Source organism: Esox lucius, chromosome 19 (assembly GCF_011004845.1).
Source record: "Esox lucius isolate fEsoLuc1 chromosome 19, fEsoLuc1.pri, whole genome shotgun sequence".
Taxonomy (NCBI): Eukaryota; Metazoa; Chordata; class Actinopteri; order Esociformes; family Esocidae; genus Esox; species Esox lucius.
Window position 1 is genome coordinate 24,817,210 of NC_047587.1, and position 117,594 is coordinate 24,934,803.

The following is a 117,594-nucleotide window of genomic DNA, read 5'->3' on the forward strand; positions in this document are numbered from 1 at the left end:
AGGTTATTCGTATTTACACTCCGCATACTAGTTTGTTATTAAGTCACATGAAAGTTCACATCTTCAAGAAAGCATTTCTGCAAAAAAGACAAAATGTCCCAGAAACGTAGTGACATGTGACATTCGCCCCCGTTAAGGAATTCTGTCACTAATGTCCTTAAATGCATTGTAATCACCTATGCATGTTTTTAGACACATTGTTTTGAAAATTCATTCCAGATTGGCGATAGTAACGCAATTGCTTTAGTTTCTAACTAAATTTAGATCATGTTTGTTACATACAAATTTGCAGTTTTAGTTTTAAGTTTTGTTAGGCTATTTGCTTTTATTTGGCTACCAGAATAGAAAGCTGGTGCTCCTCTTTGAGCAGTTGTTTATTATTTTATATAGGGAACGTGTAAATTCAATTCAAAATCTACATTTAAATATGTATATACTATCTTATGCACAGCGTTGCCAGGTTTTGAACAAGGTTGCAGCGGAGAGGGTATTAATATCCACATTATAGAGATAATAGTGAGCTACACTGAATCACAGTAAGTCAGTTGGCATGTAGAAAACTGTTTTCCCCAAATGTATATAAAAACTGTACAAACCTGAAAGAGTGCGATCCTCTTTAGACAATCCTTTAACAATGTTTTCTTCACCTACACAACCATTGATCTGAAATACAGTGTAGACATTGTTAATGTTGTAAATTTTTTTATGGAATATCTTTATAGGCGTACAGAGGCCCATTATCAGCAACCATTAGTCTTGTGTTCCAATGGCTCATTGTGTTTACTAATCCAAGTTGATCATTTTAAAAGGCTAATTGATCATTTGAAAAAACATTTGCAGTTATGTTAGCACAGCTGAAAACTGTTTTCAGAAGCAATAAAACTGGCCTTCTTTAGACTAGTTAAGTATTGGGAACATCAGCATTTGTAGGTTTGATAACAGGCTCAAAATGGCTAGAATCAAATAACTTTCTTCTGAAACTGGTCAGTCTATTTTTGAGAAATGAAAGCTATTCCATGCAAGAAATTGCCAAGAAACTGAAGGTCTGGTACAACGCTGTGTAATACAACTGACCAAGAGGACAAATAAAAAAATACATTACAGTGTCTAGTTTGAGAAACAGATGTCTCACATGTCCTCAACTGGCAATTTCAATAAATAGTACATGCAAAACACCTGTCTTAGCAGTGAATATGTGACTCCGGGATGCTGGCCTTCTGGACAGAGTTATCTCAGACTGGCCAATAAAAAACGATTAAGATGGGCAAAAGAACACAGAAACTGGACAGAGGAAGATTGGGAAAAAGTATAATGGATAGACATATTTAAATTTGAGGTGTTCAGAACACAAACAGCATGTAAGATCAGAGGCACAGGAAGGGGGTGCTGAGGGTAGTGCGCAACCCCTTGGCGGCTGGTGGGTTGTGCACAGCACCCCTTACTTCCCGTGCGAAATGAAAGAAAAAAAAATTATAAAACAATTTAATAAAAAATATTAAATTAATGAATGACACAAAGCAGTACAGTTAATGTTGTTTTGGTAGATGTAAATAATATGTAATTGCTGGTCTTAAGGGAGTAAACAGGCTTTGTTAATTTTTGAAATATGGATGTTACTCATCCCAACCAATCATGAATGCTTGTGTTGGGCATTGTAGCAGTTCGTGTAGGGACTGGGTGCGCTCACACAAAAATGGTACAGAAGCGCGTAAACCACTTTCCACAAAAAAAAATATTAAGAACAGGATATTTGGATGGTGGAGACCAGGCTTCATACAGAGCAGCTTTAATCACTTGAGATGACGATACCTCTCCAATGGGAAAAAAACTGTAGACAGTGGAGGGAATAGATTGTCAAGTTTAACTGTTGAACTGAATGGGCAAAATCTGGGCAGCAGGAGCTGTCTAACCTGCACTCTGAATCGGTAAGAATGCTTGCATTGCTCACCAAAACATAGATAAATGCTTTACCCAGTAACCAGGTCTAAAGAGAGAGCAACAAACTGCCAGGACAGTTTTAGAACTATTATTCAAGTCAATCAGATTTCTTGGCCATGCAAAATAAGTTTAAATGGCAGTATGTTTGTGATGTAACCTAGCAATATTGGCATTGCTGTGTATGGTGGGACAGGAGATACTTGAGAATTGACAACCAGGTATAATTGTGAACAGTGATTATATGAGTGAGAGTGTATTTGCGCAATGACATTCCTTCCCTGGCAAACGGATAAAAACTGAAGCAGCAATTTTAAAGTAGGCTATAAAATATTCACTTTTCGCTCGGCAGCACCCCCTATTCAAAACAGCTTCCTGCAATGCTGTGTGAGACGCAAACCAAATGAAAAGATACTGCAAGAGTGCTTGACACCCTCTATATGCATGGTGGAGGCAATGTGATGTTCTGGGGGTGCTTTGGTGGTGGTGAAGTGGGAGATTTGTACAGGGTAAAAGGGATCTTTAAGAAGGAATGCTATCACACTGTTTTGCGTGGCCATGCCATACCCTGTGGACCTTAATTGGAGCCAGTTTCCTCCAGGAAAATGACCCAAAGCACAGCTCTAAACTATGCAATAACTATTTAGGGAAGAAGCAGTCAGTCAGCTTCTATTCTGTCTATAATGGAGTGGCCAGCACAGTCACCAGATCTCAACTATATTGAGCTGTTGTGGGAGCAGCTTGATTGGTAAGAAGTACCCATCAAGCCAATCCAACTTGTGGGAGGTGCTTTAGGAAGCATAGGGGGAAATCTCTTCAAGATTCTTTGATGAAAGCAAAGTCTGAAGGCCACCATTTTTATTTCTATAAAAAATCTTATTTCTAACCCATATCTACTACTCATTTTGCTAATGACTATTTCCTATTCAGACTCATTTCATGTATGTTTTCATGTCTAGCCAAATGTTTTAAAGGAGGAAAACTGGAATTCATCATAGACATGAGGTCCCTCACCAAGGACCTCAACAAATTAATCAGGGCGGATGTCATCTGCTGAAAGTACGCAGGGATCCATATACAGTCCTGCTTGAAAGTATGTGAACCCCTTGTGCAATGATAGACTTTTTTTGTTTTCACCATGAAATCTTTGTTTAATCAGAACCAGTGGCAAGAAACCTGGTCATTTTGGTGTTACCCATAAATGTGAATGCGAAACACTCCATGCCAAGAGGAAAGGAGTTCTTAGAGGAAATAAGGAAGAGGGTAGTGAAAGCACATCAGCCTGGGGAAGCTACACAACCATCTCAATAAGATGAGCTCCATAAGTCCACTGTGAGGCAAATTATGTGCAAGCGACAGCAACTCGGCCTAGAAGTGTGAGCCCTTCCAAAATATCCCCAAGAGCCACAAGAAAAATAACGGATCAGGTAAATGCCAACCCAAACACAACATACAGAGATGCAGACATCCCTTGCCTCATCCCAGGTTACTGTGCATGCTTCAACAATAAGAACACTGAATCGGCATTAATGGCAGGGTTGCTAGGAAGAAGCCTCTGCTGTCAAAAACAGAAACAAATTGCCTGGGGCTTCTTTTTTCTCTCCTCTGGACCTGGTTGAGTGGACATCATTAAGGGAACCATGTATTCTGTGGTACAACAGGAGATTCTTAAACAGAACGTCGGGCCATCAGTCAAGGAGATATAGCTGGGCCAACAAGACAGAGATTCAAAGCATTTAAGCAAAAATCTAAAAAAAAACTTGAGCAGAGAGTGAGAAGTAGATTTCCACCATCTCCATCCCTCAGCTTTTTTTTCTTGAAATATATTGCAATATCCTACTACATACAGTTCAGGATAAGTATGGCAGTATTAAAAGAAGGATTGGAGCTATTCTGAAGGCAAAGGCTGGCCCTACTCCTTATTAGGTCCTTCATATTAATATATTGTTAAGTGTTTCCCATATCGGGGATCAGGAGCTTGAGACATTTTCAAAGTAACAATTACGATACACTGTGTTCCACGTTATGTTGTATTGTGTATAGCCAGAGAGTCGGCAGAATATTAATTAGCATTGGTGCTTCCACCAAGTAATAGACATATATGTAATCAATACATCCTAATTTTGGAACATTTTCAGAATTAAATAATTTTACATTGGAAACTAGTAGGTTGTGTACCTCTGTAGGAAAACATTTTGAATTAAAAGCAGCAAAATATAAATACTACAAAGGACTTTCATTAGCAAATGTATGTTGAGATATGGATCACAGAAGTATTCAATTTTCCTCATTCAATTTTTTATTCAAAATTTAAGAAAAAAATAAAATACAAGAAATTCTCATGGATACACATTAAGAGAATGGCATGTCAAAAATACACCATCTCAACTATACGTGTGAAAAACCAGGAGGCCTCAGATACAGAACTTGCAAGAAGACAGAGTCTAGCCAAGCTTTTTACCAAATCTATTTGCCAATCAATGAAATGACCCAGAGATTCAGATAAAAAAAAAAAAAACTAAGTAAAATCTCAGTAGATCAAGGCCCCTTTTGAAGTTGTCGGAATGCAAAGCAGAACAGCAGTGCCTGAAAAATTATAATGATAAACCTCAAGCTCATTATTGCGATTTGAATGCCTGGATGCATCTCCTATAAACCTGAGGTTTGCAAATAGAACATTCTGAAGAAATACAATGAAAATAATGTTAATGATAATTGAAATGCAATCTTTTTAGTGAATCTTATTTCCATATTTGCAAACCTGCAATGCAAAAAGCAACTATTTATCTATTGTGTAAACGATTCTTTTTAAAACTCTAGTCATGTTACTTACTCTCTGCCATGACTACCCGTAATCTACTGGACATGCCCGTCCTGTTTATGTCCATGTTTTTGCTTGAGTTATAGTTATAATAGATATATAACCTTCTGGTAACTAAGGAACCCTGGCAACTTTCCATGACAACAGATATTCACTGCGCAACAGGCCAACCCTTTACCCATTTTAATAATTGAAGAAAAAAAAAGACGAAATAAATATCACAGATCTCTTATTACATACACCAACACTTTAAACACTACATCTAAATGTGAAACACTCCCGTCTGTTATACTATACTCAACAAATGTCATCTAAATTCTGTCTTTAAAATCTGGTAGTATACTGTTAATATGAAGCCATTTGTTTCTGGCAATGTGCCATTGATCCAACCAATTCTGTTTTTCTGCACTCATTTCCACCCACTGGAGTTTTTCCACTATAGTAATAACTTCAGAATATAATGTAGAACACTTTAGCCTTTAAGGTTTCTGTTGACCAAGAAACATTTCTCCCTACTGCTACTTGAAATTATTTTCTTAGAAGCTTTATAAAATCATAACTTTCACCATCTATGACCCCTAAGAATCGATTCATCTGATCAGCTTTAACCAAGACATGCATAGCAATGTTCTTGAGGGTGGGTGGGTGTTGGGTGGGGGGGTGGGGGGGGGCAGTGGGAATCAGAATTGCCTTTATTTACACATATCCGGAATTTTACTTTGGTGGAAATCTGGTGGAAATGCGGTAAAATACACATTCATCTCACTGTCACTTCATAACGCATTTACAACTTCAGCACCTCCAAAACTTTGCCAAAGCAAGTCAACACTCCATCAAATTGAATTGAGCCCTTAATCTATTTAAATATACCGTTAATGAGAATCTGAGGTCTAAAACAAACCATGCTGTTTCAACTACACTTTGTTATTGACAATGTCTTTGAGGATTTAGACCAACAGATTGAGCCAGTTTAGTAGCAGCATTGTCAGCAGCAGTAAAATAGAGACAGGGGAGTGAGCAGTCTAAAAAATAGAAGTAATGAAGAGGATTATAATGATGGGAATCAGAAATTTACCTCCGTCCAGTGAGTCTATTGCAAGTAAATTGGAATGGTTAAAAAATCTAAAGCATACAAAAAATGATAAGTACTCAATTTAAATGCAGGAACTTTGTGGCCATTCTTTTCTAAATGCCAGCCATCACAGAGTACAGAGGAATCGACAGTGTCCTGATGTATGACAACAGATGCATGAGGAACTGGAGCAGCAGAAAACTGATGTTCTTTCTACACATGGTCTACTTTGACATCCCTCCCAGAACAGAGCATATGCAGTGTCCAAACCATTTGCCTTCATGTCACATAATCACTCCATATTTACCTAACATCTTTCTAATGTTGGTAATTTCAACCCTCATCTGCTCCCATTAAAATAAAGGCCACAGAGGCCACAGAGAGTTGTAACACTAATATTAAAAAAGGAAGAAAGAAAAAACATGTAGGTCTCGAGTCTAGAAGTATGACAGTATGGGTTACGTTGTCTTCACTAGGAGGTTTTACAGAAAAAGTGCAGTCATTTATACTTCAGGGGAAAGTCTTAATTTACATCTTACATAAAATATTAGCAATTAAAGTTTTTACATGAAGACATTTGTAAGCCGAAACCAGAAGCCAGTGTTGGCAAACATTCCGTATGAGTTGTTTTGATGTCAGTAGTGGTTAAGCCAAACATACTATTATCTACCTTGTTTCCCAAAATATAGTACAAAAGCAAATGTTTTCTGTCTTGCGAAATGCCTTAAATGTATTGTTACCCATTGTTCTTTATCTTATCTGTAACGTATTGATTTGCTTATAATCTGCCTAATACATGATATAAGAAAATAAAGATACCATTCAGGTTCACCCTTCTTGCCAGCTGTATGATCTGAGGATTTCTAGCTGTGAAATAAATTTGGAGTGAAGATGGAGTGTTTGTGATGGTGCTCTTGCTCTATACCAATCCTATACCAAGTTAGCATGTTAGTGCTTGAAACATAAGAGGGTGGGAGTAAAGCAATTTCCTGAGCAATAAATGTCAGACAAACTGCTTTATTAATTCAAAACCGTAACACAATCTTTCCTACATACATTGTAATCCTGGTACTTTCAGTTTTAACTACAAATGCACTTGGTTTTTTGATTTGGACCAGCAGAACATTTTGGTGAGAAAAATCTTTGAAGCCCCAGTGGTCGTGATTTCCTTTTTCTCCTGATATTCCTACTCAATGAGTTTGAAATAACTCTAAAATTGTGAAAACTATGATCATTTGTGTAAGAGTTGGCATAAAAGAAATCCTTTTAAGTTCAGCTGGCATAACCAGAACGTAAATTGGTCAATACATGAAATAAGATTTCTCAACCTCTGTGCTAATAACAGATTAGATATATCCCCTCCCCGCATCCAAACGGTCCTGACAAATCTATTGCTTGAGAAGTTGATTTCCAATAAAACGTTTTTAAAAATGTATTTACACCATTTGAACTGAAAAGGTAAGGTATGTAATTGTTGCCATTGTTACTCAAATGGTTTAAAACTGAAATGCATTGCTGCATTGGGGCTAGATAGACATATAACCAACCTAGCAACATCCCATCTCCACTCCAACCCAAGTGTGTGTGTTTTGTATTGATAAATGAGATCGACACAGAACCAGAGAACTGAGGTTACCTTATACAGACTAATGAGAAAAGGTGAGATGTACTTTTCTTTTCATACACATAAAGAGTGAGGTAGATAAATACTTAAAAGAAAAAAAAGAAAAAGACCCCCAGTCATGACACCAAAGAAAATACATTAAAAAAAAAAATCAAACTTTATACTGAATCAAGGGGCATTTATACAGTGATTTAAACTGATATCTTAGAAGAAAATTAAAAATAAATAACAATCCTACAGAGAAAAACTTCAAAGGAACAATTAATCACCAAGCAACACTTTTTCAAAAGTTGATGAGAAATCCTTCAAAAACATTTTCATACTAACACCCCCAGTAAGACCTATTCCTTTCATGAAATTGAAATGTGTCCACTTCTCTGGACTTTAACCCATCCTTATTTGGTTTATAGATGCCATGTTCATGTAGACAAACAATCTAAACTGTTTTTAATCTGACCATAAGAGAAAGAATACGACAACAGAAGGAGAAGAAGCAGTAATGCTGCACTTGAACACTAAGACACAGAAAGATAACCATGATTGTACATCAGTCTTCTTTGAGGACATGGCAAGTGGTTGGGATAATTAAGGCAAACAAGACAACCTAATCAGCCCTATCAGAGAGGCAGGAAATTGGATGGGTTAAAATACCAGACCCAGTAAAAAAAAAAAAAAAAAGATACTGTGTAACTAATCCTGAAAAGGAGGCACTGGGGGAAACAGGTATCCTGTACATTTCAGTGTGGGTCTGGAGAGGAGGGGAAAGGGCACTATTGGACTCGAGGTTAAACAAGCAGAGGAAAGTAATGAGAATGTATGGAGAAAGTAAAACCTTTACTTCGACCTGAGATTGAGTTGCACCTATGTGGCAATAACTAGGTGCTGTACTAGACTGGTACAAGAAGGGTGCCAAACATACACGCTCACACAGAGCAAAGTTGTCCAATCGAACTAAATAATAATTATTATTATTATAATAAGAATTCAGAAATCTACAAAAAAGAAAGAATGCAAAGGAAAACATGTTCATAAAAAAGTAAAAGGCAATGGGCAAAAATGTGGTGACAGACAACCTGGGGAAAGGAAGAGAAAAAGGTAATTTTATATATAAATGATCATTTTTCGCTAGAGGTATGAAGCTTAAGAAATGGACTGTAGTGGAGATCATAAAATATTGAACCTGAAGGATTTCATATTATATATATATATATATAAATATATATATATATGTGCTACCGTTCAACAGTTTGAAATGTCTTAGAAATGTCCTTGTTTTCTATGAAAACATACATGAAGTGAGTTTGAATAGAAAATTAAGCAATATGAATAGGAAATATAGTAAATGACATGGTTAGAAATCCTGATTTTTTTTGTGTGTCCTTCAAACTTTGCTTTCGTCACATGATCCTCCATTTACAACAATTACAGCCTAGCAGATCTTTGGCATTCTAATTTGTTAAGGTAATGAACAGATTTCACCCCATGATTTCTAAGCACCTCCCACTAGTTGTGTTGGCTTGAAGGGGACTTTTTATGTACCATACAGTCAAGCTGCTCCCACAACAGCTCAATAGGGTTGAGATTTGGTGACTGTGCAGGCCACTCCATTATAGACAGACTACCAGCTGACTGCTTCTTCTCTAAAAAGTTCCTGCATAGTTTGGTGCTTTGCTTTGGGTCATTGTCCTGTTGTACGAGGAAATCGGCTCCAATCAAGCACTGTCCACAGGGTATGACATGTCATTGGAAAATGTTGTTATAGCTTTCCTTCTTCAAGATCTCTTTTACACTGTACCGATCTCCCACTTCACCACCACCAAAGCGCTCCCACATCATCACATTGCCTCCACCATGCTTGACAGATGGCGTAAAGCATTCTTCCAGCATCTTTTGATTTGGTCTGCGTCTCACAAATGTTCTTCTTTGTGATCCAAACACCTCAAATACATCTGTCCACAACACTTTCTTCCAACTTCCTCTGTCCAGTGTCTTTGCTCTTTTGCCCATCTTATTATTTAAATAAAGGCCAGCATCCTGGAGTGGCCTCTTCACTGTTGATGCTGAGACTGGGGTTTTGCTGGTACTATTTGATGAAGCTGCCAGTTGAGGACATCTGAGGCATCTCTTTCTCAAACTAGACACTAATGTATTTATTTATTTATTTTTCAGTTGTGCATTGGGGCCTCCCACTCCTCTTTTTATTCTGGTTATAGCCAGTTAGCACTGTTCTGTAGGGAGTAGTACACAAATTGATACAAGATTTTTAGGTTCTTGGCAATTTCTCGCATTGGATAGCCTTAATTTCTCAGAACAAAAATAGACCAATGAGTTTCAGAAGAAAGTGCTTTGTTTCGGGCCATTTTGTAATCAAACCTACAGCTACTGACCCTTCAGATACTAGTCTGAAGACAAACAGTTTCTTGTTTCTTTAATCAGCACAACAATTTAGTTTTCATCTGTGTTAACATAATTGCAGAAGGGTTTTCTAATGATCAGTTAACCTTTTAAACTGATAAACTTGGATTAGCAAACACAACATGCCATTGGAAACCAGGACTGATGGTTGCTGATAATGGGCCTCTGTATGCCTATGTAGATATTCCATAAAAGATTAGCCATTTCCAGCAACAATAGTCATTCACAACATTAACAATGTCTACACTGTATTTCTGATCACTGCATTTCTGTATTATTTTAATGGATACAATATTTGTTTATGTTTCGAAAACAAGGACATTTCTAAGTGACCCCAAACTTTTGAATGGTTATATATATATATATATATATATATATATATATATATATCCACACACATACATACATACATATATATCCACACACACATATATTTTTACATACAGACACACACACACAGGCATATATATACATACATACACACACATGCATATATATATATATATATATATATATATATATATATATATATATATATATATATATATATATATATATATATATATATACACACACACACACACACAAACACACACAAACACACGCACGCACACGCACGCACACGCACACACACACATCCAAAAAAGAAAAAGAATAAAATAGCAGCTTCATTCTGTACAGACATAGAGGCGAACATTTGAATCGTATAAAAGTTATAAAAGTGACAAACCAATGATGTATGGGGAAATTATCCTAAGGTCTAACATACAACTGTAAGACCATAATAGAAATATTTGAATTGTACAGAGAGACTAATGACTAAAATGTTTAGACTAATGTCTAAAAGCAAAACCTGCTGTGCACAACTTCACAATTGCCTTTATCAGATGTGTGTGCTCTCAAGGTAGAGTTCTGTTGAGTCCTTAAGTTCTCCTTGTGTCAGAAGTGATCTAATGGCATCCAATTCCACTTCAGGTTTGTCTCTGTATGTTTAGCATTTTTGGCAGCAAATCTTTTTATGCTCATTGTCTCTGTTGGTGATTTGTCTCTCAGATTACATATTCAATAGAAGGACTCTGCAAATAAGGGCTCTGATGTGAACCAAAAAAAACATGAGAGAAAACAGGCATAATTATTTTACAGTTTGATTGCAATAGAGTAGAAAATCTGAATACACTAGGAATTTTAAGATGCTTGATTCTATTTCTCTCCATGTTTCCAAATTAAGATAAAGAGGGAGAACATTTTCATTTTTTAGTAGATTTACAATATCTGGAATTCAATCGTATCGATCCCTCTTGAAAGAATTCCCTCTGACCCAGGAGTATTGACAGAAAAAACATGATCCTAGTCCAGAACACAACAAAAAAAGTATATTGGTGGAAAGTTTAGATGAGCTAAATTTTACTGTCGAGAGAATCGTGTTGGTATAGAAATCAACACACACCCAGATATACACAACATTCTCTCTGAAATAATCTAAAAGTGCTCTTCTGTTGGATTTGCTGGCAGATATGCTTACAATTCTCTTTTTGCTATTGTCTCTCAGTTACAATACCTGTCAGTCAGGGAAGATAAGCCTGTATTTCTGTCCTTAAAGGATTTTTAAGTAAAAATACTATACAAGAAAGAAACACCAGAGCTTCCCAGCGTGGTTGTTGAGCGTGAGCCAGAACCACCATACTGAAAGACTCTAGCATGTTTCTGTGCTGTTCCTCAGTCCCAGTTTTTCAATCGTAAATCTTGATGACATTATCTTAAAATGTAAGGAGTGGGGTAATGTCTGTCAGTCATTCACCCATCCATCACCCCATTAGAACTAAAGTGGGGCAGAAGTTTGTTACCCTGTGTAAGAAAAGGAGGAAGAGGTGGGGGTGTAATCTGGCATGGGGAGGAGAGGGGTTGGGGATCAGCAGGCTGAGGACTGGGGCAGTGGCAGTGCACGCTCGTTCTTGCGGCCCCCGTTCATATGAGCGTAGTTCTGCATCTCGTCAAAGTTAGGCCGCAGCATCACCACTGGCCCATTGGCTGATACCTGTCCTGAGTGCTTGTCCAAGGCCAGGCCTGGGTAAGTAGAGGCAACAGGGGAAGAAGTGGAGGGAGAGCCAGGGCCCATCAGGGTACTGGAAGGACCCTGCATTGGGGACAACTGCTGGGGAGGAGAGGATGCTAAGACCCCTGTAGTCCCCATGGGTCCCTGGGGTGGCTGGGGGACAGCAGTGGGTGGCCTGCTGGGTGCAGGGTCCAGTGGCACGTTCTCCATGTTCTCTACTTCCATGTCCAGCTCCTCCGTGTCTGGGGGCTTGTTCTCTTCACTGAAGAAAAAGCTCATCTCGCTGAAGGGAGGCTCCAGCTCTTCCTTGAGGCTATTGATGATCTCCAGAAAGGAGGGACGCATCTTAGGGTTGTACTGCCAGCACATCCGCATCAGCTCAAACCTACAGGAGACACAGAAGAATAACCGTCACACATGTATCATTGCATCTTCTCACCAGAAGGTGTCAGAGTGCACCAAAGCAGGGCCTGTGAAAATGTTTCCGACATTCACAGAGCCAAACAAGCCAGAGGTTTTTGTACAAACAACATTGCAAACTATGCGTGGAGTCCCAGTCTGAGTCAAACATCACACCAACAAAACAACATCATAAAAGGAGAATCAGTTCAATGTGGCACTCCACACACACCGCATCTTAAACGGTACACAAACAAGCTAAAAATACCTTCTAAAGCCTACTGACATAAACACCTCAGTTATTTACATCTGTACCAGCAGTCATCCCTCTCTCTCGGTCTGATCTCACAAAAGACTAGTGCACTAAAGCATTCTCCGAAGGGGACATTTAACCTCAAACTACTTTTGAATCAGCGGGAGGTGAGGGTTGGTCATTCTTTGTTTTTCAGCCTTGTAATGAGTGGGCCTTTCAGATGACTGAACTAAAACCCACTCGAAGACCTCCTGTGAAAAAGGCTGTAATGCTTGGAACTGGACCCACGCTCCGGGGTAACCTGTGTGCTTGGCGTTGGCCTTTTGCACATTCTTCCTGAGCCATATGTTGGTGTGTGTCAAGTTTGCTGATGTGAAATGAGAGAAAGATCCTTGTCAGCACCCAGATCCACGTCACAGAATTGATACACGCCATTATCTGGACGTGTGCAACAAACGTTTTACTTTGACCTCATCCTAGCGTTTTGGTCTGGCCGTCTACGTGCACAATTCAATGGATCTGTCTTGTTTGATTAATCCAACGTAATGAGTCACACAGAACACACTGCAACAGCCTCAGTAATGCTGAAAGACAAATTAAGCCACTTGGCTTTCAACTAGAACGAAATGAAAAATTATGCTGTAGGTGTAATCAAAATGTTAAGGAGATTTGAATCCTTACACGGTCAGATATACTCTATTTAATGATGGGATGGTCATGTCGTTGCCTTTTCAATGCAGATAGTAGCCCACAAACTCCAAAAAGAAAAAACAGCACTTTAAATGAGATGGGATGAGAGGAGATGGAAGCTCAGTGGACAACATACATACATACATCTCATAGAGCTCCACTACTGTGGAATGATCTGCCAATTAAGGTTAGAAATGCAAACTCAGTGCAAACTTTCAAGTGTCTACTAAAAACTTATCTCTACAGCACGGTTTATAATTAGGTGTAGCCTGGCCCGGGGGCGTGAAGGTGACCAGTAGGCTTGATAAGGTCCACCCTTGCTGTCTTGCCAGGTGGGCTCTCATCGCCACTGGGATGCCCTCCCTCCAATGCCTTTCGGGGGAAGAGTCACTGGCTTGTTGTTGACTCTGTTGCGCACTTGTGCAATTGGGCTGTACGCTGCTGGCAATACTCGGCCCTCATTCAGGGGGGTTGCGTTTGGTGGGTGTCCCTTTGATTGATGCCTGGCAATGTGGGTGGTTGTATTTCCTGCCTGCTGGGCCCTGTTCGGGGCCTCCCCCGGGTAGGGCCACAGTGTCGCCGGACCTCCCCGTCTCAATTCCCAGGTGTTACGCTGCTATATTATTGTGCTGGGGGATATGAGGAATGCACTTCTAACTTTTCTCAGTTTCCTCCAGTTTAAAATTTTAGGAGGAGATGAGGTCCTGTTCTACACCTGCGGAGTACCTGGTTTGGGAGGCCCGTTGCTGTCCCTGTCCTTGTCCGCCTGGTCATACTTCTGACCTAGTCTAAAATCAAATAGCCTCTGGATTTAGCCCAGAGAAATGTATTCATTATTCCAATTGGACTCTTAATATATCACCCGGCACAGCCAGAAGAGGACTGGTAACCCATCTAAGCCTGGGTCCTCTCTAGGTTTCTTCCTAAAATTCAGCCTTCTTAGGGAGTTTTTCCTAGCCACTGAATTTCAACACTACTGTTGTTTGCTCCTTGGGGTTTAAGGCCGGTGTCTCTGTAAAGCACTTTGTGACAACTGCTGTTGTAAAAAGGGCTTTATAAATACATTTGATTGATACATATAAATTTTACCTGGTAATGTTTGGTTTTTGAGCTATCGCAAAATGTACTCCTATTCAGTCCAATGAAGAACTGCACTCCTTGGTTAAATCCCAAATCATCCCCTTCCATTTGTCTTTGGCCCTTTGCCTTCCAAGTGTCACAAACCCGATGGAATAAACATGAATTTGTAGGGGTTACTTAGATATTTCAGTATGCAACAATAATCAAATACGTTCATTTTGTGTTTGTGCAATTTCCAATAAAAGAGTGGAGACATGCATCTGCTTAATAATGTCAAGTTTTTTAAGTCTGATTTTGAGGTTTAAAAACTGGTTAACTGTTACTGAGGTTTACATCATGGTAAATGGGATGGATTTGTTATTTTGCATATTGTTTTATTATTTAAAAGTTTGACATGAATTACATAAGTGAAGCAAAGCTGGTACATACTAACCCAGAAAAAAACATAAAGCTGTTATCGCAGCAAAATGTGACTGTAACAAGTATTATGTATGGGGGTTGAATACTTTTATTCAACCCCCATACCTAATCAGGTCCCCATACCTAATCCGTTTTATATTTTTCCCAACACTAAACCAATGTGTAACCAAATCCACACACTCCTGCAATCAGGACACCGCTGCCATAGTAACCAAAGGTTTGTATCTGTATAACACTCACCCCTCTCTCCCCTCACTGTAAGGTGAGGTCAAGCATCAAAGAGTGGGGAGAAAGATGGAATGCTTTCGCAGTGAGATCAGAGCCAAAAAGGAGTGCAATGTATTTAGCTAAGCCGTCTGACAGCTAGGTAGGTTGTTTCCTTCCACTTCCACAGACAGACAGGCAGGCAGGCAGGCAGGCAGGCAGGGTGACTCAAGCCTGAGAATTCCATCTCTCCCCCGCATTGCTCTCTGCCCATTACAGGAGAGAGCAGAAGAGCAGACACTGATCCGTCTCCTCGTACCCTCACTAATCGGGAATGAGGGGCATCTCCCACACACGGTGGCAAGACCTCCCTTCTATGGGCCTTGGCTTACTGCTGAGGAGGGTGCTCCCTTCCAGCTAACTGAGATGGGGGCCATGATGTCACTGGGCTCCATTCAAACTGTGACGGAAATGTCACCAGCCACGTCTTCCATGGCTCCCAGCTGGCATACACATCTGATGATATAGTACACACTTCTGGCCCCTCGACTGTAAATAGACGCAGCGAGGGGGAAGGGCACGGAAATGAGCTGTACTAGATTACCATCTGAAAATGCACCAAAAAAATGAAGCCTAACAATGGAACATGGCACATGGGAAAACTATCTTGAAGGAGTGGCTAATAACAGTCACTGAAGAGTCACCTCTGTCCCCCCCGGAGCAACATTGAGAGAAAGCAGGTCACTCACAGCATGTCAGGGCAGTTGTCTGGCTTGTCCAGAAGTCCTCCCTCCATAACGAAATGCAGCACCTGCTCGTTGGACATGCCCTGGTAGGGCTGCTCAGCCAAGGTGGCAATCTCCCACAAGACCACTCCAAAAGACCTGCAGGGGAGAGTAGATGGGCATGTTAGGAACAACACACACATGCAGCCACACAGAGACCACTCAGGGTAAAGCTGGGGGAAAAAAACAGAGTACAGAGGCCAGCAGGACGTGTAACTAGTCCCTGGCAGCCCTTTACAAGGAGGGGGTTTCATAGTGTAACATGAGTAAGACTGGTCTATGTCAGTGTGAAACAGATGGGACAAAGAACAGGATAAAAGTGCATTCATAAATTAATGTTCCATATTAATATATAGGGCATAGGCTGCATTATGTCTGCTATGTTTTAAATTGCTGTCATCACGTGTTCTTCATTAATAAAACAAGCCTGTATATCACCCAGAGACCAATAAGGAATTGCAGCAGAAAACCAAAACCTAAGCTTGGCACAAAAGAACAGAGTGAATCGTTTCCAATGATTATTTGTAAGCTCTCTCTGGCCAAATTTATCCCGCTGGCGAGGGATCTGAGATGGCTCTCAACACTCTTTAAAAGAGCCCATTACAACACTGACTTATATCTAATTGGCTGAAACAGGAGTGTGTTGAAAGACAAAACCACATTAAGATACGTTTTTAGATAAACAAGCAAAGACACCTACTGGTCAATTTAATATAGGAGCCCAGAGGTTCCTATAATGCTTGTTTTTATCTGCGTGACATCAAAGTGAAAGATTTAGAGCAGAATGCTGAGGTGGGATTTCTAAACATCTGGCGGAGTTTAACTATGCTTGTAGGGACGGACCCATGAGACACTTTTGATTGAGAAACAAAAACTAAGAAGCTAGTAAACAGATATATTTCACTAAAGCAGCCCATTCCAATGAAAGAGCAGGGCAGAGTCTTGATCTACCGTTCTAAAATCACTATGGTGTTTTCTCAACTAGATTCGCTCAACTCCTTCCTTCTGTCTCCTCCCTTCTGTCTTACCTTCTTTAGAAAAATGTCAAAGTTAATCTGGGAGTGAGACCAGATGCTATTGGAAGTGATTGGAGGGCCCAGTAGGGGGCACTCTTCCATCTGGTCTTAATATCAAATTGAAGCACCTTAGATCAGTGGCCTAAGTAGTGTTCTGTCTTTGGAATGGGTCATTAAAAAAAAGTGTCCTGACTCTGTAGTCACGAATTTGGCTATGGGTGCCGCACACATGTGGTCCATGAGATATGCGTCCCCACTATCAAAAGCACCCAAATGTGACCCAAATGTACTTTCAGCACCGGACACATTACAAATGACCTTTAGTTCTCTTTAATACTGTATGCAAGATATAACACCATTCACCACTGGGAAGTACTGTACATGATGTGAGGATGTTGGCCTATATTCAGTATGAAGTTGCTTGTTATTGATTTGTCACGGGTGGTTGGTTTTGGTTTGAAATAGGTCACACCTTCAGATGAATATAAAATCCAAAGGCAATTTGTTCTCTCCATGGAAAGGTCTGTAGGATTCTACTGTAGGCCTAGGGGCCTGTGTTTGTTCTTGCTCAGTCTTGTAGTTCAATGTTCATGCGTTAGTGACGGTTACTTGAAAATGAAAGCTCATGCTTTTAATGTAGTCATTCATTTTACAACGTTAATTAAAACACTTGCCTTTGACAGACAACTCAACTAATTCCCACAGCCAATTGATTTATTCATATCACTTGCTTTGTACATTTTTAGAGGACATAAGAAAAGGCTAACATGTTCATAAGAGCAACCAACTAACTACAGCGAAACCCAAAGAACCTTGCCAGTTCTTTAGGACATGGATGTATGTAGAAAGGAATGTGCCGTGTTGGACTGCGCCGGCCTCCTAACTCTGTGTGCGAGTGGGAGGGCGGGGAGCTCATACCAGACATCCGAGTTTGTGGTGAACACACCATCTTTCAACGACTCCGGGGACATCCAGCGAACTGGCAGAAGGCCCTTCCCTCCTTTCCGGTAGTAGTCTGTCTCATAGATGTCTCGTGTCATGCCAAAGTCTGAGAAGACAAGAAGAGAGCTTAAGTGGCCGCTAAATCACTCATGTGGGGAAGAGGAGCACATAAGGCCTTCTTTTCTTCTGTCCATTTAGATTTACAGGCTAATTCTCCCCCTCAATCATTCAGCAATCTCAAAATACTTACTTTGGGAGTACCGTAGAGAGAGTTTGGCATTGAATAAACAGGAGGAAGTACGAGTACTACTGTATTTTGAAGCACTCACCTCCAATCTTGACGGTGAAGTCCTCTGCCACCATGCAGTTTCTGGCAGCCAAGTCTCTGTGGACAAACTTGTTGGCGTTAAGGTATGCCATGCCATCTGCAATCTCCCCTGCCATCTGGATCATCTTCTTCAGCGGGGGCAGGACCTGGCTGGACATGTTCTGTGGCAGAGAGGCAGAGACGTGAGCACAAGCAGTCCATTCAGTCTGTCCCTCCAACCTCTCTCCCTGTCTGAACCATGGCCTGGCCTAGCGCAGGTCACACCACATTACGTGAGGGAGACCAACTGAAGAAGAGGTTTGTGTGTGTGTGTGTGTGTGTGTGTGTGAATACACTGCCACATAGACCTGTGAGATCTGTGTGTGACAGAGCAGGGATAATGTACGTGCCTCTTTGCGGAGGGATCGCAGGTGGCTCTTCAGGTCTCCACGGGTCATTAGCTCCATGATCACCAAGGTGGGCTGGCCCTGGGACACCACGCCCAGCAGACGCACCTACACCAATCAGAACACAGCACAGACATGGCGTCAGGGCAGACCAACACATACATTCATGTTGTATTCCTTCTGAAGCTTTTGGGCCAGAAACAGATTCATAAGTGATATTATTCTCTAATTGACTGCAATGTTCTTTGTTTGAAACTACTCTGGCTCAACATAACTATAGCTTTGAGGCTTTTGTTCATTGCCACTAAATGATTCAGATTGAGCTTAATAATTAAGTGTTTGACTTTTAAACACCACCTTAACACTTGTGCTTAGCTGAATTAATGAGTTTGGCTGAGATAAGCACAGAGGTCTGAGATCATACAGTTACAGCTGACCTCAGGTTATACCACAGATCCGTGGAAAGCTCCCTGTGGTCTGGGTAGCACCATTATATTATTCAACTGACCTCTGACCTCAGCAGCAAGTCAGGTGTCTCTGAACCTACGCATAAGGAGGGGTGACTTATAATTCCCAGACTATCTGGCTGATTGCTCTCTTCTCTTTGCTTCAAACCTTAAACCTCTGTGGACCTGAGGAATTAACCGTGCCATTTAAAAGCTAGTGCTTCTGAACCACAGAATCAACAGGCGTTTGACTCGGTCTGTCTTACCACGTGGTGACAGTTAAACTCCTTCATGACGGAGGCCTCGTTGAGGAACTCGATCCTCTCCCTCATGCTGGCCGACTCATTGACCGTCTTGATGGCCACGTGGGTCTCCGCCTCGTCCTTAACCACACCCTTAGCCAGGCCCTCATACACCATGCCAAAGGAACCCTGGCCCAACTCCTTGTGCATGGTGATCTTCTCTCTGGCCACCTCCCACTCGTCTGGAACATACACTGAACACAGGAGGAGAGGGCCGTCAAAGGTGCCTTCATCATGATTCATCATCATCTGACTGGACCTGGTCATTCAAGTAGGCATTCAGACGGTTCTTACTTTCTGCAGCGCTGAAGTACTCAGGGTTGACAGAAGCATAGAGGACGCCGTTCCCCAGCCTGTCACTGTTCCTGCGGACACAAACACATCTGTGTGAGCCAGTGAATGCCGAAATGGCAACAATAGGATCATTCATTCAGCAGAAAAGCATACAATCTTATGAACTGCTTAAGGCCGGAAAATGATCACAATAGTGCCATTATATCATTCCACTGATTCACATCACACTAGTCAAATATTTTGTTACCAGAGTTAAGGTTTGTTTTCATGAGCATTCTGCTTCGCTTACCTCTTTTTGTTGACCAAGAAGAGGGCCATGATGAGACTGGCGATCAGGATTATGACAATGATGGGAATGATGATGACCAGATAGAAAGCGTTGTCATAATCCCCTGCAACAAAACCACAACAGAACAACCATTACAATCTCACCAGTGAGGAACAAGGGTTTAAAACCACCAGTCATTCCTGGGCATCAACATCATCCACATAAAAGCCCTATTTTCTCCATACGTTTGGGTGGTGGCACATAGAAGAACACAGGCTCAGTCCAGGACCCATTCCCTGCCAGGGAGGTGGCCCGGACATGGGCAGAATAGTTCCCGTAGCCCAGGTTGGTCAGACGAGCTCCTCGGTGAACCCCGTAGTGCTGTCGTGACACACACTCGTGTTTCTCAGGCTGAAACAGAACACACCCGCAAGACAGCGTCAGCCGTACATCTTAGGTGCAACAATGGGTTGAAGGGTTTGGCCCTGCAGAACCCCCAGAGGGCCCGGTCCACCCAGACTCACCTCAGTGCCCTGGCGGAACTTGATCTCATACATCAGGATGAGGCCGTTGGGTTTGACAGGATGCGGCCATCTCAGCAGCACCGAACCCTCTGCCTTCTCATCCCTCTCCTGGAGCACCCTGCCTGGGATGTCGTCCGCTTTTTCTGACAGACAGACACGAAGACACGGGATGTCAGGCAGCATCCTACACACTAGCCATTTCCAAAAAGGCACAGGAAGCCAAGAAAATTGGCAACATGCGGGTGGACGCGGTCAGTCCTGCAATAATGGGTGGGATTATGGCTCCAGCTGTACTGTTTGACTGTCTCACCAGCGGGTTTGGTCCGGGAGAACACAAAGGCACCGGCGCTGCAACGCTCTACCTCCTTGTTGCAGGCATGGATGTCAATGCGGTAGACAGTGAAGGGCTGCAGGTTGGAAATCTCAATGAACTCCGTCTTGCTCTGGTCCTGTATGAAGGGGAACTCCCTTTCAGGGGGCTCTCGTTCTGTCCCATTACCCTCCAGGCCTGTGCTGTTGCCACCCCGTGCCAGTGTCGCATTAGCCACACCAAACAGGTCCCTTCGCCGCCGGTCTGGTGGCCTGGGGAAAAAACAGACACCCACTGACTGACAGTAGGATAACAGACACAGGTGTGGCGAGGAAACGACAAACGCTAAGAGAACAAGGTTGACAATGAGGGGAGATATGTAGGCTTTTAGTTTCTCTGGAAGGGCGCAGAGGCACAGACCGGAGAAGGGGGAATGTGAATTCAGCCTGCCTTACGGTAATACACTCTGGAACACTTGTGACAGACAGCACACCATACTGCAGCCTACACACACAGCCCCACATGACATCATAAACGCCAGTCACACAGAGCAAAAGCATGCCCTTCAACCTCATTGGACAGAGTGGGGCCCCCTACAGGAATACAGCATGGAAATAAGTAGTAACGAGCAGCAAAATGACAATTTTCGCCGGGACTCTGCTCAGCTGAAAGTACAGTACAGTGTGCTGAAGTGGCCTGATGTTATTTGTTGTTTCAGCGTCTGTCCAGCTGCAACACTCCGCTCCCTGTGGAGCTTTGTGGTGCCATGGGGTCAGAGGGGTGGGGAAAGGTGCAGACAGAGCACACATCCACCCCGTCAGCACCCTGCCTGTACACAGACCCCTACTGACGGTGTCTGCCGACAAGTATCCATCCACTGGCGTAACGCGCGGCTCCGGCACAAGTCACGGAAAAGTAATGACCACCTGATTAATGCGTAGAGAGGCATTTTTTCGCTTTATAAAGAATTAGGCAAATAAAGAAATATACACAAAACCCCCCACCCCAAAAAAAGCAAACACAAAAACCTGCAACAGGACTGTAGGCCTCTTTCATGGAGACGGATGTAAACACAGTGAATGGGGGCGGTGAGGATGAGGATGATGGGGACAGAGCCAGACAGCTGTAGGTGGGCATCAGATGGAGCCACTGACAACATGCAGGCGGCGGGAGCAGCTCACCAGACGGTACGAGGCGAGGCCACTTGGACTCCACAACACACGGGGGCGCTGTGGCGAAACCAAGAGGAGCAGACCTCACCTATAGTTCCCTAGGTAAGCGTAACGGCTGGCTCTCTTTGGGTTTCTAAAATAATTAAACAGCCCACATTGCAGCCAACTAAGGTAATCAGATTACAAGGCTGCCTGACAGTTTGGGCGTGTTGTACATGTTGACCTCAACAGCAATGAATCCGTAATTTGGATTCATAGGTCAATTTGCAGTACACATGGAAAAGGTGATGTCAATATGTGATGTTAGTTCACCTTCACTTGAGTCTTGACTGTGACTGATGAGTGTCTCTGAAATGGCTGATAACCCGAGCGTCCCGCTCTTACTCCACCTTACAGTACACACTACCAGGGTCCACTATGGAATACAAAAGAATGTTGTTTCTGCTTTATCTTACATTCCAGCCACAAGACCTTGAGAAATACTGCGCCAAGCAAATATGACAAATATGAGCGGGTGACAAAAGACCTTGAGATTGACCAGGCACCCACGGGAAAGCAGTATTTACTGTGAGTGGGAAAACACAGCCAACAGACAGGCACACAGATCTGTGGGAAGAAAACATTAGCCATCACACAACCCTGTCAACATTCCATCCTGACAGTTTGTCTGCTCCGGCAACCCTTTCAAAATAAGATTGCACTGTCGAAACTGCAGTGAGAATGCATTAACTAGAGGACCCCTGAGTTTTGCAGTGGTGTAAGTCTCTGCCACTCAGTACCACTGTGTCCCCTCTGGCCAGGTGTTTGAATCCTGGTCGCAGTATACAGACAGTGCCCTTTGGTCCTGCAGGTGGGGGCACAAAATGGGTTTGGTCCAGCCCAGGGTGGAAGGGCGAATGTCTGACAGGGCTGCCATATCTTGCTGCCCTCTAGCATCCCCTTGTGGCAGTTTGGGCATCTGCGAGCTCATTCAAGTTAGCTGGGGAATGCAATCACCTCCAATGCAGGTGTTTCAGCTAAAACTCCCCGGTTGAGCAAGAGACTAGAGCGGGTGAATAATTGGAAAAATGATTAGGAGGAATAAGAACATAATGAATGCGGTCGCTGCAGTCAACTGAGGTGTTGTGGACACATCATTAGCAACGACTGAAATATTTTTTGTAAGGAAGACTTCATATGTACTCATCATGCTTTATTAAATATCTCTGTGTACAGTCACGCTACTTCTTTTTATTGCTTGCCTCTCAGGTTTCCCTGAATCTGCAAATGTGGCCAAACAAGAGTATCCAAAGAGACGAAAAACATCACACAAAAAAAAAAATTTAAACCCGGAATGTTTGAGCTAGACGCTACATCTGAAAATACAGAGTCTAAGGTACTAGATTATGCTTTAGGTTTTTGGTTGTGACTTTAGTTTCACAATGCTGGAATTTGGACTGGGATACTGATGCCTTTTTCTCCCAAAGTTCTCTAACGAAACGACTGTCTGGACTGAACGAGTTGAACTGCAAACAAACACACCCCAGATTCTGTGGACTCTCAGAAACACACCAGAGCCAAGCGAAGCAGGCAGACCTGTCCTCAGATGAACTCTGGACAGAGAACTGAAGCGGAAATGTGACCTTCTAACCAGGCGCTGACTACAGCTGGCATCCTCCCTTCCAAGTTCCCTCCTAAAAGAACACTGCTTTCTTACCTTTGCACTGCGCTTATTTTGAAAAGGCCATGATTGTACCCTGTGTATGGTGCCAAAACTATGTTCCTTTTCGGTCAGTCACTCGGTTTTACCGATCACTTTCGAAGCTGGCCCAAAATGGTCTAGCATAGCTGTCCCCAGGACCAGTATGAAGACACTAAAGCAGCAGTATGGTCTCGTATGAGAAAGTCCACCACCTCCAGTGGTTTAGAGGAATGCTGCAGAGGAAAGTGCTGCTGCGCCCATCATCCAGGAGAAGGAACGTGGCTGCCGTCAACGTTCCCGGTGTTGCATGTTGTTCATTCATATGTGATGCTGCACAACCACAGGAAAACCTGTAGCATCGTAGCCACATGCCTTGAGGCATTTGTGTGACACCCTAAACGACCCACGAGTCACATTCAATTAATTGTAAATAGCCATGCTACTGGCAGCTAGTTAGCCAGGCTAAACAAGCCAACATTGCTACCATCTCTCTCCACCACGGCTCCCAGTCATGCTTTCCATTTGCCATCATGGCATCCAGTTAGCAACCAGCCATAACATGAGGTGGTAGATGTCTCAACCTGGCCCGTCTTTCCCAACCGAAACCGACCGCAACCGAAACCGCACTAAAACAATGACACATAAGCATGGATCAAGTTGAGTCAGCAAGACAAGAGCTTGTATCAGTCATACCAAGAGACACAAGTGAACAGCACCTGCTCTCAAATAAGGCCAAGTTGAGTAAGAAAAACAACAAGCATTTGCTACAGCAAGTAGCAGATGCACAGACAAAACACAAGAGAACAAGAGCTTGCGTTTGAATGATGAGTGTGAGTAACATGGTAAAAACAGGTTCCATAGGGCATGTTCTGATATGCAAACCAGAGTTAGTGGGGCCAACCATCTCTGTAACCACCAGTTAGCAGGCCTAAACAAGGGAGAAACATGTTTTTGTTTGCAAAGATATAAAACATAAATCCTTTTACAAACATCATTTATAAGAAATCTCTATATCCCAGAGCAGAGAGTAAAAAATGCAGTTAGGTTTGCCAATATTAAGTACTCCTCAGTATGATGGAGAGGTAAAATTCAGAGAGTAGGACAAGCTGTAATTTAAACCACCTGGGTGGTTCCTGGCTTTGTTCAAGGTGTGACAGTATAACGGTATTTGAGTATTAACCCGTTAGAGGTGTACCATGTGACCAAACGAAATGGAATAGATTTTTCCCACAGTAGTTGAACAAAGCAGCATCTCAACCCAGTGAAAAGACAGGCCAGAGAAACAGGACTAAGACTTTGTTGACTTCATATACAATATCAAAACACTGCAGGGATAGAAAGTGCTGTGTGAAGGACACACGAATGATGGAGTACAGTGCCAACAACAGGACAAAACACATTGAAACCTACTTGTCAGTGTCTTTGTATGATGTCATGTTTATGACAACCTAAGCAGTTGATGTGCAGTCAGTGACTGTGATGTGTCATCACCACCATCCCTGTCCCCTGACTATTGTCCTCTACTACAGCCAGTCAGTCTGAATGGTGTTCATGGGTCTAGCCAGCGCTAATGGGATCTTCCCTTCTCTGCTCTCATTCATGTGAATTCCAGATGGCTTTGCTGTACATTTCCTGGCAGCCGGTCACTCTTAGCCGCGCCACGGACAAAGAGAGTGTATGAGGGGAGGAGGGAGAGCAGAATGGAAAACATTTCCTTTCCTCTCTGTTTCTGTTTGCCCCTCCCTTTTCTCCCTCACCCCTTCTCTGAACCCTGAACTTTTTTCAGTTGAAAAAAGGGCACTAATTCAGAGGCACTTCCCTCAAGTGTTTTGTGATAACACTGGCTCTGTTGTGGTGGAGGGCTTGTGGACATACAAGTAGAGCAGCCGGCCGGCAGGCTGACCAGAGACCTGGCGCTCCTTTGTTTCCTAGACAGCAATGCTGTAACAAATCAACAAATCAACATAGTAACAATAGTGGCCTTGTTATATTGTTTCCTTACAGAGAAGGACATACTGTTTTAATACAGTAAGAGAGCATCACAGAGAAGGACATACTGTTTTAATACAGTAAGAGAGCATCACAGAGAAGGACATACTGTTTTAATACAGTGAGAGAGCATCACAGAGAAGGACATTCTGTTTTAATACTGTGAGAGAGCATCCCAGAGAAGGACATACTGTTTTAATACAGTGAGAGAGCATCACAGAGAAGGACATACTGTTTTAATACTGTGAGAGAGCATCACAGAGAAGGACATACTGTTTTAATACTGTGAGAGAGCATCACAGAGAAGGACATACTGTTTTAATACTGTGAGAGAGCATCCCAGAGAAGGACATACTGTTTTAATACAGTGAGAGAGCATCACAGAGAAGGACATACTGTTTTAATACTGTGAGAGAGCATCACAGAGAAGGACATACTGTTTTAATACTGTGAGAGAGCATCACAGAGAAGGACATACTGTTTTAATACTGTGAGAGAGCATCACAAATGAGGAAAAAAGGGCAATTAATTCATACATACACAAACAAACACACGGAAAGTATTCAGTCCCCTTTCACCTTTTCCACTTTTTATAATTTTACAGCCTTATTCTAAAATTGTTAAATTAATTTTCCCCCGCATCAACCGACATAGAAAAACACATATGAACAAAGCAATAAAGGTTTTACAAATGCTTGCCAATGTATAAGGTTTGATGCATTAAGGCACTGTTGGATTAAATACAAGATAACCAGAAAAACTGTATAAACTAACTTTATCTGGCAACCAAGAGTATAGCTAGATTTTATCTAACGTTTAGTTGCAGAATATTCTATTGCCTGACAGAAAAGTTAATCACATTGAATAACGTTAAGGTTTGGCAAAAACATGTTTCTCATCTACAAAGCCCTAGATTACGGTCTTTGTCTTGGCATACCAATATTTGAGAATTTACCCCACTCTTCTCTGCAGATCACCTCAAGCTCTATCCGGCTCAGCCATTATTAGGACTCTTCCTTCAGTTCGGCAGACCGACCAGCTCTAGGAATAGTGGTGCTTCCATACCTCTTCCATTTTAAAATGATAGAGGCCACTCTGTTCGCAGGGACTTTCAATGCTGCAGAAATGTGTTGGTACCCTTCCCCAGTTCTGTGCCTTCACACAATCCTGTCTCTGTGCTCTGACAGACAATTCCTTCGACTTAATGGCTTGGTTTTTACTCTGTACATAAATGTATGGGCTTGGCCCAGCAGGTGATGAAAGGCATATGGTACCAAGCAGGCTGGCGTTAAGATAAGGTAAAAACACTGAGATCTGTCAGGCACCAGATGCTCCACTTGTGAAGGTTAACAAGTGCACTGTTTTCCATTGCATCTAGTATTTTTATGAACTGGTACCAATTCAGTGAATACTCCATAAAATGTACCCTGAATACCCTGAGTACACAAACACAGTCCTGCTCATGTACTCATTCACCTCCTACACACACAAAAAACACACAGTCTGATCTGCCATCTGGTATGGGGAAACAAGTGGCCTGAGTTTACCGTGAAAAAGGCTCAATTTCAAAACGCAATCAGCCTTTTAGTGTGAGTGTGTTCATCTGTGTGTGTTTCTGTGTACGATACGGAGTGTGAGTGTATGTGTGTGTGTATGTGAAGGGGTTGGAATCGGTATAACTGTAAAGCATCCATAGCCACAAGCAAGGTAAAACGATAACACAACACAGATGTCAGTCCTCACACTGAGTGTGCAGCCAGCCTAGCGAGGTCCGGGCGGACCCTTCAGACTTATCAATCAGATCCTCTCCCTGGGTTTGTTTGTGCTGCCTCAATCACAGCCTGCTAGGACTTAATATCATGACGCTGCTGTCGTCATGGCGATGGAAAGCCACAAGTACCATCAGCGGGCCTCTGATTCCGGCTCCCTGTGCCTCTGTCCAGTGCGACACAGTTCCAGCCCAGCACTCTGTCGTCACCCCCCCCCACCACTGATGTTTAGATCCTGTCAGAACCAGGGCTAGGTAATTGTGACACCACTGCACCACTCCTGGATCTCTCTGGTCTATTAAAGTAAACACGACCCAGACTGTGAGCTCAGTTCTTTGACAATAATCTACAGGTTATAAGAAGGGATTTATGGTCATAGTGTCTGACTGTCTGTCCCTGCTGCCTGAACACCTACCTGGGGGTGAAAATGGAGTTGTGCAGGAAGTTCTCAAAGACTTTGCGGTAGGAAGCATCATCTATCTCTGCTTTCAGGTCCTCCTTGGTCTTAGGGCAGGGGCAGCAGCGGCCCTTGTCCCCCCCAGACAGGTCTGATTTGGTGGGCTTGGTGTCCTCCTCTATGTCTGCCAAGCCTGTGGCTGAGATTCTGATAGGGATCTTCAGCTCTGTTGTTTAGTGGAAATGGTACCAGTTAGAAAAAAACATTCATCAAAAAAGCACAAAACAAACAGGCATAATGTGGTGTATACATTTGCGTAATAGAACATTTGTGGTGTGTACATTTGCGTAATAGAAAGAAGCAACCGCATGGACTCCGCAATCCACATGTATAACAGCTAGTGTGAATTAGAGGAGGGGTTAGGATGCTGACCTTTGGAGCAGTAGTTGTGTTGGTACAGCTCCCTGTCTTCAGCTTGCTGCTGCCAGCGAACCAGGTAATAGGTCAAATTGCCGTTAGGGTTGAGGGGCGGGGACCATTTCACCACCAGCTTGGAGGACGAGTTGGCATATGCACGGGCATCCATTGGCATAGATGGCTCTGTAACACAGACACCAACTTGCTGTTTAATACAGTATACTCTTTGAAATATCCATGTTCCACAAAGCTTTAAATGAAAGTTACACGGCTCCTTCTTGGAAGTTCTGCTAAGCATTTCAGTATCTGAGTAGGGGTAAAACGTAATCTACTACGAGTAACAGGGTAAGCAGCTTCTGTGAGGAGCAGCTGTAATGTAGTCCGGTGTGGGACCAGCAGGTGTACCGGCTCTTACCGGAGGGGCTTGTGCGTATGTAGACAATGTTGCTCTTGGCTCCCGGAGTGTGTTTGTCCTCCACCACCAAGGTGATGGCCTTGACAAATATGGCATACTGGGTCCAGGGCTTCAGTGGGGACAGCAGTACACCAGGGTCTACCTGGCTGTCCTGAGGGAGGTCCACGTCAACCATGTTCCAGCTGTTGGACCCACACCCGTCCTGCCCATCAAACTCAGTGATATTCTGGTGCGGTCTGGAATGCATGAAAATAAATCACCACCTTCAGTAAACGAAGGATTCCCGACTATAGCAAAAAGTGTCCTTCATACAAGTGTTTTTAAACGTGCTTATGTTTCTATGTATTAGGTAGGAGATACTAACGCCTCCTTGTAGTAGACAATGAAGCTGATGAGGTCTCTGTAGTCTGGTGGTCGATAGCGCTCCCAGGTCAGCTTGATCCGGTTACTCATTGTGCTGTTGTACTTGAACATCAGGATGTGACTCTCACCTACAAAACACAGACCACATCTTAGAGAACCTCCTCAAAGGTAACTCAAAGGTTAGACACTGTCCAAATGTCTTCCGGTGTACTCACAACTGGCCCTGTCCCCGTTGTTGCGGAAATCCTCCTCAAACTTCTCAGTGATGCCGGTCATCTCCCACATCTTGTGGATTTCAGACATGCACAGTTTAGGGTTGAAGCGGAAGGACAGCCTCCCAGCCTTGATGGTTAGGTTGTGCTGGGTCCAGTCCCACAGGTACTGCAGGCGCTGGTTATCGATGGCAGAGAAAGCATACATCCTAGGGAGACAACAGACAACTGTCAACTCATTCAGAGAGAGCAGCTCGGTGCATAAAAAGGGCAAACCACTTTTTATTCAACACGCATTTACTTTACAAATACAATCGAGCACTGTGGATGAAGTGGTGAAAATGCTGAAGAGCTTGCTTGGCCTAGTTCTTCATCTGGCGGATGTGTAAAGGGTTAAGAGGAGCAGATCCGGTGTCAGTGTGCATGGGTGTGTCGAACACTGAGCCGTGCAAACAGAGAGGGCCTGAGATGAAACAGGGCGACTCAGAGCCTCTCAGCTCCATGGAACACCTCGGGAACGAGTGGAATGCCAGCTCTATAGAGCATTCCACTAGCTGTAACTCTAGCCTGGAACGGATGTCAACAAGAGGCTTGAGAGACTTTCCCACGACCCTCCTGGTCATCTCCAGAAACACTCTCCCTATCTCTGACAGAGGATAGGCCCATGGGGATGGCATGCTGTAGTCAGAATAGGCTGGGAGACCTGAGTTTCCATTCATAAAGATACAGTATCGCATCTACCTTTTATTGTGAGAGAGGTGCAATGTTGTCTTGCGGTGGTTTTGTGAGAATTCCTTTCTGAATTTGTCAAGGCTGGAAACTTGAGCCTCATAAAATAATACTTTATTTTATGAAACCTACTGGGATGCATCTAACGTGATACCACAGCAGAATATACATAATGTATGAATGCAGGAATCAGGTTCCAGAGATATATTTTTTAAATCAAGGGTTTTAACGTTATTTTGTCCCAGGGTAGAGTTTTTAAGTTTAGGGATTTTCAATGCTACTTTAAAGATGACTCTTACCAGCCATGTCTCTGGCATCCACTTTAATGTATATTAGTAGGTCAGGAAGACTCAAGAAACAACATGATGGTTGGTTATTTCTACAGTTTTAATTTGTAATTTCTGTTATAATTTTTTCTCAGATCATCCCCTTGGGTCAGGTATTTAAGAAAGCAAGTATTAATTAAATATTTTGATGATGTTGGTGAAATGTTAATTAATGAATCATAAAATTTATTGAAAGTTGTTGCATTTGTCTGACAGAGTTCTGCCTCCCCCCAACACTGGATCTCTACCAATTTGCCTACCGGTCGAACGGGTCCACAGAGGACGCCACAGAGGACAGCTTTACACTCTGCCCTGACCCACCGGGACAAAACCAACACCTATGTGAGAATGCTGTTCATAGACTTTAGCTCAGCATTGTCATCCCCTCTAGGCTCGTCAACAAACTCCATGACCTCGGGATCAGCCTGTATCTCTTTAAGTGGACTTTGGACTTCCTAATCAACAGACCCCAGTCTGTCAGGTTGTGTTCCACACGGCTGCATGATGAGCCCCCTCCTGTACTCCCTCTTCACCCATGACTGTGTTCCTGTACACAGTTCCAACCCCATTGTCAAGTTCACAGATGACACCACGGTGGTAGGCCTGATCAGTGACAATGACGAGTCAGCCTACAGGGAGGAGGTCAAGCGCATGGTGGCATGGTGCACTGATAACAAGCTGGCCCTCAATGCAAAGAAAACCAAGGAGCTCATTGTGGATTACAGGAAATCTAAAGGCTGCAGTCACGCCCCTGTTCTCATCGATGGCACTGAGGTGGAATGTGTAGCCAGTTTCTAAATCCTGGGTGTCCACATCTCAGAGAATCCTGGACCCTCAAAACCTCAGCCCTGGTCAAAAAGGTGCAGCAACGCCTGTACTTCTTGAGGAGTCTGAAGAAGGCCTGGATGTCTTCCAAGATCCTTGTGAACTTTTACAAACCCGATTCCAAAAAAGTTGGGACACTGTACAATTGTGAATAAAAACAGAATGCAATGATGTGGAATGATTAACCCTCACTGTACATTGCACATTTAGAACTCCCATTGTACATTTTCAATTGTTACATACAACTCTACCTCAGGAACCTCACTTTTGCTATCCCTGCATTTCAGTTGCACATGCTACCTTACTCCTTCAATTTAACTCGATTGTAAATTTAGAATGCCATTGAGAATTGCCACAACTATTTAATACCTGTACCTTTTCTGTTCATTTGTGGATTTTCCACTGCACATTTAGAATTGCCATATGTTATACATTTGCATTAATTGCACACCTATACATTCCACTTGTACATACTTGTAATTGTTTCGGCACTCCTCTATTTGCACCTCTGGTTAGACACAAACTGCATTTCGTTGTACTGTACTTGTACTGTTCAGTGACAAAGTTGAATCTAATCTAATCTAATTTGTTTTATGCTTTGTTTCTGGAACGTGTGGCACTAGGTTTTCCAATGAAAATGTTCTCTTGCTTGCTTTTGTTTTCCATTTTAAAACATCAAAAACCACTCAATAAAACTGAAACTAAAACAGAAAGATTAAGTACTATAATGTAACTTTTATTAGTGTGTTTGTGTTTGGAGAATCTTTTGGTGCATGCAGTCTATTTAGTCAGGCAACGGCCAAATTATTTAGACTTATTTTAGAATATACATTTACATTTAAGTAATTTAACAAGGACTCCTATCCAAAACAACTTACAGTAGTGAGTGCATACATTTTTAAACTGCCCCACTACGCAAATGTTACCCAGAACCCTTGTGTTGAAAGCACCATGCTATTACCAATTGAGCTACACAAAATATGGTTGTCAATGCATAACACCATTGGAAAGGCATATTAAAAAATGCATTACTCTTCTATAGGTCACTTTAAAAATGAACTATACAGAAAAAAAATAAAAAATTATCCTTGAATTTGACTTGGCAAACATTGTAAACTTGTAAAATTGAAGTTAGATTATTTCCTCTTGGGACAGTTTTTTCTTTTTAATTTGGGATAGTAACCTTCAGTTGGCACAGGCTCAGTGTGCCACTGGCAAAATAACCTGAATGTTGAGCCTTAGTTTGACACCAATAATTTAACTCATCCACATACTTCTTAGTGATCAAACATAATGGCTGAACCTTCCTGACATCAAAGTGACAGCTTCTTTTCTCACTAGGCTGTTGTTCAAGCTTGACACCTTGTCTCTTAATTTGTCTCCTAATTCCAAAACACGGTATCGACTCAGAAAGCATAAGTGGAGCAGCCTGCCCTACCCTTCCATGAGCTCCTCCCCGTTGATGTAGCGAAGGCTCTTGAGAAAGGAGAGCGAGCCAAGCGTGTGGGAGTGGCGGATCCTCACATAGCCTGTCACTGTCTGGATCAGACCCATGAAGCTCTCCAGTTCCGAGGCAATGTTATCTGGGGAGGGCAGAGGGGAAGTCAACAAACATACTCAGACAAAACAGTCATCACGTGAGAACCCCACCTGTGAACTGTCAAACCCCTCAGGACTGATACTGCAGCTATACCCTACAGAAGAACTGTCCCCATCTCTGGAAAATACAAAGTCCTCAAAGTCCACAAATATATTTTATATCTTGTAGGTCAACTGTGCAAAGGAAAACATAGCATATTAGCATACTGTGCTAATTGTTAATGGGCAGGAGGATTCAGCTCTGGACCTCAAAGCAAGTTCCACTCAAATTTGTTCATTGCAACCCTTTAATCAGGGACATATTTAGACCTGGGACAACAGGTGGGTGCAATTAATAATGAGGTAGAACAGAAAACCAGCAGGCTCCAGACCTTGCATTGTAAGACTGGAAAACCGTTATAGGGCCTAGCAGAGGCTGGATGATGTACAGTTACACTGACTTTACAGCCACACAAGATCTCCCAGAGGCCCCTGCAGCCCTCCTGGAGTCTGGGGAGACAGACAGACTGAGGTCTCCTAGGTACGGGTACTCACTGCCACGCCGGATGTTGATCTGCAGATTGCCTTTGATTACTGTGCAGCCCATTAGAGACTGAGCGGCGTCCACAGAGTCGATGGTCTTAGAGTCACAGATCTTATCACACAGGCCGTCACAGCCGCTGCAGAACATACTGAAAGAGGAGAGAGAAGACGGAAAACAGTCAATGAATGACCAAAACCAAATAAACATTTTCCAACAAACATGACTTAAATGCCTCACCCTAACTCACCCAAAAAACATTTCCAGTAGTAAATACACATATATATATATTTTTCAATAATATTTGCTTTGAAATACAAGGTTACTTTCTTTGTGAACTGAATCATCTTTTATGAGTCCTTAACTCTTAGTTTCCTGTGAGTGAGTCATAAATGGCCCTATGGAAAAACCAAGACTGCTAGGGACCCAAATACAAGGCAAAAAGACACCTAGAATTACAAACAAAGACATTCTCTTCCTCCAACTTAATGCCAAACAGGAGACATGTCAAATGGGGTAAATGTTCCGCTCCGCTATGAACAAACCCTCCTAAATGCCTTCAAGCATTGTTCATAAAGTCTCTTTTGTATGTGATGTGTTTAGATTTATTATGTCACACTATAAGCCCAGCTGTAATTTATGGAAATTCACCAATAGATGAGTCTTGTTTATCTGGCACTGAAATCAGCCTCTTCATGTGATTCTGAATGACCTGGAAAGTCCACAGCCTTCAACCATTCATGACCTAACATGATTTTTGTTTGAAGTGCTTCCAGATCTGGAGCTTCTTTTTAAGAATGTAATTTGTGGACCATGTGGGGGAGGAGTTCAAATAGAGGTAAATTATAAAACACACCTCTATATGCAAATTCATTATAAAACAAAACAGACAGGGCCAGAAAGACCAATTTGTCATTTTCAGGTCTGAACTGCAGGATTCTTTTGAAATGTTTATATGGTCACCTTTTAGAAACAGAAATGTTTATTCTTGTGTTTGAGGCATGTCACTACACTCCATTGATGGACGTAACCCTACATTCGATGGCTTGCTACTAGCATGTACCGTTTGGTATTAAGTATTAACTTAACTAGCTAGCCAGCTAACCAAGAATGAGAAACACTGGCTGGCTTCTGCATTGCAGAAACTTTTAACGTTAGGTTTAGAGCTTCGTTAGCTTAGTTTGGAAAACATTCTACTATAGCGGTTAACAATTAAGGCACTATAGCTAGTTATATATTTTGGGAACTAATAAAATGTATTATTACACAATTTAGCAATTTATGTTAATAATTTTTTTAAAGCAAACAATTATTATCAACATTATTGTCCCAGAGTTGTGCCAGTCCATGAATGACACAGCCAGTGTGCTATCATTTGTTGGCTTGCTGTATCACAGTCATGACGCGCTGGCTAATTAACTATGAAGTACTTATGGGCTTTAACGAAGCATGTATTATTACACAATTTGGTGTCAACTATCATTTCTGGAAGCAAGCACGGGGAACAATACATTTCTATTAGCTGTATTGACAAGCTGTTTTACAGCAGAATGTATCGGCTTGGTTGCCACGATTCTCTTTGCGTACTTTTCATACATAAAAAAGACTACACATCATTCGTGGCATGGTCAAACTGTGTGTGAATGTCAGAGGACTGTTAGCAGCAACAGTGAAGTGAAATCACCCAAGTACTGTCTGTACACAATACTATAGCTATAACTAGGACCACGCCTGATCAAAAATGGCCCCATAGAGCCCTTGAAGTGAAGTGTGCTCTAACCTATTGCTCTCATTGCGTGTGAATCCCGATGGACACTCGGGCATGCACTCTCCGCCGTGGATGACGAAATCAAAGTCGCTTGGAAGATGGACGCGGGCACACAGGTCCATGGTGATGCAGCGCCAGCCCTCAAACTTGTACGTGTCTGGGGGGCAGTCCTCCACGCAGCGGCCCTCGTGGTAGTAGTGCAGGCAGGCTGCACATGCCATGTCGTTTTCTGGCTCCGTGCAGCTCCCCAGGCACTGGGCATGGCAACAATCACCACTGTCCGTACAGGCCCTCCGCTCACATTTCTTCTCTGGGCACACTGGGGGAAAAACAGAGAAAGAGAGATGAGACATACAAGTTATTGACTGGGTCAGAGGAAACGGTCACCATAATACTGTAGGACTAGATGACCGAGTCAGAGGAAAGGGTCACCATAATATTGTAGGACTAGATGACCGGGTCAGAGGAAACGGTAACCATAATACTGTAGGACTAGATGACCGGGTCAGAGGAAACGGTCCCCATAATACTGTAGGACTAGATGACTGGGTCAGAGGAAACGGTCACCATAATACTGTAGGACTAGATGACCGGGTCAGAGGAAACGGTCCCCATAATACTGTAGGACTAGATGACCGGGTCAGAGGAAACGGTCACCATAATACTGTAGGACTAGATGACCGAGTCAGAGGAAAGGGTCACCATAATATTGTAGGACTAGATGACCGGGTCAGAGGAAACGGTAACCATAATACTGTAGGACTAGATGACCGGGTCAGGGAAAACGGTCACCATAATACTGTAGGACTAGATGACCGAGTCAGAGGAAACGGTCACCATAATACTGTAGGACTAGATGACCGGGTCAGGGAAAACGGTCACCATAATACTGTAGGACTAGATGACCGGGTCAGAGGAAACGGTAACCATAATACTGTAGGACTAGATGACCGGGTCAGAGGAAACGGTCACCATAATACTGTAGGACTAGATGACTGGGTCAGAGGAAACGGTCACCATAATACTGTAGGACTAGATGACCGGGTCAGAGGAAAGGGTCACCATAATACTGTAGGACTAGATGACCGGGTCAGAGGAAACGGTCACCATAATACTGTAGGACTAGATGACCGGGTCAGAGGAAACGGTCACCATAATACTGTAGGACTAGATGACCGGGTCAGGGAAAACGGTCACCATAATACTGTAGGACTAGATGACCGGGTCAGGGAAAACGGTCACCATAATACTGTAGGACTAGATGACCGAGTCAGAGGAAACGGTCACCATAATACTGTAGGACTAGATGACCGGGTCAGGGAAAACGGTCACCATAATACTGTAGGACTAGATGACCGGGTCAGAGGAAACGGTCACCATAATACTGTAGGACTAGATGACTGGGTCAGAGGAAACGGTCACCATAATACTGTAGGACTAGATGACCGGGTCAGAGGAAAGGGTCACCATAATACTGTAGGACTAGATGACCGGGTCAGAGGAAAGGGTCACCATAATACTGTAGGACTAGATGACCGGGTCAGAGGAAACGGTCACCATAATACTGTAGGACTAGATGACTGGGTCAGAGGAAACGGTCACCATAATACTGTAGGACTAGATGACTGGGTCAGACAAATTTCAGGAAATTTCAGGATACTTACACTGCTAAAGCACAGCTCACCATTTTAGTCAAAATACAATAAATGAAAAGGCTTTCAGACTGGAATACATTTAGACGCTTGCTCACTTGGGCGTCCTATTATTAGATCAACATCCACCGCTCTATGGATAAGACAGAGGATAGGTGGCATGAAGAAAGTAATGAACTGGATGGGATGTGTTTGTGGTTGGGTGCTTGTGTCTATGTGGGTATGTGTGTGTGCAGACTATGTGTACTTGCCAAGCCTGTACTATGCTTGTTGGAGGTCGAGGAGAGGCAGGCTTTAGGATTACTGGGCTGTATAATGGTAATCACTGAGTAGAGCTGGAGCTCTCTGTCAGAGAGGAAGTGGTGTGCCGTCTGCGCGTCAAATGTTTGCGCAGGGCTCCACACTGCTCTATGCCAGCCTTGTTAGTAAACTGCAGACCTGGCCCCACTACAGATAAATATAATTGCTGTTTGTGGCTATTAATGCTATTTGAAAGAGGGGAAAATGAGAAAGACTGTTCTTTCCTCATATGACATATACCTGGACCATTTATTACTACATGGTGTTGTTACAATGTATTAATAATACATTAATAGTATAGCAGTGCACCCCTACTTGATTGCAGTGCATCCTTTTCATTCAAGGATGTTTGATATTAAAATACCAACCACCCAAGACAAAAGCTAAATGTTCTGAAGAAATCCCTGACTTTGGGATCAAAGTTTTTCAAATTCCAGGCAGCTAGGCAGATATAGAATTGTCTGACGTTTAGGCAATTTCTCGGGAAACAACAAGATAAATTTAATTGGTAACCAATATTGTGCCTTAACTAGTGGCAAAAAATGATACCACTAGACTTAGAACTCCTATCCAAACTGCCAATGCCGCTTCCAAGACAGATAAACTTCTTTCAGGACCGTGAGAAAATCAACAGTAAAAGGACTGTGGAGAGCACTGGTGTGTTTCAAATTAGGCTTTTAGCGACATAAATAACAGAATAGTCAGTGTTTACTGAAAATAGCAAAGGGCCTGAACACCACAGCAATGTGGGATCAATAACTCCAACATTCCCTCTGGTTGAGACAGACATTGACTTGGTTACAACAGTGGGAAAGACAGGCTCCAAACAGTCCATTGGAGAATCTGCACTACCCCAAGACTCTGCGTTGTACAGTATCTGCCTATAATTAGCCTAAGAAATCCAGACAGGTATTAGACCAATGCTTTTTAAAACTAAGTGTTATTAACTTGTAGTTGTTAGTACTAATTATAGTTGTTTTAGCACTTTGGTGATTTTGTCCTGGCATGCAGGGGTGCTGGGGGGAGGGCGTCATGTGGAACTGAAGGTGTGACAAAAAAATATAATCATTCGAAAATAGATCCTTCTGTCCAACCCTGAGCGTATAAATGTCCATAAAATGTCCAGTTGTTCATAACCGAGGAACGGGTGAGCTTCTTAGAAATAGGCTGCCAGTTTCTGGTAGCTTACGATCCCCTCTACACTCGGAGCGGCTGCAAACTGCCAGCTAGGATGAAATCTGATCAAAATGTTTATGCTACAGCAAATTAAAGAGGCAGTCAATGATTTTTGGCCGCTGGTTGTAAAACTGGTGCTTTCGAGGCAAACATTTTGTACCATGTCGATTTCTGCCCCATGACATCAAAACCACATTTTCCAAACTCGGAAATTAATGGTTAACTGTGTTATGGTAGTGATTCTACTCATATAGGATGCACATTCAACATACACATCCAGTCTAAAATTTGGTTTCATAAATGAAGTTTACAAAATCCATTAGTTAATTGCAACATGACAAGCATCCCAATTACTTCAGTAATTAAAGCAAAAAAACTAAACAGTGCTGTGTCCACTAAAGAATAAATATATTTCCAATCACAAGTACCCAAAGTGTCTTCCAGTCTTCTGATCTGAACAATGGATCTTATCGCAATAACACAGCAAAAAAAGGGTTTGCAACTCAGCATGTTTTTGAGTGGATATCCTGGGTGTGGTGAAAGAATGAGTACAAGAAAGAGGAACCGTGTGTGTGGTAGGATTGTTTGTTCAAGGGACATGTTTGTTTACTTGTGTATAAGATGTGCCTGGTGTCAAACGATTGGCACTGTGCTTTGTGAATCAGGGGAGAGAGGGAGCAGGGCTGCTGAGCTAATCTTAACATGAATATCTGATGCAGCTTTGCCAAACATCTGAGTTAAAACAACGTGACAATGTATTACAGCAATGCTGCAGAGTAAACACATTACCACTGTACCAACTAGCTTAGCGCTTCTCTTCTTTGCAAGGGAGGAGACACTCATCATTCTCACTCTTCTAGAATTAATCAAAGAGTTTTCGGTGAAAGCCGCAAGGTGAACAGTACACTACAAGAGGTTAAATGACTCAAACACACCATAAAAATACAATATTTCATAAATTTTCAACAACTTAGTTAAAACAACTGTTATAATCTTTCATAATGATACTGATTATAGCTTTAGCCAAAACTAGTGTAATAATACAAAACAATGATCAGTCAAATGACTGATTTGTCTAACCACTCAATTTACTGCTATCCATTATTTAATAACATCCATCAGCTCCACAGTATACAGGTGTTAATGAAGGGAAGTCTTTCAGAAACCTGATCACAGGACAGATATGGTGGAATGAGTACAGATGGTAAATGAGAGCTGCATTTCCTTAAATAGCCATATGGCCCTTTTATTAGCTATATATAGATATACAGCTCCTTGTTCCAATTCCAGCTCTCTATCCAGGCTCTGATTCAGTGCTCTAAAAATACCCACCCAGTCTAGACCAATTCAATGAAGACAAAAGCATTTCCATTAAAATAGCCTATCCAATGCCAGCACATACGAGGCATTGATCTCAGAGTTGATTCCTGTATTTTCAAGATGTAGTGCATTCTAAAAACAAAGCAGAGAAAGGTAGAAAAAAAAAAACAGGAAGTCATTCATTTATTGGAATTCCACCAAAAGGGGGCAGCCCAGGCAAACTCTAAGGGGCCTGGTAGGTTAGGATTCTGCATCATTTGAAAAGATTCCTCAATGAAGAGCAATTCCAAACATGCATACCTTCCACTGGGGGGGGGGGGGGTTCTGCCTCACAATCCATATAAGTCAAGCCCATTTCCCTGTGTGACTAAACAACCAGTGGTATCAAGGATTCAATCCTTTATTTATAGACGCTCCAAGTACAGCCAGCCTATTTCCACGCAGCTCTGCTCTACACACAGCTATGCACGGCATCATGTGTTTCCACTGCTTTTGAGGAAAGGGACCTCCAGACTACCTAACAAGGAAGGGGCTCCACGCTGGCCTGGTCAAGGAGTTTGCCTCATCGGTTCAAGTGTTAGTTAAGCCCAAATAGTCCTCATCAGGAAGCAGTGCTCTGTATTTCACAGTGATGTTTCTATACGTCCAGATGAATTGAGACTAGTGTGTAAGCGTTAGATAACCGCGTAAGAGTTTATTACGAACGTGGAGTCAATGGCAAATCGAAACACTAAGCATGTAAAAGATGGCCTGGCCCCATTGAGGAAGCTAAGCAGGTTAGATGTTGTGGTTGTGCTCAGTCACGTGAGACCGGCGGTAGAGGGGAAGGGAGAGGTACAGCTGACAACACTCCCCTGCTGCAGTGATCCAGAGGGCTGGGGAATGGGTGTAAGGGTTACCACACTCTCATCCCTGCCCAACCCCTCCTTCCGCTCCCCCCCCCCCTCCCTGAGAAAACTGTCAGGTCAGACGCCATAGACACTGCAGCTGCCCAGCCTGCACACCCCCCCCCCCCCCCCGGCCGCACACAGCAAAATCACTGCAACGTGAGGAGCGGCACGGCCGGTCTCCGCTGGAATAAACAAAACAATTACGGCAGAGACAGAGAGAGACTGGGCTCCCCGCAGAGGCCCCCACACATTCCTGTACCCTCCACTTAATAAAAGAAGAATGAACACATAGCTATAGTAAAAACAGTACGCCAACAGGCTAGAAAAAAACATACGTGCTGAATAAAAGCCCAGTGACCCACTTGGATGTTTTTCCTATCATGTGTTGCTGACTGTGGTCTGAAGTCAGTGGAAAAGCCCCAGAGTGTTCTAGACAGCTCAGTGATCAAGGAGTAAAATGTTAATTCCTTTGTCCTCCATAACGGCAGCACAATAACAAACTTCAAGAGTCTCTGGAGAAATATAAAGGGTTGCAATGACTCAAATATAGAGCATCATATCCTGGAAACGACGCAGAGCTAGTGTCATAGTGGAGGTATGGGAATGCTGCAGGAATACGACTGTGGGGCCAGGATGCAGATAAGACCTGAGAAAAACAGAGGTTTGACTAAAACGCAGCATCTGCATCAGCCAGACAGCATCAGATCCTTGTACTGAGAGGGCTCGCCTTGCTCGACTGGTGAGAGCATTAAATAGGGAGCTATTGCCATCTTGGGTTTAGTAGCCTATGGGAATATGACTACTGTCACAAAACGCTCCAGTCGGAGAAGCCATGGTTTCAACTGAAAAAAAATTCTCTCACAGGATAGATATTTTTACGTTCATGCGCCTAACATTTTTTCTGATTTATTTTTTTTCTTACACCACTCATCCTTGCAGATAGCATTGTGCATAAATCCTCCTCTGGGTTTGGTGAATGCATGCCGCTCCAGCCAGGCTTATTGTGTAGGCTGGGCTACAACAGTGTTTACATCCGGGTAGACTATAGTGATGCGACTGCAGTCTGCATGCAACAATGCTACACCAATATAGAATAGTAGCCTTCACTACATGCATGCCTTCCACAGTCATCAAGCAGTAGTAAAATAATTGATTACATTTTTTTTAAAGAATAATACTAAAGTAATGATTGAAATTAGTTATTAGATAAAATATTTAAATAAGAACTATCATTATACACATTGGATTATTCTTTTTGATTAAACATATTTCATATCTTATAATATATCATATAATACCATCATAATATCATGTTGTTATTATTGATCTATTTCTTTTTATTACAATCAACCATATAATATATACATAATATTGTATTATTATAAAGTACTATTATTTATTATAGTATTTATCATAGATATCATAGATATTCAATTTGCCCATATCATGAATAGTGTGCAACGTGTGTGACAGACAGTAGGGAAATGATTCATTATTTACGGGGGAGGAATGAGGGGGTGTAACTGGGAGATATTTCCTCTGAACCAATAGCAGCTGTGCAGGGGCGGATCTGGATGATTGACATGTTATTGAGTCTGGTGTAGAGATGGTAAACAAGTCCTCTCTGGTGAGAGGAGTGGGAGGGGGAGCTGTAACCATGGTGATGGAACATGCCCTTTTCAGCATACAGTGCCTATACCTTCAGGAAAATCCTGAAAATATGTTGTTTGATATATATAATACAATATCATTCTCATAAACCAGAGCAGTCCTTTTTGTCATAGAGGATGTCATTTTGGTTTCGATAAAACAAAACCAACATGTTTTATTCAGTTTCTAATCACAAAATATTTCTTTACATGTATATAAAGTATGTCATCGAACCTGAAAACAAGCCTACAAGGCAAATCAAATGTACCATATGTTCCGCCTGTTAACAAGGATTCATTAACGCTTGAATTAATCTGTACAAGCATCCATTTATTGCCTTTTCCAGCCTACACACCAACAGTGTAGCTGTATAGCAAACTAGAGAGCTCAACGCTGGCCTCTGCAGTCAGGTACGGTAGCCACTCAGTTAGGATACAGTGTCAAAGCTCCTCGTCTAAGATTACCAGCAGAGCCAAGAGCAGTAGCAGTAGTCTGCAGCCGTCTGGCCAGCTGCCCCCACCAGGCCTGTGTAGATCCTACAGCCTGCAGTCTGAGTCCACGCCGAACCCCGTTCCCAGGGCTCCATCAGGCCACATCCTCATCCGGCAACCCGATCCTCCTCCAGCCCCCGGCGGATCACTCTAGACACTTGTTTAAACCACATCAGTACAGAGAGACAGATTGAGAGAGGATGCTTCCTACACTCAGCCTAGCACAGCCAAAGGCAAACCGCACCACCATATCCAATACTACTGTTGCTGTGTACAGCAAAGAGTTTTCAAGTACCAGTCCAAATTGGCCAATTTGATCAGATGCTTTAAACATTTACAGACACAACATCCGCCTGTGTGTTTATGGAGTTACTGTGGACCTACGCGTTTTTATCCATAACGCCTACAAACATGCCAGTTGTAGCGTTTTCTTGTGTAGACAGACGACTGTATACACAAGGGGGGGGGGGGGGGGGGGGCTGAAAAATGTATCTTCAATGTTGTGAAGGTGCACGTGAACTCACTGCTCCCGGCCCAGTGTTTTGGGGTCCATCCCACTCCCATTCCCACTGAAGACCAGCGCTGTGTTTTTCACTGAGGTATGTGCTGGTCTGTGTGTTCAGGCATGCATGGCATTTGCCATCACCCGCATTCAGTCACAACAACACACACCCCTTCCTTCCCTCCACCCTCAGCCCACTGCAGCTGCCGCTACTGATGTTGTTATTGATGTTGTTGTGTAGCTCCTATGTTCACACACAGGACATACATTTTAGAGAACTAACCTTATTTTTTTTAATTGTTTTTTATAGATGCACGTAACAAACCATCCAGTGGAAAGGATTTTGAGGACTATTCTTAAACCATGCAAGTTAATCATTACGCGGTCATGATTGATTTTGGTCATGTTTTATGTGTCGCCTGATTCAGTTAGCCGCACCATTTTTCTTTTACTGTGTTCTCAAAATCTTGCGAATAAGGCGATATAAGCCATTACGGTAAAGGCTTTACCAGTGTCATTTACGGTCAGCTCCACAGAGGTGTGGAGCCCTAACGAGACTGACATCGTTAAAATATCTGTAAAAATCTAACAGTTTGTCCTGTGTCATAAACATCTGTAAATACAGATGTTCTACTTTTTATTACTAACTAGACTTTTCACTAGATTCGCAAAAACTGTAATTTGTGTGAAAATCTAAATTGTTGAGCCTTCCAGGGTAATGGGGCGGTCCTTCCAAAAGAGATAAATGAGCACAGATCCCAACGCAGTGTCCCAATCCCAACATGCAAGGTCAAGGTTCAGAAGTCAAAGGATGATTCCAGCTCTATAAACAGACACCACAGACATTCACCAGAGAACTGGGTGACATTCCTGACATAGGTGAACAACTTTTGAAATGTGTTGCCGGCATTAAATTCAAAGTGGGCGTATATTTTTTCAAAAACAATACAATTTATCTGGGTCAAGTTCAACAGGTATGTTGATAATGGGGTTGTAGATAGATTAGCTAGCTAGCTAACCTCTTCTGACCCAAATGGTTCGCTTAGCTTGTTTCATAAAGTTAAAAACTTACTGACCCTGAGTAAGAGTGACTGTAATCGTAAATCGGGAAGAAGGCAGAGCTGCTTTTGTGGAAACTCACTTTTCATGAGCTAGCTAGTTATTAAGCCAGTTACTAACTCAGCTACAGTAACAGCGAGCAACCTTTAAATGTAACATTTTTAAGCATTAAGGCACAGGAATGTGGTATATGGCCAACATACCACGGCTAAGAGGGCTTATTTGGCACGATGCATCACCTAACAGCCTGGACACAGTGCTTAGCCATGGTACATTGGCCATATAACACAAACACCTGAGATGTCTTGATGCATATGATGGCACACCTGTGGCATACGGTCTCAAACGCCACAGTTATCAGCCAATCAGCAATGAAACCACTCAGGTTATAAAAACATTGCATATTACGACATAGTCAGTGTTAGTGTAAAATTAACTCTGGCCTTATTTTAAATATAAATATTTTTTATAGGAGAAATAGTGTAAAAGACAAAACAATTGATTTCAAGTTATGGTGCTGGCCTTTATGCGGATTAGGATTCATACCATTTCAGTCACATAATACATTGGTTACGATGACATTTTCCACAATCTTCATGTCAGATTGTGACAAGGTCAGAGCTCTTTACGCGCATGTGTTGCACCAGGTGTTTTTCCTGTTGTGTTTTACATTAACATTTCACTAATTTAGTGGACAGTCGTACCTAGAGCAGCTGACAGTATGTGCATACATTTAAAGAAAGCTAGGTTGAACGACAACACACCCTAGTAGTGAGTATATTCAAATCAATAAATTAGTAATCTGCAAAAGTCAGCATTGGACAAAAGACCATGCAAATGATAAAAATTATAAGCAAAGTTTACAAAAGAAAACAGACACCAGTGGTGGCAGTGGGAGTATTTTAGGTACTTAACAAAAAGGTAAAGGTGTTCGGATGATTTTTGAAAATGGGCAGAGACTCTGCTATCCTGGTCTCCAGGGGAAGATGGACCCACCACTGAGGCTCTACGACAGAGAAATCTTGACAACGTGGACCGGAACTGACTCGAGATGGCCAAAATGGAGAGCATAAATCTGCTGGAGCAAGTCACAGCCTTGATTGTAGCAGAGAACGACAGGGTGTCGTCTAGGATTTCTGCACACTGGAAGAGGGACACTGTGCAGTCGTCAACGATGATGGACATGTCCTGGAGAGGACAGGACTTCCCGCAGACAAAGAGCAGCTCAGTCTTGTCAAGGTTAAGCTTGAGTTGTTGGGCTGTCAGCCAGTCACGCAGTATGTTGACATATGTTGTCACCTGGGTGTCGGAAGGGGGGAAGGAGGGAAAAAAAGGGTGTCATTTGCATTGTGACCATATAAGTATGTGACAGAGCCAAGGGACATGGTGTATTGACAGGAGAGGGCCTCGTTCCTTTGGGAAAACCAGTAGTAAGAGGCTGTGCGGCAGACACTGATCCTCTCCACGTCACCTGGTAGGAGCTGACTGCCAGGAAGGACGCAATCCAAGAATGTGCAGAGCCTCAGACACCCAGATTCGAGAGGCCGGAAAGTAGAATGTGATGAATCAGTGTCAAAGGCAGCGGATAGGTCTAGGAGGATGAGAACAGAGCAGAGTTTGCTTTGGCATTACGTACAGGTTCTGTTACATAGCAGAGGAGTCTCAGTCGAATGACCTGTTTTGAAGCCTGACTGGTTACGGTTGAGGAGATTGTTCTGAGAGAGTTAAAAAGAGAGTTGGCTGGAGACGGCACGCTCGCGTGTCTTGGAAAGGAAAGACAGAAGGGATACCGGCCTGTAGGTTTTGACCTCCGAGGGGTCATGTGTTGGTTTCTTAAAAAGGGGAGGGTCTCTGCCCATCTACAAGTCTGCTGGGATACAGCCAGTGCTCAGGAATGAGTTGATGTGGAAGGTAAGGAATGGGAGTCTCCTGAGATGGTCTGGAGAAAAGAGAAGGGGATACGGTCAAGAGGACATGATGTCGGTCAAGAGGACATGATGTCGGGCAGCCAGCCATCCTCAGCAGCGGGACATCATGTGGTAAGAGCAGGGAAAAAGCGGTTAATGCATGGCTATGTGAGCAACCAAGGCTTGTGAAGTACGGTTATCAACCTCCCTTTGAAAGCGGCTGACAAAGTCATTGGCAGAGAGGGAAAACGGCAGGGGAGGAGGTGGACGGTTAAAGAGCGAGGAGGAAGGTGTAGCGTTTCCTGTGGTTAGAGGAAGAAGCTTGGAAAGTGGCTTTAGCTTCAGATCAAGAGTTAGTGAAAGTAGCAAGGAGAGATGGGAAGGATGATAGGTCATTGGGACATTTTGTTTTCAGCTCCCCGAATCCCACTTGTCAGCTCGCAGTGAGTCATGTAGCCACGGAGCAGAAGGGGCGAGCCAAGCTGGCCGACACAAGAGCGGCAGTAGTTCGACTTGGAAAGCAAGGAGATTAGAGTGGAAGAGTCAGACTCAGGTGACAGAAGGGAGAAAGATTTAGGCGACGGGAGAAAAAAAATAGGATGGAGGAGAGAGAACAAGTATCATATAATTTAAATAGAAATGTCATCCCGATAACACTTTTGGTAATGCAAATAGGCACATAAAAAGTAATTCTGGTTATAGAAAGATAAAAGCCTCATATTTTAGCAGGAGACCCTGGCTGAATTCGAAATGTGTTGACTAATCATGGTTGTGTGCTCAAGGTTCTGGGCTTCACAGATGAGGCGCCCAGCCTCTCATCCTAGTTTCCCAGCCTAGTCTCTCAGCTCATCCCCAGACAGAAACATACAGACAGAGGACGCCTCTGGGTCTTATTTTAGTCCAAACAGTGGCCTCAGCAGTCTCCCTTATAAATTCAGGAAACTCTCCAAGTTCATCTGAGGACTCCTCACGGCGGCTAGGTTCGGGCTGTCATGAATTGGCATGTTTGTGAAAAACAGGTTGTGTTCGGTGGAATGGAACACAATTTGTCTTTTTCTTGTTTTCTAGTCTGTCATCCACAGGAGTGACAAACCTGCCCACTAAGACATTTCTCAAATTCATAAACTTGTACTGTTTGATTTCCACTCTGTTCAATGGTACAATGCTTTTAAATCAGGTTTAAATCAGTTTTACTATGATGCATGTGTAGTGACCTTCCTTCATAGACAGGCAGCAAAAGGTATCATTAAATAAACAGTGGTAATATAGTGCATATTTCATCTTTGTGGCTGACCAATTCACATTAGGCTTTAAAGCCATGTTAAAGACTGTCAGCAAAAGCAAATCAAATTGCTGGCAGTTTTGTTCTGTTCAGGCGTGAGGCTGATGACATTCATGGTAGAACACATGCATTCTAGCACACAAGGTCAATCTTGCGGGGGGCAAAGCAGCCATGCCTTCTCGCCGGGTTAAATAAACATTATTTTGGGAAAAGGTAAACTGCATGAATCTTTTTCTTCACCAATTCAGAGGTGTTTCCTCTCACTAAGTGGCTTCTAAAAATACTTAGTTACCTGATCTACTTCATTAAATGTATTTTGATTCCTGGCAGCCCAGATTTGGCTGGGTGGTTGGCTAGTGAGTTCATTACACTCTTGCCCATCCTATTGCCCATACAGTCCCTCTTAATTAACACCCCAGCCACATACATGTGTACTATTTCCCTACTAAAAGAAACAAAAACAATGTAGTACATGTCTTTTTTGTCTACAGGTCTGCATATACATTAACCCTACACTCACAGTCAGCACATTCCATAAGATATCCAGTATTTAACAAATACCCAAATACACACGGCCTCTGTTTACTACTCCATGACTCCAACTTGTTTTGCCTGAAGGCGACGTGTGACACGCTACCTCCCGGTGTGGCTCAGTACCTCCCTGTCCCCAGACCGTAGGAGCCAGAGTCCTGGAGCGTTATAGGGGAACATTACATCAACATCACCAAATAACCAAACACTGAAACAGGCCAACACCTTGGCTGCAGACCGGTCCTTTTTCATTAACTGGATTATTACTCTGCCTGTAAGTACGCCGTCTACACCAAACAGAGACTGAGAGTCCACAAGAACGGAGCCAATCAGAGCCTCTGGATTGTGGTGCTTCTGATGCTGCCAAGCCCTATTTTTGTGGCTAGCCATCTGCAGCTTTGCGGCAGGGTTTAGTACGATTGGCACACAGCACACACACACACTTCATCCTGGTGCTGCAGCCTGCACACACTCTCTGTTGGCACAGTATCTGGATTTAAAACAACACATCTGTATTTCACATTTACTTCAAGCAGGCCCTAATCCTGATTAAGCAGACAAACATTTACCCTCACTTAAAAAGGGGATGAAGCCGTGTTCACATTCGCTCCAGGCCTTGTTGTTTGGATAACATGGAAGTACCAAAACTGATAAGGTCATTGGTGAATTGCTAATCTGACAGCTGGTGGACAGAAAATTCAAAAATTATACTTTAATGCTTAGTGTGTGTGTGTGTGTGAGTGTGTGTGTTCCAAGCTAAATTACTGTACTGTTGTCTCAAGGCACTCTTGTCAGGGGCATCATGTCTGACTGCACTGTCTAGGTTATATGGAGTCCCTGAGAATCTGGAGTCTATTCTCTTCGCTCTATCCCCCCCACCCACCCCGTAAGACTGCGGCCAGGCAGCTGGCACACCCAGACCAGCTTGTGGTGAGATCCATTTTGTTTTGCTGCCCATTTCAATGGTTTTCTCTGTCTCATTTTGTTATGGGATGCCAGCATGCGCCTGCCACCTCCGGCTGGGATTCCGATCTTCTAGGGAATGCTGGTGGCTCCTTAAGATCTGACATTAGGCAGGGAGCCAGTTTTCTCAACGTAATTGCATTTTCATCATGTATTTTTGGAAGATGCATATGGGACTGTTTTCTTCTTTAAAAAGATGAGGCAAGGGTTCAACTACAGCCAATATGCCTGGTCTTGACACCCCCCTGTAAGTATACAGACAACTGTGTTTGAGGTTTTTCAAGTTTAATGGTCTGATAAGCTCTCCACAGCCAGTCTGAACAAATTGGTAGGACATGATAACATATACCTAATGTTATATAAAAGATTTGTGCTCTAGGCTCTTTCACATTACATATACATACATACACACAGTATCTCACAAAAGTGAGTACACCCCTCACATTTCTGTAAATATTTGAGTATATCTTTTCATGTGACAACACTAAAGGAATTACATTTTGCTACAAAGTACACTGTTATACAAGCTGTACACTCACTATTTTACTTTGTAGCAAAGTGTCATTTCTTCAGTGTTGTCACATGAAAAGATAATCAAATATTTGCAAAAATGTGAGGGGTGTACTCACTTTTGTTAGATACTGTATATACATACATAAACATATACATATATATACAGATATATATACACTGAACAAAATTATAAACGCAACAATTTTGTTTTTGCCCCCATTTATCATGCGCTGAATTCAAAGATCTAAGACTTTCTTTATGTACACAAAAGGCCGATTTTCTCAAATATTGTTCACAAATCTGTCTAAATCTGTGTTAGTTAGCACTTCTCCTTTGCCGAGATAATCCATCCACCTCACAGGTGTGGCATATCAAGATGCTGATTAGACAGCATGATTATTGCACAGGTGTGTCTTAGGCTGGCCACAATAAAAGGCCACTCTAAAATGTGCAGTTCCATCACACAGCACAATGCCATAGATGTTTTGAAGGAGTGTGCAATTGGCATGCTGACTGCAGGAATGTCCACCAGGGCTGTTGCCCGTGAATTGAATGTTCATTTCTCTACCATAAGCCATCTCCAAAGGCGTTTCAGAGAATTTGGCAGTACATCCAACCGGCCTCACAACCGCAGACCACGTGTAACCACACCAGCCCAGGACCTCCACATCCAGCATCTTCACCTCCAAGATCATCTGAGACCAGCCACCCGGACAGCTGCTGCAACAATCAGTTTGCATAACCAAAGAATTTCTGCACAAACTGTCAGAAACCGTCTCAGGGAAGCTCATCTGCATGCTCGTCGTCCTCATCGGGGTCTCGACCTGACTGCAGTTCGTCGTCGTAACCGACTTGAGTGGGCAAATGCTCACATTCGACGGTGTCTGGCACTTTGGAGAGGTGTTCTCTTCACGGATGATTCACAGTTTTCACTGTACAGGGCAGGTGGCAGACAGGGTGTATGGCGTCGTGTGGGTGAGAGGTTTGCTGATGTCAACGTTGTGGATCGAGTGGCCCATGGTGGCGGTGGGGTTATGGTATGGGCAGGCATATGTTATGCACAACGAACACAGGCGCATTTTATTGATGGCATTTTGAATGCACAGAGATACCGTGACGAGATCCTGAGGCCCATTGTTGTGCCATTCCTCCACGACCATCAACTCATGTTGCAGCATGATAATGCACGGCCCCATGTTGCAAGGATCTGTAGACAATACCTGGAAGCTGAAAACATCCCAGTTCTCGCATGGCCAGCATACTCACCCGACATGTCACCCATTGAGCATGTTTGGGATGCTCTGGATCGGCGACAGTGTGTTCCAGGTCCTGCCAATATCCAGCAACTTCGCACAGCCATTGAAGAGGAGTGGACCAACATTCCATAGGGCACAATCAACAATCTGATCAACTCAATCCGAAGGAGATGTGTTGAACTGCGTGAGGCAAATGGGGGTCACACCAGATACTGACTGGTTTTCGGACCCCCCCAATACAGTGAAACTGCACATTTTAGAGTGCCGTTCTATTGTGGCCAGCCTAAGGCACACCTGTGCAATAATAATGCTGTCTAATCAGCATCTTGATATGCCACACCTGTGAGGTGGATGGATTATCTCGGCAAAGGAGAAGTGCTCACTAACACAGATTTAGACAGATTTGTGAACAATATTTGAGAAAATCGGCCTTTTGTGTGTCTTAGATCTTTGAGTTCAGCTCATGATAAATGGGGGCAAAAACAAAAGTGTTGCGTTCATAATTTTGTTCAGTGTGTATATATGAAGGCCCTCCTATCATCGTGGCACCTAATCATCCCGTGTAATTCGTACATTCATCCCACCTCCTCCCCCTGTAACTATTGCCCAGGTCCTTACTGTTACTGGACATGATCTCAGTCACATTACCTGGTAAGAGAAGGATAAAATAAAAATAAATAACAAAGGTTTGAAGTCAGTTTTGCTCATTTCCCATCTGCCCATACATTGAAAATATCACGACTCTGGCCATTCTTGGACACTAATGCAAAGGGGAAAAACACCACTCACATTCAATGACTTCCATATTTACACACTGATAAGATTATAGAAGTGTACTCCTATATTAGAAGACACACTTATAAAGGAAATACTTGAGTATTACATCCGCCCCAGTTTAATCAAAGGGCTATGTCAGAGGGCAAACAGCATAGACAAGATGTTAGCACTCATTTGTATGCTGGTTTGTTGTACAGGAAAACCAAACAGCCAGTATGGGTTACCATGACAATTAAAAGGCTTTGACTACACTACCAAGCTTTTATATTGCCATAAACAATGAACTCATAATAGCTTGTCTTCATTAAGCAACAGTACCAAATAAGGCTCTGCAGTTACACATTTGCAGTGGAGTGTAAAAAACGCCTCTGTTTACAGACTCTGAACAAATTGGGGGTTACGTCACCTAAGTTTCTCTCCCAGGCGCAGTTGGAGCTTTGCAGTAGTATTGAAGTTAATCTGAGATATTATACCACACCTTTTACACTGCTGGCTTCAGATACATCTCTCCTATCTAGTCTCTGGGGCACAACCCAAAGGCTGCTGGGAAATAACCCAAGTGCAGTTGATGGTGAGTAAGAGGGGCAGACTGTTAGGTCCCCTGGCTGATCTGACGCAGGAATCACAGGACTGAGGATAGGGGCCAGAGGCCAGGGGCCAGGGGCCAGAGCCCAGAACAAGCCTTGACTGGTTATCCAACAGTACAAGCAAATGGCCGATGGAACAGGACAGCTGACAGCCCTTAAACAGTCCCCAGCCCACACTTCCTATTGGCTGTCGGTGACATCATTTGATTCCCCCTTTAACCTCCTCTTTTCAGTGGGAGGAGAGTTTAGCTCTCCCTCTCTCTTTCTCCCTCTCCCCTTTCTCTCTTTCGTTCTTTTCTCTCAATCTCTCTCTCCTCCCAGGAGCCACTCATATGGCTCTCCTACTGTGAGAAGAAGAGAAAAAGGAGATGTGCAGAAGGAATGGAGGCTGCAGATAGGAGGCTAGAGGCAGGAGGTGGGAGGCTGCAGGTAGGAGGCTAGAGGTGGGAGGCTGCAGGTAGGAGGCGAGAGGCAGGAGGTGGGAGGCTGCAGGTAGGGGGCTAGAGGCAGGAGGTGGGAGGCTGCAGATAGGAGGCTAGAGGCAGGATGTGGGAGGATGCAGGTAGGAGGCTAGAGGCAGGAGGTGGGAGGCTGCAGGTAGGGGGCTAGAGCCAGGAGGTGGGAGGCTGCAGGTAGGAGGCTACAGGCAGAGGGTTCGTGCGTTGGTGTGGTATGTGCACGCTGCTGTGATACTCACAGGAAGTGGCATGCGCACAGAGTTGTAGAGCCCACCCCCAGTGATCTCCCTCTGGCACATCACACTCTGTTACCATTAACGTCCACCATCAGTGTGGGCTCCCATGGGCCTGTGTGTGGTCCTCTGGGACGGGACAGAAGCATGCACACACATGCACAAGAAAAACACACGCGCAAACAAACACAGCTGCACACAAGCGCCGCTCAGTCGAACAACTGGTCAGTCCTCCCTGGCTAAAAGTTAACCATCTAAGACAGAATGGTGTTATGGTGCGATTGTGAAACCAATAGCTTATTTGGACCATTACAACATTTTGCTTCATCAACAGCTGAACTTCATAAACTTCTATGAGACAGTGACAGACACAGACAGACAGACAGAAACAGTGACAGGGACAAAGAGAGAGACAAGGACAGAGAGACAAGGACAAAGAGAGAGAGAACGGGAGAGAGCCAGACCGAGAGGGAGAGACAGAAACAACATAATAGGTTAGCTTTAAATCACAAGGGTTGATCTCTGTACCAGACAGGTGTCTCTTGTCTGGCAGGGCAGGGCGGGACATGGATGGGGGGGGGGTTCAGACTGAATCAGCCAGTCTGATCTGAGACCTGGCCCTACAACTCACATCCACCCCGTGACAGATTAGCCCTTAGTCGGATTAAGGAGGAGTCACTGCTGTAGCTCAACATTGCAGAGGTGAAATGTTGTCAGAGCGCCGCGGGAGGAATCAAGGGGGCTGCGCTGCAGTGGGGAGCGAGCGCAGCACGTCACAGCCAGGGGTCCAGGAAGCAGGCCAGAGGCAGATGGCCGAGGCACGACACGCCACGACACAGGCAACGATCTGTCAGTTGGTCAGTCACTACAAACCCCCCCCCCCCCCAGGCCACCCCACCCCCAGAGCCACAGCCTCGGCACGGCTTTAAGCAAAACGCAATGTCCTGCAGTGCCTATGAGGGAATGAATCACAGTGAGCCACGGCAGAAGGGGCGCGCGCTCATGTTTGTGAGCGTGTGCGCGTGAATTGAGAGGCCTCGCTAGAGTGGCAACGGTCAGCGCCGTTCGGACGGAAGGGACCGCTGCAATTCACACAGAAGCAGAGGAGGGGAGCCACGTAGAGGAGGTGAATGGACGTGGAGCCCAGAGGGCAGGGTAGGGCACGGAGAACAAAGAGCAGAAGAGGAGGGGGCAAGAACAAGAGTCCAAGCCACAGGAAGTGCGAAGCCCCCACCACGTCAAACATGAGACTTCCAGAAATGATTGAAACAAAATACCCACGCTCTCGCGGAAACAAACAATGGAGCACATTGTGGAATGTAGTGGCAGAATCACAGCCAGGGGAGACTTAGAAACATCTCCCCTCTCCAAAACCCCTCCCTCTCAGACGGGACACTGATGAGGCCAGGCAATGGCACAACCCACTCTGGGGCCCCTGCTCTGAAAAATATGCTCTTTGTCTTGTTGTGGCCAAAGACCTCCCACAGCTCAACATGTAGACCCAGGTTCAGCAACACCCACTAGGGCAGGAAAACAGTCTGCTTCCATACTGGACAGTTTACTGACAGGGGAACAAGGTGCAGAGTAATGTTACCCACAGGACAACACAGAGAACAACCAAAACCAACTAAGCAACTGTCTTAATTATGCAAATGATTACCTACACTAGAGCCATAGTCTGATTCTCAATACTCTTCACTGGAATATGCTCTCATTCTGCTTTTGTGATTGGTGAAGCATATTTCTTCCTAAAGTATGTTCATTTCATTTCATGAAAAGAAAATGACAAGTTCTCTAGTAAACACTTAAGCACATTGTGAGTCACTTCCAGGCAAATCAAATTACACAATCAGACACAATAACAAACAGACAAGTCTACTCAATGGGCTTATCTGAGACGGAACAACTGTCGGCCAGTTTAGTCTTTTTCTCATTCAAACAGGACACTCTATGGCTTTGTTCATCCTGCCTGGGGGCTTTCCCTAAAACACACCTAGACTTCTACTTTCCTTCCATTCAAATTGCAGATTCAGGGCCCTCCGTAATTATTGGGACAGGGAAGAATTTTTGGTTGTTTTGACTCTTTGAAATTAAATTATTACTATGAGGTTAAAGGAAAGATTCTCAGTACAGCCCCCCCCCCCCCCCGCCACCCCCCAACTATAGCCTGCTATAACAAAATAACCAGCCAGCCAGACCAACCAGCACACAAACTGTAGGAGGAAGACATAATAAATGTCTCAGTTAGCTTTAATGTTTAACATGTGTACATTAAGTTTACAAGAAAGAAAGGAATGTTGTCCACTAGGTCCCTTTATCACCTCAAGTCCACCATGTCTCCTGCTTTAACATATACTCTCACTGCTGTTCGATGTAGTCATTTTTCGAAAGTATTTCACAAATCTTTCGTTAACTGCCAATGGTATGGAAGGTGCCAAATTACACAGCACAAACTGTGACGAAAGTCCTAGGGCAATATTTACTGTTACACGGTGGTGAAGTACAGCTCTGGAAGAGGTTCAAAAAACTTGAATATGGCAGAAGCTAGTAAAACAAGCAAATAAGAAGTTTATCCTGCACCTGAGGGAACTAAAACTAACGGCATGTTGATTAATTACGTTATTTTCTTCAACCCTAATGTCTTCTGAGCCTGATTTTTCTACCAAGTGATTTCCCCAATGTGCTAAACATTGCCCTGATTTTGTGTTTCTGCTGGTCACACATTATCATAACAACTTTAGTGTAACAATGAGTTCTCAGTGTAGAGACGGGGAGGCACAAGGAATCCCACCTGTGACACCAATAAGTTAGTCGCTTTAAGTAACATGTCCTAACCGGACAGGCTGGGCAGCCGACAGAAAGCAGATAGCATGGGGGAAAGAATAGGAGCACACTGCTCAATCAGGGATCCATCAATCACACTGAGGCAGAGGGAACAAAATAAGGCAACTAATGCTCGAAAGTATGAAAGCCATCAAAAAGCAAGCTGAGAGCTTGTTTGCATGATGTTACATTTGCCAAAGAAGACTCAATACGCAGATCTTTTTTGAGTGTAAACCTGCAGATATTGATAGAGATGGCACCTTCTGAGGTAGCATGGGCCACATTTTCAATAGAGGTTGGCAAATGTGAATACAATTCTGTCAGAACTGTGTCAAGTTTCACTTGATTTTCCCTTAATAGACGGCCGTGATCCTGTGTTGTACATCTCGTACGCGTCGGTGCAAATTCAAACGCTATGGAAATTATTATGCAAGCTAAGATTAGTCTATCTATCGTTTTATTGGCTCTCTCCTAATGTAAACAAGTCCTAAGACTTTCCAAGTCTCGGTTTCACTTGTGTTGGTTTGATTAGAACCACTGGCACTGCAACGCAGACCCCTGGTAGAGATCCCTCTGTCCTGCTGTGATACCTGCTTCTAGGCTGTAGTCTGCTGCTGCCTAGCCCTAAAAACACAACAGCCTCGGGCCTCATAACACTTTACGGGGCTTTTAGGCAAGTAGGGGTTTGCAGTACTTTGTTTACAGGAAAGTACGGGTTTGGGAAAAGGCTGGTGCAGGGAGGGGTGGGATTGATTGGCTGTGTATTTCCACAGTGTGGGAGAGAGAGAGAGATATAGAGAGGGAACAGGAACCAGACAGCTTGCAGATCAAAGGCACATTCCAGCCTCCCACCCCAGCCCCAGCCTCCCACCCCAGCCCGTCCCCATTTCGCCTGCAGGAGGACATTCTTACCGACATGCTATACAAGGCACACCTGAAGCATTTTATTACCCACCAGCCCTGCCTGCCTTCTCTGGAGGGAGCACAGACCAAATAAATCCTTATAACCTGTGAGCTCACACGGCTCGGCAGTTGTTGTTTTGATCAATGTGGTTTCGACTTCGAATGGGAAAGCCTCTGAAACATTGAACAGAGGGCAGTAATGGCGCCACTGTTACAGATTTTGTGCTGCTGCTTAGCGAGTAATGGTCCCTTCCCTGCTTGACTGCCCCACACGGGGCTTGACCCTGTGGACCACTGTTTCCATCCCTGACAGCGCCCTGCCAGGTTGAGCCACCCGAAAGGCGCTTCTCGAACGGCCCCATCCTCTGCATGTCAAGCTATCTGTGGCGTGAGCTTATGGCACATTCTTAACTCCATTACTCAAAGGCCTGTTGTTTGTCTCCATGGCCTTAAGAGTAAGGTCATGCCAGAAATGGGAAGGGCAGGCTCAGCTGAGTGAGTGCAGACAGTAAGCAGGGAAGAGCACAAGGTTAGGTCGTCCCTACTCGTGTCCCAGGCCAGCTGACAACATGTCCTCATATCTGCCGTGTCACTCTTTGTCAACTATGATTACGTCTGTCTAATGGCACCTGTCTATGTCTGTGTGACTGCGCCGTGGGGGGTGGAAAAGCAAACCTTTGGAGTTATCAGCTGTCATGGACGTTTCTCAGGTCAATCTAATTGAGGAGAAAAAGGAGGCTCATACATTCTACAGTTAATCTAGTGTCTCAGGCATTAGCTTACCCTTCTGTGTTAACGCGATGCACTCTCATTTCTCAACGAGCTAGCCCGTAGCTTCTTTTACGGGCAGCCATTTGACAAAAGGAAAGAAACGAACGCTAAAAGGTTTGGAAATGGAACAACGGGGTGATAAATCTAAATTAGCGTCAGGAAGGGATAGATAGGGTAAATGAGAAAGACTCCCACGGTCCCGGTGGTTCTCTTTGCCGAAAAAAAAAAATTGTCTTCTTATTCGACAGCAGACCTGTGTTATCTGGGCCCCTCCACAATGCTTTGGAGAATGAAAATGGATGTAGGCTGGTGAATGTACCATCCATTGCCACTGATGTGGGCCCATGGTCTCCCCACCAAACGGAGGGCTACGGCCCTCAGCCTCCTCAGGGATGGAGAGGCAGCCGCGCCAGCATCGTTGCCGGTTTAAAGACGGATGCAAGTCGACCTGTAACGGATCAGTAAGTGTCGGCGGCCTGAACGACCACTGCCACGACAAAGGAGAACAGAGGTTTCAACCCGCTGTGACCTGACACTGACAATGTGTAAGACAAACGTGACAAACAATGCCCTCAGGACAAGACGAAGAGAGCGCTTTCAGTGTTCCCATCGCTCACCTTCAGGAGGCACACTGTTATCGATGTGTTTAATTCTACTGGGGAAATGCTGAGAAGGAGCAGACCCCAATTAATTGTGATAATGCATGCAGCTTTTACTCAGCAACAAAACAATGTATGGGGGACATTATAGGAGAGAAAGGGCTTTGAGCAGTCTGAGCCAGAACAGGCATCACACCTCACACGAAGACATGCACAAACATATATAATACATAACATGAATCCATTCCTGAAAGTCATCGAGGTGCTCACAATGTGAATTAGAGAATGAAAAACACTGTGGGGCAAAGTGGGGCATTCTTCCTTCAACATCCCAGATGGAGGCTGATATGGTCCGGCTGCGCAAGTGAAGCTCATTCCAAATTAGGCCTTTTGTTCCACTATGCTCTGTCTGAGAAGGTAGGGTCGAAAAAGAAACACTCGCAGCCCGTGGAGAGGACGCACCCCAGGCTCCTCCTCAGCTGGTGAACACACACACAGAGATAACTCCCCCACCAGCGCCTTGCTGAGCCGCGTTGCACACACCACCTGACAGACCCCCCCCCCCCACCACCACCACCACCCCTTAGTTTTGCTCTCTCTTGCTTTCCCTCCCTTATTCCCGCCCTCATTCATAAAATGGCCGCTTCACAACTCCAGCTGCTGGCTTAGGATTTATAGATGAAGGGTCAGGGGCAGTGGCAGGATGGAACGGGAGGGAGAAGGGGGTGTTTGGGTTTTAGAACATGTTATTTTTCATAGATCTTTTTCATTACGCACAATGTAAAGAGTTCTCCCTCCGTTTCTCCTCTCGGCATATACCAGCCCCCGTCCCGTACAAAACAAACCTGATACCCCCATGCCCTGGGAGGGAAACTCAAGCTCTGTCTGCGGCGGGGAGAGAGAAGGCAGGAGCAGGGGCAGGAGTGGGAGTGAGTGGCTCCTCCTCAGAGGCCAGCAAGAGGGAGCAACGACATGCACGTTCCAGCCCAGGAACACAACTTCCAACATGTCTGCCATTTTACCACATCACACACTGAGCCTTTAGGCAAGGCAAGGCAACGTAGAACGTGCGGTTACTGTGATGTCCGGACTGTTCCTCTCTACTGTAACTGTGATGTCCGGACTGTTCCTCTCTACTGTAACTGTGATGTCCGGACTGTTCCTCTCTACTGTAACTGTGATGTCCGGACTGTTCCTCTCTACTGTTACTGTGATGTCCGGACTGTTCCTCTCTACTGTTAATGTGATGTCCGGACTGTTCCTCTCTACTGTAACTGTGATGTCCGGACTGTTCCTCTCTACTGTTAATGTGATGTCCGGACTGTTCCTCTCTACTCTTACTGTGATGTCCGGACTGTTCCTCTTTACTTTTTATGTGATGTCCAGACTGTTCCTCTCTACTCTTACTGTGATGTCCGGACTGTTCCTCTCTACCGTTACTGTGATGTCCGGACTGTTCCTCTCTACCGTTACTGTGATGTCCGGACTGTTCCTCTCTACCGTTACTGTGATGTCCGGACTGTTCCTCTCTACTGTTACTGTGATGTCCGGACTGTTCCTCTCTACTATTACTGTGATGTCCGGACTGTTCCTCTCTACTGTTACTGTGATGTCCGGACTGTTCCTCTCTACTGTTACTGTGATGTCCGGACTGTTCCTCTCTACTTTTTATGTGATGTCCGGACTGTTCCTCTCTACTATTACTGTGATGTCCGGACTGTTCCTCTCTACTGTTACTGTGATGTCCGGACTGTTCCTCTCTACTTTTTATGTGATGTCCGGACTGTTCCTCTCTACTATTACTGTGATGTCCGGACTGTTCCTCTCTACTTTTTATGTGATGTACGGACTAATCCTCTCTACTGTTAATGTGATGTCCAGACTGTTCCTCTCTACTGTTAATGTGATATCCAGACTGTTTCTTTCTACTGGTACTGTGATGTCCAGACTGTTCCTCTATACTGTTACTGCAATGTCCAGATTGTTTCTTTCTACTGGTACTGCAATATTCACACTGTCCCTCTCTACACACTTTGCTTTTGTCTGTTTTTCATATGATGCTGTAAAAGGCTATCTAGTGGATCTGAAAACAAAGCAGGCCATCAGCCTGTGTCCTTGCTCAGTGCAGACTGATAGGCCTCCTACAGCCTGATGAATCAGATGGAGGGACCCCACCAGGCTTCCAGGGGAGACCATTGAAAAGGCAGCGCCCAAATAATTCAAACAAAGCAACAGGCTGCAGGTAGGCGTTGTCCATCAGCCAGAATGTGTGTGTGTGTGTGCCTGGCTCCGGTGAACGAGTGCATGAGAGACACTGCGTCTATTCCTCCTCGCCACACTGCAGCGTCTTCTGCTGTAAGCAGACAAATTAAAACTCACTCAAGCAGGAGGCTTGGCTGCCCACCACCACCCCCGTCCGCCCCTTGTTATGCCCTCCCGGTGTTCTCCGCCCTCCTGCTGCAGAACCTCATGGAGCCTGGACGATGGGGATCAGGGGGGACGGGGAGGGGCACAGCCAAGCCAAGCGTACCGCCGCTTGCCTGAGTGTGTTTTAATTTGAGAGGGGTGGGGTAGGGCCTCTGTAGCAGGACGGGACATGCAAGTGAGCCACACAAAGGGGTATGTGTTTACAGAACATTAGGGGACATGAGGGGGTGGGGTGGGGCAGATTTAAGATGCACAGGGACTAAAACAAGCACTGCTGTCGCCCCCCATCACCACAACTCCGTAACGAGCCTGTATAGAAGGCAGCTCTGTCGAACCCATCACATCCCGGACGAACCCCTTCAGGAGACGATACATACGGAAACCGGCGTATCTACTATACTTTGCTTTACTATACAGCGTATTTTTAGTTGTTGACTTGTTGAACTATAACCAGGATATTACATTTCCATTCCTGACTACTGCCCACGCAGGCTGCAAGCAGCCCACCCACCCACCAGCCCACCGACCTGCCTGTCTCTCAGCATAGGCCCAGCTCCACTCAAACTTTCCACAGATGGGCATGGGCTCTGTGGCGGTTGTTGTGTTCAGCATGCAGCTGACGTCAGCAGCACCATCACCTGGGGACCAGAGGCTGACACCAGGGGGCGGAGGCATCGGCATGGCGACATCGCTCACTATATCTGAGGGGCCGACACGGGAGAAGGGCCGCTTTAACACACAGGCCCTGCTGCTCAGTGCGGTTACTGCCTATTTATATGTGTCCCTCCTTTGGAGGAGGAAGCCAGACCTATTGAATCCAGATGTGTCAGAACAGACCGACAGCACAAGACACAAACAGAGCTGAAAGAAACACGGCAAGAGCAGCAGCCTGCTGCGTCTGAGCAGAGAACGCTGTCACACACAAAAAAAGAACATATGAGGATAGAGTGAGACAGAGAGACAGATGCGGGATTGGATAAATGTCACTCAACTTGTCACTAACAAAATCCCTACATGTTACAAGAGACAATGTAGATATTTAGGAAATAAAGTACAAACACACACAGATTCCTGTAAGATTACAGAGATATGGAGACAAGAAGATGCTGAACAATTGTGTGATGTGTACCTACCAATATCCTCAGCATACTTTCATACAACGTACGCTCACACACTCCGACAGACACACACAAGAGGAGAGCAGTAAAAGTAGGTCAGATAAAAGGGCCACGGTGTTGGAGTCCATTTTCCAATCTTTCCATGTGTTTTAATATTTAATCAGGCCAGGTCAAGCTGTATCGGTCATTTTAGGAAATAGTCAGGATGAGGAGAGTGCTCCTCTGAAGAGCTAAAGCCATACCTCATATCCTGTAGTTAGACCCGGCCCCGCTCTAACCACAGCATCCCGCCCCTGTAGGCCCATAGCACTTGAATGACAATGAGTGCTTGTGGGACAGGGCTAAATGCGTCGTGACCCCTGGCGATGAAGTGGCCAGCCTTCCTGTGGGCCAGGAGCCCATCGATCTGATGCAGATCCCAATAACACATCATCAATCTCTGGTCAACAGCTCACAGGGGAGATGGAGGAACCCTACACAGGCCAGGAGGTCTTCACCCTCACACTCCTGCCGCAGTGCCGTGTGATGAGAGGACCCCGACCAGAAACCTCCCTTCTCTCTCCCACCGACCTCCCCCTAGCCCTCTCCGTCCCTCCCTCTCGCTCTGGAGCTACATAGAGTAATCATAGACATGATGTCCAGTCAAGAGAGCGGCTTGCACACAGTAGACAATAGAGAATCCAGCCAACCACTAATCCAGTCACCTCTGGCTCTATAATCATAGTACAGTACTCCCAGGCCTTTTTAGACACGGTGGATAAGTCTTCAGTATAAAAATACTCTGCTCGGTATTCTCAATACTGACCTAGGCCTACTGAACATTTCACAGTGTGCATTCAAAATGCACCTACCTTCACTGTGAAAGGAACAAACACAGGCACACGCACGAACATGTGTGGTTGTGCGACGTCAGTCAAGATGAGGTCTGAACAGGAGCCATTGTGGGTTGAGATCTGAGCCACACAGCAGCCCACTCTCTGGTCTGATATACCCGGAGATGAACAACGACGTCAGCCCGCAAGCAGCCTCTGTGACGTCAACAGATGTGTGTTTTGACCAGGAGCCTGAATGACTTGGTTTCAGCATTAGAGGGAAAAAACATCCTGGACGTGATGTTTAATCTGTGGCCCACCATGACAGAGAGTGAGATCAGCTTTAATTAAAGTAGCAAAATATAACAGCAGTATTTCAGAGCAAACATCAGTGTCAGTGTAATGGTATAATTATGTCTGCTCTCCATTTCAATAACGCAGAGGTATTCCTGGTGCCAAGAGCGCGCCCACTGTTCACAGAGACACGCGTCTTGTTGACCTCTGGGTGCTAACATGTTTACACTGAATAGAGAGGGATGGCACAATGTGTAGCAATCAAAGCCCATGTTTAAAACAGGGCAAGATACATCCCCGTCAATTCGTATTAGGTTTCAGGTCTCCCAAAACAAAAAAAACATTTAACTGACTTCTTTAGAGGGATGGTTAACCGAATTTTGCAGTCATCTTAAAAAATCATCTGTAGTTTGATAGTTACAATAATTTCACAGTAACCATGTGAAATACGTATACGTGTGACATCAAAGTGTTATGCATATTAATGAGGATAAATATGAAACATTGGCTGAAATATTTAAAGTTACAGTTATTGGCCAAATCTTCATGGGTGATTAAAACAACACTTAACTAACATATCATGTAAACATTACTTAAGTTTGATGTTTGAGTTTAAAGGCACTTTGAGTCAACATTCCTATATGCCTTATGCCTTCCATATTAAAACAGCAGCAATGTGCTCAAGCTCGGTCCAGTGAGAGGTAACGCAGTATGACAGCTCTGATATATAGTAATATTGCATTAGCTCATGATATACTGTTGTCGCTCAACAAACTGAGTTGTCTCTGCCTGGGTGACTGGAACCCAGGGGAATAGCTTGCAGTTTGGAAAAGGAGGGTTAGTAAGAGAGAAAAAATGAGGAGTGCACACACACACACACACACACACACATGCATAAACATACACTTCAGAGTGCATTCCATCCCTCCCTCTGCAGCCTCCCGGTGCCCAACTCTGAAGCCCCTCCCCCAGGGCCACCCGCCACGAGGCGCGAATAGGGCCTGACTTTCCACAGGGCTACGTGCAAAGCCACACAACAGCTTAGGCACATAGGGCATGAACAGGGGCAGGTCCATGGCTGTCCTAGTCCCAGCACAACTAATCACACTCAATAACAACCGGATGAAGGGCCTCAATAAAAAAGAACAACTGTGCCATGTCACACCATTTAGAGGACAGGTTTTTTTTAAAAGCCATTCCCATATATTTCGATTGGGGACTGTTATGATCGCGGGCTCGTTAGCTGGTGAGGCTGCATATGGTCAAGGTTACAGACCGGGGAGTTGTGTTTGAACTGAACCTAGTGACCAATGGGGAGCAGAGGAGTCCTATTATGGGCTTAAGTGTGTGTGCAGACTGCCCACTGCTCTCCTAAGCCTGTTTGACCAGCTGTCCGTCTGTCTGTCTAAAGACGGCTAGAGAGCGCCTCACTCACGCACTTACTTAAGGGACCGCTCCAAGAAGCTAAACAGAGTCCTGCCCAGGAGTCGCCCCTCCCATCTGTCCCACCAACAGCCAGCCTCTCCTCCAACACAACAAAAGGCAATACTGACTTCCCTCGTTAAAGACTATGAGGATCACCAGCCATGTCTACCGCTAACAGACCCCTACAGAGGCATGGAGCAGACGGGGGGTGGGGCGCAGCTAGACACGCCTCTCTCATCCTCAGTGTAGCACACAAGCACGTCCACAGTGCAATGCTCTTCAAATTGTCCTTCCGGGCAGTGATGTGTTATAACACACCATTAGAGGAAAGGCATTGTGTCACCCAGTGTGCCTCAGCAGCCATCTTCCTCCACACTCACTTCAGAACAGCTGCACCCACCCAGAACCAGTCACTTATAAATGCAGGATCCCTATAAGACATGTCATCACCCAAATTTAGCTGGAATTGTGCCATTGGTTCCTGATATATTGTGTGTTATATCCCTGAGAATGTGTGCCAAATGTCATCAGTCTGAATCAAGCTTATTAAATGATACTGTATAAACATGAGCCCATTACAGTTGTTCGATATGAATGTTATGGCTTAGGTTGAGTCTTGACAGTTTGTGCTACATGTGTATGATTTTGTTTTAAGCACTATCTGAATAAAAGTGTGTTGTGCCATCTTTCAAACCCAAGCAGCACCATGACTATCCTTTGGGGGAAACTTGTGAAGCTTAAACTCAAGAGATCAGACTGGGGTTTGGGATTTCACAAGTCAGTAGGTATGGTGAAAATGAGTCATAGGTTTTCTCAAAATCTAAAGTCAAGACATTGATACGATCCAATATATGAGTTCACTGAAACTGTCAAAACTAGAGCCATTTGAAAGTAGAAAACTGATTTATTCTATTTATGGAAGGAGTACATTTGATTTGATAGTCCATGCATGCACAGTTTGAGGTACAGTATCTTACAAAAGTGAGTACACCCCTCACATTTTAGCAAATATTTCATTATATCTCTTCATGTGACAAAACTGAAGACATTACACTTTGCTACAATGTGAATTAGTGAGTGTACAGCTTGTATAACAGTGTACACACAGCCATCAACTCTCAAACCACTGGCAACAAAAGTGAGTACACCCCTAAGTGAAAATGTCCAAATTGGGCCCAATCAGCCATTTTCCCTCCCCGGTGTCATGTGACTCGTTAGCGTTACAAGGTCTCAGGTGTGAATGGGGAGCAGGTGTGTTAGATTTGGTGTTATCACTCTCACACTCCCTCATACTGGTCACTGGAAGTTCAACATGCCACCTCAAGAACTCTCTTGGATCTGAAAAAAAGAATATTTGCTATAAGAAGTTTACCAAGACCCTGAAACTGAGCTGCAGCACGGTGGCCAAGACCATACAGTGGTTTAACAGGACAGGTTCCACTCAGAACAGGCCTCGCCATGGTCGACCAAAGAAGTTGAGTGCACGTGCTCAGCGTCATATCCAGAGGTTGTCTTTGGGAAATAGACGTATGAGTGCTGCCAGCATTGCTGCAGAGGTTGAAGGGGTGGGGGGTCAGCCTGTCTGTGCTCAGATCATATGACGCACACTGCATCAAATTGGTCTGCATGGCTGTCGTCCCAGAAGAACCAGAGCATGATCCCCTCCCTTCAGAGACTGGGTCGCAGGGCAGTATTCCAACATGATAACAGCCCCAAACACACCTCCAAGACGACCACTGCCTTGCTAAAGAAGCTAAAGGTTTAGGTGATGGACTGGCCGAGCATGTCTCCAGTCCTAAACCACATTGAGCATCTGTGGGGCATCCTCAAATGGAAGGTGGAGGAGCAGAAGGTTTCTAACATCCACCAGCTCCATCACAGAGCTAGTGGATGTAGGAGTGGAGGAGTGTAAGAGGACTCCAGTGGCAACCTGTGAAGCTCTGGTGAACTCCATGCCCAAGAGGGTTAACACAGTGCTGGAAAATAATGGTGGCCACAGAAAATATTGACACTTTGGGCCCAATTTGGACATTTTCACTTAGGGGTGTACTCACTTTTGTTGCCAGCGGTTTAGACATTAATGGCTGTGTGTTGAGTTATTTTGTTGAGTAACTTTACACTGTTATACAAGCTGTACACTCAATACTTTACATTGTAGCACAGTGTCATTTCTTCAGTGTTAAAGACATAATCAAATATTTGCAAATATTTTTATATGTTTTATAAATGATGCCTTATCAGCACCATTCTTAAATGTTTTGTATTGTTTTATATTTATATATATATATTTGTATTGTGTTGTCTCTATGGACCTTCGTGTCTTGAATAAAGTTGATTGATTGATTGATTGGCAAGGTTGGCATTTTCAAATTGCTTCTCCTAGTGCCACCATCAGGCCAATCAATGTAATTATTTGAAGGACAGACTTCTATGGCAAGACTAATCATTAACCTACATTTTGTAAATATTGGTCCGGTGGTTTCTGAGCGACTGGTGGAGACTGATCCACAGACCAATTCACAGCATGAACAAGTGTGCTGAGCCTGTCTGTCACCTCACTCCCTCCTCTACAATCCCTTTCCTGTTAAACAGGTATCAGCCAGAGATGAATTACTGCATTAATTGATTGTGACAGCTAGGGGATCTCTCTCTGTGTCTGTGTGTCTGCACGCTTGTGTGTGTGGGTGAATGCATGCGCTTCCAAGAACAGCTCAAACTGTTCTGTTACACCCAGTCCTGACAGGAAAAGGTTCCTGTGGTCCCTCTCAGTCTCTAAATACAAAACCTAATAGAAACATAGCACCAGGGCATGTAAAGGGTAGCTGATAGGAAGAAACTTCATGAAAACGGTCTCTGTGTGATCAGTGTATGTATTCAAGGGTCAAAACTGACTGCATAAAGTGTAAATGGAACAATTCTGGTCTCATCCAAAATGTCTCAACAAGTCTCATCCAAAATGAAGGTATCAGACTTTCAATCAAGTCTGTGTCATGATGTATATGAAAGTTGGGCTTTGATAAAGACAGTGTCCTAATGTCCACTAAGATGGGATGAGGGAGTCAGTGACCTAACAGTTAGAGCATTATATAACGCCTGTATAAAAATCGGTCATTCTGTCTATGAGCAATTTGCCGGGGTTAGGTCAAATGTTGAAGCCAAATCTTGGCTGGACCTTGTTTGGAAACGGAGAAATATCCCACTCCCCTTGAGACAAAAAGATCCGGACCCCCCTCCCCACCATCCGATCTGTCAGAAATCTGCCCATGGATGAATAATTGCCTACCCCTGGCTGAGATGACTGCTATCCATCCCATGGCAGTGCCTGCCCAGCAGCCCACCATAGTTAAAAACAGTTAAAAAATAGGGAAAAACGTTTGTTATACTTTTTATTTCAAAGACTATGGAGTCTGAAGATATACCAAACGTGTTTCTCCAACAGAACCTCTCCATGTTACATACGTATATATGCACAAAAACCCTCGCTTGCATTTGCAGACAGTCAAGTCAAAGGCACTGCTTTGAGATTAACTTGTTTGTGACAGAATTCTGTCTATTTTAAGGAAGTGATACTAGGTTCTTTCAAATGGTGCCCCACAGGGACAAAGACTTTGAACCACACCTTGTCTTTAGCAACGAGGCAACAGAAAACCTGTGTAATCAGTGCAGCACTCTTCAACATCAGTTGGTAAAAGGAACGTTACAGTCCATCTGGTTCTGTCTTTGGTCCAGTAGTTTCTGTAAGGTGCATCCCTGAACCTCACGCTCCCCTTCTCAGTCGGAGGCCTGACTACTGAAGTCCTCAGACTGCTGCACCTGGCAGGGAGGCCCAGAGGAGTGGGTGTCCTGTTCGCCGAGCTGACTTGCGGGGCAGAGCGCAAGGCTTCCCTCCTGCATTCCCTCCTGCATTCCCTCCTGCATTCCCTCCAGCATTCCCTGCCAGGCTGCCTTTACAGCGGGGCAATGAGGGGAACTGAACTGCTCGGCCGCCACTCTAGACAGCCTTGCGTGTCCAGCAAGCGGCACTCAAAGCCATCCGTCTGAATTCAGGTAGGTACCACAGACTTGACCACGTGATTAATAGCCACGAGAGAGCCGAGACTGATCTGAGGCGGTTGTCGGGGTACCTCAGTGTTATGATGCCTTCTATTATGGAGCCTTTCACCAGAGGGTACCTCTAAACCATTTAGGGAATTAAACCTGGGTAGCGGTTCCAAGGCATCCACCGCCCGATCCTCCGATCACAACGATGGCCAACAGCACAGTTGACTCCACCAGGACTTCAAAAGATTCAGCCAGTCGAAAGATTTGTAGAAATGTGTGGAATTCAACCATTTTAATTGAACCACATCCCATGAGGGCATTCCTGGCCATCACTACTTCAAGCTTCTAAAGAAACAGAATTTTCGCCTAATGGCAGGGTTTGATAGAGGGGACCGTTAGGCTGTTGAGGAAATTGATAATTCCATCTTTAACTTGATTTACAATGCGGTTTATTAACAATAAAGGGTGTAGTGGGAGGTCTTGGAGGTGCATTATGTCACCGACAGAACAGGAGTGAGGAGCGGTAGGTCGTGTAGCCCTTTTTTCTCCAGGATTCAAACGACTTCCAGGGGGACAGGCTGACAGTGACAGCAGCACCAACAGACCAATGCAAAGCAGTCTCCCACTGCCAAGTCGCAGCACTGCGTACAGCCTAACGTAGCCCTCAACCTGTCACACAGACTCCACAACATTCCCAAACAGAAACAATGCAAATCCAAAATACCATACAGTATTGCAGTTAATCATGATTAACAGTTTTGAAAAGCATGAGAAGGACGGAATTTGCTATAAATACCCTGATTTGTTTGGGTGTAAGAGGCTAAGCGCGGCATGTCGGAGTAGCTGTTCTCTGACGCTCTGGGTGAGCTGAATAGGGAGTGACGTTTAGAGAAGCTCATTTCCCGTCATACATTCTTTATTTAAGCCCTGTTCCCGTGACTGTTTAAACTAATGCACGTCAGGGTTATAATTACACCTTGAGCAGGCATCGTCATGGTGACAGGACAAAACTAAAAGTAGGCCTTTCTGATTCTTCAGGAACATACGCTGCTAGCCAACTGTATGGCTTTATGTACAACCACTGCACACATTACATGGCAAATATCTGCAAGCGCAATTCCTGAAAACATTTTGTGCATACAAAAACATTGAGTTAAAACTAAAGTGATCTTGACTGAGCCTGTCAGGTGTTACACCTTTCCAATATTCTCCCACGTCACCCAACCCCTCCGCTCATTCCAATGGCTTCCTGTCGAAGCTCACAACGTTATGGTGCTGGTCTACAGAGCTGGTCACCTTCTTACCTTCAGGCTATGCTCAAACCCAACATGCTAACTCAGGCTTTTCATTCTACCACCTCTGGTCTTTTGGCAGCAAATACATCTGTTTTATCATTAAGCCTATGTTTTCATGTTTTATTAGCGTATCATTAGCATATATTGTGAACCCTGTACAATAAACATATCAATTTCCACAAAAACAACATTTGCCCACAATATAGACAATCAACTACTAGGTTTTGCAGAGGTTCCTTGTCAAGTTCAACATGTATACATCCCAATCTTTGTGGAAGAAAATGGCACATGCAAGTTTTAGTATTTTGGGAAAATTGATTCCCGCTCAGAACTCCATTTTCCATGTGCTTACTCTAGACAAAATGACACAAGGAAAATCAATGAGTCATTGTTAAGTTAAATGTTTTTATTGTTCTGATCCACTGAAAGGATGGTAGGAAAAGATGGACAGGAGTGCCAGCTGTGACTGTCTGTCTGGACACGCGCACACGCACACTGCCCACTGTAACAATAGAAAAGTAACAACAGCAGCAGCAGCCATGACGTGAAGAGAAAAAAAAGTAGCCTTTCCATAATCCTGTCCAGATCAAGGCTTTCAGATCAGGGCAGCAGAGTCCACAGGGTGAGGAGAGGTCCTACTGCTTCGGAAAGCAGCTGTTCAACTAAAGATGAGCTGGTAAAGGAGAGGAGGTGGAGGGGATTGGGAGGAGCAGATAAACAGTAAACATAGGAGATGAAGAGGAGGAGAGGTGAAGTAGGGAAAGATAGACAGGCTATCAGAGTTTAGACTAGAGACCAGACCTCAATTCGTCAGAGTCGTTTGAAAACCGTTGACATCCCGAGAATTCTTCTGTCTGCCCGGGAAAGCCAATGACAGAAGCAACTCAGCAGCAGCCTTACAAAAGCATTATCATCAAGGAGCTACTCGCCTGTGTCCTCCTACTGCATTGTTACGTAAGCTTAACTAAGTCTTACCGCAAATTGCTTGGAAGAAATAACACGAGACAAACTCTTATAAACGAGACATTACATCACTTAGCGATGAAAGGCTATGACAATCAAGTAGGGGCACACTGGGAGCCTGAGTCAATACCAGCCAAGAAAACACACACACACACACCCCTTTACTAAGAATCTGACTGTTGTTTAACTTTGGCTTGAAGAGCCTTGTCTCTGATTGTTGTCTCTCCGACCTCCAGGCCATTGTCTGTCTCCTCCTCTTATCTCCATCCTAGGCTCGAGGAATCCCCAGAATGCAGCAAGAATGTCCACCAAGGAGGCCAGGCCTGGGTCAACTGACCCCTGTGGTGCATCTCTCACTCTAAGGGGATCGAGGCACCCAATGGGGCACTGGGTTATGCATGGACGCCACACCTCAGCTCAAATCCCATATTCAGCACCAGTAGCTTTCATTTTGTCCGGGAAGACAGATGGAGAACAGGTTGTTTTGCAAATGTGTTCTGTATACATGCCATTTTGAAATTAATTATTAAAATAATAATAAAAACACAAGCATTTAAGCTTGAGCTAATTTTGCAGCTTAGTTCACTTCTGCAGGCCATACAAATTAGATTGGATTTCACATTAACCTTCACAGAATGTCTGTTGGATGGCCAGTCAACATACGTCAGCTGAACCTGAGAATAGATGACAGAGCATTGCTACTCATAGAAGACATGGTGTACTGCCCTCCCTCAGCACAAAATGTCCGGATAACCAGGGTGAAATTAAAACACAAGTCTTCTCTTTCCCAAACCATCTGGGCGCTAGCTTGTTTACTGGTTGAGATTTTTGCTTCCATGGGTTTAGAAAAGTGGCACGCTTTCACAAACGCAATTAGCAGTTCTGTAGCCCCATCGCTTTCAAGTCGCACACAGGCTGGAGCAAGAGAGATTAGAGAGGGAGCAACCTGTTCTACTAGACGTGGACAAGCCTTAGATTCCACAATGGGTGTATTATGCACAGCACACTACGGAATCAACTCAACCACGATAGCAGCAGTGAAATTCAATACTGAGATTTAATAAAAAGATAATGGTGCTACTTCACCAAATGTCAACCAATGAAACAAGACTACAATGGAATTTGAAAAGTGTCCACTTTAATATATATATATATATATATATATATATATATATATATATATATATATATATATATATATATATATATGGGAGGTCATCTGAGCTGTTTTTACTTAAATGTTATTTTTCATCCATACAAGAAGGATTGGTTGTTTAGGTTTTTTTATATATATAGTCAGAAAGTATGTCAGATTCTGATCTAAATTCTTCAATGTCAAGATCACAAAATCCAGTTGCCTCAGTTATCAATATTGAGTAGAAATGATTGTAAAACATACAGAATTTAGAATTTTAAATACCAATCCTTCTCAGTTTCAAGAGCGTGTTTCAAGACTGTGGCTATTTGCACTTCAAAACACCCCTAATTAACCATATATGGTCAAAACCATCCCTTTCACAGCCTGCAGGGAATATACAATGCTGTACCATGAAACACAACAGCGCAAAAAAGATTAAAATAGAGTGCTTTAGTGTCAGAGGTTGAATGCATTCCAAAAGGTTTTATTTGGCTCACTCATTTGTTGCTGGCATGACCAGTGAAAATAAAAACAACAAAGAAAAGAGAGGACCATCAGGACAATTCAAGTTAACTTAGCATACTGTCCTTCAGATGAGTACACTCACAAATAAGCCATCCATGCTCAACAGCTCCCTCATGTACAGTATCTCATGTGTAGATATCATCAGTGTTGTACAGAATCTCATGCGTTTCACATGGCCACCACATTCGGCAGTGTATTTTATGTATCACTCAACAAATAGAAGGGACATTTCCCTGCTGCTTTATTTAGCTGTATACATATCAGTGGATATAGTATTAACATATGTGAAATATGTGACATAAACATTTTAAATTTCCTCAAGCAACACAAACACAAGCGTTTCTGCATTTCATTGATAAAAATTACCTGGCTAAAAAGCAAACCACAGTATTCATAGCGATCTCATATCAATTTTCAATGATCAGAAAAGGTAATTGTTGCGCAATTTCAGAAAGAATTTGCAGCTACAGAGAAACTAAAAAAACGAGTATTGCCCCCTGTTTTGAAAAGCCCACCTTCGAGCGTGGGAACACAATTTGACAAGGAAATAGGGCTCCAATCAGGCTGTAGTCTTTATAAAGCCAAAGAAAATGAGTCAACCAGGTTATCATGTAATGCTGTGGCCAATAGGAACATTGTTGAGACAAGTAAAACAGCTCGTCTGAACAACAACCACAATAACCAAGGCAACCATATCTACACACTGCAAAATGACGTTGTGGTGCATAACTATGTTTGAAGTCATGATTATCCAGGGATTTTGAACTCCCAAAAGAGTGTCTAGAGGTGGAAATCCCCTCTTGACTTCAACCTGTTGTGCGATGGAAAGTGTATCAAACAGTGTGTTTTGCTAATCCAGGGAGTGAGAGACTGATTAGCAAGGTCCTATTGAAAATAGCCTGTTGCCAAAAAACAGAGCGTGAATAGCACTTTGCTGTGCACAGGAATGGTATGTGTTATCTTTGTTTGCCTTTCTAAAGTAGGTTTAAAAACACACAAAAAGATCTGTGATGCGCAGAGCGTGATCTGACCCGGGATCAACTACATAATGTTGTACCCAACCCAGTTGGATACCGGATCGGATCTCCGGTAACTGGATTTGTGGATCTGGATCTGCAAAAAACCTCAAATCAGATCAAAGAACCCAATTCCATTATTTAATCCCATCGTGTTTGGGCAATCCAATAAAATAACATTTGGAGAACAGGCCTCTGGGGCCTCATGTCTGCTCCCCTACAATGGGAGAGCTAGCATCAAACTACTACAGGGAAAATAATAGGCACATTGCAACCATCAATGAGAACTACATTATCGGCAACTGATTCCTGGTTGAACCATCCATGCGCATTGAATTCGTAAACTGCAGAGCTGCATTCAGTCAGATGATATACTCTGGAACGTTCAATTGAATGATTGAACTCTCCTGGACACCACAACCCATATCAAAATTGTTCCAACATTGAAACTAGGGCTGTCGCAATTATTACATAATTGCCTGATCGTGATTATTTGTGCCAGATCGCAATCATTTTAAAGACAACGATCTTTCTGCACAATCTTTTGATTCCAAAATCACATGTTTCTAATCTGAATTAGGGGTTTTTAGGCCAATGTTAGAAACGTCTCAACAAATACCATGCAAATGATTTCTATTTCCATCAGTCAGGATGTCTAGGCCATGGGAGCAGAAGAGCATTTGACAGCTCTGCGTAAAGTTATAGGCACAGGTAATTTACTGAAACTCGTTTTCTTCTAAAGTTCAGTTTGTTTTGCTAAGCACAGTTATGTAATTTCGCAACATTATTATTTAACAGACAAGCGCATTTCAGTGGCTTATCTGTTGCATCAACTCTGACTGACAAAAGAAAAAAAACGAATATTGTAAGTCGAATTTTTTCATTTCCAACTGTATTTCCTAATTAGATCATGCACATTAAAACGTATGGATATAAATATGTTGTCCCATTGCATATTAAATGTTGAAACACGTTTTGCTCCGTAAGAAAGGCTGTTTCAAATAAATACGCTATAAAATTAGCAGCAGAACGAGGTGTGAAATGTAACAATGCGCAGGGGAATGTTATTGTCATTGCTTTGCGGTTGCGTATTATGAACAGCAATCGTTAAAAACATTGATTTTGTGGTAGTTCCAAAGCCAAACACAACTGCACCACTCTGAGCTCATTTTGGTTTTAAGCCAAACTGAAAGAAGTGACCCAATAATTTGGAGGAGGCAAATTGGCTGATTTGCTCCAGAAAGGTGGCTCTCAAAATTCTGAAGAATAATTTTCGGGTTCCACCATGTGTATTACTAGGCTTACACTATAATAGTGGCATAACATTTACAATATAGACAATTACATTGTTAATCGCAATATTTGTATATGTATCCTACGGAAAAGCCATATTACCTTTTTGTTGTATTTTACAAAGGGAGTTGACAATCTCATTCACAGCAATGATGTAAAGCAATTAAATTGAAGTGCCTTGCTCTGGGACAGAATAAAAGATTGATGAGTTTGCCAGAGACTTGATCAAGCACCCTTCTGGTTATTGGACAGACGCTCTAACCAATAGGTTACTTGTTGCCCCAAAAAAAGAATGTGGTTGCATTAAACGCTATCTACTCTTTAAGAAATCCAGAAGTAAGGAACAGCACAGTGCTACATTTTGGTGGTGGGTCGCAGTGGTGATGACTTAACATACAGCCTCCAAATAACAACAAAAAAGCGAATTATTCCCCGGCTGAAACGGGCAACTAACACAGAGAGCTGCTTCATTTCTGCCGAGTAACATAGCCTTAGCTCAAAACAGGCAGGCTGGGGCCTTTGATGAGTCCTGAAGACTGAGGCCACACTTCAAAAAGTGTTGATCAAAGCAGAGAGGGCCGAAAGAAGATTAGGATGGGTAAACTAAAGAAGGGAGACAACGGCTCAAGCATAGGGAACTGAAGTGAGGATGTGTCGTCCCTCTGAGGGGGTGGTCCAGTCATCCATCCACCCCTCCCTCCTTCCTCCTGATAATAGCAGTGAGGTGACACCACCATTCTCAGGACCTTAATCCAAATGAGAATGCATTTGCTCTCAAAGGATGCCCGCAGCCCGAGAGGGAGATGGACGCCAAGCAATTAAATGGAAACTCGCTGGTTCAACAGTCACAGTCTGGAACCGTTTTAATAAGCTGGAAACTATTTCCAAAATGGTTGACGGTTCTGATGCCGACCAGAGACAAAGGGCTTCATTGTGAAGGGAGAGAGTGTATTTTTCTTCACTGCCAAAAAGCAAGGAACAGGCGACAGACCTGAGAGCTGTCGTCCGTTGTATTTTCATACCCCCTGCCCCCACCATCAAAAAGAAGTCAGGAAACAACTCCTCTACTGAATGCTACAGGGGAATGCCACACAATAACCATCTCCATCGAGACCTATTGACAATATCTGAATCAATCTATGATCTAGTCACAGAGGATGTAATTACATGGGAACGTTAAACTCAGTAAAACCACCAGAGATTCCTGGAATGGGCGTGTCAGTTCACACACCAAAAAAACAGAGAGAAAATGTCACAGACAGATGTACTTCTCAGCACAATGTCATCGCTACAATTACGGACAGCAAACAGTGAAAACGCAGAGCTACTTTTCCTTTAGTCTTCTCACCCGCAGCATCCTGGGGTACACTGTATGTCTCGCAGCTAAAATCCACAGACTTACCCAGCTGGCATCTATAGACACTACACTTTGAATATAAAACGTGTTCTGTGCCTTCTGATGTTCAGCTTCATCTCCGGTGAGTTTCTCAGCAGCCTTAGCAGGGGCGGTCAGAAAGGGTGAATTCTAACTTTGCCATTTCTACAGTCTGACCCTGAGAACCAGTACTGGGACAGGGGGGCGACAGGGTTGTTTGATCTAGACCTCACCTTACAGAGATGTATGTCACTGTTGCGTGTTACCCAGCCCATAAACCTCTGAGCCCACGCTCTCTCTCTCTCTCTCTCTCTCTCTCTCTCTTTTCTCCCTCCATCCAGAGTTCTTCCTGCCTGTCCACCTCCCCAGTAGCCAAGCTCTCCGGCAGGACGTGACCCGCCCAACTCAAAGTCACTCCATAAATCACAGGCCATGCACTTGAAAAGACGCCGCAGCACTGCCTTTCTTTGCTGTTCTCCAAAAGGCCGCTTTCTCCCACTGAGCTGGCCTGTATGGAGCCAAGAGTTTAAACACATGCTTGTGTGCAGCACTTTCCAACACCCGCAGGCACAAAGTGACGCGCACCGTGCACAGGGGTGTCTGTCTCCATGGAAGCACGGGGAGAGTGCATTCTCCGGGGGCACGTATTTACACGCTGCAAAATAGCCACCCCTTCAGATATTAACATACACTTCATCGCAAAATCTCAATGGTCTAGTGTGTGCTGCTGCGCCAGCTGAAGACAAACAAGGAAGAGGACTTCACTTGCAACACGTTAGATGTGTCAATCTGGGTAGAGAGCGGAGACAGAGGGGTGGTGCTGCTCACGGCCTGGAAGCAGCTCAGTCAGCGTGGAGGGTGGGAATATGGACACCATCAATGAAAATCTACTCCCAAACATTGAAAATACCCTAATACAATGTTAATACAACGCTGATTACTCCCACACACGTTAAGGGACAAAATAAAATACCCTAATAAAATGTTAATACAACGTTGAATACTCCCACACACATTAAGGGACAAAATAAAATACCCTAATACAATGTTAATACAACGTTGAATACTCCCACACACATTACAGGACAAAATAAAATACCCTAATACAATGTTAATACAACGTTGAATACTCCCACACACGTTAAGGGACAAAATAAAATACCCTAATACAATGTTAATACAACGTTGAATACTCCCACACACATTACAGGACAAAATAAAATACCCTAATACAATGTTAATACTCCCACACACATTAAGGGACAAAATAAAATACCCTAATACAATGTTAATACAACGCTGAATACTCCCACACACATTAAGGGACAACATAAAATCATAATTGGCTAGATTGAAATTAAATCAGCAAAACTTAATTCCAAGAGGGCTCAACAACAAGTCTTACTGTAATCCTTTATTTAAGTGGCAAAGGGAGCAGAAAGTGGGAAAGGGTCAGAGTCAAAAACATCCCTGGTGGTCTAAAATATTTATTTTACTCAGCTCTGCATGCCTACACAATTACACCAGCACTTACTGCTTTCAGGTAATTAAAACACTGGCCGGTGTATCACAGTGTGTGTGAAAACTTCAAGAGCATTCCATGTCACTCCAATATACCCCAACCCCAATGTTGGGGAAGGGGACGGCTAAGTCTCTTGATGACCATGAGGCATCCAAAGGGATACAGTCAAACATAATACAAGTGGTAACACTGACTACCTCAGGGAGTGGGACAGAATCCAGCATGTCTAACTGCCTAACCGTCATGCCAACACAGTGCCTCATCATCTGACTCAGCCTGGCTGGCAGATCCTTCTCCCAGTAGCCTACTCACCTTTCATCGGTCTCACTAGAATCACACATAGATTACAATGTCCAACCAGAATGTTCCTGCAATCCAAGATGGTCCTAGAAATGGGTTAAACATGTCAGGTGGCAAACAACGTCTCAGTGCGCTTTTGGAAGCCGTGTTCTCTAGTGTAGAGATGAAGCCTCAAACCCAGTCACTGACGCAAGCCACATCAGGATAAAACTACGTTCTGGGTCAGTGTTCATGCACAACATGAGCCAATTATAAGCAGTAAATGGGTAATTGAATTATAAAATGTAATTGGTATTGTATGTTTTTCAAAGTTTTTCTGCATCTTGGGTCCACTGTTGGCCAGAAAGTTCCAGCCCTGTGGTAGGTGGTTGCAGATATATACACATTTCAAATGTTTTCTGTCTTCTGGGCCCTTAAGGGTCTTGGGCCCCAGAGCATCAGATCCTGTAAGCCACTGCATTAATCAGGCCTTGTGAACATGGCCCTTTCTCTGTCAGACTTAAGGAATGTCACCATCAACCCTGATCAATGCAAACCTCTTGAGGCTCACCCGTTCAACCCCAATCACTCCTTACTCTGACGCCTACATGCGACTTTGTTCTGAGGTAACCGACATTAACACAGCTGGCGGAGTACAACGTCAAAAACATCTGGGAAAACACGTCACTCCTCACTTTCCTGTGCCGGTCAGACGAGGGACAGGAGCGCCACAGGAAGTGCGATGCGGCAGGCAGTACTTAGCCCCTATAGCGACCACCTGCTGCACCTGCCTGTCCCCCCGTCTGCCCAGAAAACCTTGTGACACATCGCTAAGGTCAGCACCGTCTCCCACGGCGACAGCAGAGTGGAGTGAAAATGTCAGCCAGGGAGAGGTCATCCCCTCTCTGTTAGCCTTGTAGCGACACTCCAGCCAGTCCCTGTCCGCCTGACTGTCAGCGGCTCACTTTGCATCAACATTCACTGCGCTGAACACCAGATGTAGCCAAGGACCAACAGATCCCCCGAACCCAATACTACACAAGGTCAGCAATACGGACATGTTGTGTAGTCCTCGCAATGCCAACCAATGTAACTCGCTGCCATTTAATATTGGAGATTTTTAAACAGGTGTCCTTTCAGCCAGAGATTAATCAACAAAAGCAGGTTGAGTTCTTGGTTTGACTGGTCAATGTTTATTTCAGATCGAGCCGTGTCTGTGGCCCTCTAGAGTACACAGCGTGGTGTCTACATTTTGCCCGGCCCAATGATGATGTTCACAGTCCCTATGTGAGAGCCGACAGCTAATTGCATAGGGGATTACATTATCAGACTATGTACAAAACACAGACAGACTGATGGCAACATCGAGTGAACGGATCCGCAGCTAACGAGAAAAGATGAAAACACACGGGAGAAGGAGGTCAACTAAGTACCTAATCTTTTAATCAACATTGACTACAATTGGCCATTTGTGTGGCACAATGCAGACACTCTTCTGTGCAGGGGGCCACCGGCTCACTTACAAGCTAATCATGTTTCCTTAATGACTCTGACAGGAACAACATTAGCCAGTCATATGAAAAATGCCACTGGGCAAAAGAAAGACAAGAATTCCACAGGCATAAGTACGACCCTCAGGAAAGAGGAGTCCACAGTGCAGATGAATGACATGCCCGAGCAGTGGGGAAACATCCCAGTCACAATGCTGCAATGCCCCTCAACAAAGGCTACTTTGTGTTTCTCTATGATGTAGCACACGGCACACAGACACAAACACACTCCCTCTTCCCATCCCGCCACACCTCCCAATCCCAGCTAGCTCCATATTTAGAAGACACACATCTGGAGTTGGGCTTTGACGTTTAAGGGTGTTTGTCATAACACATGAGTCTACTATGTAGGAGCCACAATTAATGGCAGACTGCCACTCTCACACTGGTAACAGATGACCTGTTTGGACGTTCCAAACTGCACCAGGGCAGAGAGAAGATAGGTTTGTTCAGGCCAAAACAACAGTGAAAAGCAACCTTAGGACTTCTCAAAATGTTTGGCAATTCTTGAGAAACATTTTAAGTCCCCTTAGTGCCAGTATAAAGAGCACATGCAAGGCCAGATAAAGCTTTAGTTTCACTGGGCACAGCTATTACCAGCTGCCTGAAATATCAGGGGCTTTCCTGAACTTGAGCATCCGTATCATCATTACAACACGCAGGTGGGGGGAAAACTGAACAAAACAACATATATGTATCACCTGGAATGGGAAAACGTGTTTTTTAACAAGTTAATACATGACCAGCCGTGAAACAGTGCTAACTGCAGTAGAGCAACTCCTGACGGTGGTGAAGGGAGATCGACCACACAACAGACCATTTCATTCCGAGCATCATAACGACAGAAAACCCAGTTCTATTTCATTTCAAGGACACATCTTGTTTGTCAACTCAACATTACACTTAAGCCAATGTAACAAACTAAAAACATTGCGGTTTGGGCAACTAGAGACGGCACTGAGTAAATTAGTGTACACTGAAGTGGCCGAATACTCCATAAATCTGACATGTTGCCAAACACGAACTCTGCAGGCTAGTATCTGTCATGTTTAGCAGAAAAGCACAAAGCAGTGGACCCTGAAGGCTATCATTAATGTATACCTTAATGGGAGGGGGTTTGGGAGGGACAGACTGAGGCTGGGACTTATCAATAAAAAACCTGCTGGACGCTTATCAATAAACAAATTCTCATCAGATACGAGGCGACGTGCAGATGAAAGGTAAACAAATGCATCTCTGTATCCACCACTTCATAGCGGGGGATGGGAGCCAGACAACCAACACACCAGAGAGGAGGACGGTTGAAGACGGAGGGGAGGAGGACGGTTGAAGACGGAGGGGAGGAGGACGGGGGAAGACGGAGGAGAAGAGGAGGACGGGGGAAGACGGAGGAGAAGAGGAGGACGGGGGAAGACAGAGGAGAGGAGGACGGGGGAAGACAGAGGAGAAGAGGACGGGGGAAGACAGAGGAGAGGAGGACGGGGAAAGACAGAGGAGAGGAGGACGGGGGAAGACAGAGGAGAGGAGGACGGGGGAAGACAGAGGAGAGGAGGACGGGGGAAGACAGAGGAGAGGAGGACGGGGGTAGACGGAGGAGAGGAGGACGGGGGAAGACGGAGGAGAGGAGGACGGGGGAAGACGGAGGAGAGGAGGACGGTTGAAGACGAAGGAGAGGAGGACGGTTGAAGACGGAGGAGAGGAGGACGGTTGAAGACGAAGGAGAGGAGGACGGTTGAAGACGAAGGAGAGGAGGACGGTTGAAGACGGCTGCCAAACACATAAGATCAGGAGACAGGTAGACCGTGTTGGGGTTGGGCAGGACATCCAGACAGACACCAAATAAAGAGGGGGCTCATGACATGAATAGTTTATCTCTCCACAATGCCACTTAATAAAAAACAGGTCTTCAGCACCTACAGAGTTCTCTGAACAGGAACACCTCAGTGCATTACAACACCACACAATCAACGCTGGCCACCCTGCTGCTAACAGAGAGCCTGGGGCCTGGCCTGTTTGCGTGTTGGAAGCATCCGGTGGGGCGTCAGGCCAAGGAGCAGAGGTCCTGCCAGGACCTGAAGAGACAGGAGAGCTGTGTGGGCTAGCAGCATCAGACAGTAGAGCTGTGAGGGCTAGCAGCATCAGAGAGGAGAGCTGTGTGGGCTAGCAGCATCAGACAGTAGAGCTGTGAGGGCTAGCAGCATCAGAGAGGAGAGCTGTGAGGGCTAGCAGCATCAGACAGTAGAGCTGTGAGGGCTAGCAGCATCAGACAGGAGGAGCCCCAGACACTTGTGCACATTACCTAGAGTGCCGACGACAGCTTTGGGATTTGGGGATTAACCCTAAACAGGCTGGGGGACAGGAACGGGAAGCACCCTTCCCCTCCACCCAAATGGGGTCAAGGTCACACTTCAATCACTGCCAGACAGCAGACCAATCACAGACGACGCACATGATGTTTGGATAAACAGCCGTTGGACATTAGAGGGCTCTGATGAGTTAAATCTGGGGGCTAGCCTGCTATACAATCAGGGATCCTGCTCCATAAACAAAGCATGAATGTCTCCCTTCACACTGTAGACTGAACAAGCTCAGTATAGGGTTAAAGGAAGGGCGGTTTTCGGAGGCATTCAATTAGCTGAGTAACTCCATTAGATTTCCTTTGTAATTTTATGACACCCTTTCATCTCCTCTGTGCGTACAAGCTAACATAAGAACAGACGCTGGTGCTGGTGGCAAGTTGCAGCCTGTTCACTCACTCACACAGAAACGCTCCTACATGTGGCTTGTGTTTAACTGTTAAGAAGTGACACAGAGCACGTACGCCTAACCTCTGTAATTTCAAAGTTCCTACCCACTTCAATTGGAAAGAGAAGTAAGAACATGCTTTTTCTTTTGCGTAGACAAAAACCTGCTCAAGCTATAAAGAGCATTAGACTTGAAATCTGATTTCCATTGCCCTTCGGCAAATACAGTGCACTCTAGAATGATGGGACACCTTGGTAAAGATTAGCAAAAAGGGCTGTGGGATGAGGTTAATCCTACACTCAAAAGACGAAAGAAATCTAACCTGATCTAACCGAAATGTAACTTATTAAGCAAAACTGTTCAAAGAACAAAAAACAACCGTAACCAAATAAATAAAGATTTCTCAAAAACGTGTGTCAGGATTACTGGCGCCCCTGCACTTTGTGCCCCCTCCCCTGGCTGAGATGACAACACGGAGCCTTCGATGGGTGCAAGACACGCAGAAAGGGATCGAAGACCGTTCCTTGCTCGTGGACTCACCCCATAGGCTCACCCCCGCAGATCTGTAATGGGGTTCAGGCCGTGGAACTGGCATTTGCATTGCAAAAGCTTGATTCTGTGGTCGGTGACCCATTTTCTGTGGATCCGGAAGAATGTTCCAGATCCGCAGAAAATCACATATCCACCACACAAGATTTTCTACATGATTACGACTCTTCTTATGCCAAACCCACCTCAAAGGTTAGATTTGTCATATTTGGTAAGTGGAAGACCAAGTTGATTGACATGTTACGTCCCTCCCTTCTATGGCTCGTCAAGGAGACACCCAACTGCCCGCACCTGGACACACTGGGGCAGGAAAATGTGTGGTGGAGCAAGCACCAGCAACAACAACAAAACACACAAGTATACAACAATTCAGACCAGGTGATAAAAGCAACATCCGTGGGGTTTATTACAGTAACGCGCTGACAGAACAACAGGGAGAAAAAACAACAAAGAGAGGATTACCATTTAAGTTAAGGAGAACAGCCTGGGTGAGTGCTGTCAAAGTAACAAAATGATAAGAAGGTCCCTAGTCTTCCCTACACCTGTATCCTGCCTATCACAAGCTAAACCCTGTAGCACTAACCTGACTGCTACAATAAACAAAGGGACAGGCACTCGCTTCTTACCTCGTGTATATAACAACAGGTTATCTGCGGGAGCATGTAAACCCTAGGGTGTCTTACCTAGCCGTTCTCTAAAGACAGTACAAAACTAATAGGTTGTAACATAACATAAAGCGCACGCACACACGCACGCACACGCACACGCGCACACGCGCACACGCGCACACGCGCACACGCGCACACACGCACACACGCACACACGCACACACGCACACACACAGAATAACAGTCCTCTCGTCCACAACCAAAGGAAATGGTCCTTTTATGAAGGAAGGCTTGATGAACCACACCCAGCTCATCAGCACCGACGCAGCACACCTGAGAGGGATATAGAGGGAGGTAGACACAAGACAGACAAGAGGAAGCAGCACTAACAGCACCAAAGCACTACAGGGGGAAGTCGTCACAGAAGTGCTACGTAGAGAAAGTTGCCATAAGGGTGCCATCAAGGGAAAGGGGCCATAACAGACAACAATTACATGTCTTCATGTCTTCTTTGGCTCATCTTTACCAAGGGTTCCAATAAATCTGGAGGGCATTGTATAAAGAGCCGTAACCTTAAAATCCCTTAATAACAGAAACTCATGATGGCACTGGCCACATTCTGTAAAAAGCAGCAGTGAATGTATCACCCGTTTATATCACACAGCCATCTGTAACGAGGAATGCAAAAACTAGCTAAAGAAATATGCTTTGACAGAGAGGGATCCAGCAGTGTTGTGGAACAAACATCCCTAGTCTCTCCTCGCTCCCTCAAGATGGACGCCACGCACAGTGCACACACAGACACGTGCACCACACAGGGAACCGTGGGAGACGCGAGAGAACAAGCGCATGGGACCCTGCTGCCCGTGAAACTAGCTATTAAACCATGGCAGAATAATATTCTTCATCTGTGGTATGTCAAATATATCTACCAACACCACACACCACCTCACGTCTGCAGGACAGATTTGTCGGCAGGAGTTTTTTTTTGTTTTGTTTTGTTTCCACAGTGGAATTAACTTGAGAGCTCTTGAGAGCTTACTTGCGGGCATGGCGCATTATCTCCCGGGCAATGCCAAGCCTGGGGCTGGCACCAAGCAGAGTACCCGGGCAAACAATGCCAGCAGAGAGGAGCGGAGTAGTGCACCATGGCCTGTCCTCTCACCCCAGCGTGCAGCAGTGCTAACAGGCGGAGAGGAAATCGGCCTCATCCTTCCTGCCATTACGCTGGTACCGAACGGAATCTACCACGGAGCGATGGGGGGGGGGGGGGCACAGCGCTAAAAGAGGAAGTTATAGTATTCACACAGATTTATGAATGAGCGTTGAGAGGGCCGGATGAGTCACTGCTTCCGCAAAGAGCGGCCAGAAGGCAGAAGGCAGCCCATCAGCCCAGGCACGGAGTGGCTCGCACACACAGGCGCGAGTCACTGCACGCGCACACATGCCTGCAAGCATGCACAGGCACGCACAGGAAAGTGTCGGGATGTCACATAAGGTGTGGGTGCGTACGCGCGCGTCTGTATCTGTTGAGTGGCAGCAGAAGCTGCCGAGTCTTTAAAGTCCTTAGAAGGACATTGAGGACAGTGTTTTGATCAAGATTATTAACATTTTACAAATAAATAGCAGATGACCAAAATTAATTAAGAAATAAATTAGAGTTAAAAATGCTTTGCATAATAGTAAACTTGTTGGTGATACAGGCATGTAAGTGGCTTACCATGAAAACCACTACAAGCCACGCACGGAAGCAGATACTGTATAATACGTGAAATAAATTGCATTTGGGGAAAACATATTAAACAGTAAAGGAAATGTAATCCTGTCTGACCAATCACATTTGCCACTCAACCTCTATGGTTCACAAAGTCCAAAGGAAACCTATAAAACCAATTGAGCAGAAAAACTCTTCTAACCAAACAGAATATTTTCCCTGCTTTCCAAGGGCTCAGGTTCTAGGGGCCGACTGAACAGAGACTCTGTAATGGCTAAACATATTAAGATCTCCTGCTCACATTTTTCAAGAATGACATTTATGAATGTGACCTAGTTGGGAGAAAATATGGCAGAGGCCAGGAGAGGGGAGAGAGTGGGAGAAGAGCTGCATGGAATGTACACACACGCACAGACACACACAGACACACACACACACACACACACACACACAAACAGAACCACCCCAGGACAACAACTGGCTGTAACTCCACACATTTATTAAGCAGTCTATAACATGTGTTGATAGAGACAAAGATGTAGTGCACCCCTCTTGGAGGGGCCAAAACCTTCTGGTTCTCATCCGCTCCTTTTAACCAGGAGACTAATTGAATCAAGGGAGAACAGGTGAGCGCAATTAACTAGCAAGTCAAACCCAAAAAAAAAGAGTTTTTTCATCCCCCCAGGACCAAAGCAGCCTACCACTGCTTTAGCATGTCGCTGTGGTGTTGACTTGTCTGTTTGCAGGGGGGGGGGGCAGTACTGAGGGTGAGAAGAGAGCCTGTGTCCACCAATAAAGCAGCTCTATGATCCCATTCGGGACTGTACGTAAACTTTTTTGGCACATAGCACTGGTGCTACAGAGGTTGATCGCATTGCAGCACAGGCCACAAAATTGTCGCACGTGTATAAAACACGTGTTGCCATCTCTAAAAACAACCTCAAGTAGTGCAGTTCATTACTTAAACAGGTATGTGACTGGTTAAGGACATGAATGATGCATACAGGGCCCACAAAATCCAAACCTTAACAAAAAAATCAGACAAACATTTTCTTTATTTGCCCATAATGTTATACAATGTTATATTGTATAACCGTATACAAAAAAGCTCTATATGACACTTCAAATTAGCAGTGCAAATCCCAATTTAAATGTATATCATCATACATACAATATCATTTAAATTAAGGATGTGTGTAAATCACTAATGGTAAGTGCTGCTTTTTTCATGTTATCCCTTTTTAAAATGCTGTTACTCTAATCTTTTCTGGAGCCTCCCTGCACCAGCAAGAGAACAAATGATGCTGTTTCGCATCAAGTTAGCCAAGGGAAATCCCTTTTCCAATCAGTGTTATATCTGTAAATGTTCCCTTTCGTTTCGCCCTTAATTTCATTTGGCATTCGTTCTTCTTTAGTTTCTTCCTTGCGGGTTCTTCTGGGGTTTTGGTTTAGCACTTGAAAATGCCTCTTAATTTTCTCGTCACCTAGCTCGACTCACTGAGGAAACGGGGATGGTTCGCTAGGAATCGTGGGATTTGGTGTTGGTTGTATGTACTCTACGCAGACATTATTTTTAATTGCATGATAGACCACAACCACCAAGTAGAATAGTGATGCACCACCGATTCACCTCACACACTAACAAGCACACAAACCCTAACTTCACACAAGCAAGCAGCTCTGTCTCACACGCACGTAAAACTGTTTCGCACGGTTGCTACTGCGTTAAATTCATTAATCGCAAAGACCGATTGTTTTTGTAGCAAATGCAACTGTAAAGTCCTGCCATAACAATTATGGCCCATTGTCAGTTTGCTTGCCACTCGACCACTCCTTAAAAAGACATAAGAGTCTGAGTAAACAGAGAGTGTGTGTGTGTGTGTGGGGGGGGGGGGGGTCGCACACAGGCCTGCCATGAAGGGGGCTTTGTCTACCTTCTCTAATGTATTTGTTTTCAATGGCACCATGGAATAGCAACACAAGGAATCAATAGTCCTCTGGGGAAATAATAAAGGCAAGGGCAGCACACAGAGCCGCAGCAGACCCAGGGTTAACCAAACAGGATGATTTTGTCTCCTACGTGTTGATTACATCCACACTGCTCACACCTCAACGATCGATTCCCTATGAGGAACTGCAACTGTAATGCTGGGTATACTAAAAGAAAACTGTAATTTATTTACTATTTCTAGGATTATCAACAGTAAAAAAATATGTATAAATAAATACTGAAACCTGTTAATGTAGCATATTGTAAATGATGGTGCCTTATAAGGAAATAGCTGTATTTCAAATGGTACTGTAATTTCAACCCAGGTAATAGAGGGCTGTACCGTGCTTACTTTCAGAGTGGCAAAAACATTTGATCACTGGTGGATTTGTTTCAGGCTCATTAACATAAGGCTATATTTGTGGAACCCGTTAGTAACAATGCTGTACCAATTGTACTCTGACATGGTTAAAGCGCCTCATCAAGTATATGTGACTACTTAGGGTAGCAGCAAATCTTAAACTTTAAATGGGTGAGCATTTTGCCAGGTCCTTTTGGCCAGTTTTGCATCGTATTTGCTGCCAGTTTGGAAGCCTTTCTTAAATGTCCACTCTTACACAGCCACACACAGCTACACACAGCATTCTAGTCAAGGGAGGCTACCCGAACCATGTGTTACATGTAGTACAGTGAATGACTAACCTCAAGGAAGCATTCAAAATGCTTGGGATGTGAATACTCTGAACTGATCCATGGAAAGGTAAAGCAAGCTAGATAGATTTCAATGCAGATATTGTTTACTGACAGGGAGCTATAGGGATGAGATACTCGCCCCACAAGGACCAAGGGCCAAAGAGCTCCTTAATGATCTCGGATTTGCCCCCCCCCCAACACCCCTTTGAAAATGTTTTGACTGTCCCTTTTCTCTATCTGAGTGGCTACCACAGGAGAAAAATATCCCCCCAGAGACAGACTGGAAAAAATGTATCAGAGAGACAGCATGGTGTGAGGCAGCGGTCAATAGAACATGGGGCAATGACAACGGAGAGGGACAGCCCCAGAGAGCAGTAACCCTCATTTCCTACACAGACCTCAACCAGTACTGACTAAACAACAACCAACCAGCCTGACTCTGGAGGCCCTGGCACCACCATCCTGGCTGACTACATTCAAAGGGCAAAATGCCCCCCATGATTAACCCCGGTGCTGCCAACTGTACAGCTGGCACACGTCCACCATGTATGTCAACCTCAAATCAGAAGCAGAGGAAACCACAGAACCAATTCGGAGTAAGAACTAAGGGTAACTATCGTTATGGGTAGTTCAATGGTCAAGCATCATCGCACTATAAAATAAACACACAATGTAAAGAATTATATGAAAAAACTTAAATACAATTTGGGGCAAACGCTTATTCAGGTCTATCCATCTTTGACAAAGATCATAAAATCCATTCATTTGGCCAACCAGTTCAGGTAGCCTCTCGAATGTAAATTCGGTTCAGAGTGGCGTACCACAAGGCAGCTGTCTTGGGCCATATTGTTTTGTTTTTTGGTCTGTCCATAAGATGGCTCTGCTTTCTTGACAACTCATTCAACCAGACATACAGTCCTACAGGCCTTTGTTGTGTCGCACCTGGAATACTGCTCAGTTGTTTGGCCAAGAAGGACACGGGAAAACTGAAGTTGGTCCGAAACAGATAAATATGTACTGTACAGAATATGTAACCAGGGTAAATCTCATAGTAAAGGAGTGATGGCTTCATCATTACTGTTGTTTGAGGTGATAATGCTGAAGGAGCTGTCTGTTCAGTAGATTAACACCAGACACTAGAGGTCTCTTCACCTTCCCCAAATCCAAAACAGAGGATGAGCACTAAATTGTGCCATGACTACTTGAAACTCTCTGACACCCCAGGTAACTGGTAGTTACCAATGAAATCAGATTTAAGAAAACAGATAAAAAGAACTGCTTACTGCATGAGGCAGACTGTGAAGAAACATTGATGCACACAAAGTGGAGAACTGTAACATTTAATTATGCAATATGAAGTGATGTAATTACACTAGATACACAATATAGTAAGTAGATGTTTAAATCACCTAGTTTCTATCATCTTTTTACAAAACATACCATATGCTTCTGTTTTTACTTTGTGTCTGGACCACAGTAAGAACAAACTGCCACTGTGGGGATCCAAATAAAACTACTAAATATTAAACATTGCATTACTTGCGCCATGTACACATTTATTCATTTAGCAGGTTTGCTGTAATGTGAAATACAGAATTGTACTTGCCACAAGCAGCCAGTATACTAAAGTCAAAGTCGTGTTGACTAACACACAAACATGGCCATTAGGCTAGCTAACCAGTGTGCACAGGCAGCCCCAGTTTCCCACAGCTTTTTTCTCTCTTTCACAAGTGAGCTGCCCGTGATCCATTCACATCGCTGCAGGGCTGAGGGCAGTGGAGGAGAAGATGATGGATCTGATTATGCTGTCTTTACTGTGGTGGAGAAGGGCGTAGAGGGCGGCGGGGAGGGAGCGCTGTGTGGCTGATCAACAGAGTGGCAGGGCTCGGTCGTTGCTGCGGTACACTGCCTGGGCGGCAAGCGGGCCCGGCACATGGAGATGGATCCAGGAAGTGAGTCACCGGCATCACTACCACACCGCCAGGAGAGTACCGCGCACTCGGAGGCTGGGCCAAGCCCCTGGAACTGGAGCCCTTTCCTGTCCCTCATCACGGCCCTTTGATAAGGCTCAGAGAAAGCCGAAAAAACTGAAAGCCTTCCCTGCATGTCAAGACAAGGGACTGGGATTACGGGAGTTAAACAAAAACAACACAGCCAATTGTATGACACAGCGCCTTGAGCACAAACACACACACACACACACACACACACAAAATCATCAGTCTAGAACATCCCAATCATCATCCATACTCCCATTCAATCTCTTGATTTTTCACAAACATTCTTTGTCCACCATACCGCAGCCACTGCGCTGTACATACAGGCTGTTCAGTGTGTTTCCACTCTTTATCCTCTCAGAGCTGCAATGACTAAGCCAGCAGGAATGTCTACCTTATACACTTACTGAAAGAGACAGTCACAAGGTCCTTTCCCCAGTCCTGTCAAGTCACATTCTGGCTACGCTGTAGATGTACATTTAATGTATCGAATCCCACAAACGAAACATTTAATTTAAAAGCCTTAATCACCACGTGTCCTCTGAAACTGCTCTGTGCTGTATATCATAGGCCTATTCCAGGTCAGAGCACTCAGAGCCGTGATATCAAGTGTGTCTTTGGCATCCAGGGAGTAAACAGATTAGCAAATGCAGAAGTATTCCAGAGCAGGAGAGAGCAACGGTGCCAACCACCAATGCTCCTCCGCAGTCCAAAGTGGATTCAGTTGGGGTTTAGAGCTAGGACTGAAGTGTGAATTACACAGTGACATTTCGGCTCTATATTAACTCACACACTAAAACGTGTCTAAAATGTCTTTGAGTGGTAGAAATGAATGACATTTTAAAAAGAACTGATTGCGTGTTTTTGATTTTCAAGCTGAGCACTTCAGAAGTAGACCTGAGCACATCCACTCCAAAATCATTCCCACATGTAAACAAAAACGGTGGGCACTGTGCCCTCACCCAGGAACAAAACATGCTTGTCCCAGATTCCAAACCAGAACAACTCTTTACCGAATCAATAGTCTTGATTCTTTTTTCCAGAGTGACATTTTAGCAGTTGTTTGACCTTTTGGCATTTAATTCTACAACAGGACGAACACACAAAATAGAAGATTTAAGAAATTATAACGAATCGTACGGTTCAAGAATGCATCGGAGTACATACTGTATGTTAGCACCGAAACAAGCTGCACAATCAGCCCCGGTGAGTCACCATAGGCTCAGAAACACATGCAGCTCGGAAACAGGGCAACAAGAGAGCATGAGGGCAGAGAGCACGCTCAGACACAACACCCTAAAACACACCACCACCACTACCACCGGATGTCACAGGGCCACAGCACAGCCAAACAACTGCAACAGAGGCGTTAAGAGAATAAACACAGGGTGTTAACACTGAAGGGACGTCACACAGCCTGAGCGCTTAACCCTCTCTGATAAGGCTGGTGGTAGAGAGAGGGAAATACTAGTCAAAATATCAAGGAGGGCAATAAAAGAAGAGCAACGTGGGAGGGCAGGCAGGAAAGGAGGAAGCGAGGTGGAGGGAGTGGGGCTGGGTTATAGTCCCCTCCGGGGTGTTAGTGAGAGCCTGCCGCGGTGCTGGTACACTTGACATTTCTGTGACATTTCCCCCCCCCCCCCGGCCCCCCCTCCTGATGTCAGCGTCTCTCCACACGCTGTGGCCTGCTACTGAGGAGAACCCAGTACCCTCCTGAATCTCCACTGCTCAGGTTTGCGTTTCCCAACACAAAGAGCCAAATTCCAGCCAGGTAACCCTACCCACGCCCCAGCCAGACAGGAACGTACAGCCAGGAATTAAACTCCAAAGACATGAAGCTCTTTTCATGCCCGTCTCTGGTCATTTGTTTCAAACATTTTGCAGGATAGGGTTGTCTCACTCTGCACGGTGCCAGTACATACAAGCAAGTATAGGATGGTGGCATTTTTGAACAGACAAACATAAGTGATTTCTATCTTCATACTTGTTACTTCTATTTCTCTCTCACTTTTCCAGCTGCATTTTCGAAAATCTACGCATTTTGCTGTTGGTCTACACTTGTCTTTAACAAAGCACAAGGTAAATAACATTGATACGATTTCCGAAAGACCAATAACCAGTGATTTGATTTGTAAAAAGCATCCTCTAAAGGCTAAAGTAGTCGTACTAGCAACCAGCATCTCCTATATGTGCTGTAATTAAAGAGAGGCATTCCGAGTAAAGGACTGGTCCAGACTGACTAGGAAACCACTGCACTGCCTTGAAGCTTGAAGAAACATCTGTACTGGAGAAAATCAAGGCAATTATGCAGAGAGGCGGAGACAAGTGGAGTATCTGTCCTTCAGTAAGAGCCAGAGAAAATGGGTCCTTCGACTCTCACATCTCTCCTAGACTCAGAGGCGGAACGTTGTGTAAGTGAGATTTCAATCTACACATGTAGCTGTGCTACCACCAATTCACAATTGCACACACTGAACAAACCATTATTTTCTGAGGTCACCTTGCAACGGGTCTCTGTTAGTCTTAAAACCCGGAGGTGAGACCATAAGGATCAGAGTATTTACCCTGCTTGACTAGAAGTTGGAGGCACGGTCCTGTGGGAGCAGTTAAAAAATATCCACAGAAAATTCAGCTACAAATCTTGTGAAACACAAAGATGTTGACCCTTAACATTGTCATGTATATAATGCTGCATCCAACTAACAATATTATTGTAGACAATTCTATAGAAACACAAATGTTTATTAAGGAAGTGACTAGAGGTTGATTTCCTCTATTTGTTTTATGGGTCTGAAAGGAAGTGGGGATGTTTAGAAATACCAGATATACATGGGAGTAGTAACCTGGTCTTCAAAAGACTAGGGCTGGGAGAATATTTTCCCACCATTATATGTTGATGAGAGAAAAGAGGAGCCAGAGGCGGGCGGGAGCCGTAGAAGTCTGGGAGTCCTGTTCTCCTCCCAGGCTTATTTAAGTCAAGGTTGACCTTATCTTTTTCACCAGACAAAACATGCATCTGAGTATCTTTGATTTGGACTAGCAAGATTCTGAAGAAACTGTCTACACAGAGAAACACTTGAGGCGTTATTTAGAGAAGCGGCCAGGTTCAATCTCTTCAGTGTATAATTGTCTAGACCAAACAAACAAATATGTTAAGGTGGGAGGCTGGGTGTCCAAAGCCGGGATCAGAATTGTATGCGATGTGTGTCTCTATCCAAGCAATAAATAAACAAGAAAAAAACAACAACGCACCAAGGAACATGAAAGGCCAAAACATTGTTTCACACTATCCCGTGATGTCCTGTTCTGAATGAATACATTCTTAGTCTTGATTAACAGGAAAAGCCTCCATAATTGAGGATACAGTCTGGGACTTTAGCAGTTAACATAGATTTTTAAACCTCCCATTTTGGGATGGATAACACAATTTCCGATGGGGATAATCTTTAAGTAGAACTGCCATGAAATCCAAAGATTGAAAGTGATTGGTTTTGATGGGGCACAAATCAACACATGACAGCGTACACAATTTTCAGGGACCCTTTTTGACTCGACAGCACCACTTTACCAAGCAGTGACCAAATATAGCAGACTGCATCTTTAACAAAGGAAACGTTCTGACTAGACAGGGACAATCCTGCAAATGGACATATATAGATGGAAAAATACTGCAGGGTTTCATGGGTCTTATTCACTGGGCAAGAAATGCACAATTTGAGATGTCTGTGAGAAATCCCTACCTACCTAGATTAAAGGCACCTCTGAATCACAAGTTGGATAGACAAACACTGCCAAATACCCAGATATCGAATAAATAATCTACAATTAACCCTTAAACAAAAAGCACAAGAAATAAAATCTCAGACGCAAACAAAGTTTGTTAAAAAAAAACATGCCAGCGCAGCCCACCATTTGAGGAGACAAACTCAGAGCACTGTACCTTTCTGGCAGTGGTTGGATGTCCAGCAGCGAGAGTTAAAGTTGCCATTAAAGCTGGTCTTGATGCACTGTTGGTTGTCCTCCATGATGCCTGGGCAAACGTCACCACACTCCTTGGACTGCTTGTTCCCGGCGATGAAGTTGTTGAACTCTGCATCCATGATTAGAGACCAGTCCACAGAGTCCAGGTAGCAGAGCTCCGGATTCTTCTCAATGCGGATGGCCCCTCGCGTGATGTTCCTCAGGTTGTACAGGCCGATGTCCTTCAGACTGGTCATCTCGAAGATCACCAGGGCATAGTTGTAGAAGAGGTTGCGTCCGTGGATGACTGTGAGGTTGGGAAAGAGTGTGCTGAGGCTGTCCAGACCAGAGACGCGGAAAAGGAGCAGGTAGTCTGTGATGACGGTCAGCTTGGGGAAGCTGAGGGAACGGAACAGTTCCTGGTTGAGGTTGTTGGTCTTGTCTCCGATGAGAAGGATCTGCAGGTAGCCCTCCACCACCGTGCAGTTCTCCAAACGCTTGAACTCACTGATGTCATTGCGGATGTCGATACTTGGACCACAGACTGGAGGAGAGGGGAAAGTAAAATCAGAGGTCATCAGTTATTATTAGGCATTAGTATACTGTTATTATCTTAGTTATTATTGTACTTCAACTCTCTACTCTCCAGCATTAACTCTGCATCCCACCATAAGCTCCAACTGGCTCAAAACTGCTCACCCACATCAGTCCTGGCAGCACTTCACCCCAAACCTCCGTGAACTTCACCGGCTCAGATCTCTCATATCTTTGAATACATAATCTTAATCTTTTTTTATACATCACATGTAAAATAAAATCGATACCTGAGAATCTGATTCTGCTGATTGCATTTTGACTCCTGTTTTTTGTTTTGTTTGATGCCAATATTGTAAAGCTGTGGGTCCTTGAAAAGCACTATATAAATCCCATTTGTAATTATAATTATTATTAAAACCTTAGTCCTAATCTCAATTGTAACATGTACCCAATACCCTACATTTCAGCCAAAAATTGCCTTTATCCTTTTGTGGACCAGCAAATTATCCCTATCAGAATAGTAAAACATGTTATCCCAATTAGAATCTATTATTCATCCCAGACATTCACCTTTTAATTGTGTCTGTCAACAACTACACATCGGAATGGATAGAAGCAAAGGATTTCATCGCTGATTGACTGGTATGATAAAAGATAATATAAACTCTGCCTCTGTTTATCTTTGGGGGCCAGGAGGCCTAGCGGTTGTAGCTTTGGGCCAGTTAACTAAAGGTTGTCATTTGGAAACCTCCAAGCGGAGGAAAACATCTGTTGATCTGCCCTTGAGCAAGGCACTTGATCCTTTGCTCCCAGGGTCACTGTAAACAATGGCTGATCCCTTGCTGTGACCACACTCTGAGGGTGTATGGGAGGAGTGTTATATGCCAAAACCCATTTCAATTCAAACCAACACAATAGTTCAGCAAATGTACGTGTGTGTGACTATAAACACCTCAAATTTGACCTTTAGGTGCCTTTAAATATACTGTCAGAATGTAAGCAAAACATCACCCATCCAAATGTAATGGTTGTTGCCTGTCCTCTATCATCCAAATCCAAGATTACTTAGAGCAAACCATCTCATCTGGGTTCATTGATATGTAATAACAATAACGATTTGTTTGAAGAGCCCATTCACACCAGTTCTAGCAGAGCTACAGCCTTGATATTACCATACAAGGAATGTTTTGAGATTCTCATGCATGTGATATAAACATAACAAAGAAAACCCCACAACAAGATGTCACAAAGGTTTAAAATGCTAATTTCAAACGACTCAAACGTCTTGACAAATGAGCTCCTTTGGGTAAACCTGTTAAGTTCTTATGGAGGCTTAGGACACCATCTCAGTGTGTCACGGGGCAAGTCCAGTGAGACAGTCGTGCTTTAAATCACCCAGCACTGATCCCTGGTAGCCTACAATTTAACTCATGCTATGTTTTCTACTTTTTCCCACAAAGCTGAACAATGAGCCAACCTGTATCTAACCTTACAATAATTAGCGCAACAATAGCTTCCCAGTTTTATCATTTTGATCTACAGCTACTTAGATTGGAATTTAAGTTAAATGGAAACCAAAACATCTAATCTCTACTTAAAGATGAATGATATCCACAGAACACATACCACACCATCGGCCAGACATTTACTCCCAGATGAGATTCAACTTTAGTAATGCAGCAAAAGAACATTTGAAGATCTTTTTTTCTAAATACACTCAAAACCTGCCAAACACCGCGAGCACATCGTTTATCAGGATGAATGGCCATGATATGCTCCCGTCTGTGTGATGCACAAATCTAGAATGGAAATTATTACGCCGGTAAAAATAGTATTTGCTTTCTCCTCATAAGTAAAGCCCTGGGGGTCCACTTGTGAGCCATCACGCTGCATTTCTTCAGTTTTTCATTGAGAATTTTTTTTTCTGTCTACTTGAATAGCAAGAGAGAAAGGAGGGTTGAGTTCAAACACAAAAAAACTATTTGTCAGTAAAGACAAACTGCTGGCCTCACTTCCTGTTTGAGGATTTAATGTAACAGAATGGCTGTGGGTCTCCCTTTTCACTGATCTTTCTTTCCTCGGCTTTATGATCCTGAAGCTTCTATAAACATGCAGATCCCATCTGAACTCTATAGTTCCTGTGCAGTGCAGTTCCTCAATTGACGGCCCCAATCCTGCTTGGTACGTCTCGAACAGGCCACTGTAAATTCAAACGCTATGGAAATGGTTACGCAAACTAAGCCTGTTGAGAGTTTCATTCTCTTTATCCTCCGTTGGATTCAAACACTTGGCGCACGCTACACATCAATGAAGAATACACTGAAACAACATTGGCACAACATAAATAACCAGCATTCATGACTGAGAAGGGAATGAGACCACAGGAAATCACAACAATATGTGTGTAAAGCAAAGGTAAAGGCACATGCACAAAAAGATTGCCATCCTTAGTCAGTAGAATAAAAGATGAGGGGAGGTCCAGTAGGGGAGAGACAGGGCAAGGGAGGATATTTTGGCTACAGACAGAGGACATAGGGCCAGACGAGACTGAGACCATACTATTAGCCTGAACCCATTGCTGATGAAAGCAGAAGGCAAAATGAAATAATGTATTTTCAGATGCTGCAGTGCAGAGATGTAGTCGAGTCGGAGTAAAGTCTCCAGTCACTTATGCTCAAATCTGAGTCAAGTCACGAGTCCCTATGGCTAAATGAAGTCAAGTCCCAGTCCTGGACACCAATGATCCAGTCACTTGTTCCAGCAATCGAGTCAGAATCAGTGGGTCCAAATTAACACAAAATAATGTTATTTATCCAGTCAAATATAGAGTAATGGCAAGAGGACTTTGGTCATTAAGTGGTTTGTTATGCGTCTTCCAACTTTTACAAGTGTTTAAAATGATGTTTCTGGCAGTAATTGTATTACCAGGTCTGTATTGATTTCCAAACAAAACTTGTCAGTTGCAAAACATTTTGAAGGGAAAGGGATTAACTATAATATGACCAAAAGAAACTGCATTTTGCAACAAAATGCTCCAGTTGTAATGAGAAAAAAAACAAATGACCATTCATGTTGCCTAAATAAATGACCGTTCATGACTGCAATTACAGACTGCATTTAGAACTGCTGCATGATATAATTTAAAAAGCATCCCGAGAAGTAACGTTAGGTTTGACATCACTCGAAATGGAAGCGTTTGTGGTGAAAAAAAAAAAAAAAGACTTTCTCCGCGCACAAATAAGTCTCTATATTTGTTTATTTAGGTCTTACTCATTAGCGCAGGTGATTGTGATGTTAAAGGATACTTAGCGGTTTACTTTTAGGTAACTGAGATAATGTTATCCTTCTGGCTAGCTATCCTTAACGTTACTTAACTGTCAATACCGTAGCCCGTTTGTTGTATTGCGAACACTCCCAACTAAATCTTCTGAAATTAAACAGATTCCAGAATCTATAAAAAATTTGAGGGAGGAGTAGATGTAATTTCAAGGATTAAAACATGATCATTAAATGTTTTAACTGGAAAAAACATATCAGTTATAATAAGTTATCATTCAAAATATGATATTAAAAAGTGAATAAAAAGTAATAATATATATGTTTTTAGGTCTTTTTCTTATCAACAATTCAGGTTGTTTATTTGTAAGCTCCAAATCCTCTTATTTCACTCAATGGCCATTGTGTCCCAAATAATTTGGTGATACCAAAGGCCAAATGACCTTGCCCCTAAAATGACAAAATTCCAAGCCTGATGGTAACCAGTATCCCTCATTACTGAGGGACAATAAGATGTTCATTTCATATTACATTTTGAAAATTACATTGTACTTTTTTGTATTATTTACTATAGCAGTGAACTAGCTAAAGAATTTAAAAATCCTAAAAATATCTGTCCTTTACAACAGTATTAGGCATTACAATATACTGTTCATTGCTCCATCATGAAGGTATATTAACTACAACCATTCACAGAAACACAGAAAAACCTGAACAACCCAGTGTTAAAGAGAAAAGCCAGAATGAGGACTGGAAACAGAAAGAAGCGCTCCACCCCTCACTTTTTGAAAGTTACAGGCAAATCTATTTCCAAAATTGTCTCAACCCCTTCCAAAAGTCGAAAGATGCTAACACCTGTGAAATCGTGAAGTGTCTAAAGCATCAGAACTAATGCTACTTGTTTCGGATGCCGACCCAGCGCTCTAGACACTAGGCTGTTAGCAGCCATTACCAGATGTTGTATCATGAGTCAAATCATGACAGACCTATGTTACAAATTCTGTTCACTAAGCCTGTCCAAAAGAGACTATTGGCAATTACATAAGGGACCACACATCTTGAAACAGATTGTCTAATATAACCACAGAATCTGTGGCAATCCAACTAATCGCAATGTCTCTGTTCTTATCCCACAATATGCAAATTAAATGGAGGGAGAAAGAAAGAAAAAGAAAGAAAGAATGAAAGACATTAATATTTAAGAAACACACCCACCTTCCTGTTTTCTTACTAGCCATGGTAAGCACCAGGAATTCAAATCATTTCCTAGGAAAAGGTTTGAGTAGATCTATCTCCAAGCTAAACCACTGGGGAGCTGTACCTTCTGCCAAGCCTGATCTATTTCTTGTGACTAATACTTAAAAATCTATAATGATTAATCAAGGTTCATTACATGCATTCATTTATTTACTGCATTTGATATAAAGAAAAGGTATTCATAATCCTACAAAAAATATTTCAACAGAGAGTATGGTGGGGATTAATAAAATGCCAGCCCTGACAGGAGTCATTTCCTATTGTTGTGTAATGGCTGTCTAGCCACAGTCCTCCCAGTGGGATAAGCACACATAGAATAAAGTCCTTCCTGTCCCTGTGTGCTGTTCACACTGCTGAGTAAACACACATATCTCCAGCATGTAATGGGATATAGCGGCTCATGTTTATGATTGATAACCTTGCCCTGACCTCCCATAGGAATGTCATCCCACACACAGACACATTACAAGGACACTCAGTCACCTACATCCACACAAACGCACAACAGAATACACGCGAAGACAAACAGAAACACACACAGGCAGGTGACCCAGTCAAAAAAAAAAGGACTGATCTCAAAGATCCGTAGTGAGTGACATTTTAGCACCAAAGCAACAATCCAAGAGTGGTAGAACTCTACTATTACAGGATATCAGCTGCAGTCATTCAACAGCACCTCATGGTCTAACTGGACTTCAACAGTCAAGCAGCATCCCACCAAAGATGAGGACGTCTACGCAACAGACCATAAGCTGTTTATTGAAACCATTCAACAGTCCGTAAGATCATTCCGGGAAAGGGCATGTCCACTCGGCCGATCTATTTTTAATAAACGTTGTTTTTCTCAGATAAGTAGATGACTGTGGTAGCCTTCTGGGCTGCGCGATGGCAGCGGACCGGGTCCCTCCCTCTCACCCAGTCATTCCCACCTGCCTCCTAAACTGGACATAATCCCCCACATGCTGAAAATCATCTGACTGGTGGGTCTGGTGGGCCACCTCCGCTGCGTGGTGCTCACTTCAAAAGCACAGGCTCAGATATCAGACCCAGAGATGTAACACAACACCCCCCCCCCTACACACACACACACGCACTCCAAACCCTCTCCTTTGACCCATCGCAACAGGACCGGTTGGTGATAACCACCCACCTGCCCTATTTCAAACATAGTCAACAGTCACGTTTAATGGTTTTGCATCAGTTCACACAATACCATTCGCAGTTGAACAACTGAGGTACGACTGAAACACTGGCAGTTGATCTGTTGAGGTACAGCTGAAACACCGGCAGTTGATCTATTGAGGTAGGGCGGAGGTATTAGCAGCTCATCTATTGAGGTACAGCTGGAACAATAGCAGTAGAGCTATTCAGGTATGGCAGAAATATAGCAGTTGGGGTGTTTATGAACAGCGTTAACATTAACAGTTCAGCTATTTGAGGTAGGGCTGAAACTTTAGTTAGGCGCCCATCTAAACCCCATCTACAGTATGTCACAGCTTATTTATATGGTTTGTCCAAAAAGAGGATTTCCGGTTTCCGGAGAACAATAAAATGTGATCTGCAGCCCGACTGCATGATACTCTGACAGCCCACTCCAAAGAAAAGTGTTTAATTAAGCATTGTAAACCTCGGCCGGCGGCCTGGAGAAGCCGTAGGACAGCATTGGACTGTACTCCCACAAACTAGCACAGTGACACACTTTTCTTTCCCTGCCTGCAGAGGAGCATGCTGCCTGCCACGATGCTCTGTACTGCAGGGTGAGAGCGGAGCTACTCATACACGCACACACTGCCCTAACCCCTTCGCCCGGCATCACCGTCCATGTAGGAGAACCAGGGCTGGGGGGTGGGGAGACGCAAAGAGAGACCAAGTACCTCCAGTTACCAGGATGTGAGTCTTACTTGTTCACCCACTAGTCCCAGTTATGCCACCAGATCTCTGTACCTCTCAGCCAAAGGTAGAAGGGGCCCTGCGTCGTCTAAATACTGCTGCTATACCTCACGGGATGGCATTTTACTGTGGCCTAGCCCACAGCACTGGGAATGGATACAACAATAAACACCCATCAAAACCTGCCGTTAATTCCCATTCAAATTAGCCCAAATGTTGCCTTGCTAAACTTTGTTAATTCTGTTAAATTAAATACTGTACCCCAATAGCTGTATGTCGTTTGAAATGTCCAATACAACTTTGGTGATGCTGTCAACCTAATGCATACACATTGTAAATTGATTTTAATGTGCAAGGTGTGCTATTAACATGATAACTCTCATTAAGACAGACAGGTAAAACAGTTTCCTAGGCATCTCTAGCAGTCACTGATTTAAGTAACATTAGAATGTAATTGAGTGGACCAGTGACTACGGCATGAATACATTATATCATTCACAATGTTTGGACAGGGCTATAACGTAGATGCAATACAAACTGTGACAGTGTGTTTATATTGCTTGGTTGCATTGCTTTCACTGCTTCTGTAGGCCACTCAGGCCTCGTGCCTCTATTTTTTTATTTTTCTCTCCGTAAAAAATATCTGGCCATGTGTCTGCATTAAACAAGGGGCAGGAGCAACTGGACATGAAGAAGCAGTAGAGTCCAACAATTTCAAATGTTTGCTTTAATTAAGATTTTATTATTTTCTTATTTACCATTTTAGTAGGTTTTACAATTACTTGGATTTACTTTTGAAATAAGTTGAGATTTACAGATGTATCTATTTCTTTGGTTTTAAGTTCAAATTGAAGGGGAGAGAAATGATGGCGATGGCGACTCTCGGATGAATCAGTAAATTGAATGCACCACCTACAATATGTTCATAGTCATGGTGAAACTGGTGAACTGGACAACATTCATCCTTGAGAAATGTCATCAGAGCAAACAGCTAAAGGAAAGGACTGTTGAGCTGTTAAATGAACTACACGTCTTGAAACAACATTTTGCGGCCTTCAAGGACATTACCCGCACCCAGGAAGCATCTGAAACAATGATGCTGGCCGGACAACACTACCATCCCAGGGTGAACTTCTCAATGCTGCCAACAGAGGGTCCGTCTAACATTGGCGTTTTCCGATCCTGGTACTGCTTTCCGTTTCATCCTGCTCCACTCCCTTCATTTTGCAGCAATTCATTTGAAGGAAGGCCTTGCTCAAATTCAGATGAGAATTGTGGAGCTGGGAGGTATTCCTCTAGTCCATCTCAGGACGTTATTTTAGGCGGTAGCATTGTTAGAAACATCAATGTTCCCGGGGCTGAAACTTGCTGTTGTTCTGGGGCTAGACTGAACGAAATAGCTGCGATGATCCCAAACGTTCACCTCAAACACTCACAAATTGATTCTACTGTCATGTGGTATCAAACAACATCATGATAAGCAGCTCAGAAGAGTTAAAGCATGATTTTACGGAAACGATTCAGTCACTGGTAACTACAGAAAACTCATACACCTTCACTATGTTGTGGGATTTAACATTCCAGCAGGCTCCTGGTATTTCATAACAAGTTACGGAATTACTGCCAATGTTTGGGGGTAACTTTTAGAGACTACAATACTTTCTGGAAGCAAAGTTCATTATAAATTGCAGATGCTTTCCCCAAACCATGGGTGCCTGGATTTTATTTCAACACTACAAGGCAGCCTTAAGCAAGTGACTGGCCAAAACAGCCTCAGGTAAGGTAACCACTAACTTTAACTTGCAGTCCAATTGATCTACAACCCCCTTTCCCAGAAAGTTGTAAAATGCATATAAAAACAGTATGCAATGACTACAATAAACAATATACATTGCACTTTGAAAACTACAGCAATTGGTTTCCTCAGTTCCAAAACACAGAGTATTGTTAAAAGAAGAGGAGATGCAACACAGTGGTAAACATGCCCCAACGCTTTTGAAATGAGTTGCTGGCATCAAATTCAAAACGGGCATGTATTTTTCCAAAAACATTTGATATGTTGTCTATGGCCTATTTTCTATTGAATACAGAGTTTAAATGATTTGTACATCATTGGATTCTGTTTTCATTTACATTTTATGTAGTGTCCAAATTTCTTTTGGCCTCTGCCTTAGATGAGGAGAAGAAATAGGTGAATAATGTAACCTTATTTTCTACAAATAATTATGCCAGCTCAACCTATGCTATCATTAGTACTATATCTGACATATTACTACACGCTTGCATAAAGAAAGCGGTATTGTAAGTGGTTATCTTGTCAAGTTGAGTCACACAAGTAGCTAAAGAAATATAAACTCTAGCAATCCAGTATATGTTTACAGTCCACATATATTCAAAGGTTTTGGGCTTTTACAACAAAATGTACAAAGTTAGTTAGTGAGTTGTATATCTAATCTAGATATTTATATTATCTTAAATGTGGTTATCTAAGAATACAAATGATGCAGTAAAACGCTAGATGAGTACAATGTATTTAGAGAAAATAGGTTAAAAAAAAAGTGCAGATGTGGCCATTTTTACAAAGAATCCCCTGTTAGTCACTCTTCTTAGGTCTATCTGTATTCATAAGGAATTTATATTGCTACCCTTAAGTGTAAAATTAGGAAAATATTACAGTTGTGGGAGTATATCATCCACCAACTGTCAAGAAAGGTATGCTAAATCACTTAATGGAACAATCGGCCACACTTATCAAATGAAGTGACTATGCAGAGTTTTGCGTTGGCCTAAACTCAATCCTGCAAATCAACATGTCAACTCAAAAGTCTACACTGATTATATATTTGACAAATGTTCCAGAAAATATGACAAGCGGTGTATATCCACTAGATATCAGCGACCATTGCTTGACTGTATGCATCAGAGAATTAAGAAGGCCAAACCACGTTTTAGCAATAAAATAAGTGTTTGCAATTTTTGTGAACAAGCTTTATTACAAGACCTCTCCCAAAGTGATCTTGACTGGATTTCAGCCATTCCAGAGGCCCAACTTGCACTACAGTATTTCATTAGTGTTTTTACCTTTACAGCAGATAAGCATGCCCTTTATAAGGGTCAAGTACAGATCCAATCCCAGGTTTAGTTCTGAAATATTTTACGGCATTCTTAAAACAAATGTAATGTGGAAATGCTACAAAACAACTTCTAGCTCCGACTGCCAGACTTAAGACATTAAGAAACCAATGTATAAAACAGACTAAACGACTACGTCAAAACGCAATCTACCTGTAATGGATGTCCTTCCAAATTCTGGAAAACAGTGAACACTGAAGATCATTGCTGCCACCACACTGCCACAACAGAGAGTGTTAGATTCTGTATCCATTACTGATCAAAACGCAATCGCTGATGCCTTTAATTGCCACATCTTTTTGAAGAAAAACTATATACCTACCCCAAAAAGCAGAGGAATAAATTATAGAGGAATACATCAAAATCAAGTAATTATTCAGGAACACTCTGATTTTAAGTGTCTATATTCATTTCTAGTTATACACACTGAGAAAACCACAGGGGCTGACAAGCTAGATCCAGGCTTATTGGTTAGTGCTGTTCCAATTTTATCTGGAGCTCTAACACATATTTAATCTAACAATTTTGGGAGTCATCCCTAGTCTGGAAACCCGCAAATGTCCTCCCACTGCATTAGGGTTGGAACATTATTGGCCTTGATAACCATCAGAAATGTAAAGTTAAGGCTAGTTTAAGTTTACGCCTAAAAGTTATGTTGTTGAGGTTAACGTTAGGGTTATGTTAAAGTTTTAAGGGTCATCAGCATTGGTGTCCTCATTTTGATAGTTAAGTAAACATAAGTGTGTGTGTTTGGGAGTGAGTGCGAGTTTGCGTGTGTGTCAAGAGTTGAGCTGGGGTTGGGTTTGATAGAAGCATGTGTCTGCTGCCCCACCAGGCTGCCCAGAGACCGCCCGTGTGAACAGCAAAGACCAATAAAACAGTTCACAAACTCTCCACTATTCCAATCAACAAACCCAAGTCTGTTTCCCTAGCGGGTGTATTTTTGCACATTCTATTTCCAAACCCTCTCTCTCCCCCTCTCTATCCCTCCCTCCTTCTCTCCCAGTATATTCGGAACTAGCAATGGCATGGATTCTTTACTGTGACTCGAGTTAAAAGGTGAATTTAAAAAATGTAGTATGGATAGTCATGGGTTGTCCTTTCATGATATTGATAAAATCACACAATTTGTCCTATGTAACTTTAACACATCAGTGCATGCCTAAGAGCTGACAATGGTTCAGCAGAAAAATCGCCATTTAGCGAATGTTAACAGCATGTTATTTTGATCGGACTTGGTTGCAGAAATTGTTGAGCTAACTCTCAAGCTAACATTACCTAGCTGTGTAGCCTATTAAAAACATTACGAATGGTACAGTAAAACTTAACTTTTATATTCATATAGGAAGGTGTAAACATTAATTACTGATGTCAACATTATCATGAAGTATGTTGTTAGCTATGCTAGCTACTGCAGGAGTTAGCTGTATAACGTTAACATTGTAATTGTCAGCAAAGATTAATCAAGTTATGTGTAGGCTGGATGCAGTTGGTTGGTGTCCCTCTGGTTGGGGCTTGGCAAAGTGGGTGGAGTAACTTCCTGCCTGTTGGGCCTTTCTAGGGTTACCCTCAGATAGGGCCATAGTGTCACTGAGCCCAAGTCTCAACCCCAAGATGTTACACTGCTATAGTATTGTGCTGGGGGAGTAGGGTCAGATCTCCTCCTCCTTTTTTAAATCTAAGGAATGCACTCTCTAAATTTTCCTTACGTCCTTTTCCATTTAAACTTAGGAGGTCATGAGCTCTTGGACCACACTTCAGTACTATGAGGCCCAAAAGACTTGTAGCTGTCCCAGTCCAAAGTCCTCCTGGTTGTGTTACAGATCAAGTAGCTGATGATATGTGATGATTTTGGCTGCCACTCCGCTGACCATTCCTCCCCCTGATTGTCCTTGTCCATCTGGTCATGCGGCTGACATGGATAATGTTTTACAGACTCTGGACACAGCCCATATGCATTTACAAATTATTACGATTTGTACTCTTAAAATATTCAACTGGCACAGCCAGAAGAGGACTGGCCACCCTCAGAGCCTGGTTCCTCTCTTGGGTTCTTCCAAGTTTCATCCCTTTCCAGGAGTTTTTCCTAGCCACACTGCATCAACCCTGTTGTTGCTTGCTCTTTAGGGTTTCAGGCTGGGTGTTCTGTAAAAGCACTTTGTGACAACTGGCTACATCGTTATGCCGGGCATTCCTTAAGAACAGTGATATTCACGGTCAATTTGAGCTTCAGACCAACAATGTCTCATTGCCATCTATTACAAAAAGTAAGGCAACAATGATAACTGTGAGTATACTACTGTATCTCTAGTTATTGTTAAATGTGTCATAGCTACATGTTGTAGAATTCCACCCAGAGGAGTGTCATGACCATGCTCTGTGTCAGTCGAAGGACAATGGGACCTAAAGTTCAAGAGTAAAATGTTTTTATGTGCAGCCCTACAGAAGCAGTGAGACCCCGGCAGGCTCAGCGGGGTGCTGAGAAATGCCCCAGTCTGTGATTCACAGTGTCGAGGACGCTGGTCTGACCACACTGGTCAATAGCTCTCAATTGAGTCCTCCTCCTTTTTTAATGCTAATTGAGGTCTTTCCCTGCCTCGTTTCCATGTCAGAATCATCTCTATTATCCCAGGTCCCATTCCTTTCCTCACAGCACAACACACATCCATTCTTATCAATGACATTCACAAGGCTGCACAAACACACTAGCTAGTAACTATTCAAAACCAACCAGACATAGACAACCACACCTCCTAAAGCAGTATAGTGCCAAAGTCATTTCTGATGGTACCCATACTCACTTTCATTGTAAATGCAACCCCCAAAGTACTCAATACAGGTCTAAAAAAAAATCTGAAAATGTCATCAGCCCAGCTTAGAAATCCTTATAGGAAACTTGAAATACATGTATGTACAAAATGTCATGAATGTCGCTCAGCGGGACAGGAGACATGCTTGTTACACGTTTTGAATTTGAGTTGATTACTACAGCCCCCCCCCCCCCCCCCGTTGACTCCTATAGCACCACCCTTGGGCAAATCAGTATTATTATGTAAATGCCAGATCTCCATGGCAAAAAGCATCATCATAATTCAGCTTCAGAAAAATCAGACGGGGGGTGTCTGAGCTGTCCTTAACCAGTGGAGATAGAACTAAAATAAACAATAGCCGAGAAATATAAAACTGACAGGCTGTAGTAGTTGTAATGAAAAAGACATGTCTATGAAGACCTACAATCTGGGAGATTTCATACAATTCTAACAAGTCATTGCCTTTCGGGAAAAACTACTCTTTCAACACTTTTTTGTTAAATAAAAGTTGAAATGCTTAAAAATATCTATCTTCAAAAAGATATCTATCATACAGAGAAAAAAATCATTGGAGGTTGTAGCATAGTGAATAGCGTGATGTAGTACACAACTGGATGACGTTTCTTCATGAGTACCACTTCTATTGGCTGACATTTTACAACAATTCTGGAGCGCACTTTAAAAACATGATGGAGCACACGATTAACAACAATCCTCTTTAAAACATGACAGAGCATGCTATTAATACAATACTATTAACATAATCAGCACAATTGAGAGATGCTACTGCAGCTTACAGGAACTACTGTGAGAAAGGATTGCAATAAGCATGGAATACTGGAGAATAACATAGCTTTGATAACAGTCAAAGACCTTAGAGCAGACAATAACCAAAACATTGGGTGATCGGAGTTCAACTCTAAATCACTGTTTTAGGCAGTGGAGAAAAAAAACATGTCTCTACAGGCGGCTCAGTTTATCAGAATCATTGTGGTGCAGTGTGAACTAGTAATACATTATTTAAAGACAAGTGTTTAGTAATTGCACATATAAAATGCATGTGGATGAGACAGGAGGTATGGTAAATAGTGGTGGCAGATAAAATAACAATTAGACAATCTGACCAGTGAATTAAAGGTTGTTAGATCAAATTTCTGAGCTGGCAATGTGAAAGATCTGTCGTTCTGTCCTTGAGCAAGAGCTCCTAAGTTCCTGCTTATAGGATCGTCTGCTAAATAACTGAAATGTAGTGATAACTAAATAGCTTAGCTCAGTTGCAGCCCCTAAATGTAATTTTCCAGAACATGTCTTTTGCATTTCTTGAGCATTCTTCCAACAGCAAGCTTACTCATTACATAAACAGTGGTATCTGCTACTTGTGTCCAACGACCTTGTCCTCGTTTCTGAATACCCTACGACATAAACAGTTGCACAGACCTATGGTACAGTGACATTTGAGTAACAGAGCAGTCTTGCACCTTAAGTCGAATGCATAGAATGTACGTAGGTAAGAGACAACAAAAAGTATGTGGTAAATCATTCAGGTAAAATAAACTAGACTTAGTTTGTGTCTCTCCAGAATATGTCCAAGTCCTATTGCCTACAGCTAACATAAACAAAATTATAATATTTTTTTCCGCAAAAATTAAAGGCTAATAGCAAACACTACACACGTAGCCATCTGCATATGTTTATATATTATGTGTGTGCGTGTGCGTGCGTAGCATTACATTGGTCAGAATCAAAAACCATGCGTAACCACCACCACTACGAAAGCAAAATGGCCACATGGTTGAAATAGTAACCTTCATCCCTGGATACATCCTTGTTCGCATGAGGGAAATCGTAACTATAAAGGGTCAGATTGTTACAGGTGTAATTCATTAGTCTATGAGTTATCCAAAATAAAACATCAATGGTTGGCTACAGTGGAACTCTATCAATTCCAATGACTGATGTGACAGATGTTTACATTATGCAATGCCACTGTAGCCTACAATATATTTTTTTTCAAATTCCAAGAGCTTATTTCAGCCAAGAAAAAATATATATACTTGTTTTTGCTATTTACTCCCACTGGCTTATTTCTGAACTAATTTGAACCTGAAACTACGAGGCCTAACATGCATGTAGCCCATCTGAGGTGGACCAAAACAAATATCCATGTGCCTGTAACCGTAGTCAGACCAGCAATACAGTTGTAACTAAATAATAATAACATATCAAATATGTAATGTCAAACTAGACATTGTAACATAAAACGCAATTAGCGACTACGGTTATGACATTTTAACAACTCACATGATTGAGGATAAATATAAAGAAAACCGCCAAAGAAAAGACGGAATTATTTTGAGCAAGAAATTACAATGATACTTACTTTCTCCATTTGCGGACCACAGGCAGAAAGTAGAGACAGACAGCACCAGACCCAAAAACAAGGTCGAATTAGTCCTCTCTGTCCCAGATCTCATTCCTGATTAGTTATTCACCTCTCTTAAAAGCAAATAACTTTATTCCAAAATAGTGGAAGGGAGATGATGCCACTAATATAACAAAACAATATTTTAAAACAAAGAATTAAAAAAACGTGGTCCAGTAGATAAACACTGTTTGACAGGTCGATATAAATCCGTGTTCAGAGGATATAAGTCTTCTTCCGAGTATCAGGTTTGTGTGTAGGCCTATAGGGGTACATAGGGGTAATAACAAATAAATAACTTGAAATAAATTTCAACAAATCGCTATTCTTGCCAAAAAAGCAATGATTTACGGGAGGCTGGCAAGACATTCGTGCCACTGACTGTACTCGACAGATGATAGTAATCCGCATCCTCAGTCTCCATCTCTTGAAACACCAGTAATGGTGCGCACGAGCTTTTATGACTGATAATCGAACGATATTCACTTGAAGACCAAAGTGAATTCCGATCTTCTATCATTAATTTCCGTCTAAGTGATGGGCATTAGGAAAATCAAGGGCCAGGACCACAGGGTGGCGGCTGAGATGGGAAATAAACGTAACTGTCTTCAATGAGCCCTCCAACAAGGCGCAATCCAAAATATCCGCCAGAACATAAATCGTTTCACCAAATCGCACCCCCTTTATCCCCCCTGCACTGTCTTTGCAGTCAACGCAGTCAGACTTATATGCCACGCAAGAGTAGACTATCGAGCTTCCGAGCTTTGGCTGGCGTGGAGTACGCCTTTGGTAAGATGTAGGCAACTTGCAACAAATTCAATCGTCAGTTATTGTGTTTTATCGTTTTCCCGTACAGCTCTCGTTAGCAGCAATCCTACTAGTTGCCCTCGTTGTTGGTCTAGTACGTCCGTAGAATCCACGCTGTAAACCAGAGTCAGCTCCGCTCTCATAGAAACACATCGTACTAAGCATACGGCAAGTCACGGAGAAAAGCTGGAATGGAGTAGGCCTGGCCAATGACATAAATAACCAATTAGGTGAGTTTACACGTATTCAGTGATGCAGCTCTAAAAAGATAGAGGGGAGATAATTGAAAAAGGTTGTAGGCTAAAAAGTCGGTAAAATAATAGATCCCTAACTAATAAATGGCAAACTATCGCAATTGCTTTTAGTTTTTGAAATTATTAGATGGGCGTTTGCCAAATAGTGTAGGCAGAGGACCAGACTACAGTCATTTTTGCTAGTACAGTAGGTTACATTTATGGGGAGCCATACAAAACAGTTTCTAATTATTACAATTTTAAGAATTATCTAACCAACTAGCCAAATTGTTATTCCAAACAAAAATTACAATAGCCTACACATAGCTGAAATGTAGAAATGTTAGAATCCAGGCCTTTTTCAAATGGATAATCTAAAACCTTAACATTTCCCGAATTATGGATGTCTACATACCTTGGCTGTGACATGGTTGCCCAAAGCATGTAGTAAAATCCGCCATAGAGTTTCATTCCAGTGAACGGATTGGACTCAATAGAGTTCATTAATTTGTCATTCGACTTGTTTTGCGTAGATAGATTGAATATATTGAATTCCGATAACCTAACAAAGAAGGTAACAAATTCTTCTTTAAAATTTTACGTTTACATTTTACTACATTATATAATGTTATATATTTTTATTTTACAAAGGCCTGAATTCAGTCTGAAACACATATACGAATCAATGCCTATAACATGCTTTCAGATTGAATCAAGGCAAACGTTTTTTTTGTTTGCATTTCTTTGATAACAGAGTTCTTAAACATTTTTAAAGAAAGTCTGTCAGAAATGTTGTAGCAAACCCTGTCACAAAAAAGTAGTAAATATTGTTTCAACTATGGTAAAATACATTTTGTAGCAAATTTCGTTTTGATCATAAACAGAAAATTTAAAAAACTAAGTTTGGCAAGCAACTCAAAACATATCTCACTGGCACCTAAAACTATCTCTAGCAACAGCACTTGTTTGACAGAGAGTGGCATGTTTGTTACCAGGTAAACAATAGTCAGTGAGTTAATATGCCTTCCAGGTCAGGGATTGGGCCAAGACCTATGCATATGTTGGAGCTTACCTCTGGCTAAGCAAATGTTTCTTGTTGCTAGACTGAGTAGAAAATTGTATATACATATTATGTAACAAATTAAATTAAATTGATGTCACCAATTGTTGGAGTCTAAACACCGCTCATGTTTGAAATGATGAAACATGAGCGGTAGGTGGGTCTATCTATGCTTTCTCCCCTCGCAATTTTGTTCAATTCATGGTAATAGCCTCACCTTTTTGCAACAACTCCACAGTAAGTGGCAGAGTTGAAGATCAAGAGATGTGTCCTCTGATGCACATTTTGCCAAGCATGAGGTATTTGAAAGCACATATGCCCTAGAGGGGAAAGGATTCAGCAGCCAACAACTGTGATTATGCTTGCAGGTGCCTGACCTACCACAAGGAGTCGCTAACATGCAAGCCAGACAAGCCAGCTGGACTCCCAGGGGCACCGTTTGGTATGCCATGAACAGGATTCAAACACCTGGCAGCAATTACACTGTTGTTCTGGAAGCTAGTCAATTCTATCTATCTATCTACACTTAGGCCACTGTGATACTGTGACACAATACTGTGAAAATAAACTGCTGGCAAGTAATTAAAATAGAAAGAAGATTACATTCTGGCTTGCTTACATCTTTTACAGTATTATGTGAAGCATGGAATATGCATGGATAAAATGTTTTTATGGGAATGTCAGTCAGAATAACTTTGAACTGACAGTGCGCATTTGATTCATATTTACAATATTTATGAGGCCCTAAAACCTGGGGGAAAATATAAAGCAAATTAGATTCTACAGACAATCCTGTCCTCTTAAACCACCAATACTTAAGTTACTATAAACTACAGCTTTTCTAAACATTGACAAACCCTTGAAATCAATATTGTTTTACCATCTGTGCAGATCTCTGTAACATGCTAAGACATATATACACAATTTTGTAACTGGCGCCCTCTGTTGCTACAAAGAGAGAATTGATGTATTAAAAAGCAATGGGCAATTCACCTTCAAATAAAGGTATGAAACTTATGAGTGTGTTTCCCAGTCAAAGCTTTAGGGTCTGCTTTTTCTGACCATTTTCAAGAGTAAATGGTAAGTCAATCGCGAGCATTTACTGTTGTTGCTTTGATGTTTAATCTTAAGAAGAAACTTAGAAAATGCGAAGGCATAAAAGCTTTGTAGTGTGGGCCTACCACTTAAGCAAAAACACACTGACACCATAACAAGCACAGCAAAACATTTTTTGAGAGTTCAACATCCAAGCTTCTAATTGAATAGATCCTTCTTAAAAAGTGTTGATGTGTTGATTTAGGTGTTCTTGTTCTTGGATTAGCCCAGGAGTCCCATGGAGGCTGTGCAATTGTCCAGCAATGTAGAACGCCGGACAGTGTGTTACATGCAACACATTCCTTCTGGTCTAGACTTCCTGGTTGAACGAGCAGCAAGTCATACAAAGTGTATTTGAGCAGTTAAAATTTATGTTAAGTAGAGTTGTGCCCTTTGCAATTTCACTGCTGCACTATCCCTGTGTCTGCCCATGAATGTATTATTAAAATAATGATGTTTGTCCTTCAAAATGAGACAATGAAATTAAACAATGAAAATAAACTTGTCATGTTTGGTACTTGGTAGCAAATCCTGCGCATTTGATGACTGCCTGTAGTCTGCAACCATTAGACATTACAAGATGCTGGGAATCATCTCTGGGGATGCTCTGCCAAGACTGTACTGCAGCCATCTTTAAGTACCTGCTTATTTCAGGACATTTTTGCCTTCAGCTCATGAACTGCATTTACAGTTGGATTCAGTTGGATTTGATTCCTCTTTTTGGCCCTGAAAACTATTCTCTACATGTTCCCCTTTCCAGACAGATCCGTCTTAATATAATCTTTCCATTAGACTTTGTTGCTTTCCATTAGATCACAAACTCTCCAGGTTTCTTATGTACTTTTAGCAAACTACAACCTGTAACCTTGTTTTTGAGGCATACCAGTGGTTTGCATCTAGAGTTACACCCTCTGATGTTATGCTTGTGAATCTTTGTCTTAATGGCACTCTTTGACACATATATGCTTACAATCTGGGGAGAGTTTGTGATCTATAATAATAATACATTTTATTTGGTGAACATCTTAAATAATAATAAGATGTTCACAAGCGTAACATCCTGGCGAGGACCAGGAGACGGAGCTGGCGGTGGGGGTTAGGAAGAGGCGGTGGCCCCACCTCTGGAGCAGGAAGAGGCAGCGGCCACGCCAGAGGAGCAGGTAGAGCAGCTGGAGTCAGGGGAGCTGGAGGAGTCAGTGGCTCCAGGGGAATAGGAGGTGCAGGAGGAGGAGGCGGCCCAGCCTCAGGAGAAGGAAGAGTCTTGCTGGAGGAACAGGAAGAGGCGGAGGATTGATTTAATCTCTTATTGATTTATTCTGATTGTTCGGCATCATGATGGCCTGCAAATGCTGCACCAAGGAGCATCTCTAGACCTTTGGTTAGCGCTCAGTCAGGAGGACTTTGGAAAGGGAGTTCGTCATGAAGTAATAAAATAAATACGATTAAAAACATGCAGAGAAATCCTGGTCATCGATAATGCAGACATGGTACCCTGTGTTATGTCTTCTTTGAATGGCCTCTGTGTCCACTTGCATAAATAGTTTTCACTGCACTTTAAAATTGGTTTTATATATTTTTTTAAACATTTCAGCCCTCCAGAACCGGAGCTTCATACCTGTAACATAAATGTTAATAATGTCACTTATTTCACAGAACAATACAACAGAGGCAGATAACGCAAACACTGCTGCCAAAACACTTCTTCTCAACCAGTAATGAGAAACCAATAGCAGTAAAAAAAAACAGATGTATTCACAAAACAGCTTTTCCCTGCAAGTGGAATTCTAGAAATGTCTGCTATTTCTCTGTGGGATGCTTGAGGTTTTCTGTAATGGTGAAATACACTGGGCTAGGATAAAGAAAAGGACAGGCTTGATTTCTGGACCAGACATTGCTTAAATTCCAGAGGAAAGAATCCTACAGTGGGGAGAACAAGTATTTGATACACTCCCGATTTTGCAGGTTTTCCTACTTACAAAGCATGTAGAGGTCTGTCATTTTTATCATAGGTACACTTCAACTGTGAAAGACGAAATCTAAAATCCAGAAAATCACATTGTATGGTTTTTAAATAATTAATTTGCATTTTATTGCATGACATAAGTATTTGATCACCTACCGACCAGTAACAGTTCCGGCTCTCACAGACCTGTTAGTTTTTCTTTAAGAAGCCCTCCTGTTCTCCACTCATTACCTGTATTAACTGCACCAGACTCCAACAATGGCCAAAACCAGAGAGCTGTGTAAGGACATCAGGGATGAAATTGTAGACTTGCACAAGGCTGGGATGGGCTACAGGACAATAGGCAAGCAGCTTGGTGAGAAGGCAACACCTGTTAGCGCAATTATTAGAAAATGGAAGAAGTTCAAAATGACGGTCAATCTCCCTCAGTCTGGGGCTCCATGCAAGATCACACCTCGTGGGGCATCAATGATCATGAGGAAGGTGAGGGATCAGCCCAGAACTACATAGCAGGACCTGGTCAATGACCTGAAGAGAGCTGGGACCACAGTCTCAAAGAAAACCATTAGTAACACACTACGCCGTCATGGATTAAAATCCTGCAGCGCACGCAAGGTCCCCCTACTCAAGCCAGCGCATTTTCCCCCTGTATATCATAGATTAATATATTAGTGCCACTACTAGAATGCAATTGATTGATTTAATTCAATAGTAAATAAAAACATCTACACACTGTACATGCTTTTTAAAGAGTGAAATGACACAGAAGTCTGATTTTCTATTAAGACCCCTAAAAATTTCAAAAAATAATTTCAGAGCTGTTTAAACAGAATAAACAAAAAAACAATTTCCCCCCCAGTTTCATTATGTTAAATTTGCTTTTATGGTCTTGTCTCATCACAGCAACTCCCCAGTGGCTCGGTGGTCTGTCGTAACCAAGCCATTTTTTCCTAAATCCTAAATGAACCCATTCTCACTTCACTGTGCCTCTACCATTTGTGCAAGTGTCCCAACTGGCTGTAGGGGCTAACCAAACCCTTCAGTGTCCACTCCGGTAACACCTTGTGGGTGTTTGAGAAACAATCAAAACATTACATTGTGTCAACGTGAAAATTCCATTAAAATGGTTTTCTCCACGCAGATTCCAGAAATGTCCAAACTTTTTATCTACAGTAAGCCCTTTCATAAGCCACTGACTTTCAATCCATTGTCCTGGGATTTATGAAACATACAGGAAAGTTAAAAAGCTGTAGTGGTTTAGAAAGAAGTGTAAGGATTTCTACACTTGTTTTTCATTTTATTTGGTGCCGTTATCATATTGTTGTCAGCCTGGAGAAGTCATTTCAAAATCAGAATCTCATAATACATAGCACAGTTCATATCTTAAAGCAATTAAGGTCCCTTTTGACATTAAGCCGTTCATTCCCCTGATAGCAATGAAACTCTCCTTCGCTCCCCTCTTTTATAATATCTTGAGGTGAAGAGGAGAGTGGCGAATTCATACCATAAGGGACTTATCCAGAGAAGGGATGTTTGCCTCCTTTTCTTGCAGAAGGAAACCTATAACCTTCACAGAAATACATTTTTCAGATACCTGCAGATTAGATTAGTTATCATTTCTTTGTTCTTAAAACCAGGTATTATTTGGTTGTTTTTCTAAATGTGTGTTTTGAGAATCAATTATGAAAAATGTAACTGGTGTGGAGGTAATATTGTCAAGTTATCTGTTATCTTTAAAATGAAGTGAAATAACATTAGTCATGAAAGTGCTACATTATTATGATTTTACTTTTACATTTTTTCTATGACCTCCATGTCCACTTGCATTGCGGTTCCACTTTCACACAGTGTTGTTGTTTGGACAGAGAAGGCTGCTCTCTACGAGAATAAATACACAGCCGATCGTTTTCTGTTGAAATATCATGAGATATTTTGAGACAGGCAACTGAGACATAAAAAAGGCTAAATATCATGTCCAATAAATAGTGTTGTGAAATGGAAATTGGGATTTTTGCAAATCCCACAATTCCTGAGGAACCATCTGCGTATCATCCACCAGTGACAGCAACCCTGAAAGAAATTAGTGTAGCCAGTTCAGCCAGGAAACCCGAGTGCTGATTGGTCAATATCGCATCAGCTAATGCAGATTGCTCCTATCACAATGTCAAATTTACACCTGTCTATTTAAAGGTCAGGTTACTCACTCAGTCTTGTTAGTAATAATATTACGGTTGTTTTTGTTGGTAGTAAAAATGATCATGTGAAGGCAGTGAGTTACCACAAAGGAGAAAAACCTAATGCCAAGACATTGCATGTACTGTACATAAGTTCTCTAATAAATGGTTATACTAATATGTGGTGTTTTCTGTCTGAATTATGTTTAAGTGCCAAAAACAGGTAGAAGTATCACATTGTCAGCTTGGAGATTCAAATTAGCAACATTTCTATACCTGGCCCAACATTTCAAGATGGCCCATGTTTGAGTGTGTCAAGATACAATGCTGTGTTTTGAGACATTGTATGTTTTAAATATTATGTCTAGAGAAATGTTATGCCTTCAATCTTTGTCTGAAGACACTAATGTTAAATACTAATGAATAGTGTTATGTAATGGCTATGTCAGACATGCCAGTAAAGTTAATTTAACATAATTTAATTATTCTGCTTTAATTAAAATAACCTATGCAATTAAGTGTGTTTAAGTATGTTTTCACATAACACCTACTGTATATAATTTGGTCAACAGGGATTAAATAATGCAGTAGCTTATAGAATAACAAAATTACATTACACTAATGTTCAGTAACTGTTGTTTTTCTTACCATATGTAAATTGTAAGTGTAAGTAAGGATGACACTCCTCCACATGTGCAAATGGAGGAGGCATGTGTGAAGGGGAGACGCTTCATTTGGGATTAAACAACTGACTGGAGGCTGCTTGACTTCCAAGACTCAGAATAGACTGAGCAAGTGATTTAATAATACAGCTGAATCAAGTCCCCCTCCACCCTTCATTTGTGCATTCATATGTGCCTCCCCCATCTCCCCCAGTGTCTGAAAGCTGAGGGACAGAAAATGATCATGGCTGTAGGAACTATTCAGACCCTCTAGTGGCCCTTTCAAGACAATTCTGTAATGCCTTTAATACCTTATGGAAATCAACTTGAATTCTTGCTAGGTAAGAAACCGACTTGCCACAGAATTTGCACTGCTTGTCAGCTACCATGGCAAAGGCAGGTCCTGGTGCGTTGTTTAGAATTTCAGCTTGACAAAGGTAAAGGTGAAGATGGAGGTGACAGCAACATGAACCTGAGATGTCATGCATGAGAGCTGAAATAGACTTTGTGTTAATTCCAAACCAGCACCTTGTCACTACAGATTTGGAGTACCCTCCATGTTTCTGACCCTGAGGATGACTGCCAGAGAGTCTCCTGTGGCGGCTGCCTGGTGGCACACTCACTGGAAGGGACTACTTGAGAGTTTCATCAGCCCCTACACCCTTGGTCATTTACACTTCAGCTTTGGGACACTTGTGCAAATTTCAGAGGAGCTAGTGGATGAATAAATGTAGGGCAGAGAGCGGATGGGAAGGGGAAGAGCTCTATTTTGGATATTGCATTTGGAATGGGGTACATAAACTCATCTGGGCGTTTCAAGTATTCCTCTGAGTGAAACTGATATTCCTGTTAACTCTGACAATCAGAATTCAACCAACTGTGATTTCCAAACCAGCCCTGCATTGTTGTGTTGCTGGTGAAACTCAGAGGATTATTTTCATAGCAAAAAAGGGACTAATACACTGATCAATTTGGGTAGAAACACATGATTTGAATCATATAATTCATGTTCCACTTTCAATAATAAAATAAGCACAAAATTTAAATGAACAAATCTGACTATTCATTTTACAAGTCTGAAAATCAGACATACACAAATGCATGTGTCAAATAATTAGCAGGCATACCCATTCTGTTATTTAAAATTCCTTAAATATAACATGGTGCCTTCTGGTAGATTTTAGATTAGATTCAACTTTATTTTCATTGAACAAGTACAAGTACAGTACAACAAAATGCAGTTTGCGTCTAACCAGAAGTACAAATAGAGGAGGGCAGAAAATTTACAAGTATTAAGTATAATGTACGTAAGTGGGATAAATAGTTGTGTGGGTGCAAGTGGCAATTCAACAGGTGAATTCGATTAACTAGCAGGTTAATACAAAAACGGTTTTGGCGGTCCATAATTACCCACAATATACTGTGTAGACCATTGACAACATACTTGAAATGTAACCAATGGGATTTAATATGATTTGAGTGATCTTTCCAATCTCCCTAACAGTATCTCTGGCCAGAATGAAAGGCTCATAACACAGGGGATTTGTAAAAACAA

General features: G+C 43.2%; 1 protein-coding gene across 1 annotated transcript; it reads right to left on the bottom strand.

Annotated features, from left to right (window-relative positions):
- Positions 1–10,454: 10,454 nt before the first annotated feature.
- On the bottom strand, positions 10,455–108,993 carry igf1ra (insulin-like growth factor 1a receptor). Its single transcript, XM_010892698.5, has 21 exons — positions 108,004–108,993; positions 92,702–93,265; positions 34,762–35,068; positions 32,996–33,132; positions 32,301–32,445; positions 28,986–29,191; positions 28,772–28,898; positions 28,408–28,643; positions 28,008–28,175; positions 27,594–27,801; positions 20,568–20,839; positions 20,258–20,400; positions 19,979–20,144; positions 19,755–19,857; positions 19,466–19,536; positions 19,136–19,365; positions 18,427–18,531; positions 18,039–18,198; positions 17,686–17,815; positions 15,716–15,850; positions 10,455–12,305 (listed from the first exon to the last, which is right to left on the bottom strand). Exons 1-21 carry the CDS (start codon positions 108,095–108,097, stop codon positions 11,777–11,779), a joined length of 4,236 nt encoding a protein of 1,411 aa, XP_010891000.2. The 5' UTR covers positions 108,098–108,993; the 3' UTR covers positions 10,455–11,776.
- Positions 108,994–117,594: the final 8,601 nt, after the last annotated feature.

What these genes read in the sequence shown, in the direction of transcription:
- igf1ra (XM_010892698.5), bottom strand. Translation starts at nt 108,097, where the DNA reads ATGAGATCTGGGACAGAGAGGACTAATTCGACCTTGTTTTTGGGTCTG. An exon ending in ATTGTCTACTACAAGGAGGC is followed by an intron (nt 28,644 to 28,771) that starts GTTAGTATCTCC and finishes CATGCATTCCAG; the next exon opens with ACCGCACCAGAATATCACTG. An exon ending in AACTCCATTTTCACCCCCAG is followed by an intron (nt 20,840 to 27,593) that starts GTAGGTGTTCAG and finishes TTTTTTCCCCAG; the next exon opens with GCCACCAGACCGGCGGCGAA.